The sequence below is a fragment of the Dermacentor albipictus genome, unplaced genomic scaffold, assembly GCF_038994185.2.
Source record: "Dermacentor albipictus isolate Rhodes 1998 colony unplaced genomic scaffold, USDA_Dalb.pri_finalv2 scaffold_11, whole genome shotgun sequence".
Taxonomy (NCBI): domain Eukaryota; kingdom Metazoa; phylum Arthropoda; class Arachnida; order Ixodida; family Ixodidae; genus Dermacentor; species Dermacentor albipictus.
Window position 1 is genome coordinate 11,583,691 of NW_027225565.1, and position 144,179 is coordinate 11,727,869.

A 144,179-nucleotide genomic window follows, 5' to 3' on the forward strand; every position below is an offset into this window, starting at 1 on the left:
CAACAGTTTGCAGCTACATCAGTAAGTGTTCAGTAACCTTTAGTTCCATTCAAGGTGTAGGTAAAAGGTTCAGAAGTGTTAGAACGCGAGATTGCCATACTTTTACATTTATTTACGTTAAGGGTCATTAGCCAAGTATTACACCAGTCAGAGACGCGATTAAGGTCAGCTTGGAGAAGGTAGTTGTCGTTTTCGTTAGTTATTCTACGGTACATGACACAGTCGTCTGCAAACAGTTTTATGGATGACGTGATGTTACGCGGAAGGTCATTGATATATATTAAAAAGCGCAAAGGACCTAAAACTGAGCCTTGCGGAACGCCAGATTTAACTGCACAGGAATGTGAAGAACAATCATTAGCGGCTACGTACCGAGTGCAGTTAGTCAGAAAGCATTCTATCCATTTGAGAATATTGGGATCGATGTTCAGAGTGCTGAGCTTCAGTAGTAATAGTTGGTGCGACACTTTATCAAAAGCTTTTGCGAAGTCTAGAAACATGCAATCAACCGGAATTCGATTATCTAACGCTAAGATGACATCATGCGTAAAAGACCGAAGCTGAGTTTCGCACGAGTGGTGCTTACGAAAGCCGTGTTGGAACCTGCTGAAGAATGAGTTGGTTTCAAGAAATGTTATATGGTTAGAATAGATTACATGCTCAAGCATTTTACAGGGGGTACTTGTTAAAGAAATTGGTCGGTAGTTTAAGGGAGAGTGTTGGTTACCGGATTTAAAGACGGGAATCACCTCCCGCCCTTCCATTCAGGTGGAAAGTAGAGCACTGGAGAGACTGCATGAAAATGTGTGACAAAACTATGAAAGAGTACACTTCAGTGTTTTTCAGAAATTTCGCGTTTATCTCATCAGTGCCGCAGGCAGACGACAGCCTAAGTTTCTGGATTAATTTAATGACGCCTTCAAGGTCAATCACGAGAAAATCCATTGGAAAAAAGCCTGCGGTCGCATAGCTGCGGCACCGAAATCGCTCGTGAATCAGAAAAACATTGCGAGAGAACGTCGTTAAGAATGAAACTGCATTCTTCGTTGCTCAGTGCATGCCCATCGGAATCAGTAAGTGTCCTTCATTGGTTTAACGCTTTTCCAAAACTTGGATGGGTCAGTAGACAATAGCGAGGGAAGCGTAATGTTGACATCGGAATCAGTAAGTGTCTTTAATTGGTTTAACGCTTTTCTAAAACTTGGATGGGCCAGTAGACAATAGCGAGGGAAGCGTAATGTTGACTCCTCGCGTTTTTGATGGAAGAGCGATATGCGGAAAGAGCTTCGCGATAAGCGTGCCAGCGACAAGCACTGCTGCCGAGCTTTGCAGAACGAAAGAGGCGCTTTTTCTTTTTAAGAAGCTTTTTTAGGTTTGTTGTAAACCATGGCGCTCACTGCTTTTTGGATATAACTTGTAGTGGTACGTGGCTGTCGATCAATGAGGCAACTTCGGCTCTAACGAGGTTCTAATTCTGCTCGATTGGCCTGTCATAAAAGCCAGGCATATAACTATCGATGAACTGTTCCAGTTACGTATTTATTGGTGTATAGTCCCCTTTCTTGTAATTTCTTGTTGTCTTGGTAATAGCAGTTCGGGGTGAAATGTCGACGTTTAAGGTAAATTCAAGGCAGCATGCCGCTAAGACCAGGAAAATAAATCAGTGAGTGCACTAAGTTTGGTGTCGTGGTCAGGATCAAATCCAACACGTTAGCAGACGTAAGGCCTACTCTTGTTGATTAAAACTTCTTTCTGGGCGAGTTGGTGCATACTTGACATAAAAACTGTTAAAGCGCAAACACATGCAACCACAAAGTATGAAGGACAGGACACAAGCGCTGACTGTCAAGTAAATTTTATTAACGGAAGACGCATACCTTATATAAGGGGAAAGGCAGAAGTGAAGGTGGGAGTGAGTGATACAATCGGGGAAAATGACAATGCGCATCGATGAACCAACGCGCCAGCAGTCAACGGAATCAGGCGCGAAAAAACAAGAAAACGAAAAAACTAGAAAAACACTAGCAAAAGGCGAGGGATACTAACATAAACGAAATCAGTAAGCAGACGCTTCCAAAAAATGAAGCTCTGCCGCAAAAAGCGATACAGAAGGGGTGCTAACGCACTTGCTGCCATATTTGTGTATGTGGAACGCTTCCAAACTGACGCGTGCCGTCGCGTCGGCACTCTTGCCGAGAATCTTCGTCTCTCCCAAACGAGCCTCGCATCCTGTGCATTCAATTACGTGCGCGACCAAATGTGCGTACTTGTCCTTTAAGTTGGTTAAATTTCGGGCATGTTCCCCCAAGCGTTCATTAATGCAGCGGCCGGTTTGACTTCAAGGGAATGGCGTAGACCACTCCTGTGGAAAACTTGATGAACGGCTTCTCATGTTTTAGCTAGCAACCTCTTTTTTTAGAGTTGCAGATGCGTGGGCATAACTGTGCCAGCTTGTTGGGTGCCGAAAAAACAACGGAAACACCATGCCTGTTGGCTACCTTCTTGAGACTGTGCGAAGTCTTGTGCAGGTACGGCACAACCAAAGGCTTGTCGGTCTTCCGGCGGTCATCTTTTCCTCGTGTTCCCAGTTTTAGATTCTGAAGGAGGGTCTCAGACACCGCAATCAAGACTGAATGGGGGAACCCTGCCGCCACAAGTCGGCTGGCCTGATTCTCAAAACTTTTCTGCATCAGGTGCGGGCACGACTTCTGAAGAGACGATTCCGAAATTTAACCAACTTAAAGGACAAGTACGCACATTTGGTCGCGCACGTAATTGAATGCACAGGATGCGAGGCTCGTTTGGGAGAGACGAAGATTCTCGGCAAGAGTGCCGACGCGACGGCACGCGTCAGTTTGGAAGCGTTCCACATACACAAATATGGCAGCAAGTGCGTTAGCACCCCTTCTGTATCGCTTTTTGCGGCAGAGCTTCATTTTTTGGAAGCGACTGCTTACTGATTTCGTTTATGTTAGTATCCCTCGCCTTTTGCTAGTGTTTTTCTAGTTTTTTCGTTTTCTTGTTTTTTCGCGCCTGATTCCGTTGACTGCTGGCGCGTTCGTTCATCGATGCGCATTGTCATTTTCCCCGATTGTATCACTCACTCCCACCTTCACTTCTGCCTTTCCCCTTATATAAGGTATGCGTCTTCCGTTAATAAAATTTACTTGACAGTCAGCGCTTGTGTCCTGTCCTTCATACTTTGTGGTTGCATGTGTTTGCGCTGTAACAGTTTTTATGTCAAGTCTACTCTTGTTGGTTTGGTGACTAGTATGAAATTGAAATCTGAACATAAATGAACAAATACTTTAATCTCGACGGTCCTCTCAGTGTTCGTAGGCTCGGTACGTACCTGACCAATCAATCTTAGGAAAGTTAGTCTCCTAACACAAACAAAGGAACAGGCTGGAATTGTAGAACTAATGAGTTCAACACGTCATGCAATAATTCCCAAAAATCAGGTGTCGCGTTGGGCGGCCTGTAACACAGAAAAAAGAGCGCTTTGATGACCCATCGGGGACGTTCGCACAAACAAGCTCTAAGGAAGAATCAGTGGTATCATATGTGACGCTAGGTTATTGGCTACTGCTATAAGTACACCTCCCCCTTTTCCTATGTGACGGTTACATCGATAGATGGTGCATTTTTTATCGCAGTCAAATAGTTCACTACTTGCTACTTCGGGAGAAAGCCACATATCTGTAAGCGCCACAACGTCAGCAGAGCATGAGTCAATGATAGCCGAAAAAGTGTCTCTCTTATTTGTTATGCTTCGCACATTTGAAAGCAGTAAGGATATGTTTCGTGGAACTGGTGGCGTATCGTTTGTTGTGCTAGGACAAGGAAGTGGCGCGACCTGCAGACGTAGAAGCGGACGACAACTCGTTTGAAATTGCGGCATTGCCAGATTCTAGTTCACAAAAACTATCGGTTGCTCGCGAGTAGACAAAGCACTTTTTGTGTATATGTAATTTGTTGTAACGTACCGTAAACTGCTCCTTACTAGCTTTTCCGTATTCAAAAAGCTTTTTGCGCACGCTTCTTGTGGCCTTGCTGAAGTCTTCATTAACCGACACGTCACAAGCCCTCAGTTGGGCTCTTCCAGCCAGCATGCCCTCGCGTAACTTGGAAGACGCAAGTTTGATTATGAAAGGCCGGCACTTTCCCGGTGTGAATTTCCCCAGCCTGTGCGCCCTAGATATGCGTTCGTCATCGGTACCCAGGTTAAGCTTTAACGCTGTATTAAGGATTTTACAAACCTTTTGTTCACACTGGGCCCATGTTTCGCTAACACTGTCTTCAATGCCATGTAATATAAGCTATCTCGGCGGGAACGATCTTCAAGCTCGTTAAGACGTTCGGTTAAAGTTGCCAGTTGCGGTGCCACGCCCAAGCTCACGTTTTCTCCAGTCAAGCGCATAGTGTCTTCTACCAGAGAAAGCCTGTTGTGAATGTCGCAAATTTTTTCCTCAAGTGAATTCTGCGCTTCTTTGACAGCCTTTAGAGATACCATAACTTCATTGTGCTATGCATCAACGTTCTTGTGAAGGGATTTTATCAAAGAAAGAAGTTCTGTGCTCTTTGCTTGGCTCCTCCTTCGGCGGCCCAGGGTTCCACTCGACATCACCTGCAAGAAACAATAACCTTGTTACATATACACACTCGTAACCAAGAGAGAATAACACTTGTGGGCATGGAAGAACTAGCAAACAACGATTGCTAGACCTTTTCCAGTCCAGCGAAGACGAAGAACCCACCTGCAAGATAAAGCAGAATGGCGATTGAGGCGGCTGCATCATTGCAGTACTTCCATGCCCAGTGAGCGGGGGCGGAGGAGGCCAGCTGCTTGAGAAGCCCTCTGGCCCTCTTGCGATGCGTACGGCGATGTGGAAGACCAGGTTAAGGTGAGTACAGGCTGGTACTGGCGAAGAAGTGAAGCGGGCCCATCCCAACAGGCAAAAGTTGCTGATGGCAGTCCAAGGGCGAACACCGTGTCACACCGGGGAGACGGTAGCTTTTGCTGGATCCACGTGGCGACAGTTATCAAAGCCTGCACGATAAAGTAGAATGGCGATTGAGGCGGCTGCGTCACTGCAGTACAGGGGCGTAGCCAGGGGGGGGGGCTTATGGGGCTTCAGCCCCCCCCGAAATTTTTTCGTGTTGTCCATGCACCGCCGACCAAAGCGACCCCCGGCGCCGGAAATCACTCTGGATTTTGTCTAGAATGTCTTTTTGACGCTCGAAAAGACATTTAACCGCGAAGATTGCAAACTCGGGCTGGATTTCGTGGCAACGCCCATAGTCGGGAGTCACATAACGCCAAGCAGTCCCATCCGAGCACAAAGTTTCAAGGGCGCTTTGATGGTGAGCGGGCTCGCCGCGGCATCTCACTGAGGCCACGGAATCTATGGAGCGCATGGATATCTATTGCGAAACTTTATAGGTATAAATCTCATAAGCTCTTGATGTGAAAGGTGCATTGACATTTCCAAAGTTGTGCTTTAGATTTTCAGTTGCGGAACTTTGTGGGTTTAATGCTGTTATAAATATTTGATGCCAAAGGTCCGTTGACTTTTCTAAAGACTTACATCGGAACATACAATGAGACAAGCCAAATCAACACACCAGCAGACGAGTTGACAAAGCAGGCAGCGAGGTCCTATGAGACGAAACGTTGGGGTGGTTCATTTGTGCCGTCATGTCACATAAAAAAATATCAACATTTTTTTTTAACCTACGCCAGAACATCCATGTCAAGACACTAAAGCCAGCCAAAGTAACTACCTTCTTATTTATTTTTTCTACTTTGACTTTTATTCGCGAGGACACATTGAGCCTCTTCAATTTTTTTTTTTTTGTTCTCGCTACCCTACCCGCGGGCTGCCAGAGCCAGCCAGAGCGCATACGTTTTTCTCGTATGGCCCCGACCATGCACCGTGCGGTGCACTTCGGTGCGTGTTCGGTTTGCTCTGGCCGAGTGCATTTTCACCTGACATAGTTTTGGACACTTTCTGGCTAGTAGATGAGAAAAAAAAAACAATGGTCGCTCGCCGCCATCAGTGTGGGGACTCGAAGGATTGCACCGCATTCCTTGAGCGGAACCTTTCCGGAAAGTCTTGTTTCGCCGCTGTAGGATACTGAGCGTTATGCGTATGGTTCTCAGTGGACCAAGCGTCTCATGTTTTCTTCGGTATTCCTTCCGTAGCCCCATTAGGTGCCCGAAGTAGGCATTCGATTCTGGCCAACATACTTTCCTATGCGTTTTTTTTTTCATTTCGGTGCCTCCGCCTCACACAAAAAAATACATTGTTGCGGCGCAGCGAATTATCGCATGGTGAAAGTTCGATTTTGATACTTCTTTTGCGGAAAGTAATGGGCGACGGGACGCTTCAGTTGACGGATACGTTTATTATATTATTGCGAAAGCAATTATATGGACACTCCAGGCGCATTCCTGCCATCGCCCTCATGTTTCGTATAAAGTCCAAGGGTGATAACATCGTGACCACGCGCTGCATGCTGTATGTGCGAGTGAAAGCGTAGGAGGGGAGGTGGAATGGGTGAGCCGACGATGGTGGCTCAGTCTTGTGTGCGCAAAGGAGAAAAGCGTGGAGCAAGCGCGTCGCTTTCCGTCGCGCGCAATGCATCGGGGGGAGTGGATGGAATGGGGGCGGAATCTAGGATTCTGTGAATCTATGATTGTGCAACAGGTTTATTTGCCTTGTTTGACGCATCATATACAGTTACTTCTTCTTACATACATAGACTCATTGGAGACTTAAATGTATACTTAAATATCTTGTTGCGAGGTTTCGTGTATACATGCAGTGAACTTTGTTTCCAGTGACACTTTTTTGTCCTTTATCAAGCCGTGTTTTCGCATTTGCAAATCCCATTGTATCTTTGCATTTCTAATGTACGAGGGCGAGTCAAATGAAAGTGAGCCTACCCTAACCGTGCAATAATGGTTCGGTTCATTATCTGCGAGGCATGCGCGCAGGAGAACGGCATGTCTCATTTACAAAAGTGACACGCAGGTGTGAAGATAAATGTTCTTTAATGCTCTCATACGCTGGGTTGCATATGGTTGCGTCACATAATGGACACATCGAAAGTTGAACAGCTTGGTGTCGCGAAGTTTTTGACAGCTGAAGGTGTTTCCAAAAGAGAAATTAATCACCATATGACTGCCGTGTACGTTGAACACTGCATTTCATTGACCACTGTGAAGCGTTGGAGCAAACGGTTCAAAGGACGTTGCAAAGACATTCCAAGACCGGGCCAAAACCATCGTGCAATCACCCCCCACACAATTTCAAAGGTTCGAGCTGCTGAAACAAGAACGGAGGATAAGCATCGATGAACTGGCAGACCGTCTGAACATCAGTCGCGGTTCGGTTCACGCCATAATTCATGAGCTTCTCGGTTATCGGCTCTTTCGTGCGCAATGGATTCCCAAGATTTTTATCCATCGCGAGAAGACGGAGAAGTTTCGCGCTGCCTTGACTCATCTGATCGGGTATCACAATGAGCATGACGACGTCTTGTTTGCAACTGTGATCGGGGACGAACCTTGGTGCCACTACTACGAGCCTGAAACACGACGGCAAAGCTTACAGAGGAAACATTCGAATTTACCACGCCCAAAGAACGTAAAGGCCATCATTTCCGCTGCAAAAGTGTTGTCGACTTTTTTTTCGATCGACAGGGTCCATTACTGATAGAATTTGCTAAATCTTGAGAGGCTATCAATTGCTTCCGATATTGTGAAACGCCAGAACGGCAGCGTGTCGCGATTAAGAACGAACAACGTGGAAAATTGACGAATGGGGTCATCTTGTTCCACGACAATGCCTGTCCCCGTGCACGTCGCTTACGTGGTTAATGCAAAACTGGCAAAGTTCAAGTGGGAAACTGCAACATCCGCCATACAGCTCAGACCTGTCACCTTGCGACTTCTACATTTTGGGGCAAACGAAAAAACAGCTCAAGGGAACCAGATACAGACTTTTTGAAGCAGCAACCCAAGGAGTTTTATAAGACGGGAATCGCGCAACTCGTTAGTAAATAGGACAAATGTCTAAATTCTCATGAAGACTACTTTTAAATAAAGTACCCCGTTGTTGGCTCATTCATTTGACTTGCCCTCATATATCTTGCAGAACTCCTGCTTTTTATACGTGCTCTCTGTGGCGACTATAACTTCGGTGCAATTACTCACGATACACGACAAGGGACAGCTACTCCTGCGTAATACATTGGAACAAACGACAGCGTCATTGAGATTTTTCACTGGCCCTTGCATATATACAAAAATATAAGCACGGTTCTTGAATGACAAAGTTTCATTAACATATTTGTCCTCAACTTGTTCAGTTCATTGCCTTTTAATTTTTCATATCAGCGGCATGCACTGCTTTCCTGGTTTCGAACTGATATAGTTGTAAAGTTCGTGTGATATTTTATTTACTTAATAAATAGACAAAAAACATGGAAGCATTGTCGTCAGTTATGTTGGGCACAATTTTTGGCACATACGAGCATAATATTTTATGAAAAAATACATATTTTACTTGTATTTACAGTGCGTAGCTTTCAAGAATTCGTTTGCAGCATCTTTGGCAATGACAATGCAGTTATTATTCATGTATTTGATCCCTCGATAAATTGTTTAAGAGGAAGCTTTAGCTCGGGCCCAATCCGACGCGGCCTATTCAAATACTTGTAAAACGCAGAAACGCTTTTCTGAGATAATCCTGCTTATCGCTTTTTTTTGAAATTGGTTGCATTTGAGAGCAAGCTATATCCTAGTGTCTGTTGGAAACAGAACTTCGATTTAGGGCCTGAATTTTGTTTAAAACATTTTGAAAAATTCGAAAGCTTGAAAAAATAGAAGCACGACGTTTACAAATTATTAGCTATACGTGAAGAACAGATATTTTCGTTCTGTAAACGGCATTTATTATAACAGTCAAGGCGGACAAGTTTGCTGCGTCAATTTGTATCTTACGTGAATTGGTTACATTGTGTACAAGGGTTCTGCAAAAGACGTATTTCCACAATACTAATTTTTTTTGAGATTCATGTGTAACATATCTATTTTGTCCACTGTAGATGTACTATTAGATGCAATTCACAGAATCGTGATATAATTTTGCATTGTTGAGTCACTGAGTTTTAAACTTGATAGTTCCGTTTTCTGAAAATTTTCAATTTTGGCCAATATTTAATAAATAATTTACAACCTAAATGAAAAATTCGAAACCAGCAGTCACTACATTTTAAGTTTTTCTCTCAAATGCAACAAACCTCATCAAATTTGGTGCAGTGGTTGCCGAGAAAAACGAATTCTTCTTTTGTATGTGTTTAGATAGGAGCGCCCAAGCTAAAGCCTCCTCTTAAGGAGGAGGCGGAGCTGCAACGTGCAGCTATATATATATATATATATATATATATATATATATATATATATATATATATATATATATATATATATATATATATATATATATGTTGGGCCAGTGGCGCAGCCCCCCCCGAACAAAATTTCTGGCTACGCCACTGGCCGCTAGGTCTGTAATGGTCCTAATGGCGTCGTGGTAGTAGCATTATCTTCACACCATCGTCATCATACAGTCGTCATGTATTCATCGTTGTACCGTAATCGCGATGCCGTCGTGGTAGTTCTGTTGTCGTCTCTCCTGATTCGTCATCAGTGATTCTCATCATGCCATCGTCGTCACACCATACTCCATATACAATCCTTGTCATGCATCGTCGTCACGCAATCGTCGTCATACTTTCGTAGGCATCTCATTGTCCTCATACCGTTATCATGCCATTGTCGTCATGCATTTTTGCCATGCGTCGTTGTGATGACGTCATGGTCGTTCTGCCATCGTCCTTCTAACTTCGTCATCCGAATCTAACCATGTCGTCGCCACCACGTCAACGTCATCATCCATCCGTCCATATACCGTGTTCGTTATGCCACCATCGTCACGCTGTCGTCTCAATATCACCATCATTTCAGACACGTCATCTCATTGAGGTTATGCCATTGTCATCTATACGCCATCATCGTTCAATCGGCGTCATTTGTAATTCACTATTCTACCATAATAAACCTGTCGTCCTTCATTCGAGATTATGCCGCCATTGTTATGCCTTCATCATCATTGCGTCGTCGTCAGACAGTTGTCATGCAACATTTGCTGTCGTACAGTCATGGCTATGCGGTCGTGGTCGTTCCATAGTCGTCTTTTCAACTTCTTCATCTAGTTATTGTTAGCCGTCGTCGTCATGCCATCATTCATCATAGTTTTCGTGATACAGCCATCGTCATGCCATTTTCGCCATACAAATTTCGTTGGCTCATTGTCATCATCGCGTCGTCGTCAAGCTGTCGTCGTTATACCGTTGTCAGCATTTTGAGATCGTCATACCATTGTCATCATGCCGCCGTGGTGATATCATCTCCGTCATTCCATCTACGTGATTCCTTTGTCATTCCATCGTCATCACTGTGTCCTCGTCAAATATTCATCGTCATGCCGTCATGCTTATGTCAAACATTCGTGTTTGTCGAACATTCGTTTCCAAACATTCGTCGTCATTGTGCCGTTGCGGTCACTCTATTTCTTCATTTACCCGCCGTGGTTGCTCTGAGGCTATGGTGTTGGGATGTTGAGCACGAGGTCGCCGGATCAAATCCCGGCCGTGGCAGCCGCATTTCGATGGGGGCGAAAACACCCGTGTACTCAGATTTAGATGCACGTTAAAGAACCCCAGGTGGTCGAAATTTCCGGAGTCCTCCACTACGGCGTGCCTCATAATCAGAAAGTGGTTTTGGCACGTAAATTGTTCTATAATTAATTATTATTTCTTCATTCCAACTTCGTCATCTCACTCTCGTCGCTTTTGAGGCCACGCCATCATCGCCTTCCTATTGTCCTTACATCGATGACGTGACTCTGCCGTCATTTTATAATGGCCAATATTTTAAAATCATCATCAGGATGTTATCATGCCATCGTCGTTATACTGCCGCCTTCGTTCCATCCATGTATATAGTTCTGCTGGTCATTCGCCTTCACACAGTGGGATGGCTCTGAATTTTTGTCAATATTGTGTGTTGCTACATTGCTTGAATGCTAATCGAATTACCTTTGAGAGTCATTGTGAGATAGGTGTTCCAGGAATTTTTCAGATTATCTGGCACTGAAACACGCGAATAGCCGCTACTGCTCGAGAGTAGAGGGTGGCGAAGAAACGGAAAAGAAGAGGCGCGTGTCCTGCACTGTGTACCAGGCGCGTGTGGTGCGCTTCGAACAGCCGTTGACGCTCGCACCTGGAAGCTCAGGTACATCGCTATGTGTCCCCCGATGCAGCGCTGACTCGAGCACTTTGGAGCCGGCCTATCTAGAGACGCTGGGAGCCTGGTTCCTGGGTGGTACCAAGCACTGCTTGCGAGAAGAGCGCCGGAGGCGAGCGACCGACTGACGGAAACAACGGGGCGAAATCTTAGCGCTCAAATCTGCCTCTTATTTCGAGAGTGCCAACATGGCGGGCATCTGCTTCGCTTGCGATCCACCGGAGGGAGAGAATGAAGCTGGACCAGCGGACATCGGCGACCCTGGCACATCCGGGCTCGTCGGAAATGAAGCTTCAGCTCGGAACAAGGTTCGGAAAAATCTACGCAATACCGACGAGTCGTCAAGCGTCGCGTCGACGATAGCCGCTAGCAGCGACAAACGCGTAGGAAAGAAGGACCACCAAGGAAAAGGAAACTTGTTACCGAGCAGAGCTGGAGGGAGCAAGCCTACTGCCAAGAAGGCTCGCAGCTCAAGGAAAGACTCGCATTATGTCAACCCAAGAGGGACAAATCGCATGGCCGAAAAGGGGTATGCATCAGAGGAAAGACCTGCGACCAGCACTGGTTACAGAAGCACAACTAGGTCATCGAGCAGCGGCAGAGAAGAGAAGCGCGGGACTCAGACGGCCCACAAATGGAGCAAAGCTAGTGGACAGAGCGGCACTGCTAACGCTCGGCGACCAAGGAGCTCGTCGTCTAGCGGCGTCAGTCGGCGTAAGCGCAGAACGAGTAGTCGAATCTCTGCAACAAGCTGGTCTTCGAGCAGCAGCAGCAGCACTATTAAGCGCGGCGTTAAGAGGGACCCGTGGTCGCGGAGCTCAAGCACAGTGAGTGGGCACAAAGGAAAAATCAAGAAGGCGCGCCGCTCGGGAACTACATCGATGGTAAGCACTGGCGAGAGCGCAGTTGATGCTAAACAACAGCGTCGATTGCGAAGCATGTCAAGGCACAGTGGAGGCAGTAAGCACAGGGCTAAAGGTCGATCTGTGTCGGAGAGCAGCTCGCTTAGCAGCTTGAGCGATAGTCGCAAAACCAAGAAGAATTGCCGTGCTGGACGCTGCTCTTCGAGCACTCGCAGCCACCACGAGAGCCGACGCCCAACAGACGCCCCGTCAAGTAGCCATTCATCATCCACTGTATCGACGCGCAAGAGCCGCAAGGCCAAGGCAGCGGCGACTCGAAAGAACACTCGGGGTGCTGTTGAAAAGGCTACGGTGACAGCAAAAGCTCCGAGAACGCCAAAGAGTAAACAAGCATCCGCGGAAAAGAAATCGAGCTGTCCAGCGGTTTCCACAGTGAAGAGACCGACGCGCAAACTCAAAACCAAGACGTCGGAAGACGAGGCACGCAGCCAAGAGACCGTTGCGCCGAATCCGGGTATGAATGCTGAGTCAACACCAGGAACAACGCGAAAACGCAGAGCCACTACATCCAAAGGTGCAGTCGGTGCTCAGAAATCTGACACTTTGCCAGGAACTGCAACGACCTACATACGCAAAGCTAGGACATCCGTGGAGGCTCACAGCACTGAGAAAGCCAAACCGACGCCAGGACCTGCAACGACGCGTACACGCAAAGCTAGGACGTCAGAGGCTGCCGGCAGTGCTGGGAAGATTCAGCCGACGCCAGGACCTACAACAACACGGTCACGCAAAGCCAATACATCTGAAGACGTTGGTGGAGCTCAGAAGGGCGAGAAAGCAGCAGGAACATCGCGAAAGCGCACAGCAACACCATCGAAAGATGCAGGAGTCAATGTAGAGAGTGAGACAAGAGTAGGCGCTACCACAACAAAACGCAAAGCAAAGACGGCTGAGTCCGGAGAGAGTAGTCAGAAGATTGATTCGACGGGTAAAACAGGCATGACGAGAGAGCGCAAAGCCACAATGCCGCAAGACACAAAAAGCCCTAAAAAGACCGATATCCCTGCCACGGCGAGAAAGCACGGTACAAAGTCAACGACACTGACCAAGACACCCAAGAGCAAACCTAGCACATCTAAAGACACGAACACCAGCAAAAAGACGCATGGCAACACACCAGCCACTATACGGCGAAGGAGCGCACTGCGGAAACAACTGACGACTCGAGATGTGAAGGAAGTGTCAAGTAAACGGCAGGAACCAGGTATGCTACAGAACGCAACTAAGCAACTAGCGGGAGTGGACTGAAGACTGACAAGCTGTTCATCAACCATCAGGGCAGTTGCTGGCGGAAACTGTTCCAATCCGCCGCAAAATATTGGCAGTTTTTATTCCTAAATTGCGATCAGAAATCCAAGGACCAAACAGCAGCCCGGGCAGCGGCTGTACGCGCACAGCATAAAGTCCAAATCATCGGCTTGCAGGATTGGTCGTTATATGCTTAGATTTGCAGACTGGTCGTGAACATCGCATAGTAAAGCATTTCAGCTATCTGGTGCGTTTTCTTTCAATATTTTACAGTTATGGGGTCATTGCAGCAGCCGTTTTGGTTGGCGTTGTTGTACGCCGCCGCCGCCTCCTGTGTCCGTCGCAGTTTTCGCCAGGAATGGAAGAAAAAATGGCTCAGTTCCCGCCGCGATTGAACGAGGGGCTCCAGTGATAAACACCTGGGCCGCATGTTGCAGGTTTGCTGCTTAACCTTCTGTACGGAGCGCTTGGGAAGTAGTTTTACAAGGGCTATTTTTTATGTTGTATGTTTTATGTCCCATGAAGTGTAGAGTACCATTAGCGGCGATGGTAAGGCACTTCGGGGTCGGCCGACACGCGCTCGGCCTGCCACCGCTTCTGTCGCTGCTCCGTCCTTGCTTGTCACTCGGCCTCTCGATCACGAGACTAACAAGGCAAGTCCGTAGCACACACAGAACTCGCCGCAACTGACAGAGGAAGTCAGACCACAGAGCACCTATATAAACTTACAGAAGGGCAACTGTACCTGCCTCTGTGCAACCGATGTAAGAGTAGTGGTGGCGTTATGAACTAAGGTATGCCACCGAGAGATTGCGCTAGCAAAATCAAAACTAACATCATCTTTATTACGTAGTGAGCAATATGGCCGCTACGGTAGCGGCTGGTGGGGCTCGTCACTCTGCTCGCTCGCTAGTTTCGGTTGCTTTGTTACCACTTTCGGGGTGGTATTCGTGTGTACGGTACTGTAACATGACTACGGATATATTTATTATGCCGCCAGGTGACCCAGAGGCCTCAACTGCCAAAAAAATACTTGAAGCAAGTAAGCTTATATCGTGTATTGTCATGGTGAATAAAGCAGTTCATGCCACAGTTTTCGTAAAGGCCAGGAGGAGTTAATGCTGTCAGTCACTTAGTTTACAACACAGGAACACAAATAGCCATCTATTCAATGAAATTGAGTTTTCTCATCGCGTTCTGCCAAAGCAGGGAGAATGAAGTTTCAGACAGCGATATTTATGTTGAGCTACCCTCGTACTTGTATTGCGTACAGTGCTGCTTGACGTGCTTCATAGTACATTGTCTGCGTTCAACGATTTCAACTATCAAAAAAGAAAGACAAGAACTGCTCGGCCAAGATGTGCTTTCCGCAAGATAAGCTACAACTGCAATGTCCCATTGTTTTCATAACACATTGGCGATAGACACGAAGTGTAGGGGTAAAAAACAAAACAAAACGGTATGCTAAATTTTACAGCAAACATCGTCCGCTCTTGATGTTTCAACCACACAATTAATGTTCTACTGCGGCAGGAAAGGCTTCGACGCAAGTGGAGAATCCGTACGAAAGCGAGGAACGTTGTGGAGACAACAGTGCTTACGAGGACCTTTGCAAATATTATGTGAATAAACAAGGGCACTAAATGAACATATAAGACCAATTAATTCTCAGGGATCCTTGGAAAATGCAATTTACGGTTTCATGTTGGAAAAACATCTAGATTTGCTTATTCAAACAAGCCAAAGAGGTTGCAAGGAAATGAACATTTCAAATGAGTAACAGAGGTGAGCAAGAAAAGTCTCAGCCGGGAGCCAACGTTTCAACCAGCAAACATATTTGTGAGGGCCGTGACGAAGACAAGTTTCCACTTTGAGGCTTCCCTTGCTCGTCCACTGTGGATTGGTTGAGTGCTAAGGCAAACTTACGCCGAGTATATTTCAAAAAGTTTTTGGGAACACACTGCTCAGGTTTGTTATCTGCTGTTTCAGGAGGAAGAAAAATTGTTTTAGTGATTTGTCATGTTTGAGAAGTGTGAAGTAGGCCGACTGTGTGCATTTGCCTTTTCTAGCTATCTCTTACGGTGCAGGGCTAGCCTATTGATTTCATGCAAACTGTACATGACGTCTTTTGTAGTGAACAAATCTATCATAACCGCACATCCAGATCTAATTTTAATCCTAGCATTTACCATCTGAACAACGTTCTCTTAGATTTCATCATGTAGTATAAATATCTTGGTGCACATATTACAAATAACTTAAATTGGACTATTAACATAAAATATGCCATTAACAATGCTGATCAGATGTTCGGGCACTTATGGCGCAACTTTTCTAAAGCATCCTCTACATCAAAACTACAGCTTTGCAAGACTCTAATACACTCGAAACTTGAATCGGCATCCGCAATACGCGATCCTACTAGCGTTAATCTTATTACTTGACTCTACTCGTTTCATTCTTTTTCATTATAACCGTACAACGAGTATCTCAATAAAAACTAAGCTAGCACTTATTCCACTAGCTAACAGCCGCAATGACGCCAGTCGCCCCTCCCCCCCCCCCCCCTCGCTACTTCATAAAAGTTTCCATTACACCAAGCGTGGTGTAATGGAAACTACGACGACTTGCTACTGCGACCTCAGTACATTTCAAACCGCGTTGGTCATCGCAGTAAGGTAGGAATTGCTTTCTTTAGATTGTGTGGTTTTACGTGCCAAAACCACTATCTGATTATGAGGCACGCCGAAGTAGAGGACTGCGGAAATTTCGACCACCTGGAATTCTTTAACGTGCACCTAAATCTAAGTACACGGGTTTTTTCGCATTTCGCCCCCATCGAAATGCCGCCGCCGTGGCCGGACCATAGCTACTGAGCAACCAAGGCGGGTGCAGTTTTCTTTCAATCTTTCATCCTCCGTACATCTCAGGAATGGAACCACCTTCCCTCGAATATGGTAACCATTACCAATAGTAAACTTCTTTTTGCAAAATATTAGCTAACATTGTATACTCAGGAGAATTATTACGTTACCAGAACTCACTGCACTTCTATGTGTGTTTGCTTTACTCTACTGCTTCGTAACCACTCCCCGTTTCTATGCCACATGGCCCTGAGGGTACTTTAAATAAAAGGTACAATAATAAACTGAAGAGTGACTCCCAGGGTTTGAGTCAACATGAAGTATAATTTCTTCAAAATTGCATTGAGTGTTTTTCAAAGTTTTAAATTTATTTGAACTTTCATGTAACAAGTTAACGTTGTGAGGTAGCATGTGATGCTTTGTGGTAATGTCCGCAAAGCTGATTTGCAAAGAGCAGACGACATAGTTTGTGAATTAGTGAGTAGGAGTTTGCTACATTGTTTCTGTTCTGGTCATCATGGCTATAACGACTTGAAAAGAAACACGTTGGCACTGAACATGTTACTTCTCCGGTTGTCATCAGACGCCCTTGAATGCAAGTAAGCTTGTATGTAAAAATGTAGCCTTCCTGCTCGGTACAATACAAAACTGTAGACTGTTGCTTTCCTGATAGGGTTCACATTTCTTTATCTGGTAAATTTACAAACATTTCATGGTGAGGCACATAGTTCAAGAGGACCTGCTGTCATTTTGGTGACTGTTGAGCTTCTTATGGCTTGGCGTGGGCAGCTTGCAGACCAATAATCTCTCTTTTGTCCGTCTTCCTGAAAATAGAAATGATGAAACCATGATAAACATGCAAGAAAAGAATGGTGAAACAAATGTAGGTCAAATGAATGAAGAAATCATGGTTCTAGGTGAAGTGTTCAGAAACATAACTTGTGAGGATTGTGGCCCAGTGGTGTCACATTCCCGGTTGCCTTGTACGTCCAGAGACAATAGAGTCCAAAGGGGCGAACAAATATGAGCAGCGTCTTGGAGGCTGTAGTAGAAAGAAAGACGAACCTCAGTTACAATGGCAGAAGTGCGGGTGAGTTGTGATTCATGTATGACTAAGAACTGTGCACAAAACGCTCCATGACAGAAAAGCACACACATAACACAGTTTTGAGTGTGCATTTCTTCCAATGGTGTCCTTGTGTGGGCTGTGCTTAGTGAAGCCTTGATTAGATTAAATGTTTTTGCCAGATACCAGGCAATAAACACAGTAATTTTTATACGTACCAAATGCAATCAATCCAACTATCACCGGAAATACATATGCACTAATTGCAGTGAATTTGTCGCAACGTATCTTTCATGTAGAAGCAGACAAAACTATTTATTCTTTATGCTGTACACCGTGTTGGGAATTTTAGCAACGTGGTGAAAGAACAAGAGCCTTGTTCGAATTCTCTTTGAAGAGCGATAACGTTATAATTATTACTTTACACTTTTATGATATGACTACCGAAATCTGTTTTATTCGCTTCGCATGCAAAGAATTGCAAAATTTAAAATGCGAAGCAGTGCTTTTTTACTCGCCGGCGCACACACCCAGAGGCTGCAAGGTTTATCCGTTTTCGCGGGGAGTTTCCAAACGGACTATGATCGGTTCCAGCGGCGAATTTTCGCGCTAACTAGCACATATTTTCAAAAGCAAGGCGTCATTACGCGGCCAGACGCAGCAGCTGTAACGACTGAAGCCGTGCATGCAGCCATTATGCCAGTGAAACACCGCAGCTGTTAAGATTCACCGTCTTCAAACACGTTCGCATGGTGGTGGCTATCGAACGTTGGACGCATAAACTGGCTGGGATATTATTGTTATCTTATTAAAACGAACATGCGTGATGATGCCCAAAGAAAACGACCACCCCGTTCGCAAACATTTTACCGCCGCACAATTCAAACCGATAAACGGCACGGACTGCAATCGATACCAGTGGGCTGCTGCATACCAGACACCAGTGAGGTCTCAAAAGCCTTTATACAAGTAATAAAACAGAAACTTTAACAACACAAGTCCACTAAAAACAACTGTCTACTTATTTTGTAACAAAATCACATGTGAAGTAGGTTTGTCGGTTATTATATGTACACTTCTAGAACAAACATTTAGACGCGTAGAGCGCCCCTAGCAGAAAAAGATACAAATTACTGTATGCGAACAAATTACAGTAGCTACACTTGCGCGCTTCATGCTGGAACGCGCCGCGGTTGATTCTTCGCCCTTTGTGGCTATTGCTGGAACTGGCGATGCTGCGTATGTTGTACTAGAATGATTCTAGTACGCTACAATGCTGGGCCTGCTTAGCCAGTTCAGCCCACCACATCTCCGCCCACCTTGCTGCTGCGCCACTGTTCGCCTCCTTTCTCCCTCCCCGCTTCCCTCAACACCACTTAGACTTTATTCTAGATGGCGCTGCTTTGCCGCGAAGAACGTCAAGTTGAAAGTCCACATGGGTGGGGGCAATGGAAAAGAAGCCTGCCAGGAGTAACCACTTAAAAGGAAAAAACGAAATCAGGAAAGAAACAATTTATGATAACTCAAACGGAGCTCATTACTTTTCGAAGCGAGATCGGGATGCCTTAGAACACGCACATAGAAAGCGAGATATAAGAAGGAAGAAGCATGTGCTTGCTGTGGTAAAGATAGGGAAACGATGGAGCATGTTTTATTAGAATGTGAAGATCTCTGCCCATCAGTCGATTTAGGCACCACTGGACTCTTTGAAGCCCTTGAGTTCAGCGACAGCAAGGGCAAAGTAAGCACGTCCGCAATAGAGATTAGTAAGAGGCGATTGGAAGATTAGTGGAAGTAGGGGAACGAGAAAAAACGGAGACGTACAAAAACAAAGTTCACAATAGGGGGCCAGAAAATTTCGTTATGGGAATTCGTCAAGCGTTTTTTTTTTCTTTTTTAACCTAGCTAAGACATTAAGCAATATACTGGAAAGAGCTTGGTGGTGCAACCCACCACCCGGTTCCAAGGGGATGCTCATAAGATCCACCCATCCATCCTCTGAAACCCCTTAAACTGCCAAAACTTCGTAAAGTAGCGACACTCTCCTCCTCCGCCTTTACTCCTCCTCGTTTCTCCTCTCTTTCACGCTCCTTTCTCGACCGTGATGCCGCATATACACCGCTCGACCGTAGCAGAGGACCTTTCGCAGATTGAACGCGTTGCGCTCTAGGCGTTCGCGTTGGCTTTCTAGCTCCGAGCAACTTCGTGTACAGCATCTAATTTCTATACGGACGGTTACACTGATTCAGTGACGGCAGATTTCTTTTCCTGTTTTCATAATTATTTTTTAAAAAAAGTATCAGAAGGAGCGCTAACGTTGTGCCATGACGACTCCGAATGTATCGCGTTCGCTACAATTAGGTAGCGAACGTCGAGTGAGTGTCGCAAGGTGCTGTTGCGAATGGTTGTAAATAACACATTTACGATCTAATGCGCACATCCTGACCTCCAGCGAACCCTCCGTAGCCTAAATAATCCGCGCCGTCCTTACCATATGAATTCGCGGTGCGTATCAGGTATGACGTACAAAGGCCGACAGAGGGCACGAACGATGGCTGCTCTGAAGGTTCGAAAGAGTATTACTAGCTACAGTTCCGCCAGGGGCGTAGCCAGGGGGGGGGGCTTATGGGGCTTCAGCCCCCCCCCCCGAAATTTTTTCGTGCTGTCCATGCACCGCCGACCAAAGCGACCCCCGGCGCCGGAAATCACTCTGGATTTTGTCTAGAATGTCTTTTTGACGTTCGAAAAGACATTTAACCGCGAAGATTGCGAACTCGGGCTGGATTTCGTGGCAACGCCCATACACCGGGAGTCACATAACGCCAAGTAGTCCCATCCGAGCACAAAGTTTCAGGGGCGCTTTGATGGTGAGTGGGCTCGCCGCGGCATCTCACTGAGGCCACGGAATCTATGGAGCGCGTGGATATCAATTGCGAAACTTTATGGGTATAAATCTCATAAGCTCTTCATGTGAAATGTGCATTGACATTTCCAAAGTTGTGCTTTAGATTTTCAATTGCGGAACTTTGTGGGTTTAATGTTGTTATAAACATTTGACGCCAAAGGTCTATTGATTTTTCTAAAGTCTTACATCGGAACATACAACGAGACAAGCCAAATCAACACACTAGCAGACAAGTTGACAAAGCAGGCAGCGAGGTCCAATGAGACGAAGCGTTGGGGTGGTTCATTTGTGCCGTCATGTCACACAAAAAAATATCAACTTTTTTTTTTAACCTACGCCAGAACATCCATGTCAAGACACTAAAGCCACAAAAGTAACTACGGTCTTATTTATTTTTTCTACTTTGACTTTTATTCGCGAGGACACATTGAGCCTCTTCAATTTTTTTTTTGTTCTCGCTACCCTACCCGCGGGCTGCCAGAGCCAGCCAGAGCGCATACGTTTTTCTCGTATGGCCCCGACCACCGTGCGGTGCACTTCGGTGCGCGTTCGGTTTGCTCTGACCGAGTGGATTTTCACCGGACAGAGTTTTGGACGCTTTCTGGCTAGCAGACGAGAAAAAAAAACAATGGTCGCTCGCCGCCACCACTGTGGGGACTCGAAGGATTGCACCGCATTCCTTGAGCGGAACCTTTCCGGAAAGTCTTGTTTCGCCGCTGTTGGACCAAGCGTCTCATGTTTTCTTCGGTATTCCTTCCGTAGCCCCATTAGGTGTCCGAAGTAGGCATTAGATTCTGGCCAACATACTTTCCTATGCGTTTTTTTTTTCATTTTGGTGCCTCCGCCTCACAGAAAAAAAAAATACATTGTTGCGGCGCAGCGAATTGTCGCATGGTGAAAGGTCGATTTTGATACTTCTTTTGCGGAAAGTAATGGGCGATGGGACGCTTCAGTTGCCGGATACGTTTATTATATTATTGCGAAAGCAATTATATGGACACTCCAGGCGCATTCCTGCCATCGCCCTCATGTTTCGTATAAAGGCCAAGGGTGATAACATCGTGACCACGCGCTGCATGCTGTATGTGCGAGTGAAAGCGTAGGAGGGGAGGTTGAATAGGTGAGCCGACGATGGTGGCTCAGTCTTGTGTGTGCAAAGGAGAAAAGCGAGGAGCAAGCGCGCCGCCTTCCGTCGCGCGCAATACATCGGGGGGAGTGGATGGAATGGGGGTGGAATCTAGGATTCTGTGAATCTATGATTTTGCAACATGTTTATTTGCCTTGTTTGACGCATTATATACAGTTACTTCTTCTTACATACATAGACTCATTGGAGACTTATACGTATACTTAAATATCTTGTTGCGAGGTTTTGTGTATACATGCAGTGAACTTTGTTTCCAGTGACACTTTTTTGTCCTTTATCAAGCCGTATTTTCGCATTTGCATATCCCATTGTATCTTTGCATTTCTAATGTACGAGGGCGAGTCAAATGGAAGTGAGCCTACCCTAACCACGTAATAATGGTTCGGTTCATTATCTGCGAGGCATGCGCGTAGGAGAACGGCATGTCTCATTTACAAAAGTGACACGCAGGTGTGAAGATCAATGTTCTCTAATGCTCTCATACACTGGGTTGATATGGTTGCGTCACATAATGGACACTTCAAAATTTGAACAGCTCAGTGTCGCGAAGTTTTTCACAGCTGAAGGTGTTTCCAAAACAGAAATTAATCACCATATGACTGCCGTGTACGTTGAACACTGCATTTCATTGACCACTGTGAAGCGTTGGAGCAAACGGTTCAAAGGACGTTGCAAAGACGTTCCAAGACCGGCCCAAAACCATCGTGCAATCACCCCCCACACAATTTTAAAGGTTCATGAGCTGCTGAAACAAGAACGGAGGATAAGCATCGATGAACTGGCAGACCGTCTGAACATCAGTCACGGTTTGGTTCACGCCATAATTCATGAGCTTCTCGGTTATCGGCTCTTTGGTGCGCAATGGATCCCCAAGATTTTTATCCATCGCGAGAAGACGGATAAGTTTCGCGCTGCCTTGACTCATCTGATCGGGTATCACAATGAGCATGACGACTTCTTGTTTGCAACTGTGATCGGGGACGAACCTTTGTGCCACTACTACGAGCCTGAAACACGACGTCAAAGCTTACAGTGGAAACATTCGAATTTACCACGCCCAAAGAACGTAAAGGCCATCATTTCCGCTGGAAAGGTGTTGTTGACTTTTTTTTTCGATCGACAGGCTCCATTACTGATAGAATTTGTTAAATCTTGAGAGGCTATCAATTGTTTCCGATATTGTGAAACGCCAGAACAGCAGCGTGTCGCAAGAACGAACAGCAAGAACGAACAACGTGGAAAATTGACGAATGGGGTCATCTTGTTCCACGACAATGCCTGTCCCCACGTCACTTATGTGGTTAATACAAAACTGGCAAAGTTCAAGTGGGAAACGCTGCAACATCCCCCATACAGCTCAGACCTGTCACCTTGCGACTTTTACATTTTGGGGCAACCGAACAAACAGCTCAAGGGAACCAGATACAGACTTTTTGAAGCAGCAACCCAAGGAGTTTTATAAGACGGGAATCACGCAACTCGTTAGTCAATAGGACAAATGTCTCAATCCTCATGAAGACTACTTTTAAATAAAGTACCCCGTTGTTGGCTCATTCATTTGACTTGCCCTCATATATCTTGCAGAACTCCTCCTTTTTATACGTGCTCTCTGTCGCGACTATAACTTCGGTGCAATTACTCACGATACACGACAAGGGACAGCTACTCCTGCGTAATACATTGGAACAAACGACAGCGTCATTGAGATTTTTCACTGGCCATTGCATATATACAAGAATTTAAGCACGGTCCTTGAATGACAAAGTTTCATTAACATATTTGTCCTCAACTTGTTCAGTTCATTGCCTTTTAATTTTTCATATCAGCGGCATGCACTGCTTTCCTGGTTTCGAAATGATATAGTTCTAAAGTTCGTGTGATATTTTCTTTACCTAATAAATAGACAAAAAACATGGAAGCATTGACGTCAGTTACGTTGGGCACAATTTTTGGCACATACGAGTATAATATTTTATGAAAAAATACATATTTTACTTGTATTTACAGTGCGTAGCTTTCAAGAATTTGTTTACAGCATCTTTGGCAATGACAATGCAGTTATTATTCATGTATTTGATCCCTCGATAAATTGTTTAAGAGGAAGCTTTAGCTCGGGCCCAATCCGACGCGGCCTATTCAAATACTTGTAAAACGCAGAAACGCTGCTCTGAGATAATCTTGCTAATCGCTTTTATTGAAATTGGTTGCATTTGAGAGAGAAAGTTAAATCCTAGTGCCTGTTGGAAACAGAACTTCGATTTAGGGCCTGAATTTTGTTTAAAATATTTCGGAATATTCGAAAGTTTGAAAAAAATAGAAGCACGACGTTTACAAACTAATAGCTATGCATGAAGAACAGATATTGTGGTTCTGTAAACGACATTTATTATAACAGTCAAAGCGGACAAGTTTGCTATGACAATTTGTATCTTACGTGATTTGGTTAGGTTGTGTACAAGGGTTCTGCAAAAGCCGTATTTCCAGAATACTAAATTTTTTGAGATTCATGTGTAACATATCTATTTTGTCCGCTGTAGATGTACTATTAGATGCAATTCACAGAATTGTGATATCATTTTTCATTGTAGAGTCACGGAGTTTTAAGCTTGATAGTTTCGTTTTCTGAAAATCTTCAGTTTTGGCCAATTTTTAATAAATAATTGACCACCTAAATGAAAAGTTCGAAGCCAGTAGTCACTAGAATTAAACATTTTCTTTTAAATGCAATAAACCTCCTCAAATTTGGTGAAGTAGTTGCAGGGAAAAACGAATTACCCTTCTACATGTACTTAAATGGGAGCACCCCAGCTAAAGCTTGCTCTTAAGGAGGAGGCTGAGCTGCATCATGCAGCTACATATATATATATATATATATATATATATATATATATATATATATATATATATATATATATGTAAAGACGCCGACACGCTCTTTTAAGGTCTCTCTACCACGTGACTTGCTTGTCACATACATATTCTTCTTTCCTATATATATATATATATATATATATATATATATATATATATATATACATATACATATATATATATATATATATATATATATATATATATATATATATATATATATATATATATATATATATATATATATATATATATTGGGCCAGTGGCGTAGCCCCCCCCGAACAAAATTTCTGGCTACGCCACTGCTGCAGTACTTCCATGCCCACTGAGCGGGGGAGGAGGAGGCCAGCTGCTTAAGAAGCCCTCTTGCAATGCATACGGCGATGTGGAAGACCAGGTTATGGTGAGTAAAGGTTGGTACTGGCGAAGAAGTGAAGCGGGCCCATCCCAACAGGCAAAAGGTGTTGATGGCTGTCCAAGGGCGAACACCGTGTCACACCGGGGAGACGGTAGCTCGGTTACTGTGCTTCTTTGGTGGATCCACGTGGTCATGGTTATCAAAGCCTGCACGATAAAGTAGAATGGCGATTGAGGCGGCTGCGTCACTGCAGTACTTCCATGCCCATTGAGCGGGGCCGGAGGAGACCAGCTGCTTAAGAAGCCCTCTTGCAATGCATACGGCGATGTGGAAGACCAGGTTATGGTGAGTACAGGCTGGTACTGGCGAAGAAGTGAAGCGGGCCCATCCCAATAGGCAAAAGGTTTTGATGGCAGTCCAAGGGCGAACACCGTGTCACACCGGGGAGACGGTAGCCCGGTTACTGCACTTCTTTGCTGGATCCACGTGGTGCCAGTTATCGAAGCCTGCATGATAAAGTAGAATGGCGATTGAGGCGGCTGCATCACTGCAGTACTTCCATGCCCACTCGTAATGTACTACGTAATGCTACTACGTAATGCTGTAAGCAGAAGGAATCAGCGACGCCGATCCGGAGAGACCTAGCTCAGCCACGAGAAAGCGTCACCATCGTTACTTCTGCGTCGTGGGCTGCCATGAACAAGAAGGCCTGAATCCCAACATCAGATTCTACCGTTTTCCTTCAAGGCCTCACGAAGCGGAGCGTCGGGCGCGCTGGTTAGTTGCAGTTCGTCGCGCCGGGTAAGCGAAACTTCGCGCCATGCTGACTGCTTCGCCTGTCTGGAAGCTTGCTTAATTGTTTATCTGCGTTCTAAAATTCGGTCTTTTGCACCTACAGTCCTGACGGCAGACCGACATAGCAGCAGGCATGGCTGGTGATTCATGATTCGAGACCTGGCCACAGCGACAAGTAACAATTAGATTGGTGCGAAGTGGTGAAGTGACCAGGTGTGTGCAAATGACCAGAAATGGTCGGGCTGATTCGGTGGCAATTCACTACCCCACTACGAGCAGCACAGGTTAGCGAGTTAAATGTGCTCATTCTTGACCTCAAGCCAGCACGTTGAGGCAGCGCAGAAGGTAGTATTGATATTGCAGCACATCGATGTTCGAGCGCTGTCATTAAAATCTACATCAAGCGAGCAGCGCACGAGCTCGCGCTGCAGCGCGATTCGCACGTACGTTACTGCGAGCTCATATGCATCGGTATCAGTTATTTATCAGTTGCTAAAGGGACAGACGGCCGCTATTACAGTACAGGCATAATTACTTGTCTAGCGGCATGCAGTCAACAAAGATTGCAGGAGGCCCGCCGTTTTGCGGCATGTCGAAAGACAGCTGCCGTCGCCGCGCGTACGATCGTGCGCTCGAGCAGTTCCGTACACATGATGTCTGCTTATCGCTGCTGTGAATTCATTTATAGCAAGCATTTCCTCGTGTTTGCGCGCCTGAATCTATCAGCGCGCAAACCTTACCTGAAGTTTAACTTCGTACGCGACTCGCTTCACTTGCGATTGACACCGCGCTAAAACTTCACCGCTTATTTCTTGAACGGCGTACACGTATTCGGCGTTGCATAATTTATTGCCTTTACGCAGCGTGCCACCCCTGAACAAATATTCGGCGCCCGATAGTCGCTGCAAGTCGTGGTACAACAAAACCGAAAGTGGCGGGTCCATATTGTAAACGCGCTTTCCAAAGCAGACGACCGAGCTTGGTACTACCCAGTTCAGGACAGAGGGCGCTTTTTAGCACCATTTTTGCAGCGCCACCTAGGCAATGCAAGAGCCCCATATTCAAGCGCATACAGATGGTTCTTACCAAACAAATTCTTCTGCAGCTGCCTTTGTCATTCCAGAATGGAACAAAATGCAAACATTTAAACTATCTCACGCGACGTCATAAACAACAGCAGAGCTTTTTGCATTATTGGCTTTGCTACGCTACATAAATTCAATGCAAAAAGGGGAACAATGGGTCACCCTCTGTGACTCGCAGGCAGCTTTGTCTTCACTTCGCAGTGACATCAACAATTTAACGAGATTTAAGTTAACGAGATACTAATGGAACTCACAAAATCAAGTGAAGAAAATCGCACAGTAATGTTCCAATGGATACCTGGCCACTGCAATTTCCCTGGTAATGTTGCAGCAGATGAGGCAGCTGGACAAGCGCATGTTAATAACGCCACACATGGTCTCCCTCTAACACAAGGCGAATTGCGCCGCATACTAACACAGATGTCAGCCCGTGGTTGCAAAGTGACATGGTTGGTCAGAACACGAAATATCCCGATTTATTTCACATTGATCCATCGCTTCAATTTCAAATCCCGTCCACATTAAATGCAACCAGAGCCTTTTAAACGCTGATTCACCGTCTGCGTCTCGGTACCGCGCATACAAAACGCTTACTACATAAAATTTCGGGAGCTCATAGTGCGGAATGAACTTGTGGCCACGCTGACGATGTACAGCATCGTCTGCTAGAATGCGTAAACTGTTTTTCTTGAGGCGCTCACTAAAATCATCTACGTCTGGTGTTCGTTTACTGGCGTACAATTCGTACATTCGTCCGTTGTTGGAATATGCCGTAATTATTTGGGACCCATTCACTTTAACCAATATTAAAAAACTGGAACGTGTGCAGCATAAGGTAGTTAGGTTTGTTTTTAATTCATACGGCCGCGCGTCTGTTGGTGAGCTCGTAAGGCGCAGTGGATTACCCCCGGTGACTGTGCGCAACCGTATCTGTCGATTAAAGTTCCTCTTTCAACTTGTAAACGGCCATTATAAGGTTAACACTTCCAAGTTCTTTACTTACTCATCAGGTTATAACACGAGACGAAGGCATGCTTTATCGATAACCCCCATCAACGCACGGAATAACTGTTTCAAATATTCTTTTTTTCCCAGGACAATAACAGACTGGAATAATCTTAATTCTCATATTGTTACCCAGAATTCCTTATCAATGTTTGAAAAATGCTTGCAAATGTTATGAATTCGTGTGCGTTATCTGTTGTATGTTTTTTTTTCTTGTATGTATTCTTCACCAATGTCCTAAAATGCCTGCATATGTGATGGATTTGTATGTGTTTACATGCTTGTACATTTCTATGTATACCCACCCTGCTATGATCTGATTTCTGATCGCAGTATCTATAAATAAATAAATAAATAAATGTCCGCGACACGACACATATAGACAAACTTAGCACTTGATTTAGTGGCCTTAGATCGCAGGGCCTTCAGCCTCGGAAGATCTTAGGTCCTTGGCCAACATACTCATTGCAAAAGGAGGGATAGATGGGCTAGTTGGTAACGCATATTAATAAAAACTTAGAGCGCTAAAAAACCCGAAAGACGTAGAATGCGTGTGGTGTTTGTTTCTTTCTGTGCGTCTTCCGTGTTTTTAGCGCTCTAAGTTTTTAGTAATACTCATTGCAAAGACGAGCGTTACTGGCCCTTCGAAGATTTCTGGAAGCGAGCGATATTCTCGGAAAATATTGAATAGAGCGTTTAAATGTGATAGCGCATTCTATGTTTTCTTTTTACCCGACTTTGGCCAATCCAATGCCTGTTTTTATGTAACTTCATAGGACTTTAATCCGTGATTTCTTAAGTGCCCTTTTTTCTGTCTAGCTGAGTGACCGGATTTGTGTTTACTTATGTGCACACATGTGACTGGACTCTGTGGTGCTGTGTTACTGAGTTGACTTTTGTTTTAGAGTGGCATTAGTCTACTTACGTGACTGGACTTTGTCTTTTTATGATTTAGAGTTGTTTTCCAGTTATAGTGTGACAGTAGTGTACTTATGTTACCGGAATTAGTGTTGTTATGGATTTCACTATTTTTGTTACGATTTATTCGTTGTTTTTTTTAATCCCCATGTGAAAAGAAGTAGCCGGCGCCAGTTAAAGGCAACAACGTCTCCTAAATACTATATAATACAAAAAGAACGTTGTTTGTAAGTTCACTTCACATTTTTTTTTTCGATGCTCGCGTCAAGTAACGGATGGGATTAACACTAGGCATGACGTGTTTCCTGTTGCCAGTTTTCGCCGACTTTCTTTCTCCATGACAGAGTTGTGATATAGGACGGGCAGGAAGCGTTAACTGCCGCTCCCCCTTTTCCGAGACATGGAGGGAAGTGCACGCGTGCGTGCCGGCAGGCAATCGCTCAATGGCCGACGTCAACGCGCAGCTGCTGCTTGTCTTCAGCTGGCATTGCAAAAAAGGACGAGACATCCTCGCTTGATTCCGCATATGGCAGGGGAAAAGACGAGGGCCTCAAAAGCCGCATTAGAGAGCATGTATAGGTATCCTGTTGCAATTTGGCATGCTCACAGGATCATTGTCCGCAGATCCCAAACTACTGAACAGTCAGAGCCCATAGCCTCAATAAAAAGGTGCGGAAAGGCGCAAGAAGAGATCATGATGCGCAGTTAAAGACCGAAAATGAGGTCACCTGTTACTTCCGTAGTACTGCTTTGTCGCGTGGCGGCAGCTACTGCAAAGGATGTTTTTTCCATTTTTTTTTTTTACTTCTCACCAGGCTGAGCAGTTGTTGAACTGTGGAAGAGGAACACTGAGGAACTGCGTTCTTGTTCAAACGCGACATGCGGGACAAGAAAGTACAGTGCACGAGTCTGCGGAATATCGCGCTGTTAACTGCCTCATTTCTCTTTGTCCAAACGTTTGCTTCAGGCCGAGGCTTTCCTTGTTCGTCCAAAGTCGATCACTTCAAGCATGGCCTCCGAGATCTCGCGTGCAAGTTTTGGGCGCCATGCTTAAAGTCCCCATCCCTCTGTGAGCCCCTCTCCGTTGTTTAGAACACCGTGGAATAGCCTTCTTGGTGCTTGTTAACGCAAAGCTAGTCTGTTCCTGTGGTTTGAAGCTACCTATTATCTATCTAACCACTATCGACTGCTCAGGCGCAAACAGACGTCAAAACTGCGCTCCCCCAACTCGTGGGAATCGTGCGACAAGATATATTACTAGAACTTTCTATGAGCATTGATGCATTCAAGGTGTCCCCAGAGCAATACTGGAGTTCTCGGTATGCACATTGAACATTTATTTTATAGCGTACTTTTCTTTGACGCAGAGCGCCGGGTACATTTCAGTCACGAAAGGGATGCACGTATGAGCGTGACATAGCATTACCTTGCGGAAAAGTACCGAGCGTAGAACGTTAAAGGAGGTATAAACAAGATGGATGAAGATTAACGCTGGATGACAAGATAAATAAGAAGGACGTAAAACGTTTTTTTGAGGGTGTCCTGTATGTACTTCAAAAGTGGCAAAAGAGTTCTAAAGCTGTGTTAATAGAATAAGCCCTTTTATGCTCACACTAACGCTTATCTGCTGTCTCATAGTGAAATATTTAGCGCGCACAATCGACAAGGACACAGTGAAGGGGGACACACTAGCACTTACTCACAACTGTTTATTTTTGGAAAGATACAGCGCATAAATACCCCAGCTATCAGCACTGAGCATGTGCGACATGCTCAGTCCAAAATAAAAAGAAAGTGCTCATTACAAAAATATTTCACTATGAATTCGTACCAACTCGTCCAACTATCAGTTCTGCTGCTATCTCGCACGACCTTTGTAGTGCGTTGCCGAAGTGCTCTGAGTTCACCATCAGAGTGCCACAAAGCCACCAGCGTTTTGCATTCCGCCTCCTATGGAACGCAAGCCGCTGCCGCCGGAAATCAAATCCAATCCGCGACGTCGTGGTCATTGCAGCCACCGCGGTGATTACTCCGTGAAGAGCTCGACCCTAATGTCAGTCCCATCACCGGAAACGGTTCGCGTGCATTTCTTATGTTTTCGATTTCTCTAACAAGTGAAAGCTTTTTCTAGCGCTAAATTTCGTCAAAGGGCATGGCGGGGCTCTCTTGTGGTTATATCTGTTCAAGTGAAACCGCTGGCTTTTCACTACCTCAATTTTCAGTCTGCTCGCTGGGGTCCGAGGATACTGTAATCTGCAGACGTGGACGACGCGAATTTCTGGCACGTCGGTCAAGCTGCTTTAGAGGCCTTGGACGCCAGGGATTTCCGGAGTTGTTTATAATAGAAGCTTGGGGCGGCATAGAGTTTGGGATGCTCTGGCGTACCACACGAATGCTTGCTGGCGTGGGCCAGCTCAGGTCTGCGCGTGTACTGTAAAAAAAAAAAAACGACTATTATTTGTTGTTGTTGGAGGAGAGTGACGAAGAGAATTCTGCTGGCCACGCCAGCGACGGCTGACAACGGCGAGCAAGAGGGTTTCCATAAAAAAAGAACAGGTTACAAAAAAATTTTGATCGATCATGAAGAAGAATGTAAGAAGAGACTATTGGGTATCCTTACAGCAACAGATCATACATGTCCTCTCATGATCCCTGGTCCCCAAATGAAACAACGAACTCGACGCTGTCCTACAGGAACCTTACATGCTTTCGCATGCTCCGTCGAAGGGCGTCACTTTATGAAGTGTCGGCGTCGACAAGTGTGCGTTGGCACAGGTCGGACCCTGGCCTGTTTTCTACAAACGTGCAGAAGTGAACGCCGAGTTCGCGCGAAGACGACGACGTATTGGCTCGGCTTGCCGCCCAGCGCTTTGAGCACGCGGTCTGAAATATTGGAGGCAGCTGCTCGCAAGATGCCGACAGGATGCACGTCTCTGCTGCCTGCGGGTTCAGGCGCGCTTTCGCCGACAATGGTGCTGTGAGGACATCACTCGCCAGATAAGTCAGCAGTCTCATTTCTTTCGATGCCCACATGCGAGGGTGCATATACCCACTGGAAGAGCGAGGGATAGGACATGTTTTTAAACTCAAAGACGGTTGGCACGCATCACCACAACTTAGAGCCGTTGCAATATGGCCTTGGAGCCAAATCGGCATCTTCCTTTCAAATCAGATCCTTCGAAGTGCTTATCTCGCAGATAAAGAATCGGCGACCGTAATTCGTATCACTCGGCACGCCCGGCTAAAGCGATACGAACAATGGTGACAGCGCAGGAATCTCTGCTTGAGAACTCGACCGCGCGCACGTGGAGCAAACGTATATGCTTGCTGAGAGCGTTCCCAGCAAATTATAAAGCTGTGTTAAATTAACACTAAAGGTAACCGTAAAGGTAACTATAACTATAACGGTAACTATAAAGGTAACCGTGGTTGTGCAAAATGATTGATTGTGTGGGCAGCCTCCGAGGTGCCGGAAGCTTAACTTTTTACCGAGAGCCATTCTTTCGCGTTGCGTGACGTAAACGCGCCGCAACATTAAAAGGTGATGTGCCAGTTCCCATGACGTAACATATCGAGTTTTTAAAATATAAGCTGTAGTTGTAGTCAGTAACTGACAATTAAAAAGGCTAATTACGTTGCATTGCAACATTGAGAAAAAAAACACTGATGCTTGTTTTTCGCACAGATTTACTGGCGCGCTATACGTGGATGTGTGCCGCCCTTTCGGTGCAGCGCCTGGCAATGCATGACCTCCCAGATTGCCAGCGTGTGCGTTCAGATAAGGATGGTCCCGACTATTTTCAGTTAGCAGCGAAATTTTTACATCGCCTGGGAAAATGCCTCCGTAAAAAAGGAATCGACCTTCGTTTTGCGACACTTGGCACGGATTTTTAAAAAGTTCTTATTTGACTGAAGGTGGAAAAGAACGTTTTCACGACTTGTAGCTTTTACAAATACGAAGGCCTATTACACTAAAATTAACGCATTCTATCCAGCCAAATTTTTTTCTATAAGTCTAACCTACTAGTACTTTGTTGATCCACGAGAAATTAAATTTGTGTAACCAAGGGCTCTATTCTGGACACGCATGGCGGCTGCACAGCCGCCATTATCGGCCATGTTTACTCTCTTATTGGCTGTGGCGAGCTCACGTGCCTTGAAATTTTTGCCGGGAAACGGAAGTTTTGCGAAATGTCATTTTGCGCTTTCATCAAGATGACGAAACGTGACGTGGAGCTGCAAATTTTATGGACTAATACATTTTTTTGGTCCTTGGCAGATATATTGTGATGTTAGTGCTTCAAAAAGAATGTGAGCGGTAGCGTGCAGACGCCAGTGCAATGCATCTGCAATTGCGCGAATATGTGGTGGCGATTCAAGATATGCGCCATGCCAGCTTGCTGATTGGCTGAAGGAATATCTCGTGAGGAGCGTCACAGGAAGGGCTGTTTCGTAATCGTCATTTTGACGATGCGTGACGTTGCACTGGGCCGCCATTGCTGAGATTTTCCGCCATAATTTTTGCTGCGACGAGCCGCGCGAATTATGCTAATGAGCAGCCATATGCAATGGCAGCCGAGAGGAATGCGTATCGCCACATTTTCCCCGTCGTTTGGCGCCACGAAAATCTTTTGTTCATAACGCGTGCTCATAGTATTTGCATCGCTCTCTGGTGGTGTTGGCATTTGTGTCTGGGGCCATCGTTTTTTAAAAGAACGCGTTTATACGAAATAATATTGGTTGAATATAGCAAACTTTCAGCAATGTTGTCCACTTTTCACTGCTGCATTTATATTGTAATCGAGATTAATGCCTTTTTGCACAATCAGACGTTATGACAACGGCCTCTTTCTAATTTATAAAAAGAAATGTACGCAAGGCGGCGCCTTGAAGTTTCCTCCCGCGGTGCGAGTAACCAGCGAAATGAACAAGAGATGGCAGCGTCGGCGCTTGCGTCGCGCTAGTTGTTATCTCTGGCGCCCGCAACGCTATCTGTGATATTCGGCCGTTTCTGAGCTAGCCGAGTCGGGCTGAGTCACTTGCGTTTCACGAAATAGCGATAACGTGGCCCAGAACGTGCGCGCATCACCACTGGTAGGTCGCGTATGTTGTCTCAAGCAAGAAAACAAGCGCGTTGGCGCCAACATGCGATGACTCATTGCATTTTCCGGGGACACGCATCCTAGCTATTGAAGCAGACGACGGCTTGTACGCAGCAGACGACGGAAGCGCGAAGCGTTTTCGACGGAACAATCATACGCTTTGAGATAGCTGCTTTATTTTTACTGCGGAGGAAAACTGTTTTGCTTTACCGATAACGCTACATTCAGTGCCTTCATTTCAGTTTCTTAGGCGAAACGTCAAGTTGGCGTCACGTTACGTGGGCAAAACTGGGCCACCAGCGCCATTTTGTTTGCGTCGCGCCTACGTCACGCACCGAAGAAAATGGCGGAATGTCCAGAATAGCGCCCCAAGAGTATGTTTCTGAAAAATTGCCAAACTTTGTTTTTTGAGTAACAGCCTCTGACTGACCCTGCAATCAGGGTTCTTTTTTTCTTCCTTTCTTTTTTTTGTCATTTTTAGCTAAGACGGTGAAGCTGAAGATATGTCTGACAAATCTTCAGGAGGTTTCTCGCTAACTAAAAAAAAGTAAGCAAGATCCCAGAAAATGCCAAAACTGCGAAACTAGCGAAAATCGAAACATGTTGGGAGATGTTGAAAAAAAAATGATCATCGCCAATATTTCTGAAAATATTATAGGAGACCTACTCAGGACTGGTAAGTATAGTACTTCAAAAACATTTTGCATTACATCAAGTGTAATACTCAGCATATTTTAGGGCCCGTGTATGGTCATCCCAACGATGTGTCTCATTTTATGAATAAAATAAAAAATAACACCCTTATTGAACCCAGAACTCATTCTTTTTGTTGTAGAAAAGAAGAGTAACTCAGACTGCGTCACTTTCGTCTCGTTTTAGGCACGAAATACGTTAAAGCTTGAGTTTTCAGAGCTTCTGCATCCATATTCCCAACTACGGTACGTTGAGGTAGCAAGCACGCGAGAGCGCGTAAGGCTAGTTTTTTTTTTAAGACTAGTCGGGGGAATCTATACCTGGCACTGCCCTCTTATTACACCTACTATTTGAAATGCTCCCTGTGTACACGAACGTTGCACCAGCCTAGTGGGAAAGCGCAAAAACAGTCGCAAAAACGGCTCCCGAATATTTTTCATTCTCACTTAAAATTTTGTATTAGGCATAAAATTCTTTTCACAGCGCACAACTCCGACCACATTTTCAACATACTTTTTTTTCGCACACAAGAAATCTGAACTGAACTTAAATCTTAATTTAATTTCCCGTGACCCAATAGTGAATACCTTCTTCTGCAAGCGGGACAGCCGAAAGTGGACGTGGAGGAGCCCGAATGACGAGACTAGAAATGAAATAGACTTCATACTCTGCGCTAACCCTGGCATCATACAAGATGTGGACGTGCTCGGCAAAGTGCGCTGCAGCAACCATAGGATGGTAAGAACTCGAATTAGCCTAGACTTGAGGAGGGAACGGAAGAAACTGGTACACAAGACGCCGATCAATGAGTTAGCGGTAAGAGGGAAACTAGAGGAATTCCGGATCAAGCTACAGAACAGGCATTCGGCTTTAACTCAGGAAGAGGACCTTAGTGTTGGAGATATGAACGACAATCTTTTGGGCATCATTAAGGAGTGTGCAATAGAAGTCGGTGGTAACTCCGTAAGACAGGATGCCAGTAAGCTAACGCAGAAGACGAAAGATCTGATCAGGAAATGCCAATGTATGAAAGCCTCTAACCCTACAGCTAGAATAGAACTGGCAGAACTTTCCAAGTTAATAAGCGTAAGACAGCTGACATAAGGAAGTATAATATGGATAGAATTGAACATGCTCTCAGGAACGGAGGAAATCTAAAAGCAGTGAAGAAGAAACTAGGAATAGGCAAGAATCAGATGTATGCGTTAAGAGACAAAGCCGGCAATATCATTACTAACATTGATGAGATAATTCAAGTGGCTGAGGAGTTCTACAGAGATTTATACAGTACCAGTGGCACCCACGACGATAATGGAAGAGAGAATAGTCTAGAGAAATTGGAAACCCCACAAGTAACGCCGGAAGAAGTAAAGAAAGCCTTGGGAGCTATGCAAAGGGGGAAGGCAGCTGGGGAGGATCAGATAACAGCAGATTTGTTGAAAGATGGTGGGCAGATTGTTCTAGAAAAACTGGCCACACAGTATACGCAATGCCTCATGACTTCGAGCGTACCGGAATCTTGGAAGAATGGTAACATAATCCTAATCCATAAGAAAGGGGACGCCAAAGACGAAAAATTATACACCGATCAGCTTACTGTCCGTTGCCTACAAAATATTTACTAAGGTAATCGCAAATAGAATCGGGAACACCTTAGACTTCTGTCAACCAAAGGACCAGGCTGGATTCCGTAAAGGCTACTCAACAATAGACCATATTCACGCTATCAGGTGATAGAGAAAAGTGCGGAATATAACCAACCCTTACATATAGCTTTCATCGATTACGAAAAAGCGTTTGATTCAGTCGAAACCTCAGCAGCCATGGAGGCATTACGGAATCAGGGTGTAGACGAGTCGCATGTAAAAATACTGAAAGATATCTATAGCGGCTCCACAGCCACCGTAGTCCTCCATAAAGAAAGCAACAAAATCCCAATAAAGAAAGGCGTCAGACAGGGAGATATGATCTGTCCAATGCTATTCACAGCGTGTTTACAGGAGGTATTCAGAGGCAGCGATTGGGAAGAATTCGGGATAAGAGTTAATCGAGAATACCTTAGTAACTTGCGATTCGCTGATGATATTGCCTTGCTTAGTAACTCAGGGGACCAATTGCAATGCATGCTCACTGACCTGGAGAGGCAAAGCAGAAGGGTGGGTATAAACATTTATCTGCAGAAAACTAAAGTAATGTTTAACAGTCTCGGAAGAGAACAGCAGCTTACGATAGGTGGCGAGGCACTGGAAGTGGTAACTGAATACATCTACTTAGAGCAGGTAGTTACCGCGGATCCGGATCATGAGACTGAAATAATCAGAAGAATGAGAATGGGCTGGGGTGTGTTTGGCAGGTATTCTGAGATTATGAACAGCAGGTTGCCATTATCCCTCAAGAGAAAAGTGTATAACAGCTGCGTCTTACCAGCTGTACTCACGTATGGGGCAGAAACCTGAAGGCTTACGAAAAGGTTCTATTCAAATTGAGGACGACGCAACGAGCTATCTAAAGAAGAATGATAGGTGTAACGTTAAGGGATAAGAAAAGAGCAGATTGGGTGAGGGAACACCGCTTACCACGCCTATTAAACACGCTTCAATGTAATAACATAGATGTCACCTCCTGTCCTGTATCGCATTTATTTGAGCATTTCAGTGACATTTTGAAGACGATTTAATGGGTTGTTTGTGACTATTTTCTGAAGTAGACTGTCGTCACATATCTCAATTTGATATTAGCCTCTGTCAAATCATGTCTTGCTCTTTCCTAAAATGATTACCTTGTTATATTGCTGCTTCTTTTGTACAATACTGTACACTGTGGTTTCGCGTAGTTTTTATGATTTGTAACGTTATTCTTTTTTTTTCTCCATTGCACTTCTGTTTGCTGGCATACTGTCTAAGCCAAGTTGTCATTGTCTTTGTTTTTTTTTTCGCTTATGTATTGTTTTGTCGGCTCAAAAAAGTGCCTGTGCCTTCTGCTGCTGCCCTCAGACCGGGTTTAAGGCCCGTCAAGTTGCTGCGAGCAACTTTTTCCTTAAATCCCCCATAAATTGTACGTTTATGGAAATAAAGGCATTTGCATTTGCATTAGTTAATGATATCTTAGTTGAAATCAAGAAAAAGAAATGGGCATGGGCAGGACATGTAATGAGGAGGGAAGATAACCCATGGTCATTAAGGGTTACGAACTGGATTCCAAGGGAAGGGAAGCGTAGCAGGGGACGGCAGAAAGTGAGGTGGGCGAACGAGATTAAGAAGTTTGCAGGGACGGCGTGGCCACAATTTGTACACGACCGGGGTAGTTGGATGGGAGAGGCCTTTGCCCCTGCAGTGGGCGTAACTAGGCGGCGGCGGCGGCGGCGGCGGCGGCGACTGCTGCTGCTGCTGCTGCTGCTGCTGCTGCTGCTGCTTGCTGCTTGCTGCTGCTGCTGCTGCTGCTGCTTGCTGCTGCTTGCTGCTGCTGCTTGCTGCTGCTGCTTGCTGCTGCTGCTTGCTGCTGCTGCTTGCTGCTGCTGCTTGCTGCTGCTTGCTGCTTGCTGCTTGCTGCTGCTTGCTGCTGCTTGCTGCTGCTTGCTGCTGCTTGCTGCTGCTTGCTGCTGCTTGCTGCTTGCTGCTGCTTGCTGCTGCTTGCTGCTTGCTGCTGCTTGCTGCTTGCTGCTGCTTGCTGCTGCTTGCTGCTTGCTGCTTGCTGCTGCTTGCTGCTTGCTGCTGCTTGCTGCTTGCTGCTGCTTGCTGCTGCTTGCTGCTTGCTGCTGCTTGCTGCTTGCTGCTGCTTGCTGCTTGCTGCTGCTTGCTGCTTGCTGCTGCTTGCTGCTGCTTGCTGCTGCTTGCTGCTTGCTGCTGCTTGCTGCTGCTTGCTGCTTGCTGCTGCTTGCTGCTTGCTGCTGCTTGCTGCTTGCTGCTGCTTGCTGCTTGCTGCTGCTTGCTGCTTGCTGCTGCTTGCTGCTTGCTGCTGCTTGCTGCTTGCTGCTGCTTGCTGCTTGCTGCTGCTTGCTGCTTGCTGCTGCTTGCTGCTGCTTGCTGCTTGCTGCTGCTTGCTGCTTGCTGCTGCTTGCTGCTTGCTGCTGCTTGCTGCTTGCTGCTGCTTGCTGCTTGCTGCTGCTTGCTGCTTGCTGCTGCTTGCTGCTTGCTGCTGCTTGCTGCTTGCTGCTGCTTGCTGCTGCTTGCTGCTTGCTGCTGCTTGCTGCTTGCTGCTGCTTGCTGCTTGCTGCTGCTTGCTGCTTGCTGCTGCTTGCTGCTGCTTGCTGCTTGCTGCTGCTTGCTGCTTGCTGCTGCTTGCTGCTTGCTGCTTGCTGCTGCTTGCTGCTTGCTGCTGCTTGCTGCTTGCTGCTGCTTGCTGCTTGCTGCTGCTTGCTGCTTGCTGCTGCTTGCTGCTTGCTGCTGCTTGCTGCTTGCTGCTGCTTGCTGCTTGCTGCTGCTTGCTGCTGCTTGCTGCTGCTTGCTGCTGCTTGCTGCTTGCTGCTGCTTGCTGCTTGCTGCTTGCTGCTGCTTGCTGCTTGCTGCTTGCTGCTGCTTGCTGCTTGCTGCTGCTTGCTGCTTGCTGCTGCTTGCTGCTTGCTGCTGCTTGCTGCTTGCTGCTGCTTGCTGCTTGCTGCTGCTTGCTGCTTGCTGCTGCTTGCTGCTTGCTGCTGCTTGCTGCTTGCTGCTGCTTGCTGCTTGCTGCTGCTTGCTGCTGCTTGCTGCTGCTGCTTGCTGCTGCTTGCTGCTGCTTGCTGCTGCTTGCTGCTTGCTGCTGCTTGCTGCTGCTTGCTGCTGCTTGCTGCTGCTTGCTGCTTGCTGCTGCTTGCTGCTTGCTGCTGCTTGCTGCTTGCTGCTGCTTGCTGCTGCTTGCTGCTTGCTGCTGCTTGCTGCTTGCTGCTGCTTGCTGCTTGCTGCTGCTTGCTGCTGCTTGCTGCTGCTTGCTGCTTGCTGCTGCTTGCTGCTTGCTGCTGCTTGCTGCTTGCTGCTGCTTGCTGCTTGCTGCTGCTTGCTGCTGCTTGCTGCTTGCTGCTTGCTGCTGCTGCTGCTGCTGCTGATGATGATGATGATGATGATGATCCAATCGTACTAGCGGTGTAGATTTATCGAGAAAATCTTGGCAGAATACAGTGCGTTAGAGTGATAACCTTTCGAATTTGTAAAACCTGCAAGTCGCTAAAGCGCTCTTATCCACCTTTAGTGAAATAATTTTTTTGCAAGAAATCTGTGCTAAGTTTCGGAACACGAACGTTGATTCCATTTTTTATGGAGACAACTTCCCTCCCCATATAAAAATCTTGCCGAAAACTAAAAAATAGCCGGGACCATGCGGCCGTATAAGTGTGCCCTTATCTGAACACACACCGACGCAGCTGCAGCTGTGCGAGAGCAACACCTCCAAGACGTAGAACATTTGATGAGAGAGTCCGGTCGCCACGTTGGCTGTTTGCGCAGCCTCATTTCTATGGCGGAATGCAATGCGAAAGGGCTCGTGCACTTATATTTAGTTGCATGTTTCAGAACTCCGGGTGGCCGAATTTAATCCGTAGTTTCCCACTACGGCGTGTCTCGTGATCAGGTCGTATAGTTTTGGAACGTAAAGCCAAACAACTTTTCATTCAAGTTTTTTTTTCCTTGACGCCGACAACGACATCGGCATTTTATTTTTTTTTTACACTTTCAGTTCGTGCTTTTTTAATACATATGCATCGGTCCCTACGTGCACATATGGCACAACGGCTGGCGGTGGGTAAACTTGCTTTTTTTTCTTCTACATGCATAAGGCGACGGTGGAGGTCAAGGATGAGAAGGTGGACCAACGATTCCATATGACAGATGGAACTGAGTGAGTACAGAGTGGTGCTCGCTGCGAGTTCGCAGTTTTAAGGTGAAGACGGTTTATTAGCAAATAAGATTCCTTTTTTCGCCTCCTGCGTTCCGAAAACGTTTACAACCGTGCGCTTAATTTTTGATCGCCATCGACAAAGAAAGAAAAGCAGAAAACGGAAATCGCCGCAGCTGGGGACGCCATGTGAGCCGTCGTCCGCATACACACCTTGTTGACATGTTACTGTCTGGCGTAACTGCGCGAATCTTTTTAGTTCGTCTGGCGTGAGCGGAAAGTCAGATTGCACCCGACAGAGAACCGCTTGTCCCGCACGGAGTAGACCAGGAGGCAGCAGGTGCTTGTTCGGAGGTACAGCGCGTCTCTCTGGAATTTTGGGAAGAATTACGCAGGCGCTACGCAATCTTTGCACCTAAACGAGTCGTAGCTTTCGTGTATTTGGGAGTGTCTTTTTCTGATGGTCACGCGCAGAAATCTTGAGTTGAATGCGAATTTATTTATTTATTTATTTATTTATTTATTTATTTATTTATTTATTTATTTATTTATTTGCAATAAAGTGGCGCTTTTGTTACACGTCATTAATCTGAATGGGCTTCCGAAAAGGTGGACACAGCGAAGATGGCGATACGCACAACTGTTGCTCACGCTTGCACGTTTTCTTCGTCTGCTTGCATGCAAAGAAGGAGTGAGTGAAGATGTCGGCAGACTGCTCAAGATGGTGCGTGGAGTTGTACGAGAAATACTACAGGTTTGCGGCAGCCGACCCACGAGTACATAAAGATGCGGTAGAAAATTGGTTTGGGGGCGTGTTGAGAGGAGGAACGAAACTGAAGCCATACAGTGTCGAGGATGTGCCTGTTTGGGGTTTTGCGAAAATCTACGTACAGTTGGCGAGCACGGGCATCTTCTCGTCTGGGTGACTCATGGGTGCAAAGATGAACTTAACGTGACTCCCTCATTGCCCCCCTCCTTCCCCCTTCGGAATCTAAAAATTTGCTTTTCTCCCACTCTGGAAGACCACTGTCCTTGCTTTTCTGCGCGCTCTCTCTCTCTCTTTTCGTTTTGCTTCTTTTTAGGGGACTTCTCCTTAGACTTCCCTCTGAGCCCTACTTGGCGAGACATAACTCAGTGACGTGAGACGCAGAATACAGAAATAATAGTGCTTTAAGACGGGACAGGGTAGGAAGGAAAGAGCACGCAGATAACTGCACTAACATCTGTGTGCTCCTTCCTATCCTGTCCCGTTGTCTAGCGCTGGTTTCTATGTCATCGTGAGCCAATCAATTCTTGGAAACGCGGAATAGTCGTCAAAAGCTTCGGTTTAGAAACAGAAAACGCTAAACCCTAGTCATTGCAAAACATATTGCTACGAGGCGCTGCAGGAGCGAACGATGATGAGAGTACTGACGAAGACGATGATCGCCGATAGTCGCGTACACGGGCTCCATGCATCTTGTATGCCTGTCGTCTGCTCGTTGTATATATCTTGTAAATATACTGTCAAGCATCTTTTCTCCCAGTAACATTTTGGTGGAGAGTGCAGGTTTTTCAAGTTTCAGGACGGATCTAACCCAGTGGACACTCCTTGGCGGCATCTACAATGCCAGCGCACGGCGGGGACGAGAATACTTCGAGCAGGTCACTAACCATGGCTCAACCATCCGCCGCCAACCACCCCGTCGTCCTCACACAACCGCGTGACCCAGGTACCTTTTCCGGCTCTGACAACACCGACGTCAAAGATTGGCTTCAACTGTACGAACGGATGAGAATTTGTCTTATTTTGTATTATTCCGAAGCAGGATGGATGGCCGGGTCACCGAGGGTCATGACCCCGCTGTCTCAAACAAGAATTAGCAAAGAGAGAGAGAGAGAGAAGGAAAATAGCGCATGGAAAACGCAATATGACTTGAGGCCGCCATCAGCGAAGGGAAGCACGAACCGCGGCTGTGCCTTCGCGCCAGCCGCAGTACACGTACGCCCAGAGAGCGAGGGAGGGAGAGAAAGAGCCACGCGCCCCAGGTACACGCTGTTTCGCCAGTCACGCGCGAAACGGTCATAAGTAAACTTATTACACGACACGTTAAGTGAAGGCGCTAAATGGAAAAGCGGCAAAGAGAGAAAGAAAATGGCCGGGACGCCCGGGTTTACGACGCTCGCGACATCATGGCACGTCAGAAAGCAAATTGCGGCGCGCGAGTGTTTGCGCCGCAGAGCATGCGTAAGCTCCGCTTATATATATATATATATATATATATATATATATATATATATATATATATATATATATTGTGCAACTAGTGCGTTCATAAGGTGACGAGGGAGCTCTGAGGGCTCCGAAAGACACATTCAAGCTCAGGAAGAAAAAACGCAGTGGCTGCTGCTCGCTATAGCTTGTATCCCGCATGGCTCTGCAGCTGGCAGTGTTCCTCCTGATGGCGATGTTGGTTGCAGGTAAGAGATCGCAGCTAGTTGCTTCAGGGAACTCTCTCTCTCTCTCTCTTTCTTTTAAATTATTACAATCAGAATGATAATCATAATAAGTGTCTAATGGCATTGTTTGCTGTAACATTTGACGCACTCTCCGTGTGCTGTCCCTGTTCTGCTATCCCAGCTCGTACGTGCTGCTGTAAGTGGTGCGTTGCATCTTTCTCAGGCGTAAAACATTTATGTTCATTGTGAGCTACAGAAGACAGTGCGGTCTCACTTACACTAGTGAAATTGGTGTGCGACGTGACAGGTACCAGCGCTGGCTTGCATGCACAATTGAAGGTGGTAAGGGTGTCACGTGGGATTTCTAGGCGTGCGTCCATGGTTTGAGCATAGAGCATCGGGATGATGCGATTATAGAACCGAATTCTAAACTAACCGTCAAGCGATAGCGGTTAGAAAGCAGCACACCAAAGTGGGGCTAATCCCATTAAAACAGATCCTGCGAGGCGCTTGTTCAACCGACCCACATGCCTCACAGGCCGTGTAGCGTATGCATAAGCGTATAACGCCTCTTTTAAGTCCCAAACGGCCTCTGCGCGCGCGCACGATCTCGTCTTTCAACAAAGCAAGTTTTCAGCGAGGCGAACATCTACAGTTTCGTGTGAAAGCCCCAATCTACCTTTTTGTTTCACATGAAAAGAATTCTCGACAGATTAAAGACAGCAGAGTAGATTTAACATTTCATAAAAGGCTAACAAAAATAACACGATTGCGACGTCTTGAAAGTGATAGACAAGATTCCTGAACTTTTAGATAACCCCTCATGTACATTCTTTGTAGCCAACCAGGCTACAGTCCTAGAATTAACCTCCCTGCCTTTTTATTTATAATTCCCCTCTCTCTCTCTCTCTCGTGTTCCCGCTCTTTAGGTTCCATGCAAGATGTCCCACAGAACACGCACCTTAGGCTCCGTAAGTCCTTGCAGATAGTTATTTCTTCTCTCTATTGCGCTCAGCGATCTATGGGTACAAGACGAGGCATGCCGGTGATAACAGTCCTCTTCGGGTTTACAGAACAACACTGACAACGTTTAACTTGCAATGCAAACGACTGGAATGTTGACTACATATGCTGCACGAAAGGCTTAGTCGAAGAAGTTGAGCGGATCCCGGGCTCACCTATAGCTGTGCCTTATGTCTCAGGCCAGAACGTAGGCGTGTAAACAGAAATGCTTCTTACTCGTTAAGCCAGATGCGCGGTACCTATATAGCTGGCTACAAAATTACAAAATTTTAACACAGATGAGACATACTAGCGTAGGCCTATGCGGGATGACGCACTGATCTCCACTAGAGGGTAGAGGTCAGTGGGATGACGTATCACGGAACACTATGGCGCCGGGCCGACACCTCGCGCGATGCTGTGATGAACAATAACGCACTCAAAACGACGTGTGTGTGTGCTTCTGTTGTACGACTGTTCGAAAAAGTTATACAACGGCCGCTCAACGCAAAATGTCCCCATGCGCATAAATTTTCATACAAAAATTACTATAGACGGAACTGTGGAGCTGAGATCGCCCATCCACTATGCGAACGATTGATTAGTGTATACCTTGAAGTGCTTGCCGCTTAAGACATTCCTGTGGAGCTATTTATTCATTTATTTATTTTACCCACAGGGTTTGCACGTTACAGAGGGAAGGGGGATATTATAGACCAAAATTAGAAAAACAGTTGATACTATAACAATAAGAAGCACGAATAATCACCAGCCCAATACAGAAATGGAATGAAACAGCCGCAACTAAGATAAAGCAGAGTGATTTGCATGAACATCTAAAACTAAAACAACAATAAGCTAAAAACAGAAGAACAAATTCAATACAAATAATTAAGCAATGTTAAGCATGTTACTCAAGAAATCCTTAAAGTGCGTTGTATCCGTGATAGCTGTAGCTGCTTCTGGCAGCTGATTCCATTCAGAGGTGGTTCTACGTAAAAAATGCACGTGAATAGGTTACAGTTCTACAACGAGGAACATCAACTTTTTGGAGGTGGTCAATTCTAGATGAAATGAAAGGAGGGTATTTAATGAACTCATTGCGGAGATGATTGCTGTGATAGTAAATTTTATGAAAAAGAGCGAGCCGGGCAATTTTACACCGAATTGTAAGTTCTGGAAGGTTAAGTAGTGACTTCATCATGCTGACACTGGCTGTGCGGTCATAATTGAAAAAGAGGAAGCGAATGGAAAGATTCTGCACTCTTTCAAGTTCGTTTATCAGTGTAGTACCACCGGGATCCCAGATAGATGATGCGTATTCAAGTGACGGACGAATGTAAGTCGTGTATGGAAGCTTTTTAAGTGATGGGGGTGCCACATAGAAGTTTCTTCAAAAGTATCCAAGTGATCGGTTAGCTTTATTGACGATGTACCTCACATGATGGTTCCATGATAGGTTACTACAAATGTTAACACCGAGATATTTGTAAAATGAAACAGACTCAAGAGGCGTATTATCAAGATGATAGTGTGGTGATGCTAATAAGGTGTGAGATACGTGCATTGATTTGCATTTCGAAATGTTAAATTCCATGTTCTACGTTTGACACCAGGAATGTATGATATTTAAGTCGGTCTGAAGTAAGGCAACATCGTCTTGGTTAGTTATTTTTTGATAAATTACACAGTCATCCAGCAATTGGCAAACCGTTGATGATATGGTATCGGGTAGGTCATTCATGAAAATTTTTAAAAAGTAAGGGTTCCAATACAGACCCCTGGGGAACACACGATAGCACTGGCTGGACTGGGGAATCAACAGTATTTGCGGAAACAAACTGAGTACGGTTAAAAAGGAAAGCTCGAATCCAGTTAAGAACACTAGGATCTAGATTTAACTGACTGAGCTTAAAAAGTAGTAAATGATGACTAACCTTGTGGAATGCTTTAGAGTAATCTAAAAAAATACAGTCTATTGTGAATGCAGAATCAAGTAAATGATGCAGGTCGTTAGTAAAGACTAGAAGCTGTGTTCTGCAAGAAAAATCCTTGCGGAAGCCATGTTGTGAGGGTGTAAAAAAACTGGTTAGACTCAAGAAAATTAACAAGGTGTGTGAAGATAATGTGTTCAAAAATTTTACATAGAACAGATGTGAGTGAAATTAGACGGAAATTTGATGGATTGTGTGTTACCCCAGACTTGTGAACTGGCACAACCTTACCACCTATCAGCCAGTCTTCCAGAAGGCTAGTAGCTGCAGGGACTGTGAAAAAATGCATGCCAGAATGATAGAAGAGTATTCAATAGTATTTTTCAAGAATTTCGTACTGATGCTGTCGACGCCACATGATGATGAGTTTTTCAATTTCTTAATGACTGCACGAATACCCTCAGAAGTAATAAAGATGGCGTCCATGGGCAAGGAATGACGTAATGGCAAGGTATGCTGTGCATTGCTAACTACTGGGCGAGAAAAAGCCTTTACAAATGTATCATTTAAGACAGACGCGCATTCTACGTCAGGCACTGGATGTCCTTTCGTTGTTAGCAAAGCTATTGCACTGCGCTCATTGTCCCGTATGACACTCCAAAATTGCATAGAGTTATTTTTAAGCATATCTGGAAGCGTGCGATTAAAGAACAAAAACTTATATCGTTTCATTTCAGATAAGTAAGTTGTTGTGGCAGATTTATAGGCTGACCAACGTTTATCCGACCGAGATTTGATAGCAGCGCGATAGAGCCTTTTCTTAAGAAAAGGCTCTATCGCGTAATTACGGTTAGGAAGACGGTTTATTTGTTATGTTATACCTTTCTAAATTTCCAGGTTTCTAAGTAGAGCAAGACAGAAATTGCTGTGCTCATGCATAATCATAGCGAACAATTGCATTTATGACGCAATACATTGTTTGAAATCGACGATTTGCGAAGCCGCAAATTTGAAGCCAAAAGGACGAAGTTCATACGCAAACTCATGTAGTATACCCTTCATTCCACCATTGCTTGCTGAACCGCAATGCTTGCATCTAGCTCCCGTAGACAATAAGGTCCCTAGACACTATCGGCAGAGTTTCCTTTAATAATATTTGTAACAAACACGATGCCCATGCGTTTTCGTCTAGCGGCCATGGGTACGGTGTGTTTCAGCTGACTCGTGCACAAACCTTTAAAAAATCCACGTATGCGTTGCGAAAACGCAACCAGCTCAGATGTCGTTCACTGTCCTTTTGAGCAACTCAAAATACTTCTTACTATGAGCTTACCTAATTATTGTACAATAATTAACCAACTTTTAAAGTATTGCTGTAATCGGAAAATGCCCAATGGAGAAGTTGTAAAGCCTATTGAGAATATCGAAATTACTTCTTTCCGTGATGATAGCTGGTGTGGTTTTCATTTTTCCGGGCTGGAAAGAAAGCGCTCGAGAGTTGCAAAATTACCTACCACGTGACTACGTATAATACGTGCGCACTTTTTGGAGAAAAAAAGCTCTGGGGCTAATCGGCGCCATGTACGAGGCTGGACCGCAGCATATGGGACCTCAGATGAAAGTGCACGAGGTTCACATAAGCGACTGGCCGTTCGAAATGCGCATGTGTCTCTCTCCCTTCACGGTGACAGCCTCAGTTTATTAAAGAACTCCCAAATCCACAATTGTAGTAGCACTTTCACGTCCTGAATATTACAACAGCTGCACTATATTTGTAATTTAAGGTAACACATTTTGAGAACCCACCAGCAGCGAGACATAGAGGAATTTCTCTGTCAGTAAGATCCTTATATGTTTCAATCAAATAAAGCGTGAGCGCACACAGAGCCGCGCAAATATAGAGCGAAAATCCCATCACCAAGTTAAGGCAACATATTTCCGTGTCTTCCTGCTTCGTGTTTTGCATTAAAGCAACTTCTGCGTGACCGTTCTCACCTCTCTCTCTTACCGGCAGGTCGCGGGTTCGGTTGCCCGTACAACGAGATTGCGTGTTCCCAACAATGCGTCAGCGCCGGCAAACGCCACGGCTACTGCGGCAAGGACGACGCCTGCGAGTGCGTCGGTTGAGCCACGCGAAGCGCCCACCTGTGGCAGCCGCCTTGCGACGTTCGTGGCCTGGGGACATCGGCACCACGGTTCGCTCGTTGGCTGGCCCCGAATCGTTGATTAAACTGGCACGATTCACGAAGAATGCCTCAGCTGCTTCTTATCCAGTTCCTGCGCATACCTTCCCCCACAAGCCAACAATAGAAAAGACCGATGCAGACTGCGCGTAGCCTGCATGGCCGGTATGTACTTGGTGCTGTTTAATTTCATTTTCCTTTTTTTTTATGTCCCGCCTTCTGCGAGTGGCCGACCCCCAGTGAAAATGGCGGCCCGGCGGAGTCCTGTACAAACCAATGACGACGGGTGGAAATGAGAAATTAAATGGATCGCCATACAAAAATGCGCTCTCAAGACCTTCAAGTGCACAGCCATGTCGTGCGAGAGAACGTATATATGAAGCTCGAAGTTCGACAGGCTTAATAATTAGGCTTAGCTAGGTCTATGTCATGGAGCTTTCTTCAGAGCGAAGCTTTCTTTGCTTCTTCATTCGACTTTCCCACTGCTGCTGCTGCTGTGGTCTGCCGTCGCGCCCACCACCTCGGGGGATGGTTCACAGCGTGTATATAGATGACAGCGCAAGTAAGAGGAAAGGCGACGGGAGAAACTCGTTTCCACCCCACCGCGTCGGATGTGCACAATACTCCCTGGAACTCCCTGGCCGTTGCCCCATTAGCCACTTGACAGCTGTAATTATATGCGACTCCCTTCAGAAACATTCCAGAAACTGCAGCGCTTCCCTTTCCACTAACGTGCGAGGCCAGAGAGGACGCAGATAGAGCTGTAGAGAGGAGAAGGAGAAGAGGCAGTTCCAATATAAGAGAAGGGGGAGGTGACGTGAGAAGGCAAGGAAACCTCACTACTATATGACAGCGGTTGCGGGGAAACAGGATAAGCTTAAGTTCAAGGAACGGTACAGTACGTTCCTGCTATTTCTGAAAAATAAACGCCATGCAAGCATGTCAAGCGCACAAATTGCGCAGGGCGTGCAGAAGCAGAGCCGCATTAATTAAAGCGCACCGCAGGGTCCAGGAGACACTACGGAAGCGGTCGTCTATCAAATCAACACTTCTGTGCCTGCGGCGTTAGCTTTGCGGCTATGACATTGCTCGAGGTCGTGGGTTTGATTCCAATCGCGTCAGCCGCATTTAGACGGGGGCCAAATAGAAAACGCACGTGCACTTAGGTTTTGGGACACGTTAAAGGACATCACGGTGTCAAAATTAATCCGCAGTCCGCCACTACGGCGTGCCTCATAATACGAGTGTGGTTTTGGCACGTACAGCCCCATAATCCAATTCCACTTTAATACTTCTGCCACAATGCATGTGCCTTGTGAGGAAGTGACAACGCTCAGCCCTTCCCGACGTTATAAAATATGGCGCACAACAACGCCTCAAGCAAACACCTCTCCCGGTGTGTTCTGTGTACTACGCAGACAAACAACAGTGGTGCACACAAGGTAACGTTCAACTCACCCATCTCGTGTTAGCCTAAAGCTGGAGAAATTAAGCTTTAGCCGTCAACATCAAAAGTATCGTCAATCAAAGCATCCAGCACGGAAGGCTTCGCTTATATCCATTCCTACAGTGCCGTGGGATCTGCATATTTTTTTCCTCCGTGCCTGCCGGGAAGACCAAGTAACTTGTGCCACTCGAAGCTCGTCCGTTTAACGGTCGCTCAGTGGCACCGGTATTTACCACTAAACCAGCTTGCCGCATGTTAAGCAAAAGTAACTGCACTCCACTTCTACATTAGTCAGTCCTGTTAAGTGTTACCACACCACCCACGGCGGCCGCATTTCGAGTGGTTCGAAATGCGAAAACACCCATGTACTTAGATTTAGGTGCACGTTAATGAACCGCAGGTATCCCCCGCTACGGCATGCTTCATAATCAGATCGTTAGGATTATATAGTAGGTTTATTAACCACCTTTTGGATTTTGCTAGGGGATCAGGTGGACAGGTTGGTGTTTCCTGCTTTGCCACATTTGACTTATATGGGCGTCACGTGAGGGACAAAAATTATTCGTGAAAAATAAGGAGACTAAGATGAAAAAAAGAAGGGGGGGGACAAAGAACTAAATGGTGGATGACGTGATGTGGCACTTAAGCGCGACGTTGAAAAAAATTACTTTTAGCAGTTATATCAAGTGCACGCGTGGACTTGATGTTCATTCCCGTGGCGGCATAAGTTTCGTTAAATAAGGTGAAGAACGCAGCGCTCGCGTAGAGAACATGCAAGTTCCCTCCTCTGTGCGTGTGTGCAATCGCCCAGCTTTGCATACATATCTAATGCTTGTACTTGGTGGCGCTGGCACCAATTTACACACCTGCGCAGCTCATTGACGTTGCTTCAGCCGACGCTTGTAGATATATACGGAAGCACCAGAAGAGTGAGAGCAGCACATAAAGAGTACCTATACCGCACTGTATAGGTGCATATAGTACATATGAGCCCACGGATCACCTTGTCCGATTCTTTATGAGTGCGGCAGCGTAAAACACTGCGAGGACTAGGAAGTAAACAGGACTGGCGCTTCCATGTCCCCATCATGTTTCAGTTTTTTTCAGCATCATTGATTTCCTTAATGAATGCCTTGCGCCAATCTGCCTCTGTCTTAGTGTCGTGGTGTTTTCAATTTTCGTTGTATTGAATTAGGCCGAGGTATTTGCATTCCGATGTTTTTCTGACGGGGTTCCGTTGGAGGATGAATTCGTTGTTAATGTTGCTTGTATTTATACCCATCCACTGTGTTTTGTCAGTGTTAAACCTTAGCTGGTCGGTTCCTATGACTTGGGAGTAGATGTCGAGCAGGTGTTGGAGGTCAGCTGCTGATTCTGCTAGCAGCCAGCATGCCGACTGGCCATAGATGGCGCCACTGCGTAGCAGAATGGTTGGCTGGCTGAAGTTCGCGATGCAACTAAAGGGGGGTCAAGAAAATTCTGGAGCCATATAAGCTGGCTGGGTAAAGCTAATCACAGGAAAGAGGAACAGATTCACGATGCCGAAGGAAATTGTTTAGAGGGAGATGACGCTGTCAACTACATTGGTTCAGTTATAGCAGAGTCATTTAGGAAAGACGATAGGGTAATCGCTCCAAGTGAGGGAGCAACACAGAATAGAATAATAGAAAACAGCTTAGAACTGACCAATCTTAACTGGAAAAAGGCGGAAGCAAATGTTCCAAAATGCACGTCCGCGGGAATAGGCGAAGTTCTAATCAAGTTAATTAATGAACTTGGCCCAAGAAGCAAGGAAACGCTGATAAAAGCATTGGAGACAGTCATAACAAATAAGCAAATTCCGCACAGCTGGAAACAGAGTAAAATGAATTTGATTTATAAAGGGAAAGGTGATAAGAAGAACATAAAATCCTTCCGACCAATTACGATAACATCAGTTATATATAGGCTGGCGATGCAGGCGGTGAAATTAAAAATGCAGCCATGGGTAGAAAGTAATAGAATACTCGGAGAACTTCAGAACGGGTTCAGAAGTGGTAGGCGCTTAGATGATAGCCTGTTCGTGCTTACCCAGTGCATAGAAATAGCTAAGGCGGAAAATAGACCTGTATTTAGCCTTCCTGGACATAAGTGGGGCATACGACAATGTGAACAGGAAACTCCTGTGGAACATATTAAAAGCTGAAGGTATCGGTAATGAGGTAATTGATTTTTTACAGGAACTATATTGAGAAAATAATGTTGAAATAACATGGGAAGGAATTAAGAGTGCGGCAACTGTCGAGGTTCACAAGGGATTAAGGCAAGGTTGTCCTCTATCACCGCTGCTGTTCATGCTTTATATGATAAGCATGGAAAGAAGGTTACAACGAAGCAATCTAGGGTGTAATCTGTCGTACAGATTAGGCGAAAAGGTTGTTGAGCAACGACTACCGGGTTTAATGTATGCGGACGATATTGTACTGTTAGCAGATAGCCAGGAAGATTTGCAAACTCTGGTTAATTACTGTGGGGACGAAGGAGACAGTTTAGGTTTCAGTTTTAGTGCAGCTAAGTCCGGTGGGATGTTTTTCAACGATACAACTGATCAGGAGCTTACAATACAAAGCCATGAAATACCCCGAGTGGCTGAATACAAATATCTCGGGGTATGGATAAACAAAGGGCAGATGTACACGGAAAAGCACGAACAGTCTCTCATAGTAAAAGGGCGAAGAGATGCCGGGATAATGAAACATAAGGCATTGTGGGGGTACAACAGGTATGAGGTACTGAGAGGCATTTGGAAGGGAGTAATGGTGCCGGGGCTTACTTTCGGGAATGCGGTCCTGTGTTTAAGGGCAGGGGTTCAGTCGAGACTAGAAGTAAATCGGAGAGCTGTGGGAAGGTTAGCACTAGGTGCCCACGGGAAAACCACAAACGAAGCAGTACAGGGAGATATGGGCTGGGCATCGTTCGAAGCACGGGAAGCTCAGAGTAAAATCCTATACGAAAAACGTCTGAGGAAATTGGACGATAACAGGTGGGCAGCTAAGGTGTTTAAATACCTATACAGAAAGAGCGTTGACTCACAATGGCGGAAAAGAGCTAGGAAGCTAACCAGTAAGGTTGCCAAACACGAGGACGAAGAAAGACAGAGCATTAAACGACAGGTTAAAAATGCGGGAGGTAAAAATGGATAAATTCAATGGAAAAGAAGCATAGTGTGGAACTATATCGATACTGGAAACAGCAGATCAGGAAGGAAGCGTTTCATGATAACTCGAGAGGCAGTGCCCCACTCCTTCAAGCTAGATCAGGATGTCTTAGAACGCGGAGCTATAAAAAGAAATTTAACGAAGAAGACACATGTACTGTGTGTGGTAAATATGTGGAAATAATGGAACACCTCATACTAAAATGTGATGGTATCAATCCTGATGTCGATGCGGCCACAGTCACCCTTCCTGAGGCCCTAGGGTTCAGAGATAATGATAGTCATGTAAATAAATATGCGGTGGAAGTTAGCAAAAGCCGATTGGAGGATTGGTGGCTCAAAAGCATAGAGGTGACATAAGGTTAAAAGGGTAGAAAGACGTATTTAAAGAAAATCGAGAAATTCAATAGCACACAACACAGATAAAAATAAAAGGCAAAATCAAAATCTGAGCATAGGCAGCTTGCGAAGGTAGTTCCCGCGCCTACTAGGGCACCCCTCGCGGCGGCGAGTGCGCACCCGGCAGGATACGACCGGCCCGCTTGCGTTCGGAAAGCCACTGTTTCGCGCGTAGCTGTTGCCTTTTCTGAGCAATGCCGAAGTGCAACCCGAGCTGTTGAGTAGTGGGCTGCAACAGCACGTACAACAACTCACGAGGGACAACGTTTTACAGGTTTCCAAGCCGACCGTATGAAGCAGAACGGCGCCAACACTGGACAGCGCTCGTCCGACGGCATAAGCTGTTTTATGTTCCAGCGTTATGCCAAGTGCGTTATAACGCTGAATTCTTTGCTTTTACAGCAATGATGGCAGCAATGGCACACCTGCAGTTAGTGGCGTAGCTAGGTCGTCTGGCACACGGGGCCCATAGGTCTTCTGTCCGCCCCCCTCCCCCGGGTTTATTCGAGGAAGGCGAGGATATCAACAATTTCCGTGTGTCTCCAGAAGTATATGACACCCCCTCCCCCCCACTGGCCCTTTGCACCCGGGCCACCCCCCCCCCCCCCCCCGTTGCTACGCCACTGCCTGCAGTGTGTACAGGATATGCAGCAAACAAAGTAGTTTGTTCCCGCACTGTACCGCAGTAAAGCTGTGGAACTCTTTCCCAATCCTCTCCCATTCAAACAGCGCTAGGGCTTGCTGAGATTTGAGGAGGGGTTGCAGCTGGCTCAGCTGGCATACATCCTTCTGCGCCCAGCATATCAACTAAGGGGCAGTTGATACCACCAAAATATTTGACGATGTGGTTTATTGGAACCTACTTTGCACGCACTCAAAAATAGCAACAACATAAAAAGTCTCGAACATCCAATATCTTGGGCGAAAATATTTTCCCTGCGTAGTCTAACAAAACTGGTAAGTTCCTCACTTTTTTGTGTTAAGAGAGAACAACGTTAGAATACCTCGGGTAGGTCTTACGAGACGTTGGTACGTCCCACGTTCTTGGATGAAATGTTTTGGAGTCACATTTTTCGTCCTGTATGTACAGAGCAACTACCGCGGCGTGCTTGCACTTCCCTGCGATGCCAGCATGGCAATCGCAGCTCCTCGCTAAGATTTGTGTACTATCGTCGATCTGCAAGAATCTGTCACCTATAATTTCATGCATGCACGAAGGAACTTACGCTGGGCTTCACGCATCGCGCTGGTGTGGTGATTTTCGTTTGTGGAATACACCTAGTAGTCACTTCCGATCCGGCAAGTTCACCAGTTCCTTCACGTCGTAGACGGGCCCCGCTTCAAATAGACGACTTCCTTTCTCCAAATTATTTCCACGGAAAAAGCTGTCAAGATCTTGTAATTCCCGAAACCTGGCTAAAATTAATATCGGCACGCTGTTTGGCGCCATCACTACCATTTGACAGGGCGCCAAACACGCAGCGCAAGCTGCTCACGCCGCGAGTAATCCTACCACATTTGAGCAACTATTCGTCAGATGGCGCTAGGGGTCCGAAAAACGGGGTGCCGCCTAGCAATTGCAACGTGCCCATGGTGGCAACTGCCATCGCCCCGTTTCAAAGGGGACGCTCCTACCTTCCATCCATCCATCCATGGTGGCGCCCATGAAAAAAGGAAGACTGGTCGAAATGGCGAGGAGTGGAGGCGCACGCTCCGTCGTTCTGTGAGTGTTTCTGCCGCATGATCGCCCTTTGCGCGCTGAACTACAAAGGACGCAATGGAAGATCGACTCACATAGACAGATATTAACTAAAGGGCAAGTCGGACTCTTATCTCGCCTCTGTGGCTCGAAAAAAGCCTTGCCGCGTCTACCCGCTGCGTTAGCCCTAACGCCAGCGTGGTCGGAGTCGCCCGTCAGCTCCGGCACGAACCCTAGCGCCGGCGCGGCAGAAGTCCATCGCGCGGTCCGTTGAACCACGCAGCCTTCAATCATGGAAGTGGTCGTACACTCTAAGAACAGTTTACACCCTTTGGCTTGCCCCTTCTGCCTCACAAAAATAATCGTCATCTGCCTTGATGCGTTTCCTTTCTTTATCGCTGCGAGCCCGGAACTTCCAGTAACGAACGGCGCGCGCGTTATCAGCATAGAACAGTTAACACCCTTTGGAGTGCCTCTTCTGATAACGCGCGTGCCGTTCGTCACTGGAAAGTTCCGGGCTTGCAGCGATAAAGAAAGGAAACGCATCAAGGCAGATGACGATTATTTTTGTGTGGCAGAAGGGGCAAGCCAAAGGGTGTAAACTGTTCTTAGAGTGTAGAGGGCGAGAAGATTACCGAAGACGAGTATCACAATGGGAGCTGGACGAAGTTGGAGGCGCAGCGCTGGTGCGCACGCCAATCGCCCGGAATCGAGACGGAAACGACACAGACCGCTACGGGATCCGTGCACTGTTAGAGGGGGAGACCTCGGTTCCGCGCCAGGCCGCCACCACTCCCTAAACGTAAGCCGCTGCCGAAACTTCCGCCCGAAGATTACAGAATCATCCTCCGACCGCAAACAGTAGTCAGTCTGCTGAGCTACGGTGCGGCAGAACTATTTAAAGCAGTCTGCGCCGCGACGCAAGTGAATCCCAACGAAGTCGCCACCGAGGATCAGCTCCGGTTGCACCCTACCAACAACACGGCGCTGATTAGCAGCCCTTCTCGGGATAGGGCCGACGGATACATCAGATTGCAAGTCATCAAATTCGGGCAGCAAGACATACAAGTTTTCGCCTACGCTCCGGCGCCTGAGAACGTGCCCATGGTGGCACGTTCTACCGAAGGGATACCGTACCACGCGTGTTCTGAAGATGATGCAGCCATCTTTGAGGAACTACGAGCCAGAAATAAGGGAACCAAAATCGTGTGTATATATATATATATATATATATATATATATATATATATATATATATATATATATATATATATATATATATATATTGTAGCGAAGAGAGGCGCTAGTGGGTCGAGCGCTCCTGCTCAGCAACGGCTCTCGTGCTTGGAAGCTGTGACTGCCCTGCCCGTCGACGTTGCGCTGCTCCGAGCTCTGCCTAATAAACACCTTTCGAATTGGTGGAGTGTGCGGGGTACCCTCAGACGATCATCCTGGAACTCCGGTCTCGTACCCTACCATCTACCATGCCCCAAGACGCCTCCCAGCACCTCCTGCACCCACTGCGTGTCCCGGGGTGCCTCGTCATCGCGACCCTCCTATCTACACTGGAGCGGACGACACATGACGTGGACGAATGGCTCACGGCGTACGACAGGGTAGGCGACCATAACAAGTGGGACCAAGCGGCCAAACTGAGCCATGTGCTGTTCTACTTCGCTGGAGTTGCCAGCCTGTGGTATAACAACCATCAAGCAGAGTTCCAGACATGGTCGGAATTTAAGACTTCCCTCGCCGATGTATTTGGTCGCCCTGCTGTTCGCAAGCTGCGTGCCGAGCAACGTTTGCGAGAACGAGCTCAACAGCCAGGCGAAACGTTCACCAGCTATATCGAAGATGTCCTGGACCTATGCAGGAAAGTCGATTCGACCATGGGGGAGTCTGATCGAATCCGAAACATCCTGAAGGGCATAGAAGACGACGCCTTTAACATGTTGCTGGTCAAAAGTCCACGCTCTGTGGGTGAAATTGTCACACTGTGTCAGAGCTATGAAGAACTCCGCAGGCAGCGGTCACTGACCCGTCGATCTCTACCGCGTGACGAACACCTCGCTGGTTTGGCTGCCATGTCCAACCAGGCAGCGTTGCTCGCAGAAATGAAGGCGTTCGTCCGCGAGGAAGTTGCCCGGCAACTCTCGTTGATGGATTTTGCACAGCCGCAGTCAGTACACGCGCCTACGCCAAGTTTTTCGCCTCCGCTTCGCCGTGTCATAGCGCAAGAACTGCACGAGGTCTTGCCTGAGCACCACCAGCGTGTTCCTGCGGCTGCGCCTCACAGCTACGCCGAAGTCATGGCCAGGCCCCAACAGATCCCGACAGCTGTGCCACTCAGCTACGCGGAAGTCGTCACCCAGCCTCAACAACTCCCTCAGCGGCGACCTCTCACGTACTCCGAAGTCCTCGCTATGCCCCGACAACAGCCTGCTATGCAATCAATTCACCAGCCGCCACGTCCAACGCGTCCTTCGACATGGATGGGACCTGCCGCAACGACTCGGTGGCGTACAGCGGACAATCGACCGAAGGAAGCTTTGTCGCTTCCTTCGAAAGGTTACGACGCCCATTGCTGGACTCGCCCGGCGAACAGCAGGCGCACAGCGTATTCACCTGATTGCGGCGTGCGCCGCTCGTGTTCTCATCGAGGACGTTGTATACGCCGTCGAATGTATTGTGATTTCCTCGTGCTCCCACGAAGTTATTCTGTGGTGGGACTTTCTCGCCCGCCACGATGCCGTCATTCATTGCGCACGGGCCGAACTAGAACTGTCGCCGATCTCAGATATGACGCTTGCCAATAATGCTTCTTTTGCGAACAAACTACTCGTCAGGCACGACACAAACGTTCCTGCCAACTCTTCAGTGATTGTGTCAATGCAGTGCAGCAGCCTCTCTGACGCCATCGCACTACTTTCTCCGTCGGGCCACTTTTATACTCGAAAAGGTCTGCTGCTGCCTTTTGCGACTGTGAACGTCAAACAGGGCTCCACAGCTATTTTTGTCTGTAACCCCTTCCCATACCCTGTGATGCTGCTTCAAGGCGAATGTCTTGGCCACGTGGAAGTGATCGACGCCGTACAAATTACGGATGTTCCCGAAGAGACGTCCTGCGCCAGTTACAACACGCTCGGTTCTCTCTCTACGTCGGATCCTTTGCCCACAGGTGTGTTCGATTCATCTATTGCCGATGGCCTCACCCCACTTCAGCGTTCACAGCTTCTGCGCATCTTAGAATTTCGTTCTTCTTTTGATGTCGGGCAACCTTCCCTTGGCCGGGCGTCTGCTGTCACGCACCATATTGACACTGGCTCCCAACCGCCATTGCGGCAACGACCATATCGCGTCTCTGCCACAGAACGTCGTGTGATTAATGAGCAAGTGGGCGATATGCTTCGCCGCGAAGTGATCCGACCCTCGAACAGTCCATGGGCATCTCCTGTCGTCCTCGTTACGAAAAAAGACGGCTCGGTACGGTTCTGTGTAGACTATCAGCGCCTGAACAAGATCACTCGCAAAGATGTATACCCACTGCCGCGAATCGATGACGCCATCGATAGCCTACACGGAGCAGAATTATTTTCATCTCTCGATTTACGCTCCGGCTATTGGCAAGTACCCATGGCTGACGTCGATAGGCCGAAGACGGCCTTTGTCACACCCGACGGCTTATACGAATTTAACGTCATGCCGTTTGGACTTTGTAATGCGCCAGCAACCTTTGAACGCATGATGGACACAGTTCTCCGCGGTTTGAAGTGGCACACGTGCTTATGTTATCTCGACGACGTTGTTGTTTTTGCCTCTGACTTCACCACGCACCTTCAACGCCTACGGCGTGTTTTGACGTGCTTAGCAAACGCTGGCCTCCAACTGAACCTAAAGAAGTGCCGATTTGCAGCGCGGCCGCTCACGATACTAGGTTACGTCGTCTCGAAGGATGGAATCTTCCCCTATCCAGACAAACTTCGTGCCGTAGCTGAATTTCCTAAACCGCGACGTGCGTCAAAGAATCTGCGCAGTTTTGTAGGTTTGTGTTCCTACTTCAGGCGCTTCATTCGCAATTTCGCCGCTGTCATATCACCCCTGACGAAGCTCCTTGGCAGCAACGGACCTCTCCATTCGTGGTCGTCCGAGTGCGACGAGGCGTTCACTAAGCTCCATCGTTTGCTGACGTCTCCTCCCATTTTGCGCCACTACGACCCAACGGCACCTATTGAGGTACACACAGATGCCAGCGGTGTTGGCCTCGGCGCTGTCCTAGCTCAGCGCAAACAAGGGTTTCCTGAATAAGTTGTGGCATATGCAAGCCGTATGCTTACTAAAGCCGAGACCAATTACACCGTCACGGAAAAAGAATGCCTGGCGATCATCTGGGCGCTTACCAAGTTCCGGCCCTATTTGTATGGTCTACAATTTGATGTCGTCACGGACCACCATGCACTATGCTGGCTGTCATCATTGAAGGATCCCTCAGGCCGTCTCGCCTGCTGGGCGCTTCGCTTACAGGATTACGATATCCGCGTACTGTACCGGAACGGACGCCAGCACGCTGATGCTGACGCCCTCTCACGTTCTCCCTTGCCAGTCGACAATCCCTGCTGCGCAATATCCCAGCTTGACGTTTCTTCCGTCGACATTGGGACCATCGCTTCTGAGCAGCGCAAGGATCCCTGGATTGCATCCATCATAGACTGCCTTGCTGATCCGTCATCGCAGCCAACCACTCCTGCATTGCGCCGTCAAGCTCGCCATTTCGCCATTCGAGACGACCTGCTTCACCGACGCAATTACACCTCTGACGGCCGCCAGTGGTTATTAGTTGTACCTCGAAGCCTGCGTTCTGAAATCTGCGCATCGTTCCACTCTGATCCACAGTGTGCTCACTCGGGACTTTTCAAAACCTACCAGCGCCTACGACGACGCTACTACTGGCGGGGAATGTACAACTACATTCAAAAGTTCGTTCGCTCATGCCCCGACTGCCAGCGCCGAAAATCTTCACCCCACCACTCGCCAGCTGGTCTGCAGCCTCTACCCTGCCTTACCCGGCCATTCGGGCGCGTTGGAATCGATTTGTATGGGCCACTTCCCCTGACGTCGTCTGGTAACCGCTGGGCCATTATTTGTGGCAGTAGATCACCTTACACGATACGCCGAAACCGCCGCTCTCCCAGCAGCTACAGCGCGCGATGTTGCATCATTCCTGCTACGCCGATTCATCCTGCGGCATGGTCCACCTCAAGAACTGCTCAGCGATCGCGGACGCGTCTTCCTGTCGGAAGTCGTTGAAGCGATTCTCAGAGTGTGCCACGTTGTTCATCGTACGACTACGGCGTACCACCCTCAAACGAATGGCCTCACAGAACGCTTCAACCGTACGCTCGGCGACATGCTTTCAATGTACGTTGCCTCCGACCATACGAACTGGGACGCCGTTCTGACATTCGTCACCTACGCGTATAATACCGCTACGCAGAGCACCACTGGATTTTCACCCTATTTCTTGCTATATGGTCGACACCCTTCGCACACCATTGACACCATTCTGCCGTACCGGCCGGATGCATCCGAGTGCGTGCCTATTTCTGCCACGGTCAGACATGCAGAAGAGTGCCGCGACCTCGCACGGGCCTTTACTTCCGCTGATCAAGAGCGACAGAGGTGCACTCGCGGTGACACCACTGCCACGGTCACCTTCGATCCGGGAGCGCTCGTGTGGCTCTCAGTTCGTCTAACTGCCCCTGGCCTCTCATCAAAACTGGTCCCTAAGTATGAAGGCCCTTACCGTGTTCTCGAACGTGCATCTCCTGTGAACTATGTCATCGAACCAGTTGAGCCATCTTCAGACATGCGCCGCCGTGGACGAGACATTGTCCATGTCGACCACTTAAAGCCTTACTACGACCCGCTCATCGTGACGAGCTGTTAGGTCGCCGGACGGCTCCCTTCTCGCTCCCGGGGGGTGATTGTAGCGAAGAGAGACGCTAGTGGGTTCAGCGCTACTGGCTCTAAACGGTAGTGGGTCGAGCGCTCCTGCTCAGCAACGGCTCTCGTGCTTGGAAGCTGCGACTGCCCTGCCCGTCGACGTTGCGCTGCTCCGAGCTCTGCCTAATAAACACCTTTAGAATATATATATATATATATATATATATATATATATATATATATATATATATATATATATATATATATATATATATATACATATATATATATATATATATATATATATATATATATATATATATATATATATATATATATAAAACAGCCGCTTGCGTTTGTTTCCGCCTTTTTTAAACGAGATATTCGTGTTCAGCGGACTCAAAACTAGAATGTCACAGGGAACTCATTTTATTCGAGAAGTGTTTCAGCTTCCCTTTAATACACCTGCTGCTGTCCAATGTAAGTCTTCCCGCACTTGAGAGGAGTCTGATGCAGTGGCGTAGCTAGGTCGTCTGCACCCGGGGCCCATAGGTCTTCCTATGGGCCCCGGGTGCATAGGTCTTCCGTCACCCCTCTTTCCGCCAGCTATACCCCTCCCCGGGTGTAGCTGGCGGAAAGAGGGGTGTCTTCAGACGCATATGACACTCCCCCCCCCCCCCCCCCCCCTCACTGGCCCCTTGCACCCGGGGCCCACGGCCCCCCCTGTTGCTACGCCACTGGTCTGATGAACTATACCAGTGTTACAAGGCACAAAAGGGGACACATGCCTAACGCCGCAATCATTTTTTCTTTTTTGCCACCCTGTTCAGGTTGCCTATTTATCATAGGGCACACGATAGACAACTTGTGGGGGGCCGAGAAAACTGTATGAACATATCTACTGGCTACATTCCGTAAACCATGGGATAATCAATGTACATAGGGCACCACAGCCAACGTTTTTTTTTTCCTTTTTTCTTAGCTGGGCTTTTTACCCATTTTAAACGCTTTTCGCAGGTTAGTGCTAATAAATGCACAGGATAACTAGCCTTCTCGAGCCTATCTATTTGTTGAGCCTATATATGTACATAGATTATTCCATGGTTTACGGAACTTGGCCAATAGATATGACATCGATAGTTTTCTTGGCCCCCGCAAGTTGTCTATCAAGTGTCCTATGATAAATAGGAAACTTGAACAGAGTGGCAAAAAAAGAAAAGTTGATTGCGGCATTATACATGTATCCCCTTTTGTAGATTCCTCTTAAGTGCAGGAAGACTGACATTGGACAGAGCGGCAGGTGCATTAATATTAGACTAAAAGAACGCAAACATTCACTTAACAACACTAATGCTTCACATCTAGCATCACATTGTTTCAAGTGCGGTTGTACACCTTTGTTCGAAGATACAAAAATTCTTTCAAGACACAAATGCCAAACCACACGGGAAATAATCCAGGCATTCCACATTAAAGGATTAGGAGAGACTAGCGTTAGCCATGCATCTTTGTCTCCGTTAGAATGCGAATTTCAGTATCTTGACAACACGTGTATTAATCTGAAGTAGTGTCTTTTTGCTGTTTCCTTTCTTGACTTCCCTACTTCCTGATATGTTTAACTGCAGAAGTGTACTTGCACCTCGCGTCCGTGCCGGTAAACGACAGGCACTGCTCACGCTTTCGTTCCCGTCGACAGTTCGCTCGCGATGTACTACGTATGCGTGTGCCACCGCGCGCCATGCCTAACGCTCACCTCTTTTTTTTCGTTCGCCGTTTTCATTTACAGCTGTCGATCGCGCCTCGAGCTATACTGAAGGGGACGTGTACGTGCCGTTACGGCGCCCTCGGTAACTGTAAACTCTGCGCAGCGGTAGTATTTTACATCAACCTGCACGAGGACGTGTCGTGTACGAGCGGCCCGCAGTCATGGGGGAAGCCATCGACGAAGCCCGACCATGACGACAAAGTGCCACTGAGAAAGCTGTTTGGAGGTCGGATGCTCTTGCTTTCTGTTCTATGTGCTTCCGCTATATTATTTAGCCTTTTTATCCTAGCTTGTGTTATGTACGCGCTCCGAATTTTTTTTGTGCAGTCTACACGTGAATAGAAACAGCCGAGTTTTTCGCTAAAGCATTATAGCAATACAAATTTACGAAAAATAACTCTTAATTACTCATGCAGTGTTCATTACTATATACACGCACATAATGGCTATTATTTCGCGAAGTGCAATTAAAGCATGCCTTTAGAATTTTCTTGCTTGAACCAAAGATGGGTCACTTATGAGGGAAAGTGTATCCTTTTTACTGTGCAACCTGACATAACCAAGTAAGCAGCGTTTTTCTTCCCGCTTCTTCGCTCGAAATCTACTCCTGTACGAAGTCAAATCCGTGTTTCTGTGTATTATTTTAATGCCCTATCCTCTTTCATGTCCTCCTGTTTGCAGATAACAACAGTCCCTTTGTGGGAAACAAGCAGCCTGCAGAGCTGCCGCCTACCTACGTCACCCAACATTTCGGGGGCATTGAATCCCCTTTTACAACTGCACTTAAGGAGATGGAGAAAAGTGAGGCGGAGATTAGGCACGGCGAAATTCTTCATTGAATTTTCAAAAAAGATCGAAGAGCATTGCTGCAGCAGAAGCTTAACATATTGCTTAAGTCACCACACAGACCACTTCACATGCTGGATGTGTTAGGTGACTTCCCTAAAGTAACCATAGCCCCAAGGAACCATCTGCAAGGGCTGACACCAGAGGAGAGGGCTTTTTATAACGATTTCATTGTATGCGAGTCGGTTAATGAGCTATGTGCGCTGACTGCTGGGCAGTCAAGTTGTCCGAGGTAACAATGGTTCAGAAAGCATTGCATAGGTATATTTCTGACACGTTCATTTCATTATATGTTGTGTATATATACGTCTATGCAGGTGGCACAAGGAACGCTAAGTGCGTATCAGCAGCACAGCAGCTCATACAACTTTGCGTACCCGCAGAGGCACTAAAGAGATTGTTCACAGCCTTTTCAAGTCCAATTTTTTTTTCGTCCAAGGCTACAACATATGGTACGTTAAGATTGTTGGATCTAATTAAGCAATATAAATTACATGTGTGTGTTCTATATTAGGAATACGTATGGAGCCAGTGGCCAGGAAGGACTTTGAGCAGCAGCGTGGTGTTACGGTGAGTGAGTGAGTGAAACAACTTTATTTTGTCCACTATAGACGTAAGCAAACGCCACGCCACCTGACTAGGCCCACTCGGGGACCATCAGGTGGAACCTGACGGCCCTCTCGCGAGCCCTCTGGACTGCCAGGGTTTGAGAGGTCTGATCCTGGGCCCTAATCAGCTTCTTCATTTCCTCTTGAGTGAAAGGGGGACCGGCAGAGGCGCAGCCCCACAGGACATGTTCGAAGTCCGCATAGTCACCACACAGAGGGCAGTCCGGGCTTGGGAACCGTTCGGGGTACATTGTGTGTAGCGCTGCGGGGCTCGGGTAAGTGCTTGTTTGCAGTAGTCTGAGAGTGACTGCCTGGGCCCTGCACAGCGAGGAGTGCGGCGAAGGTAGGACTCTTCTTGACAGATAATTGTATTTGCAGATTTTGTTGTACGAGCAAAGAGGCTGGTGTCGCCCAGGAGAGGACGCGTTGCCCAGCGCATGGTCAGTCAAACCTTGTGCAGCCGAGTGTGCCTCCTCGTTGGGGTTGATCGAGGCACCCTCAATGGTTCCAAGGTGTGCAGGGAACCAGGCCAAAGAGTGATGTTTCATGTCTTTGGCACTTTGGATGATACCAGAGTCCTTCCATTTTTTTTCTGGTCACGAAACTGCCGCCTCAGTTTCATATAGAGCCAGCGCCCGCTGCTAGAGGCGCAACCGTGCATGAGAGGGCATGCGAACGCCGCTACCGCTGTGGTTGTGTGTGGGGCAGTCTGGGTATTCTAGCTTTCTCAACTTCCTCAACTGTCGCTCTAGTTTCACGTCACTATTTTTAACATTGAATATGCTTAAATTACTGCCTGAGTGCGTCTTCGGCCATGATATGCGCGCCTGGGACGAAAAAAAAAGCTGCTCATAACATGGAGCTTGCGGCGGTCTCAGATAAAAAAAAATAAACAAATAAATAAAAAATCTGGGATTTTAAGAGCCAAAACCACTATACGATTATGAGGCATGCCGTAGTGGGGGACTCGGGATTAATTTTGACCCCCTGGGATCCTTTAAAGTGCACCTGAATTTAAATAAAGGTACATAAACGTCTGAATAAGATTTAGGTAGGATTAATGCAAGACAAACTTCACTACTAAATGTCTTTAAATGCACCTAAAAGTCTGCAAAGCGATGCCATTTCTGAATGAGATTTAGGTAGGATTAATGCAAGACAAACTTCGCTACTAAATGTCTTCGGTGCGGCTTTTAGCAACGGATTGAGGCGAACGTAAAGTGTTAGTACCTGTGCAGTTGAAACTAGCTGTTTTGTAATTAGGCAATTGCTTTAGCAAGGCAATTGCTTTAGCAAACAGTCGTTTAGAAGCGTCAGTAAGCCCAGCACTTATTCACGCTGCTCGTGGTTTCGACGCAGAAACGGCGAGACTAGGTATTTTGGTTCTTAATGTGCAACTATTTACAATATGTTAAAGACTTTATAATTCGATAAAGAACAGAAATAGAACGTGTTGGTGCAAAAACAACATACAAGCATGATCATTCATTTATCATTAAAATAAGCGGACAGAAATACAGACAGCACAGAGGCGTCCGGTCACGAATGGTCCACCATTCACAATGCAAGAAGTTTGCTAAAAGCATGACACTGATATAAATAAGCGTAAAGAAATAACATCAAACGTGAGAGATATGCATTGGGGGGCAGGAAACAAACACGAGCAAACGAATGGCAATAAATACAGAATGCATAATCGATTGTTTCTATCAACAAAAAAGTCTAAAGCATTTCATAACACATGGCAAAACAACTCTCAAACGAACACAAGTAGCCGCATCACAAATACAGCAATTTTTTTTTTAATGGCTTGTTAGAGATACCACCATTCTACTTCTTCAGCTGTTACTTGCAACACGTGTTCAGCATCGTTGTCCCACCCCACCACTTCAACTAAACTAAACAGCCCAGCACTCGAAAAATTGCACAGCACATGCACAGAACGCACCCGATCACTCGGCTCGCCTCACACTGCACACGCATTTCGGTACGCGAACGATGCCCTCTGTGGCACAGTGGCGCCGCGTCGCGGCACCTTTGGGCAGTATATGAACCTCTCCCATAGCGTGACGGCAGAGTTTCGTGACCAGAAAAACATGGAAGGACTCTGATCATACGTAGGGCCTGGGGAGCCACCATTCCCATCCGAAAGACCCTGACAGCGGCCTTAAAATCCGAATAAATCGTGTCATGTACACTGTCCGTCAATGCAAGAGCAATAGCAACTTGCTCTGCAACGCTGGAATTAGAAGTGCGGACGGTAGCGCAGCTAAGGATTTTAGCATCACAGTCGATGACCATTGAGGAGAAGGCCTCTTCTTGAACGTAGGAAGCAGCGTCTACGAAGCATGTTCGGTCCTTGTTCAAGCGGGCACTGCCGAGCAGAGCTTTACCCCTGGCTCGCCTTCGTCCTTCGTTGTAGGTGGGATGCATATTTCGTGACAGAGGTGAGCACGTCACTTGCGTTATCTGGAGAGCTAAGTACAGCCTATTTTGTGATAACAAATAAAAAACATAATAGTTGGAATCATTTTCAACTATTCAATGTTTAATGTTACAGTACATGTCATCTCATATCGTGCTGCACATATTGTCGCAGGCAGCCTATAGGTGAACTGACAACAAATCAAAGTACATCGTCCTCTTTTATGCTGATGTGCACAGCATGACAGTGGACCTGAAAGGCACGAGGGAGGCAAGTGCTTGCCTTTGTTGTGCCCTTCTATCCATTGTTGCCCTGAGCACCTCGTCATGGATTACCAACTATCCCAGTCTCGCACTGTGCTTCTTTTATACATCTTTGTCAAATTGTACTAATGTTGTAAAACATGTTTTATTAACCCTTTAATATTTTGTCACCATAACCACCCTGTGTACACACTTTTCTTCGTCTGGTCCCTTGTGTTCTCTGGCGCTGTTTTATTACGGATATGAACCAACTAGCCTAAATATACATCTTGACTGTTAGGAAGCTCTAGGAAATGTTGACAGTATTGAAATAAGTAATGGGGAAAGAAATAATCTGTGCAACAATCTTTGTCTGCGTAACACAAATGAGCAAAAAATGACATTTCAGGTGGGCCTGCTACTTCACCCGCAACAGCCATGGCTTTGTGGAAGCCCTGATGGAATTTTTTCACTCTCTGGCGAGACATGCTTGCTGGAGATAAAGTGCCCATACAAATGCGTTGGCAGAGGGATTTTTGATGATTCAGGGCACAGCATCCTTGACTATGTGCATCATGTTGATGTAAACCCCACACTAAGGAAATCACATAGATACTATACACAGGTCCAGATTTTGATGTACCTGCTTAATGCAAAGCAGTGTTTTTTTTTTGTATATTCAAAGAAGCAGAGTGTGACAATGGTTGTCTGTAGAGATGATGCCTTTCTTCAAGAGGCTATTCCAACTCTTGAACAATTTTATTTTCAGTGGATTTTGTGTGAACTTGTAAGGCAACAAAGTTAGTAGAATGAATGATGCCTCGCTCTAGAGTGGTACTTCTATTTACTGAATAGGGTTTTTCAACGCTTGGTATACAAGTAGAATACATTTCATTTTATTTAAAAGACATCAGACTTGCTTTTTTTTATTTAATTAAGGAAGAATATTTCGAGGTAGGGAGCTTGGGCAGGGATCAAACGCTGGAAGAGACAGTATAGTATAAAGACTAGTGCAAGTGACTGTTGCATCCTGGCGGCTATACCATGCTGTATTTGGGTGAATGTGAGACTGTTCAACATTTCAGGCGTCGGAACATGCATCGCATTATATTTGGTTCAAGAAATGCATATAACAAATTTCTTTTTTTCTTGATTTTCCGTGGCTCTTAAACTACAGTAAGCTAAAAGCTAAATTACTAGGCACCCCCGCAATCACTAATGTGTATGAAGCCATGTTTGATTGTGCCACAGGCCTTTCTGCAGTGCTGCCTGTTCAATAACATTTATGGAATGGAGGATGAAGTAGCTCTTGCCGACATAGCTAAGACGTCAACAGTGATGCGTAAATTTTGGCTGCGCTCGTCCTTTCACTGTATTTTGCCACGACAGTTCATAGTAACAATGAGTAATGCCCCCAGCGGACACCCTATTTTGTACATCGTTTCCTGTTTTTCCCGCTGTCATCACTTGCTATCATATGCGCAATTTTTTTCTTTTTTCCGAGAGACGGAAAATCCTCCCTCATGTTATTTACTTGTAAATATAGTACACCGTATGGCATAAGTGTTTTGGTACTATCAGTGGATCAGGCACATGACTTTGTGCTTAGCAGCAACACACCATAACCACTGTGTTACTGCAATTTGTGGGCAACTTAAGGACATACTCTAGCAAAACGCCACAGGTAGAGAGAGATATATATCTGAATTTTCTGTATGCATCTTGTCACGCATGGTAAATTTGTGTATTTATTCTTTAGGCAACCAGCCAGACTAGTCATATTGTGCAAAAAGTGATCTTTGTTTACTTGCTTCTGCCTGTCCTCATATTAATTTCACAGCAAAGCATTATCTGTACTTCATGTAAGCCTCCTGTGATACAAGTCACCAGGGTCAGGAGTGCATGGTGCTGCAGTGTTTTTTCTTTCCTTCAGTGCTATTAGTGTTACCGGAGCGAGCGCTCATCTGAACCTTCTATATGCATCTTGTCACGCATGGTAAATTGGTGTCTTTACGCAACCAGCCAGAGTAGTCATATTGTGCAAAAAGTGATCTTTGTTTACTTGCTTCTGCCTGTCCTCAAATTAATTTCACAGCAAAGCATTATCTGTACTTCACGTAAGCCTCCTGTGATACAAGTCACCAGTGTCAGGGATGCGTGGTGCTGTTTTTTTTTTTTTTCTTCAGTAGTATTAGTATTACCGGAGTGAATGCTCATCTGAATTTTCTGTATGCATCTTGTCACGCATGGTAAATTTGTGTATTTATTCTTTAGGCAACCAGCCAGACTAGTCATATTGTGCAAAAAGTGATCTTTGTTTACTTGCTTCTGCCTGTCCTCATATTAATTTCACAGCAAAGCATTATCTGTACTTCATGTAAGCCTCCTGTGATACAAGTCACCAGGGTCAGGAGTGCATGGTGCTGCAGTGTTTTTTCTTTCCTTCAGTGCTATTAGTGTTACCGGAGCGAGCGCTCATCTGAGCCTTCTATATGCATCTTGTCACGCATGGTAAATTGGTGTCTTTACGCAACCAGCCAGAGTAGTCATATTGTGCAAAAAGTGATCTTTGTTTACTTGCTTCTGCCTGTCCTCAAATTAATTTCACAGCAAAGCATCATCTGTACTTCACGTAAGCCTCCTGTGATACAAGTCACCAGTGTCAGGGATGCGTGGTGCTGTTTTTTTTTTTTTTCTTCAGTGGTATTAGTATTACCGGAGTGAATGCTCATCTGAATTTTTTGTATGCATCTTGTCACGCATGGTAAATTGGTGTATTTATTCTTTAGGCAACCAACCAGACTAGTCACATTGTGCGAAAAGTGATCTTTGTTTACTCGCTTCTGCCTGTCCTCATATTCATTTCACAGCAAAGCATTATCTGTACTTCATGTAAGCCTCCTGTGATACAAGTCACCAGGGTCAGGGATGTATGGTGCTTCAGTTTTTTTTTCCTTCAGTGGTATTAGTGTTACTGGAGTGAGTGCTCATCTGAACCTTCTATATGCATCTTGTCACGCAGGGTAAGTTGGTGTATTTATTCTTTAGACAATCAACCAGACTAATCTTTTATTTTGCAAACAATCATGTTTTGTGCAGTGCAATTATGCATACTGTGATGTCTTAGCTTTTGCTTTTCACTTGTGTTTTCTAGTCAAGCATTGTTAGTTATGCAAGCTTTAAGTGCTTATGTAAGTCTAATAAGAATTAGAAAATTTCTGAGGGAAGTCTGCACATTGAATTTTCTGATCTGAGGCAACACCTTTTCCTTTTACATGGTCAAAGAAAACTGCACCCACATATTCATGCTTGTGAAATGAAGTGGGAACAATAAATACTGATTGTAAAATGTCCGCATGTATGAAAGTTTATTGGCAGATTAAAAGTGAGTACATCTTTCTGGTGTCTTAAATGTGCAAACACCAGTGACAGGATTCAAGCAAGACAGGTGCTCTTTGTCCGACTAAAGCAGTTGCTCAGCAACAGTATCAGCCAATGGAATTCGTTTTCACTGTCTAAATGTACGTACCTTGAAATATGCTACAGAGAAAATCCATGAATAATGTACCATCAACTTAAATTTGACATGCGAACAGGAAAAAAAAACAACATAATAACTGTTACGTGTAATTGTAAAGTGCAATGTGTGAGCATACTCAAGCCAGTTTCTAAGCACAGAGGAGTGCCAAGCGTACGTCTTGGAGTAAACGAAGCTTATTAAAAATGCAGGTGAACCTGAAAACAACGAGGCACTGCTGTTCTGAAATCGTTTGCAGTTGAAATTATTCTGTGCGGTAACCCATGAACATGACAAGCAAGCTATTTCCTTCAGAGCGCATGTGCGCACTCTTTCTGTCACACCTTCTCTCTCCCCTTATCTTTTCTTTATATTTCCGAGCGTGAATAAACCCGGCGTTCTTCGGCTGGAACGACTGTCTCGTTCACTACGGGAGGGGCGTTGCCTCCACCCGTCAACTATCGCAACAGTGGCGACGAGAACCCCCACGGATACGCAACAGCGACCGGGCACCAGCCACGACACGAAGACGCCCATCAGCCCAGCCGCGACCATGGCCCTCAAGCTTCCGGATTTCATTGAGGATACAGATAAGTGGAACGCATACCTCGTAAAAGTCGACGCTTACTTTGAAGCAAACGAGGTTACAGACGATGCCAAGAAGAGAGCCTTGTTGGTTGCGGCGTTAGTATCTAGGACCGAGGAAATTCTTTGCGGTAGAGTAGCACCTAGAAAACCGAGCTCGCTAAGCTATGAAGAAGTCATTTCAACCTTGAATGAGCACTATGATCCATCTAACGAGATATCGGAAAGTTTCAAGTTCTTTCATCGAAGCCAACAAGAAGGAGAGTCTATGCAGGCGTTTATCGTAGCAATTCGTCGAATAGCCCATAAGTGCAATTTCTCTTCGATGTTGCAGCGAATGCTGAGGGATCGCATCGTTTCCGGAGTGCGGTCGAAAAACTTGCAGAAACAGCTACTAGCGAAGAAGGATTTGACTCTCGCGGAAGCCGAAGCACTTGCTCTAGCAGCAGAAAGCGCAGAGCTAGGTTCGCAACAGATAAGCAGTCAAGGTGACGCCATCAATGCGCTCAACTTTCAGCGGAAAGGGGAACCCGCAATATCAAGGAATGAACCGAGTATGACAGTGCAACAATGTAGATGCTGTGGCAGACAAGGGCATCAAGCCATTGCGTGCTCGCTGTGGAGGCGCCGTTGTTGCAAATGCGGGCGACAAGGTCCCTTGGCGAGAGTATGCTCGCGAACAGTTCCCGCCCAACGAACCTTGGCGATAACCGAATGTTCAGCTGAAACTGAAGACAGCGGCAGCAATGGATTGCAAATATGGTCAGTAAAAAGTAATGAATGTCTGGTTCCGCCCGTACAGAAACTTGTTACGTGGAATGGAATTCCACTGAAAATGATAATTGACGCCGGTTTGCCTGTCTGCGTGGTGCCTAAAGCAATATACGAAGCTCATCGTCATAAGTGGCCACCGTTTTGTGAGGCTGCACTAACCCTTTCATGTTACCTTGGAAAGCTACCAGTGCTGGGTGTTCTGCAAATGCAAGCTTCCTATCAGTCTGCGACAGTTGACTGCAATCTCGTAGTGTTGAACTGCGAAGGCCCTAGCCTTTGTGGCCGTGACTTACTGCAGAAACTCGAAATAAAAGGGGCGCCGCTTCTTCAGATCACGTCGCAGTCAACCGAAATGAAGCTGGAGAGCCAAGGAGCAGCACCCGTGATGGAGCAGTACGCTGACCTCTTCACGGAGAGCTTGGGACTCATCAAGGGGCCACCCGCACGGCTGCATATAAAAGACGGAGCAACACCAAGGTTCTGCAAGGCAAGAAATGTTCCGTTCGCTCTGTTAGACAAGGTCTCCGCCGAGTTAGACCGACTTGTGGCCGCCGGCATTATCTCGCCTGTTTCCTATGCAGAATGGGCCACCCCGGTGGTTCCCGTATTGAAAAGCGATGGGACCGTTCGCATCTGTGGAGATTTTAAAGTAACACTGAACCCAGTTTGTGAAATGGAAAGGTATCCCCTACCCGTAGTAGACGACATTTTCGCTACGCTTTGCGGGGGACAGCAGTTCAGCATCTTGGATTTACGCGATGCCTACAACCAAATTCTTCTAGACGAAGATTCGCATAAATTAGCTGTTATAAATACACACAAGGGCCTCTTCTGCTATAATCGACTGCCATTTGGAATCGCGTCTGCACCTGCGATTTTTCAAAGAACGATTGAGTACGTTCTGCAAGGTCTTCCAGGGGTTCAAGCGTACCTAGATGATGTCTTAATAGCAGATGCGAAGGATCAGCCAAATAAGAATCTGCAAGCAGTTCTGCAGCGTTTCAGGGAATACGGCATCAAGCTCCGGGCGGACAAGTGCCGACTAGGCGAATCGTCCGTTACGTACCTAGGACATAAAATTGATGCCGCAGGGCTGCACCCGTCAGAAAAGAACATCGAAGCAATTAAGCTGGCTCCGACTCCTCGAAACGTTACGGAGCTTCGGTCATTTTTGGGCATGCTCAGTTTTTATAACAAATTCTTGCCTAATCTGTCCACGCTCCTCAGCCCCTTATACCGACTTCTAGAAAAGAAATCGAGATGGTCTTGGGAAGGGCCTGAGGATGAGGCATTCCGGAAGGCTAAAGCCGTTTTGTGTTCCACTCCGGTGCTGACTCACTTCGACTCCGCAAAAGAGCTATTTTTGGAGGCTGATGCGTCACCCTACGGCGTGGGAGCGGCTTTAATCCATCGCATTGCAGGACAGTATCAGCCCCTAGGATTCCGATCTCGGACGCTCACTGCCGCAGAAAAGAATTACTCGCAGATCGAGCGTGAGGCATTAGCTCTCGTCTACGGTGTCACGAGGTTCTGAGATTATCTGCTGGGCAGGCAATTCACACTAATAACTGACCACCAGCCATTGTTGGGTCTCCTAAGAGCGGACAGGCAAACGCCGGTTATGGCCGCTGCCCGCATTCAGCGATGAGCACATACTCGGGGCCTACCGATATCAATTGCAACATAAGCCTGGAAAATTCATGTGCAATGCCGATGCTCTGAGCCGCCTGCCTCAACCGTCACAGGACGACGCGGACCAGGAGGATGAGGCCCAAATTGTACTGACCCTGGACCAGTGGGATCAGCCTGCCGTGCCGTTAAAGGAACTCAAAGCACTCGCTGTCGCTGATGAGGTACTCTCACAGGTACGCAAGTACACACGGGAAGGTTGGCCGTGCAGTTTTGACATAGAAACGAAAGAGATGGCAGAGTTCTACAAAAAACGGCATGAGCTGTCTGTTACTGAAGAAGTGCTCTACTGGGGTCATCGTCTTGTAGTGCCGACAAAAGCGCGAGGGAAACTGCTAAAGCTACTACATGCAGCCCACCAAGATGTGTCCGCTATGAAGGCAAAAGCCAGGTCTTTATTTTGGTGGCCCGGCTTAGACCACGACATCGAGCGCATTGCAGCGACCTGCCACAACTGCGTGCAAACGTTACCGATGCCTCAGGCTAAAGAACCAGTAAGTTGGCCCGATACGAGCGAAAGGTGGTCGCGCTTGCATATCGACTATGCGGGACCAATCAAAGGGAAAATGATTCTGGTAGTCGTCGACACACACAAAGTGGATTGAGGCGGTTCCCATATCACAGGCTAATGTTCACAGCACCATTAATGCCCTCAGGACAATATTAAGCCGTTTCGGTATACCGCGAACGGTCGTGTCAGACAACGGGACGCCATTCACAGCATGGGAGTTCGAGCAGTTTATGAAGCGAAATGGAATAGTACATATTTGGGCACCCCCCTATCACCCCAAGAGTAATGGCCTAGCCGAGCGAGCCGTGCGCACCGTCAAAGAAGGCTTGAAGAAGATAGGAGGCAGTTGCATCATAACGTCGTTGGCCCGGCTGTTGTGCAATTATCGAAACGCACCACACCAAGGAGGCCCTTCTCCTTCAGAGATGCTATTAGGTTACCGGTTGCACACAAGACTGGACATGTCCTTTCCTCCCAGAGCCTGCCCTGCTAAAGCTGTGAATGACTCAAGCTGGAACATAACTGCGAGTCGGCCTAGTTGGAACATATTCATATTGATACTTTTTGTGCGCAAACAAACAAGGACGAAGAATAGGGGCAACACAAGGACGAGCGCTCGTCCTTGTGTTGCCCCTATTCTTCGTCCTTGTTTGTTTGCGCACAAAAAGTATCAAGCTGGAACTTCGCACCGGGAGACTATGTGTACGTGCGAAATTATGGCGTCGGCGATAAATGGGCCCCAGGCACTGTGGAAGCTACTTCCGGTGCTCGCCTCCTGGATGTTAAGACTGCGGACGGGTTTGTCCGCCGCCACTTGGATCAAGTTCATAAGCGGACCACAGATGAGACCCCAGCAGCCGTCGACCTGTCGAGGCTTCCTACAACGGGTGCCCCGGTATTAAAGAAACCAAGGACCTCTGAAACACCTGAGAAAGTACCAGAAGCGCAACCTCAGGAGCTACGTTGCTCCACACAATCAAAGAAACCTGTCGTGCGTTTTGGTTACTAAGGGTGAAGAAATGCGGTAACCCATGAACATGACAAGCAAGCTATTTCCTTCAGTGCGCATGTGCGCACTCTTTCTGTCACACCTTCCCTCTCCCCTTATCTTTTCTTTATATTTCCGAGCGTGAATAAACCCGGCGTTCTTCGGCTGGAACGACTGTCTCGTTCACTATGGGAGGGGCGTTGCCTCCGCCCATCAACTATCGCAACATTCTGATAGTGCATATATAATTTCTCATTGCACCAATATAGTGCCCAAATTTAAGTCAAAATAAAGATATTAAACACATGATGAAATATACATACAATGTAAACAAAGCAAGCTAACGAAATTAAACAGGAATAACTATAACATCAAGAATTGAGAAGTAGTGGACGCAACAAATTCTGTTGTGAAACAAAAGTGATGACGAACATATTGTTGCCTTACTGCAGACTGCACATATGATAAACACAAATGTGTTCGGCGCAAACCTAGAAGCAATAACAGTACCGGAATAAGTTCACATATTGTACAGTGCATCCTAGCATATATTTTGCTGTACAAGTGGAACAAATGAAAAAAAAACATAATATCCTACGACGGTCACGTCAAGGCGTTGCTTATATACTAAACATACTAAACCTTGTGGAGTAACAACACACAACAGGATTACTTCCACAGATGTTGCAGCACTCATTTCAATATTAACTGTGCCGAGTAGACAAGATTTTCGCCAAGGGGAGCAGTGAAACGTTGCGCTAACCTATGTATTAGTGCCCCGTCAGTGCATCAGATGGATAAGGAATTTACATTCCTCACCCTTGGCTGAAGTTTCTAGGCCTCCTCCACTGTCCCCCTCTCCCCGAAGGTTCTTTGGAATGATTTCTGTCGGCCCACTTGCACGTGGCCTTGTTGCTATCTATCACCTACACTTGCCGTCATTATTGATGTAGTGATGCATGCCCCATTGATAGGCGATTTTTATATGTAAAAGAAATTGTAAACTTTTTTTTCACAATTCTCGATGGCAGTGCATACGCAATAACGTTCCTGGTGGTTTGTCTCTGAAAATATACTTAGTTGCAAGTGAGTGTCTTTCCTGTCCACGTCTCTTTTTTCCGCAACGCTTCTGCACTCCCCTTTGCAAAAATCATGTCAAACCAACTAACCCAACAGCTTGCTATTATAAAACAAATAAATAAGCCATTTCTAGTGCAACATACATACAAAGCTCTTTTTCTCCATTTGTACTTGAGAATGACTGCATTTCGTCGGAGCATGCACAGACGCAGCAAGTCTGCTGCTAGGCATGAAGGTGTGGCTGCCATTTACTAATTTTTGTTTTGTGAACCTTCCTCCACCTTGTGGATATTGACAAAAATGATCTGTTAAATGAGGCAGTTGCTACGCTAGATGACTTGATTCTCAGTGATTTAACTGAATTTAATTATTGGAGGCTGAAGGTTCGCCAGCACACAGCACATGTGAAATACGTCTGTCATGAGTGCTATCATTTCAATTGGCACACTGTTTAAGATGTTATGCACTTTAATTCTCTGGATCATCCTCCCCATGTGAACTCGCACTTGCGCAATATTATGTGTGTCCCTAACTTCTTGAGCACTGAACTGAGGGCCTTGTAAAAATGGGGGCATGACAAGTACAGCATTTCGTTCACCAATAACTGTACGTATCCCAGGAAATCCCTTGTCTGCAAGTATTTTATCACCAGACTCAATGACATCAAGAAAACCAGAATCGACAGTAATGTGTGTGTTCCGACACCCTTCCCCCATACGCATCTGAGTGGAAACATATCATCCCGCCAGGTGTAACCCCAACAAGAAATTTCAAAGTATACCCGCCTTTGTACTGCGAGTACAGAGTCCTCTGCTGCTGTACAGTAGGTGGCTGCTCAGTGTGGATTTCTGTACAGTCAATTATCATTGTGCAGTCAGGATAATGTACCCTAAAACAGTCTGGCATGGTAGCGTGAATAACTCTGAGTGGAGAAGCTGCAAGGGGGCGCCGAGCAGCGCAGTACTGCTTGCATCGCGCTCTGCGTTTTGATGTGTTTTTTGGTGGACTAGTGCTTCCACCCACGGTACCGAGATACCAGTCGACTCGTGAGGACACAAGGAACACGGGTGTGCACTTACGTGGCCCTTGGTGAAGATCGTGAAGCCCAGCGATCCTACAAACCCGGACTACGGGGCAGCGTCGATAACCCCAACGCCAGCTCAGCGCAGCAGCCGGTGCTGCTCCGACGCGTGAGGACCGCGAACGACAGCAACCGTTCTGTCTGGGCATGGCTACGAGAACGCTTAGCGAACTTCAGACGATAATGCAAGGTGAGACCACACCAGCAGAGAACATGGATCTAACAAATTTAGACAGAACAGAAGACGGAATAAGAGGCTCCGTTGGCCACAACGCCGAGGGACGCGAGCGGACGGACGACGACTGGCAGACAGTCCTGACACGACGGCAAAAGAAGCAGCAGGCTCGAGAGCGCAAGCGAGAAATGGACTCAACGGGCAGCACTAAGCCGGCGAAACTAAGGAACCGACGAAGAGGCATACCCAAACTTCCTCCTCTTCCTAAGGATGACTTCAAGATAGTTATCCGACCACACCAGGGACTGCCTTTGAAGACTATCAGCACGCCGGCCCTCGCCGAAACGATCGTCGCAGCCTGCGACTACCAAATAAGAGGTGAGCAATTTTTGCTCCGTATAAAGCCCGGCTCCAATATCGCCATACTTTCAACATAGAGTCAGGAGGTCGCAGAGCAGGCACGCCGAGTCCACTCCCTCACTATGAACGCACGTTCGCATGACGTTAACGTATACGCTGCCACCGGAGAGGAAGCTATCCGAGGAGTTATACACAAACTTCCACCCCGAACGCCACCGGAGACCATCATAGCAAACCTACGTATAAGGACTCAAGGCGTCGAACTTATCCAAGCAAGAATGATCGGAGAAACAAAGAGTGCCGCCCTTACTTTCTGCGGCCCGTCACTACCTCAGGTAGTGTACTACAACGGAGGCGAACTCCTGTGTCATCCTTACCGTGCTACTGTTCAGGTGTGCAAAACATGCCATGGAAAAGGGCATCGGACAGACGTCTGTCCATAGCCCGACCTGCGAGTGTGCTGAATTTGTGGACTCAGAAACCCAGTGGACGGACACCTGTGTGAGCCAAAGTGTGCCTCGTGTGAGGGGGGCCAAGGTCACCGGGGACCGCAGCTGCCAACGACGCCTCAAGCAACCGAAAAAACCTCAAGTCAGAAAGAGCACTGACAAGCGCAATGAAGGGCAGAAAAAACCTCGCTGGTTCTCCTCAGAGGATGAGGAATCAGACGACACAAACGGCCATAGGAGCGACCAACGCGACCGACAGGGAAGGACGAGATCGCCATCTCCACACCGACTGAACGCTCGGTCCAGATCAGCGTCACCACACCAGAGCAGATGTCGCTCTCGAGCACGAGAGCACATCCAGGGAGGAGAAGCAAGACAGACACAACGATCATCCAGAGAAGTGCCAAAGGCGGCCTCCGTTCTGACAAATCCACAGGTAAGCTGGGCAGCGGTCACGTCCTCCACAACCACACCTATCACACAAAACGAGGAATACAATAAAATATTTGCCGAAAACAGACAACTTAAGGCAAGCTTGGACAGCATGAAAAATGAACTCGCACTTAAGCGACAAATGACAAACATGATGACGCACGGAGGAACCCATAAAACAAACGCACCCGCACAACTGTCCAACACACAGACGAACCCAACACAAACCAAACCACTATCACAAACGCAGCCTATAGCACAGATGCTTACACCCATCACTCATCTGGAAGGGAAACTAGACAATAAGTGCGCATAAATGCAATTATTTTTTGCAGAGCTTCACAATCTTAAGCGGTACGTCGACGACTCGCTCAAAGGAGTAAAAAAAACGCGAAAACGCCGTAGCAGCCTTAGCCCGGAAAACCGAGATCCAAAGGTCACCGTAACCACAGACACAGAACATTTCGAGAGCCCATACTCTGGCTAACTACACACCTACCCATCAAGCGAATCTCGTAATTTGGCAGTGGAACTGCCGTTCACTACATAACAAACATGCTGCACTTACACAATATATCCAGGTGGCGCTCATCCCACCTGACATTATTTGTCTTCAGAAAGTGGGGAAAATGCGGATACCTATTGGGGGCTACCGTTTTTACAGCGATTCGAACTACCCTGAAGTCGCAAAATTGGCCCGCAAGGACCTCAAATCACTGTCGCCATAGCACCTGGCATAGAAATCCCCCACCAAACACTCACCATTTCGCCAGTTAAGAAGGGTCGTCCCAAGTGCCTGATAACTAACGTATATAGCCCCCCTAGGAATAAGAGGGCCGATTTTTCATTAATTTTAAGTCGCGTATCTACCTTGCTCTCAACGAAAGACCGACTAATCTTTCTCTACGACTTTAAAGCTTGGCACTCCACATGGGGTTATCCACGCGACACCGCCAAGGGCTTCAATCTACTACGAGAAACTCAGTCCCACGAACTTGTACTGATTACGCAGCCAGGCACTCCTACAAGGATAGGAAACAGCGTTGCCCGGGACACCACGCCGGACCTTACGTTTGTCAACAATGAGACGGGGGTCACCTGGTGTAACCTAGACGAAACACTAGGTAGTGATCACTATCTATTGTGTGTCAATGTTAACACAGCTAAAGTTCGACAGCCCCTAGGGGTGGCCAGGCTCACTGATTGGAAAAGGTATAGAGAACAACAGCAGGCTGCTTCCTCATTTCCAGCCACGGCCGCAGGTTGGACAACTTTCCTCAAGGAGGCCCATGCTGCCACCACCAGAGAGATCAAGACCACAACGGAAGCACCAGCCATCTCGCCCACCAGACCACCAGACAGCCATCTCGCCCACCTCTGGGAGGCCCACAGAAGCCTCACCAAACGCTGGAAGCGGCAGCGGCGTAATCGCAAACTGAGGCGCCGAATAGCCCTGCTGGCAAACGAAGCTAACACCTATGCAAAGGAGCTCAATAATCAAAATTGGCGCAGCTTCTGCGACTCTCTCAGAGGCACCCTCAGCACCAAGAAGACCTGGGCCATTCTTCGGTGCGTGTTAGACCCAACTAGCACGTGCACCGAGACGTCTCACGTCATGCAACGGCTCTTAGGAGAATACAAGGGCTCATAACAAGAACTACTCGAGCACCTAAAAGGCACCTACACTGGCGCTGCCCAGACATCTTCACACGTTATGAGAGAATACCAAGGACAGGATAACTCGAGCTTGGACGCCCCCATCACCTTCTCAGAGCTCTACGCAGCGGCACAAACCTTCAAGAAGAACACAGCTCCTGGACCCAACCAAATCATTAACGCAATGCTGCGCAACCTTAGTAATGTAGCCCTACAGCACTTAGTCGAATTCTTCAATGAACAGGTCTGGCGACCGGACGGAAGACTACCGCGAGAATGGAAGGATGCTGACATCGAGCTTATACCAAAACCGGGTAAGCCGCGTGAGCAGAACCATCTTAGGCCCATATCGCTCACGTCTTGCATCGGCAAGCTCTTTGAACGAGTAATTCTAACCCGACTCGAAGCCCACATCGAAGGAAACTCGCTCTTCCCTGAATCCATGTTCGGTTTCTGCAGGAGAATCTGTGCACAGGACGTCTTTCTTGTAATAATAGATGAGGTGCTCGATCATCCTCCGGGCAGTATGGACAGAATCCTGCGAGCACTCGACGTCCATAAGGCATTTGATAACATCTCACACACTACAATACTAGACGGACTACGAGATATCGGGTGTGGTGAAAGAGTATTTCATTACGTTCAAGACTTCCTGAGCAGCCGCTCCGCGAAAATAGGACTGGGTTCAGCACGTTCTGCCCTGTATCGCCTACCAGATAAGGGCACTCCTCAAGGATCCATATTGTCACCACTTCTTTTTAACATCGGCTTACGTAGAATGGCCCTGGACTTACAGAAGAACCGGGACCTTGGCTGCGCCATATATGCAGACGACATTACACTCTGGGCCTGCAAAGGGTCCTACAGAAACCGACAGGACACGCTTCAACAGGCCATCAACACCATTGAAAGCTATATGAGGCGAGCAGGCATGAGGTGCGCGCCAGCGAAATCGGAGTATATTCATATTTGACCTAGACATACCCTAGCGACCAGGGCTCCGGATCTGCAACTCACCTTGGAGGGAGAGCCCTTCAAGAGGGCATCCCACCTGCGCGTACTGGGAATGCGCATTCAAGAAACGGGCAGCGTTAGCATAGCGCTCTCCAATCTCAGACGCACTATTCGGAGCGTAACTGGGCTTATTAGCAGAGTTGCACGCAGCCGAGAAGGCATAACCGAAGCAGACACCATGCAACTAGTAAACGCCTTCGTCATTAGTCGTCTAACGTATGCTCTGCCTTTCCAAACCACGCGGCGAAACGACATCGAACATGCGGATAAGCTCATAAGAATCGCCTGTAAAGCAGCACTCGGCCTGCCTGAAAGCACAAGTACGATCCGACTGAACAAATTAGGAATGATGAACACTTTCGAGGAATATGCAGCGGCCACCCTAATGGCGCAGCGTGAACGGCTAAACACGACACCTCAGGGACGCTTGGTTTTACAAAGACTTCACTATCCGCTGACACCCCAATATTGCGGCGACGAAACAATCCTATTGCCATCTGAAATCCGAGAGCGAATCCACGTGGTGCCAATTCCCCGTCACATGCACCCAGTCCATCATGCGGCACGGAGACGCGCGCGGGCAGCCACCTTACTAAGGCGGCGAAGCGATCCGGATACTTACTTTACAGACGCGAGTTCGTATCACAAGAATACAGCCACCCTCAATACATTTGCAGCAGTCGTGACTAGCCAAGGACGAACAACCGTAGCAGCATCCTACACACGAAATCGGTTGCAACGGCCGAAGCTGTGGCCATAGCCCTGGCCATACGCGCCGCGGAAGCTAAGAGCCGATTGGCCTACGTGCTGACAGACTCGCAGGACGCCTGCCGCCTCTTTCTTGGGGGGGCTTTACCGGGCTGCGTCTTCCGCATCCTAGGAACGGAACTCACCCTGGATCATTGCGTGACCTGGTGCCCCGCGGACACAGGGATAGCGGGGAACGAACGGGCGGACCGCTTGGTTCGAGGCATGACCGGCCGAGCCGCGGGCCACACCGCCCGAGAGAACACCTCGACACCCAGTGCGCCAAGAGAAATCCTCGAATTATGACGGCTAAGTAGGCGAACCAAAGCCCTTCCTCACCCAGACCTAGACAGGAGGCAAGCACGGGACTGGCGCCGCCTGCAAACAAACACTTTCCCACATTTATACAGGCTACACAAAATGTACCCAGACAAATACAGCAACACATGCCCGTGGTGCGAAGGAACACCGACATTGGAACACATAACATTCCAGTGCGCGTTACGTCCGGCGGCTGCCACCTCGCCGCAGCTGGACAACACTCTACATACGTAACTGGTCGTGGGAGGTGCGACTCGCGGAAGTGAAATTGGGAAGCCAACTGGCGACCCTTGACCAGGCCCGGCGAGCCGCTGTAACCAGGGGGGCCCTGGAGGAGGGGCTCCACCCACCATAACCAAACCTCTATAACAATAAACGTTTACTCTCTCTCTCTCTCTCTGAGTGGAGGACAAAAAATCCATTGCTTTGTAGCAAATGCTAAGGTTTTGAGGACACTTTTGAAATGCCGTGAGGCTGATGTTTCACTAATGCTGAACAGGGTAGCCAGCGATGAATAGCTGATGCCAAGTTTCAATTTCATCAGGAACAGCAGCAGTTGGTCTTCTTTAGATACGTCACGTCTGCGCTCAGTCAAGACCGGAAACACACTCAAGAGCGCTTGTACTCCTTGAAACACTTTCGTGGCCAGCAAAATAGCTTGTCCGATGGTCTGGACCACTGTGCTTGCTGGCAATGTTCGGAATGTGTTGCACTTCACAGTCGCGTGTCTCGTGGTGGGTTATCTGCGTTGACAGGTTGTTGCCTTCAGTGCAGCAAACAAACACTGAATAGCTTGTGGTCGCGCTGCTCATCTCCGATGTTTGAGTTTCCTAAGAGAAATTTCATGTTATATTAGGGAAGTGCTGCTCTCACAATTTTAACACTTGATAGCAATTAAAAGGTATAGGCTTTCACATGTTCTCAAAAGGTTTATGTGTCAAATCTTGTAAGGATAACTAGGGTACAAAACTGTCAGTGCAACAGCTGATCTACCATTTCTATATCGCTGCATTCTATTCATAAAGCCATGGCTTTCATGTGCAGCAGACGCATTTCATTGACATGACTGCAATTTGTTTTCAGCTTCTACAAAGACTGCCAATTGCTTCTGTTTACACAAAAGCACAACCCAGAAGACTAGGTACTTAAGAAGATACTCTCATTCTTTTGACATTTACTTCACAATTACAGCAGTGAGCAAGGTACTAAAATCACTATCGGTATAATCGACTCCATACTTTTAGATACGACAGAAATTAGAACCTTAAAACAAGGACTCTGAAAGAATTATGCAGATCCAAATGCAAATGCTGGAGTATTAATGAAGCAAAACTTTAATGGAGTGGTTAGTAAATGCTGTACAACTAATGACATTGCTTGCCAATTGTGCTTACTTTCATCCATATGCAACGTGTAATCTCATGCAACAGCTACTTTTATGTGCCACAAACGCAACAATTTCTATATCTCTTATGCCATGTTGGCACTTAATTGTAAATACATTTAAGGCTTTTATATTCCTTGTGTAACAGTGGCACATACTCATTCTGGAAAATTAGCCAATAATACGCACACACTGAATGGCTAAATAATAAAAAATAATGTACCTGAAAGAAGCCATTAAATACAATGCGCTTTTTCATTAAAAAATTGCTGTCCTTTAGATATGCCTACAGGCCTACATTACGGGCTAATGTGTTATGTATGAAATAATGTTTTATTACACTGAACAGTCATCCACTTCCTCGCACACCTTGTTGGTTAACATACAGTATATATAATCCTGTAAGCTGGTGCTACCATTCAGAGCACATATAAGCTTCACATATGCATCCACGAATATGTCAGGCAAGAAGCCATAGATTCATGCCAAACTGCAGGAAGAGGCAAAGAAAGGTTTAGTTCAAAATTTTCTGCTGATGAAATGTAGTGGGGTGTTTCTACTAGTGCAGAGTTTCTTATAAAGCTCACCACTGATCTGGCTGCTACGTGGACCACAACGGCAGCACACAACAGGTTCAGGCCATCCCATGCATCCATAGAATCGCCAATCACCTCGGCTGGTACAGAGATGGCACTGCTGCTGGCGTCTTCAGCATCAAATTCTGCTACCTCTGCCGCACAAGGCGCTGCAGTAGCCGAAGCCGCAGATCTGTGCATCTATCTGCAAACGCACGGAAAGCTCAAGTGTGACAACCTCTCTATGTAATTCGGCCAGTAACCATGTCTGCTATAAAATGCGATACCACACCACAGGCCATATTTTATTTATGGTGAAGGCACGCAAGATGCAATATCGAAAGAAAGGCTTATGTGTTGACGGTTGTCGAAGGAAAATGAAGTATATTTGATATCCCTAGCAAAAGTGATATCGTAACAACAAATAAGGATGAGTGAATAACAGCAATTCAACAACATGAAAAAATTTATACGCCTCAGCATCCCAAGTAAAATTCAGCTGAAGTTGCGGCTACAAGAGAACACCACCCCCCACCCCCTTCTGTTGTGGCTGCTTTTTGTCCCATGCAGCCCAGTGCCCCAATTCGTTGCATGAATATATTTTGCATTACTGCAAATATAAACCTTCAGTTGAAAGTCAGTGTTGTGTTGACTGGTCACTCTTACTCATGCTAATTCTTTAGCTTTTCTTTTTTTTTTGCATTATGTATCAACTAGCCCAACACCAAACCCTCCTGAAGCGACAAAAGTAAGCGCGTGTACAAGGGGCCGTCCGATGCGTATCATATATAATTATTTACCGCGGCACGAGTAAAGCAGGTACCTCCTGAACCTGCAAATCTGTGCAGCAGGAGCCGTGGACCACTTCTTGTAGACGGGTGGGAATATTGTTGGCAGGTAACCCGGATGATTCTCCATGTTGCTTTTTTCTTCGTTGACGAAGTGCCTCGAACAAATTCTCGTATTGTTATTCGGGCTCCAATGTGAGGGGTCATCACCGCTGAAACATATGACAGAGAGCTATCAGCTGACACTAAGTAACGCGAAGACTGAACAAATGTGTGCTAGCGTGCGCGAGAGAAATGCTAATTTGCGAACACTCGACGTGCGGTGCAGTGCACTCCAGCCTTAGTTCTGTTCTACGTGTGAGAAAACATCGGCATGATTGAGTCCGGTTCCAGCACTCGCGTCTTGATCCCGGCGCAGACACGAGCTGTAAGTTGGCTTATGAATGCACAACAAAAGCACACTGCGTACAAAGTCCCCGTACGGAGCGCTTACGAAGCTAGATTTGACAAGTAACAACCACTACACGTTTGTTTTAGAGTGAGACGAGCTAAACGACTAACAGCAGGAATCAGTTGACGCGCCTTTATGCAGTTGTCCCTTTACTTGGCCGTTTACGCCATCGTTCGTTTAACGGAAATTCGCAAGAGCGACACTTACTTGACGCGCCGAACCGCGACGATCCATTTCAGCCGCCGGTTTGCTTCCAACGGTCTTGAAGGGAAGCGGTAAAATTTGATGGCGTCATCCCCTTCGCAGTTGTGGCAATCCTTGATGCAGCAGTATCTGCGCTTGTTCTTCTTCTTCACACGTCTCACGGAGCAGCTGCCGAAAGGCAGCGGTAAACCCATTGTGAAATTGGAAAACGAGGCTGTGTGGCGTGCTTGAGCGCAGTACGAACAAATGTGCCGTGGCGGCGAAGGCCTACCCACGGGTACTCACCGCCGCTGCTAGGTGGCGCGACGTGTACAGTCAAACTGCATTGCAGGTTGGAGACGCGGACCATTACCGACCGGCGTGCACTGCTTCTGACGACCGAACATGCCAGAGAAACGATCATCTCCGCATTTGCAACGAGTTGCTCTTCAATGCCTACCTACAGCTGCGCGAACTACCAGGAACCCACGGTTTGCTCACCATCGCGAGCCTTAACGAATGCGAGCCAATGCTGACGTGCCCAACAGACTTCGAATCGCACAAGACAATTGTGTTTCTTCGATGGTTACTCAGGACTCACGTCTGCGTCGTAGGCCTTGACCTCGACTTCCTTGCTATAGAAAGACATGACCCGACCTTCTGCGAAATCCTGCCTCAACAGTCCGCGCTGAAGAGGATAAATGTACAGTTCATTGGACCCACCTCAGACACATTACGCAGCCTCCCTACCTTGCCTGAAGAGTCTGAGAGAACTCGAATGTCGCATCTCCTGGAGGCGCACGGAAGCGCTGGTTGCCTCACTCGCGACACTTCTGCCAACGAGTTGCCTGACTTCGCTAACGCTGGAAGAGGTCTTTCTCGACGGCGAGCCCGCGGAGAGATTCTTCGAGGCACTCACTGCGAACTTGAGCCTCAAATTTCTCGACCTGAGTTACTACAACGCCGAAGCAAACGAGACGGGCGTGACTGCGGAGAACCCGAAGACCACCAGATTGCGGGAGAGTTGGTCAATTCCTGACGCGACTTTCAACACAATGCTTCTCGGGGAGGACATCCTAGCCAACAGGAGGCTTTCGACGCTTAGCATTGATTCTATTCTCCACAATGAAAGATGCGTGGAGTACCTGTCACGGAATGCGACGCCCTCACGAAGCTGACCATTGACGCGAAGTGGATATGGAGTGTCACGATACCAGAATCCACTTTCGAACGCTGTGTGAAGGCACTGGTAGAGAACAAGACGTTGGAAGACCTCGCCCTTCCTTACCGCGTGTGGAGTCCGCAGAATGGATCGCATTATTCGCGTTTCTGCCATAAAACAAATGTCTAAAGAACCTACACGTGTCGGGAAACGATACTGTTTTGTGGAAGAGTCCAGCATGTCCTTGAAGCACTAGAGCAAAGCGAGTCGTCAAAAGTTTCTTTCGGAGCTAATGTACACGGTTGCAGACTAGACCTCATAAAATTCGGGGCATTTTCAAACATGGAGCTTCAGTGCCCCGACAACGTGACACTGACCGCTTTAGAACGCCTGCCTACGTTGCCTCACTTCACTTCACGGTCGCTCGAAATCTCCGAGAGTAATTTGATTTCGTTCACCTCTCCCGCCAAGTACATCCGGGAAACGACCGTACTACACGAACTAATCCTGGTTGTCGGCAAAGACGAGGTCCCTACGAATGCACCAACCCCGTGCGACGCCCTCACGAAGCTGACCATTGACGCGAAGTGGCTATGGACTGTCAGGATACCAGAATCCACTTTCGAACGCTGTGTGAAGGCGCTGGTAGAGAACAAGACGTTGGAAAAGCTCGCCCTTCCTTACGGCTTGTGGAGTCCGCAGAAGTGGATCGCATTATTCGCGTTTCTGCCACAAAACAAATGTCTAAAGAACCTACACGTCTCGGGAAACAATACTGTTTTGTGTAAGAGTCCAGCATGTCCTTGAAGTACTAGAGCAAAGCGAGTCGTCAACAGTTTCTTTTGGAGCTAATGTACACGGTTACAGACTAGACCTCATGAAATTCGGGGCATTTTCAAACATGGAGCTTCAGTGCCCCGACAACGTGACACTGACCGCTTTAGAACGCCCTGCGTACGTTGCCTCACTTCACTTCACTGTCGCTCGAAATCTCCGAGAGTAATTTGATTTTGTTCACCTCTCTCGCTAAGTACATCCGGGAAACGACCGTACTACGTGAACTAATCCTGGTTGACAGCAAAGACGAGGTCCTTACGAATGCACCAACCCCGTGCTGGATAATGCTGTGTGATGCCATCCCGCCTAACGCGAGCATTGGAACACTCACGGTTGCCACTGGCAGCAACAAGTACGAGGAGTGCCTGGCTGACACAATCAGCCGCAGCAGGAACATCATGCGAGTGACACTGGTACTGGGCAATTTTCTCCAGCATCCTACGGACTTCGTCTAGCGACTGTCGAGGAATATTGAAGACAACCACACTCTCCTCGAAATCATTCTGCTCATTGATGAGCTCGACGCCGAAGGAATGAGATGCTGGCTCTCGGTCTCGCAAGCGACCCGAAGGAACGCTGGCCTAATGGCTCGAGCGAGCGGTGTGTTTTCCTTTCCTGCACTGCTCATCTCGACTGGTAGGTGTATCTGAATTTTTTGAATGATAAGGTAAAGAGGTATCTCCTGTGAATTGAACACACCGTGAGGTAGTGTTTTGAATATTACAAAAATTAGAAGCACCGGGAGCCAGATCTAGTCATCTGAGCTCTGTTCTAACCTAACCTAGATATTTGCTGTAAGTGTATTCCCCCCTTATTAAATGCCATCGCAAGTTCCTATCAATATTTTGCCATACTGCAAATCTTATGTGAGATCATAAAAAGGATACGCGCCCAACGACAACGTACGAAGTCATTAAAAATGCTAAACAAGACGTTTGCAATAGGCAACTGACTATGTGTAACATAACGAAACGTAGGCAACTTTGACCCTATACCCTGGAGTAACTGCAGTTTGAAAAGACAGTCATTACAAAAGTGCTTACCCTAACTCACGGTGTAAGGAATATTATGAGAGGTGAGCGAACAGCGGCTTTTCGGCGTGCTGAGCGCACGTTGGCGACTCGCGTGTGCTTCGGCCATCCCCAGAGTGCGGCGCTATATGTTCGGGGGCCGCCAGCTCGTTCTAAAGGGCGAAGCCTCCCCGACATGACATCATTGCTGACGTTCGTCGCACGCAGTTAGGGTGGCTAGAAGGGGAGGTGTGAATACCGGCGGCGCTTTCCTTCGGGCGCGCGTGACCCCCTTGCACACCGATGCCACCATGGGGAATGTGGTGCTGCCGCTCGCGGCGGGGGACTCGTAGCCGTGCTGGTCTGCGCCTCCGCTGTCAGCTGGTCTCGGCGCCCCTTTCGGAGTGTTCCTCGTGACAATCCGTAATTCGAGGGCGAGATGCAGTCGGCAGCGAAAAAGAAGACGGAGCTTTGTGCCCGGATGTGATACTGGGTGAAAGAAAACCTCAGAAAAGGTATCTCTTCCGTGCCCCTGCCTGCAAACAAGCGTTTGCCAAACGGGATCGAGTGGTCCCAATGGTCAGGCCAGGCTCATTGAAGCTATGACGTCGAGGTTCCCTGCAGAAGTCATGAGGTTATTTTAACATAGTTTTTCTCTCAAAATGGTGCATGATTGTTCTCTATGGTATTTCAGACGGGGGCAGCAAGAAAGAGGCCACCCTTGATGAAACTCTTCCGTTTCTTGATGAATGGGAGGCTCACTCCAATGGGCTCGGCTTTCTTAGTAACAGTACTTCTTAGGGGCTGAGGATGACCATCCACTCAACAAAACACCTTCTAAAGTACCTTACCGAAAATGCTGACTTCATGTACATGATGACTTCGAAACTGAGCCAAGACCGCCTAGAGAAATGTTTTGGCGTTGTGAGACAAGCGAGTGGGGCAAACAATCATCCTACCCCAGCTCAATTCATTATAGTCATAAGGTATGTATACGTGCAAGCTTGGTAAATAGTACCTATGTTTTGCAGAGGTTCGGCACGCTTATGTAACAAATGTTGCTTGTGCACATCCAGGTGTCTTAGCTTCTAGAGCCTCACAAGGAGCCCCAAGGATGGCAATGTGTTGTCGGATGTCCCGGAGTTGTTGCTATCTGTTGAAGAGGTGCTGGCTGAACAAGAAAGCCACAGTGAAGACAGCGTGAAGGCTGTGCCAACAGATGCCGTGCAAGTGGCTGTGGACCACCAAAGTTATGTACAGCACCGCAGCGACGCACGGCTTAAAGTTTATTACATTGCAGGTTATGTGGCGAGAAGGCGTGTTTTGCCCACACATTGTGAAGACTGCAAAGCAGCATGTCTTAGTGATAAAGGCAATATTCCCAGAGAACTTCCATCAGAGGCATCCAAAGAGCAGGACCTTGGGGGATTTTATATCCCCCAGAATCGTCCTATAAGGTGGTAAATGCCCTTGAAAAGAAACTCACTCGTTCATTCAGGGTAATACGCTTGCATGCCAAAACTGTGGCCGAAATATTGCAGTCAATTCGTGATATGCCAAAAATTGGTTGCCTGGACCATTCTGCTACCCTGACAGCCTCAGTTACACGTTTTTATTGCCTCACAAGGATTCACTTTTTGCTTAAAGGTGTCAATCAGCAGGGCAGTGAGAAGAAATGGAAAACACTGAAACCTTGTGTGTTGTAAAGTTTTCACTATTTTTTTCCTCACTTGTAAATAAACGATTTCATGACCAGATCTGTTGCTTCACTGCCTGCAGTCATGGGAAATTGCTTATATGAGCGTCAAAATGACATGCTACAGGTGTGCAAGTGCAGACAGAAAGTGGCTGGTAAATACGTCGTGACGCATTATCAGGTAATGTCTCTTAATCTGGAGACATTACCTGATGCGCATAGGGTGATTGACTACTGTGCGTGACTACATCATAGGGTGATTGCATAGAGTGAATGACTACTATGCGTGCGTCACGCATAAGGTGATTGACTGCGCTGATCTAGAGGACGACGGTCACATTTTCAGGGAGGCGAAATGCAAGGCGCCCGTGTGCCATAGGATGCCAGTGCGCGTTAAAGAACCCGAAGTGGTCGAAATTATTTCGAAGCGCCCCCCCCATGATGCATGATGCAAGCATGACGACGCACGGAGGAACCCATAAAACAAACGCACCCGCACAACTGTCCAACACACAGACAAACCCAACACAGACCAAACCACTATCACAAATGCAGCCTATAGCACAGATGCCTACACCCATCACTCATCTGGAAGGGAAACTAGACAATATGTGCGCACAAATGCAATTATTTTTTGCAGAGATTCACAATCTTAAGCGGTACGTCGACGACTCGCTCAAAGGAGTAAAAAAAAAACACGAAAACGCCGTAGCAGCCTTAGCCCGGAGAACCGACATCCAAAGGTCACCGTAACCACAGACACAGAACATTTCGAGAGCCCATACTCTGGCAAACTACACACCTACCTACCAAGAGAATCTCGTAATTTGGCAATGGAACTGCCGTTCACTAGATAACAAACATGCTGCACTTACACAATATATCAAGGCGGCGCTCATCCCACCTGACATTATTTGTCTTCAGGAAGTGGGGAAACTGCGGATACCTATTGGGGGCTACCGTTTTTACAGCGATTTGAACTACCCTGAAGCGGCAAAATTGGCCCGCAAGGACCTCACAATCACTGTCGCCATAGCACCTGGCCTAGAAATCCACCACCAAACACTCACCATTTGGCCAGTTAAGAAGGGTCGTCCCAAGTGCATGATAACCAACATAAATAGCCCCCATAGGGATAAGAGGGCCGATTTTTCATTAATTTTAAGTCATGTATCTACCTTGCTCTCAACGAAAGACCGACTAATCTTTCTCGGAGACTAACGCTTGGCACTCCGCATGGGGTTATCAACGCGACACCGCCAAGGGCTGAATCTACTACGAGAAACTCAGTCCCACGAACTTGTGCTGATTACGCAGCCAGGCACTCCTACAAGGATAGGAAACAAGTGTTGCCCGGGACACCACGCCGGACCTTACATTTAACAATGAGACGGGGGTCACCTGGTGTAACCTAGATGAAACACTAGGTAGTGATCACTATCTATTGTGTGTCAATGTTAAAACAGCTAAAGTTCAACAGCCCCTAGGGGTGGCCAGGCTCACTGATTGGAAAAGGTATAGAAAACAACAGCAGGCTGCTTCCTCATTTCCAGCCACGGCCGCAGGTTGGACAACTTTCCTCAAGGAGGCCCATGCTGCCACCACCAGAGAGATCAAGACCACAACGAAAGCACCAGCACTAGACAGCCATCTCGCCCACCTCTGGGAGGCCCACAGAAGCCTCACCAAACGCTGGAAGCGGCAGCGGCGTAATCGCAAACTTAGGCGCCGAATGCTGCTGGCAAACGAAGCTAACACCTATGCAAAGGAGCTCAATAATCAAAATTGGCGCAGCTTCTGCTACTCTCTCAGAGGCACCCTCAGCACCAAGAAGACCTGGGCCATTCTTCGGTGCATGTTAGACCCAACTAGCACGCGCACCGAGACGTCTAACGTCATGCGACGGCTATTAGGAGAATACAAGGCCTCAGAACAAGAACTACTCGAGCACCTAAAACGCACCTACACCGGTGCTGCCCAGACATCTTCACACGTTATGAGAGAATACCAAGGACAGGATAACTCGAGCTTGGACGCCCCCATCACCTTCTCAGAGCTCTACGCAGCGGTACAAACCTTCAAGAAGAACACGGCTCCTGGACCCGACCAAATCACCAACGCAATGCTGCGCAACCTTAGTGATGTAGCCCTACAGCACTTAGTCGAATTCTTCAATGAACAGGTCTGGCGACCGGACGAAAGACTACCGCGAGAATGGAAGGATGCAGACATCGTGCTTATACCAAAACCGGGCAAGCCGCGTGAGCAGAACCATCTTAGGCCCATATCGCTCACGTCTTGCATGGGCAAGCTCTTTGAACGAGTAATTCTAACCCGACTCGAAGCCCACATCGAAGGAAACTCACTCTTCCCTGAATCCATGTTCGGTTTCCGCAGGAGAATCTGTGCACAGGACGTCTTTCTTGTAATAATAGATGAGGTGCTCGATCATCCTCCGGGCAGTATGGACAGAATCCTGCGAGCACTCGACGTCCATAAGGCATTTGATAACATCTCACACACTACAATACTAGACGGACTACGAGATATCGGGTGTGGTGAAAGAGTATTTCATTACGTTCAAGACTTCCTGAGCAGCCGCTCCGCGAAAATAGGACTGGGTTCAGCACGTTCTGCCCTGTATCGCCTACCAGATAAGGGCACTCCTCAAGGATCCATATTGTCACCACTTCTTTTTAACATCGGCTTACGTAGAATGGCCCTGGACTTACAGAAGAACCGGGACCTTGGCTGCGCCATATATGCAGACGACATTACACTCTGGGCCTGCAAAGGGTCCTACGGAAACCGACAGGACACGCTTCAACAGGCCATCAACACCATTGAAAGCTATATGAGGCGAGCAGGCATGAGGTGCGCGCCAGCGAAATCGGAGTATATTCATATTAGACCTAGACATACCCTAGCGACCAGGGCTCCGGATCTGCAACTCACCTTGGAGGGAGAGCCCTTCAAGAGGGCATCCCACCTGCGCGTACTGGGAATGCGCATTCAAGAAACGGGCAGCGTTAGCATAGCGCTCTCCAATCTCAGACGCACTATTCGGAGCGTAACTGGGCTTATTAGCAGAGTTGCACGCAGCCGAGAAGGCATAACCGAAGCAGACACCATGCAACTAGTAAACGCCTTCGTCATTAGTCGTCTAACGTATGCTCTGCCTTTCCAAACCACGCGGCGAAACGACATCGAACATGCGGATAAGCTCATAAGAATCGCCTGTAAAGCAGCACTCGGCCTGCCTGAAAGCACAAGTACGATCCGACTGAACAAATTAGGAATGATGAACACTTTCGAGGAATATGCAGCGGCCACCCTAATGGCGCAGCGTGAACGGCTAAACACGACACCTCAGGGACGCTTGGTTTTACAAAGACTTCACTATCCGCTGACACCCCAATATTGCGGCGACGAAACAATCCTATTGCCATCTGAAATCCGAGAGCGAATCCACGTGGTGCCAATTCCCCGTCACATGCACCCAGTCCATCATGCGGCACGGAGACGCGCGCGGGCAGCCACCTTACTAAGGCGGCGAAGCGATCCGGATACTTACTTTACAGACGCGAGTTCGTATCACAAGAATACAGCCACCCTCAATACATTTGCAGCAGTCGTGACTAGCCAAGGACGAACAACCGTAGCAGCATCCTACACACGAAATCGGTTGCAACGGCCGAAGCTGTGGCCATAGCCCTGGCCATACGCGCCGCGGAAGCTAAGAGCCGATTGGCCTACGTGCTGACAGACTCGCAGGACGCCTGCCGCCTCTTTCTTGGGGGGGCTTTACCGGGCTGCGTCTTCGCATCCTAGGAACGGAACTCACCCTGGATCATTGCGTGACCTGGTGCCCCACGGACACAGGGATAGCGGGGAACGAACGGGCGGACCGCTTGGTTCGAGGTATGACCGGCCGAGCCGCGGGCCACACCGCCCGAGAGAACACCTCGACACCCAGTGCGCCAAGAGAAATCCTCGAATTATGACGGCTAAGTAGGCGAACCAAAGCCCTTCCTCACCCAGACCTAGACAGGAGGCAAGCACGGGACTGGCGCCGCCTGCAAACAAACACTTTCCCACATTTATACAGGCTACACAAAATGTACCCAGACAAATACAGCAACACATGCCCGTGGTGCGAAGGAACACCGACATTGGAACACATAACATTCCAGTGCGCGTTACGTCCGGCGGCTGCCACCTCGCCGCAGCTGGACAACACTCTACATACGTAACTGGTCGTGGGAGGTGCGACTCGCGGAAGTGAAATTGGGAAGCCAACTGGCGACCCTTGACCAGGCCCTGCGAGCCGCTGTAACCAGGGGGGCCCTGGAGGAGGGGCTCCACCCACCATAACCAAACCTCTATAACAATAAACGTTTACTCTCTCTCTCTCTCTCTGAGTGGAGGACAAAAAATCCATTGCTTTGTAGCAAATGCTAAGGTTTTGAGGACACTTTTGAAATGCCGTGAGGCTGATGTTTCACTAATGCTGAACAGGGTAGCCAGCGATGAATAGCTGATGCCAAGTTTCAATTTCATCAGGAACAGCAGCAGTCGGTCTTCTTTAGATACGTCACGTCTGCGCTCAGTCAAGACCGGAAACACACTCAAGAGCGCTTGTACTCCTTGAAACACTTTCGTGGCCAGCAAAATAGCTTGTCCGATGGTCTGGACCACTGTGCTTGCTGGCAATGTTCGGAATGTGTTGCACTTCACAGTCGCGTGTCTCGTGGTGGGTTATCTGCGTTGACAGGTTGTTGCCTTCAGTGCAGCAAACAAACACTGAATAGCTTGTGGTCGCGCTGCTCATCTCCGATGTTTGAGTTTCCTAAGAGAAATTTCATGTTATATTAGGGAAGTGCTGCTCTCACAATTCTAACACTTGATAGCAATTAAAAGGTATAGGCTTTCACATGTTCTCAAAAGGTTTGTTATGTGTCAAATCTTGTAAGGATAACTAGGGTACAAAACTGTCAGTGCAACAGCTGATCTACCATTTCTATATCGCTGCATTCTATTCATAAAGCCATGGCTTTCATGTGCAGCAGACGCATTTCATTGACATGACTGCAATTTGTTTTCAGCTTCTACAAAGACTGCCAATTGCTTCTGTTTACACAAAAGCACAACCCAGAAGACTAGGTACTTAAGAAGATACTCTCATTCTTTTGACATTTACTTCACAATTACAGCAGTGAGCAAGGTACTAAAATCACTATCGGTATAATCGACTCCATACTTTTAGATACGACAGAAATTAGAACCTTAAAACAAGGACTCTGAAAGAATTATGCAGATCCAAATGCAAATGCTGGAGTATTAATGAAGCAAAACTTTAATGGAGTGGTTAGTAAATGCTGTACAACTAATGACATTGCTTGCCAATTGTGCTTACTTTCATCCATATGCAACGTGTAATCTCATGCAACAGCTACTTTTATGTGCCACAAACGCAACAATTTCTATATCTCTTATGCCATGTTGGCACTTAATTGTAAATACATTTAAGGCTTTTATATTCCTTGTGTAACAGTGGCACATACTCATTCTGGAAAATTAGCCAATAATACGCACACACTGAATGGCTAAATAATAAAAAATAATGTACCTGAAAGAAGCCATTAAATACAATGCGCTTTTTCATTAAAAAATTGCTGTCCTTTAGATATGCCTACAGGCCTACATTACGGGCTAATGTGTTATGTATGAAATAATGTTTTATTACACTGAACAGTCATCCACTTCCTCGCACACCTTGTTGGTTAACATACAGTATATATAATCCTGTAAGCTGGTGCTACCATTCAGAGCACATATAAGCTTCACATATGCATCCACGAATATGTCAGGCAAGAAGCCATAGATTCATGCCAAACTGCAGGAAGAGGCAAAGAAAGGTTTAGTTCAAAATTTTCTGCTGATGAAATGTAGTGGGGTGTTTCTACTAGTGCAGAGTTTCTTATAAAGCTCACCACTGATCTGGCTGCTACGTGGACCACAACGGCAGCACACAACAGGTTCAGGCCATCCCATGCATCCATAGAATCGCCAATCACCTCGGCTGGTACAGAGATGGCACTGCTGCTGGCGTCTTCAGCATCAAATTCTGCTACCTCTGCCGCACAAGGCGCTGCAGTAGCCGAAGCCGCAGATCTGTGCATCTATCTGCAAACGCACGGAAAGCTCAAGTGTGACAACCTCTCTATGTAATTCGGCCAGTAACCATGTCTGCTATAAAATGCGATACCACACCACAGGCCATATTTTATTTATGGTGAAGGCACGCAAGATGCAATATCGAAAGAAAGGCTTATGTGTTGACGGTTGTCGAAGGAAAATGAAGTATATTTGATATCCCTAGCAAAAGTGATATCGTAACAACAAATAAGGATGAGTGAATAACAGCAATTCAACAACATGAAAAAATTTATACGCCTCAGCATCGCAAGTAAAATTCAGCTGAAGTTGCGGCTACAAGAGAACACCACCCCCCACCCCCTTCTGTTGTGGCTGCTTTTTGTCCCATGCAGCCCAGTGCCCCAATTCGTTGCATGAATATATTTTGCATTACTGCAAATATAAACCTTCAGTTGAAAGTCAGTGTTGTGTTGACTGGTCACTCTTACTCATGCTAATTCTTTAGCTTTTCTTTTTTTTTTGCATTATGTATCAACTAGCCCAACACCAAACCCTCCTGAAGCGACAAAAGTAAGCGCGTGTACAAGGGGCCGTCCGATGCGTATCATATATAATTATTTACCGCGGCACGAGTAAAGCAGGTACCTCCTGAACCTGCAAATCTGTGCAGCAGGAGCCGTGGACCACTTCTTGTAGACGGGTGGGAATATTGTTGGCAGGTAACCCGGATGATTCTCCATGTTGCTTTTTTCTTCGTTGACGAAGTGCCTCGAACAAATTCTCGTATTGTTATTCGGGCTCCAATGTGAGGGGTCATCACCGCTGAAACATATGACAGAGAGCTATCAGCTGACACTAAGTAACGCGAAGACTGAACAAATGTGTGCTAGCGTGCGCGAGAGAAATGCTAATTTGCGAACACTCGACGTGCGGTGCAGTGCACTCCAGCCTTAGTTCTGTTCTACGTGTGAGAAAACATCGGCATGATTGAGTCCGGTTCCAGCACTCGCGTCTTGATCCCGGCGCAGACACGAGCTGTAAGTTGGCTTATGAATGCACAACAAAAGCACACTGCGTACAAAGTCCCCGTACGGAGCGCTTACGAAGCTAGATTTGACAAGTAACAACCACTACACGTTTGTTTTAGAGTGAGACGAGCTAAACGACTAACAGCAGGAATCAGTTGACGCGCCTTTATGCAGTTGTCCCTTTACTTGGCCGTTTACGCCATCGTTCGTTTAACGGAAATTCGCAAGAGCGACACTTACTTGACGCGCCGAACCGCGACGATCCATTTCAGCCGCCGGTTTGCTTCCAACGGTCTTGAAGGGAAGCGGTAAAATTTGATGGCGTCATCCCCTTCGCAGTTGTGGCAATCCTTGATGCAGCAGTATCTGCGCTTGTTCTTCTTCTTCACACGTCTCACGGAGCAGCTGCCGAAAGGCAGCGGTAAACCCATTGTGAAATTGGAAAACGAGGCTGTGTGGCGTGCTTGAGCGCAGTACGAACAAATGTGCCGTGGCGGCGAAGGCCTACCCACGGGTACTCACCGCCGCTGCTAGGTGGCGCGACGTGTACAGTCAAACTGCATTGCAGGTTGGAGACGCGGACCATTACCGACCGGCGTGCACTGCTTCTGACGACCGAACATGCCAGAGAAACGATCATCTCCGCATTTGCAACGAGTTGCTCTTCAATGCCTACCTACAGCTGCGCGAACTACCAGGAACCCACGGTTTGCTCACCATCGCGAGCCTTAACGAATGCGAGCCAATGCTGACGTGCCCAACAGACTTCGAATCGCACAAGACAATTGTGTTTCTTCGATGGTTACTCAGGACTCACGTCTGCGTCGTAGGCCTTGACCTCGACTTCCTTGCTATAGAAAGACATGACCCGACCTTCTGCGAAATCCTGCCTCAACAGTCCGCGCTGAAGAGGATAAATGTACAGTTCATTGGACCCACCTCAGACACATTACGCAGCCTCCCTACCTTGCCTGAAGAGTCTGAGAGAACTCGAATGTCGCATCTCCTGGAGGCGCACGGAAGCGCTGGTTGCCTCACTCGCGACACTTCTGCCAACGAGTTGCCTGACTTCGCTAACGCTGGAAGAGGTCTTTCTCGACGGCGAGCCCGCGGAGAGATTCTTCGAGGCACTCACTGCGAACTTGAGCCTCAAATTTCTCGACCTGAGTTACTACAACGCCGAAGCAAACGAGACGGGCGTGACTGCGGAGAACCCGAAGACCACCAGATTGCGGGAGAGTTGGTCAATTCCTGACGCGACTTTCAACACAATGCTTCTCGGGGAGGACATCCTAGCCAACAGGAGGCTTTCGACGCTTAGCATTGATTCTATTCTCCACAATGAAAGATGCGTGGAGTACCTGTCACGGAATGCGACGCCCTCACGAAGCTGACCATTGACGCGAAGTGGATATGGAGTGTCACGATACCAGAATCCACTTTCGAACGCTGTGTGAAGGCACTGGTAGAGAACAAGACGTTGGAAGACCTCGCCCTTCCTTACCGCGTGTGGAGTCCGCAGAATGGATCGCATTATTCGCGTTTCTGCCATAAAACAAATGTCTAAAGAACCTACACGTGTCGGGAAACGATACTGTTTTGTGGAAGAGTCCAGCATGTCCTTGAAGCACTAGAGCAAAGCGAGTCGTCAAAAGTTTCTTTCGGAGCTAATGTACACGGTTGCAGACTAGACCTCATAAAATTCGGGGCATTTTCAAACATGGAGCTTCAGTGCCCCGACAACGTGACACTGACCGCTTTAGAACGCCTGCCTACGTTGCCTCACTTCACTTCACGGTCGCTCGAAATCTCCGAGAGTAATTTGATTTCGTTCACCTCTCCCGCCAAGTACATCCGGGAAACGACCGTACTACACGAACTAATCCTGGTTGTCGGCAAAGACGAGGTCCCTACGAATGCACCAACCCCGTGCGACGCCCTCACGAAGCTGACCATTGACGCGAAGTGGCTATGGACTGTCAGGATACCAGAATCCACTTTCGAACGCTGTGTGAAGGCGCTGGTAGAGAACAAGACGTTGGAAAAGCTCGCCCTTCCTTACGGCTTGTGGAGTCCGCAGAAGTGGATCGCATTATTCGCGTTTCTGCCACAAAACAAATGTCTAAAGAACCTACACGTCTCGGGAAACAATACTGTTTTGTGTAAGAGTCCAGCATGTCCTTGAAGTACTAGAGCAAAGCGAGTCGTCAACAGTTTCTTTTGGAGCTAATGTACACGGTTACAGACTAGACCTCATGAAATTCGGGGCATTTTCAAACATGGAGCTTCAGTGCCCCGACAACGTGACACTGACCGCTTTAGAACGCCCTGCGTACGTTGCCTCACTTCACTTCACTGTCGCTCGAAATCTCCGAGAGTAATTTGATTTTGTTCACCTCTCTCGCTAAGTACATCCGGGAAACGACCGTACTACGTGAACTAATCCTGGTTGACAGCAAAGACGAGGTCCTTACGAATGCACCAACCCCGTGCTGGATAATGCTGTGTGATGCCATCCCGCCTAACGCGAGCATTGGAACACTCACGGTTGCCACTGGCAGCAACAAGTACGAGGAGTGCCTGGCTGACACAATCAGCCGCAGCAGGAACATCATGCGAGTGACACTGGTACTGGGCAATTTTCTCCAGCATCCTACGGACTTCGTCTAGCGACTGTCGAGGAATATTGAAGACAACCACACTCTCCTCGAAATCATTCTGCTCATTGATGAGCTCGACGCCGAAGGAATGAGATGCTGGCTCTCGGTCTCGCAAGCGACCCGAAGGAACGCTGGCCTAATGGCTCGAGCGAGCGGTGTGTTTTCCTTTCCTGCACTGCTCATCTCGACTGGTAGGTGTATCTGAATTTTTTGAATGATAAGGTAAAGAGGTATCTCCTGTGAATTGAACACACCGTGAGGTAGTGTTTTGAATATTACAAAAATTAGAAGCACCGGGAGCCAGATCTAGTCATCTGAGCTCTGTTCTAACCTAACCTAGATATTTGCTGTAAGTGTATTCCCCCCTTATTAAATGCCATCGCAAGTTCCTATCAATATTTTGCCATACTGCAAATCTTATGTGAGATCATAAAAAGGATACGCGCCCAACGACAACGTACGAAGTCATTAAAAATGCTAAACAAGACGTTTGCAATAGGCAACTGACTATGTGTAACATAACGAAACGTAGGCAACTTTGACCCTATACCCTGGAGTAACTGCAGTTTGAAAAGACAGTCATTACAAAAGTGCTTACCCTAACTCACGGTGTAAGGAATATTATGAGAGGTGAGCGAACAGCGGCTTTTCGGCGTGCTGAGCGCACGTTGGCGACTCGCGTGTGCTTCGGCCATCCCCAGAGTGCGGCGCTATATGTTCGGGGGCCGCCAGCTCGTTCTAAAGGGCGAAGCCTCCCCGACATGACATCATTGCTGACGTTCGTCGCACGCAGTTAGGGTGGCTAGAAGGGGAGGTGTGAATACCGGCGGCGCTTTCCTTCGGGCGCGCGTGACCCCCTTGCACACCGATGCCACCATGGGGAATGTGGTGCTGCCGCTCGCGGCGGGGGACTCGTAGCCGTGCTGGTCTGCGCCTCCGCTGTCAGCTGGTCTCGGCGCCCCTTTCGGAGTGTTCCTCGTGACAATCCGTAATTCGAGGGCGAGATGCAGTCGGCAGCGAAAAAGAAGACGGAGCTTTGTGCCCGGATGTGATACTGGGTGAAAGAAAACCTCAGAAAAGGTATCTCTTCCGTGCCCCTGCCTGCAAACAAGCGTTTGCCAAACGGGATCGAGTGGTCCCAATGGTCAGGCCAGGCTCATTGAAGCTATGACGTCGAGGTTCCCTGCAGAAGTCATGAGGTTATTTTAACATAGTTTTTCTCTCAAAATGGTGCATGATTGTTCTCTATGGTATTTCAGACGGGGGCAGCAAGAAAGAGGCCACCCTTGATGAAACTCTTCCGTTTCTTGATGAATGGGAGGCTCACTCCAATGGGCTCGGCTTTCTTAGTAACAGTACTTCTTAGGGGCTGAGGATGACCATCCACTCAACAAAACACCTTCTAAAGTACCTTACCGAAAATGCTGACTTCATGTACATGATGACTTCGAAACTGAGCCAAGACCGCCTAGAGAAATGTTTTGGCGTTGTGAGACAAGCGAGTGGGGCAAACAATCATCCTACCCCAGCTCAATTCATTATAGTCATAAGGTATGTATACGTGCAAGCTTGGTAAATAGTACCTATGTTTTGCAGAGGTTCGGCACGCTTATGTAACAAATGTTGCTTGTGCACATCCAGGTGTCTTAGCTTCTAGAGCCTCACAAGGAGCCCCAAGGATGGCAATGTGTTGTCGGATGTCCCGGAGTTGTTGCTATCTGTTGAAGAGGTGCTGGCTGAACAAGAAAGCCACAGTGAAGACAGCGTGAAGGCTGTGCCAACAGATGCCGTGCAAGTGGCTGTGGACCACCAAAGTTATGTACAGCACCGCAGCGACGCACGGCTTAAAGTTTATTACATTGCAGGTTATGTGGCGAGAAGGCGTGTTTTGCCCACACATTGTGAAGACTGCAAAGCAGCATGTCTTAGTGATAAAGGCAATATTCCCAGAGAACTTCCATCAGAGGCATCCAAAGAGCAGGACCTTGGGGGATTTTATATCCCCCAGAATCGTCCTATAAGGTGGTAAATGCCCTTGAAAAGAAACTCACTCGTTCATTCAGGGTAATACGCTTGCATGCCAAAACTGTGGCCGAAATATTGCAGTCAATTCGTGATATGCCAAAAATTGGTTGCCTGGACCATTCTGCTACCCTGACAGCCTCAGTTACACGTTTTTATTGCCTCACAAGGATTCACTTTTTGCTTAAAGGTGTCAATCAGCAGGGCAGTGAGAAGAAATGGAAAACACTGAAACCTTGTGTGTTGTAAAGTTTTCACTATTTTTTTCCTCACTTGTAAATAAACGATTTCATGACCAGATCTGTTGCTTCACTGCCTGCAGTCATGGGAAATTGCTTATATGAGCGTCAAAATGACATGCTACAGGTGTGCAAGTGCAGACAGAAAGTGGCTGGTAAATACGTCGTGACGCATTATCAGGTAATGTCTCTTAATCTGGAGACATTACCTGATGCGCATAGGGTGATTGACTACTGTGCGTGACTACATCATAGGGTGATTGCATAGAGTGAATGACTACTATGCGTGCGTCACGCATAAGGTGATTGACTGCGCTGATCTAGAGGACGACGGTCACATTTTCAGGGAGGCGAAATGCAAGGCGCCCGTGTGCCATAGGATGCCAGTGCGCGTTAAAGAACCCGAAGTGGTCGAAATTATTTCGAAGCGCCCCCCCCATGATGCATGATGCAAGCATGACGACGCACGGAGGAACCCATAAAACAAACGCACCCGCACAACTGTCCAACACACAGACAAACCCAACACAGACCAAACCACTATCACAAATGCAGCCTATAGCACAGATGCCTACACCCATCACTCATCTGGAAGGGAAACTAGACAATATGTGCGCACAAATGCAATTATTTTTTGCAGAGATTCACAATCTTAAGCGGTACGTCGACGACTCGCTCAAAGGAGTAAAAAAAAAACACGAAAACGCCGTAGCAGCCTTAGCCCGGAGAACCGACATCCAAAGGTCACCGTAACCACAGACACAGAACATTTCGAGAGCCCATACTCTGGCAAACTACACACCTACCTACCAAGAGAATCTCGTAATTTGGCAATGGAACTGCCGTTCACTAGATAACAAACATGCTGCACTTACACAATATATCAAGGCGGCGCTCATCCCACCTGACATTATTTGTCTTCAGGAAGTGGGGAAACTGCGGATACCTATTGGGGGCTACCGTTTTTACAGCGATTTGAACTACCCTGAAGCGGCAAAATTGGCCCGCAAGGACCTCACAATCACTGTCGCCATAGCACCTGGCCTAGAAATCCACCACCAAACACTCACCATTTGGCCAGTTAAGAAGGGTCGTCCCAAGTGCATGATAACCAACATAAATAGCCCCCATAGGGATAAGAGGGCCGATTTTTCATTAATTTTAAGTCATGTATCTACCTTGCTCTCAACGAAAGACCGACTAATCTTTCTCGGAGACTAACGCTTGGCACTCCGCATGGGGTTATCAACGCGACACCGCCAAGGGCTGAATCTACTACGAGAAACTCAGTCCCACGAACTTGTGCTGATTACGCAGCCAGGCACTCCTACAAGGATAGGAAACAAGTGTTGCCCGGGACACCACGCCGGACCTTACATTTAACAATGAGACGGGGGTCACCTGGTGTAACCTAGATGAAACACTAGGTAGTGATCACTATCTATTGTGTGTCAATGTTAAAACAGCTAAAGTTCAACAGCCCCTAGGGGTGGCCAGGCTCACTGATTGGAAAAGGTATAGAAAACAACAGCAGGCTGCTTCCTCATTTCCAGCCACGGCCGCAGGTTGGACAACTTTCCTCAAGGAGGCCCATGCTGCCACCACCAGAGAGATCAAGACCACAACGAAAGCACCAGCACTAGACAGCCATCTCGCCCACCTCTGGGAGGCCCACAGAAGCCTCACCAAACGCTGGAAGCGGCAGCGGCGTAATCGCAAACTTAGGCGCCGAATGCTGCTGGCAAACGAAGCTAACACCTATGCAAAGGAGCTCAATAATCAAAATTGGCGCAGCTTCTGCTACTCTCTCAGAGGCACCCTCAGCACCAAGAAGACCTGGGCCATTCTTCGGTGCATGTTAGACCCAACTAGCACGCGCACCGAGACGTCTAACGTCATGCGACGGCTATTAGGAGAATACAAGGCCTCAGAACAAGAACTACTCGAGCACCTAAAACGCACCTACACCGGTGCTGCCCAGACATCTTCACACGTTATGAGAGAATACCAAGGACAGGATAACTCGAGCTTGGACGCCCCCATCACCTTCTCAGAGCTCTACGCAGCGGTACAAACCTTCAAGAAGAACACGGCTCCTGGACCCGACCAAATCACCAACGCAATGCTGCGCAACCTTAGTGATGTAGCCCTACAGCACTTAGTCGAATTCTTCAATGAACAGGTCTGGCGACCGGACGAAAGACTACCGCGAGAATGGAAGGATGCAGACATCGTGCTTATACCAAAACCGGGCAAGCCGCGTGAGCAGAACCATCTTAGGCCCATATCGCTCACGTCTTGCATGGGCAAGCTCTTTGAACGAGTAATTCTAACCCGACTCGAAGCCCACATCGAAGGAAACTCACTCTTCCCTGAATCCATGTTCGGTTTCCGCAGGAGAATCTGTGCACAGGACGTCTTTCTTGTAATAATAGATGAGGTGCTCGATCATCCTCCGGGCAGTATGGACAGAATCCTGCGAGCACTCGACGTCCATAAGGCATTTGATAACATCTCACACACTACAATACTAGACGGACTACGAGATATCGGGTGTGGTGAAAGAGTATTTCATTACGTTCAAGACTTCCTGAGCAGCCGCTCCGCGAAAATAGGACTGGGTTCAGCACGTTCTGCCCTGTATCGCCTACCAGATAAGGGCACTCCTCAAGGATCCATATTGTCACCACTTCTTTTTAACATCGGCTTACGTAGAATGGCCCTGGACTTACAGAAGAACCGGGACCTTGGCTGCGCCATATATGCAGACGACATTACACTCTGGGCCTGCAAAGGGTCCTACGGAAACCGACAGGACACGCTTCAACAGGCCATCAACACCATTGAAAGCTATATGAGGCGAGCAGGCATGAGGTGCGCGCCAGCGAAATCGGAGTATATTCATATTAGACCTAGACATACCCTAGCGACCAGGGCTCCGGATCTGCAACTCACCTTGGAGGGAGAGCCCTTCAAGAGGGCATCCCACCTGCGCGTACTGGGAATGCGCATTCAAGAAACGGGCAGCGTTAGCATAGCGCTCTCCAATCTCAGACGCACTATTCGGAGCGTAACTGGGCTTATTAGCAGAGTTGCACGCAGCCGAGAAGGCATAACCGAAGCAGACACCATGCAACTAGTAAACGCCTTCGTCATTAGTCGTCTAACGTATGCTCTGCCTTTCCAAACCACGCGGCGAAACGACATCGAACATGCGGATAAGCTCATAAGAATCGCCTGTAAAGCAGCACTCGGCCTGCCTGAAAGCACAAGTACGATCCGACTGAACAAATTAGGAATGATGAACACTTTCGAGGAATATGCAGCGGCCACCCTAATGGCGCAGCGTGAACGGCTAAACACGACACCTCAGGGACGCTTGGTTTTACAAAGACTTCACTATCCGCTGACACCCCAATATTGCGGCGACGAAACAATCCTATTGCCATCTGAAATCCGAGAGCGAATCCACGTGGTGCCAATTCCCCGTCACATGCACCCAGTCCATCATGCGGCACGGAGACGCGCGCGGGCAGCCACCTTACTAAGGCGGCGAAGCGATCCGGATACTTACTTTACAGACGCGAGTTCGTATCACAAGAATACAGCCACCCTCAATACATTTGCAGCAGTCGTGACTAGCCAAGGACGAACAACCGTAGCAGCATCCTACACACGAAATCGGTTGCAACGGCCGAAGCTGTGGCCATAGCCCTGGCCATACGCGCCGCGGAAGCTAAGAGCCGATTGGCCTACGTGCTGACAGACTCGCAGGACGCCTGCCGCCTCTTTCTTGGGGGGGCTTTACCGGGCTGCGTCTTCGCATCCTAGGAACGGAACTCACCCTGGATCATTGCGTGACCTGGTGCCCCACGGACACAGGGATAGCGGGGAACGAACGGGCGGACCGCTTGGTTCGAGGTATGACCGGCCGAGCCGCGGGCCACACCGCCCGAGAGAACACCTCGACACCCAGTGCGCCAAGAGAAATCCTCGAATTATGACGGCTAAGTAGGCGAACCAAAGCCCTTCCTCACCCAGACCTAGACAGGAGGCAAGCACGGGACTGGCGCCGCCTGCAAACAAACACTTTCCCACATTTATACAGGCTACACAAAATGTACCCAGACAAATACAGCAACACATGCCCGTGGTGCGAAGGAACACCGACATTGGAACACATAACATTCCAGTGCGCGTTACGTCCGGCGGCTGCCACCTCGCCGCAGCTGGACAACACTCTACATACGTAACTGGTCGTGGGAGGTGCGACTCGCGGAAGTGAAATTGGGAAGCCAACTGGCGACCCTTGACCAGGCCCTGCGAGCCGCTGTAACCAGGGGGGCCCTGGAGGAGGGGCTCCACCCACCATAACCAAACCTCTATAACAATAAACGTTTACTCTCTCTCTCTCTCTCTGAGTGGAGGACAAAAAATCCATTGCTTTGTAGCAAATGCTAAGGTTTTGAGGACACTTTTGAAATGCCGTGAGGCTGATGTTTCACTAATGCTGAACAGGGTAGCCAGCGATGAATAGCTGATGCCAAGTTTCAATTTCATCAGGAACAGCAGCAGTCGGTCTTCTTTAGATACGTCACGTCTGCGCTCAGTCAAGACCGGAAACACACTCAAGAGCGCTTGTACTCCTTGAAACACTTTCGTGGCCAGCAAAATAGCTTGTCCGATGGTCTGGACCACTGTGCTTGCTGGCAATGTTCGGAATGTGTTGCACTTCACAGTCGCGTGTCTCGTGGTGGGTTATCTGCGTTGACAGGTTGTTGCCTTCAGTGCAGCAAACAAACACTGAATAGCTTGTGGTCGCGCTGCTCATCTCCGATGTTTGAGTTTCCTAAGAGAAATTTCATGTTATATTAGGGAAGTGCTGCTCTCACAATTCTAACACTTGATAGCAATTAAAAGGTATAGGCTTTCACATGTTCTCAAAAGGTTTGTTATGTGTCAAATCTTGTAAGGATAACTAGGGTACAAAACTGTCAGTGCAACAGCTGATCTACCATTTCTATATCGCTGCATTCTATTCATAAAGCCATGGCTTTCATGTGCAGCAGACGCATTTCATTGACATGACTGCAATTTGTTTTCAGCTTCTACAAAGACTGCCAATTGCTTCTGTTTACACAAAAGCACAACCCAGAAGACTAGGTACTTAAGAAGATACTCTCATTCTTTTGACATTTACTTCACAATTACAGCAGTGAGCAAGGTACTAAAATCACTATCGGTATAATCGACTCCATACTTTTAGATACGACAGAAATTAGAACCTTAAAACAAGGACTCTGAAAGAATTATGCAGATCCAAATGCAAATGCTGGAGTATTAATGAAGCAAAACTTTAATGGAGTGGTTAGTAAATGCTGTACAACTAATGACATTGCTTGCCAATTGTGCTTACTTTCATCCATATGCAACGTGTAATCTCATGCAACAGCTACTTTTATGTGCCACAAACGCAACAATTTCTATATCTCTTATGCCATGTTGGCACTTAATTGTAAATACATTTAAGGCTTTTATATTCCTTGTGTAACAGTGGCACATACTCATTCTGGAAAATTAGCCAATAATACGCACACACTGAATGGCTAAATAATAAAAAATAATGTACCTGAAGGAAGCCATTAAATACAATGCGCTTTTTCATTATAAAATTGCTGTCCTTTAGATATGCCTACAGGCCTACATTACGGGCTAATGTGTTATGTATGAAATAATGTTTTATTACACTGAACAGTCATCCACTTCCTCGCACACCTTGTTGGTTAACATACAGTATATATAATCCTGTAAGCTGGTGCTACCATTCAGAGCACATATAAGCTTCACATATGCATCCACGAATATGTCAGGCAAGAAGCCATAGATTCATGCCAAACTGCAGGAAGAGGCAAAGAAAGGTTTAGTTCAAAATTTTCTGCTAATGAAATGTAGTGGGGTGTTTCTGCTAGTGCAGAGTTTCTTATAAAGCTCACCACTGATCTGGCTGCTACGTGGACCACAACGGCAGCACACAACAGGTTCAGGCCATCCCATGCATCCATAGAATCGCCAATCACCTCGGCTGGTACAGAGATGGCACTGCTGCTGGCGTCTTCAGCATCAAATTCTGCTACCTCTGCCGCACAAGGCGCTGCAGTAGCCGAAGCCGCAGATCTGTGCATCCATCTGCAAACGCACGGAAAGCTCAAGTGTGACAACCTCTCTATGTAATTCGGCCAGTAACCATGTCTGCTATAAAATGCGATACCACACCACAGGCCATATTTTATTTATGATGAAGGCACGCAAGATGCAATATCGAAAGAAAGGCTTATGTGTTGACGGTTGTCGAAGGAAAATGAAGTATATTTGATATCCCTAGCAAAAGTGATATCGTAACAACAAATAAGGATGAGTGAATAACAGCAATTCAACAACATGAAAAAATATATACGCCTCAGCATCGCAAGTAAAATTCAGCTGAAGTTGCGGCTACAAGAGAACACCACCCCCCACCCCCTTCTGTTGTGGCTGCTTTTTGTCCCATGCAGCCCAGTGCCCCAATTCGTTGCATGAATATATTTTGCATTACTGCAAATATAAACCTTCAGTTGAAAGTCAGTGTTGTGTTGACTGGTCACTCTTACTCATGCTAATTCTTTAGCTTTTCTTTTTCTTTGCATTATGTATCAACTAGCCCAACACCAAACCCTCCTGAAGCGACAAAAGTAAGCGCGTGTACAAGGGGCCGTCCGATGCGTATCATATATAATTATTTACCGCGGCACGAGTAAAGCAGGTACCTCCTGAACCTGCAAATCTGTGCAGCAGGAGCCGTGGACCACTTCTTGTAGACGGGTGGGAATATTGTTGGCAGGTAACCCGGATGATTCTCCATTTTGCTTTTTTTCTTCGTTGACGAAGTGCCTCGAACAAATTCTCGTATTGTTATTCGGGCTCCAATGTGAGGGGTCATCACCGCTGAAACATATGACAGAGAGCTATCAGCTGACACTAAGTAACGCGAAGACTGAACAAATGTGTGCTAGCGTGCGCGAGAGAAATGCTAATTTGCGAACACTCGACGTGCGGTGCAGTGCACTCCAGCCTTAGTTCTGTTCTACGCGTGAGAAAACATCGGCATGATTGAGTCCGGTTCCAGCACTCGCGTCTTGATCCCGGCGCAGACACGAGCTGTAAGTTGGCTTATGAATGCACAACAAAAGCACACTGCGTACAAAGTCCCCGTACGGAGCGCTTACGAAGCTAGATTTGACAAGTAACAACCACTACACGTTTGTTTTGGAGCGAGACGAGCTAAACGACTAACAGCAGGAATCAGTTGACGCGCCTTTATGCAGTTGTCCCTTTACTTGGCCGTTTACGCCTTCGTTCGTTTAACGGAAATTCGCAAGAGCGACACTTACTTGACGCGCCGAACCGCGACGATCCATTTCAGCCGCCGGTTTGCTTCCAACGGTCTTGAAGGGAAGCGGTAAAATTTGATGGCGTCATCCGCTTCGCAGTTGTGGCAATCCTTGATGCAGCAGTATCTGCGCTTGTTCTTCTTCACACGTCTCACGGAGCAGCTGCCGAAAGGCAGCGGTAAACCCATTGTGAAATTGGAAAACGAGGCTCTGTGGCGTGCTTGAGCGCAGTACGAACAAATGTGCCGTGGCGGCGAAGGCCTACCCACGGGTACTCACCGCCGCTGCTAGGTGGCGCGACGTGTACAGCCAAACTGCATTGCAGGTTGGAGACGCGGACCATTACCGACCGGCGTGCACTGCTTCTGACGACCGAACATGCCAGAGAAACGATCATCTCCGCATTTGCAACGAGTTGCTCTTCAATGCCTACCTACAGCTGCGCGAACTACCAGGAACCCACGGTTTGCTCACCATCGCGAGCCTTAACGAATGTGAGCCAATGCTGACGTGCCCAACAGACTTCGAATCGCACAAGACAATTGTGTTTCTTCGATGGTTACTCAGGACTCACGTCTGCGTCGTAGGCCTTGACCTCGACTTCCTTGCTATAGAAAGACATGACCCGACCTTCTGCGAAATCCTGCCTCAACAGTCCGCGCTGAAGAGGATAAATGTACAGTTCATTGGACCCACCTCAGACACATTACGCAGCCTCCCTACCTTGCCTGACGAGTCTGAGAGAACTCGAATGTCGCATCTCCTGGAGGCGCACGGAAGCGCTGGTTGCCTCACTCGCGACACTTCTGCCAACGAGTTGCCTGACTTCGCTAACGCTGGAAGAGGTCTTTCTCGACGGCGAGCCCGCGGAGAGATTCTTCGAGGCACTCACTGCGAACTTGAGCCTCAAATTTCTCGACCTGAGTTACTACAACGCCGAAGCAAACGAGACGGGCGTGACTGCGGAGAACCCGAAGACCACCAGATTGCGGGAGAGTTGGTCAATTCCTGACGCGACTTTCAACACAATGCTTCTCGGGGAGGACATCCTAGCCAACAGGAGGCTTTCGACGCTTAGCATTGATTCTATTCTCCACAATGAAAGATGCGTGGAGTACCTGTCACGGAATGCGACGCCCTCACGAAGCTGACCATTGACGCGAAGTGGATATGGAGTGTCACGATACCAGAATCCACTTTCGAACGCTGTGTGAAGGCACTGGTAGAGAACAAGACGTTGGAAGAGCTCGCCCTTCCTTACCGCGTGTGGAGTCCGCAGAATGGATCGCATTATTCGCGTTTCTGCCATAAAACAAATGTCTAAAGAACCTACACGTGTCGGGAAACGATACTGTTTTGTGGAAGAGTCCAGCATGTCCTTGAAGCACTAGAGCAAAGCGAGTCGTCAAAAGTTTCTTTCGGAGCTAATGTACACGGTTGCAGACTAGACCTCATAAAATTCGGGGCATTTTCAAACATGGAGCTTCAGTGCCCCGACAACGTGACACTGACCGCTTTAGAACGCCTGCCTACGTTGCCTCACTTCACTTCACGGTCGCTCGAAATCTCCGAGAGTAATTTGATTTTGTTCACCTCTCCCGCCAAGTACATCCGGGAAACGACCGTACTACACGAACTAATCCTGGTTGTCGGCAAAGACGAGGTCCCTACGAATGCACCAACCCCGTGCGACGCCCTCACGAAGCTGACCATTGACGCGAAGTGGCTATGGACTGTCAGGATACCAGAATCCACTTTCGAACGCTGTGTGAAGGCGCTGGTAGAGAAACAGGACGTTGGAAAAGCTCGCCCTTCCTTACGGCTTGTGGAGTCCGCAGAAGTGGATCGCATTATTCGCGTTTCTGCCACAAAACAAATGTCTAAAGAACCTACATGTCTCGGGAAACAATACTGTTTTGTGTAAGAGTCCAGCATGTCCTTGAAGCACTAGAGCAAAGCGAGTCGTCAACAGTTTCTTTTGGAGCTAATGTACACGGTTACAGACTAGACCTCATGAAATTCGGGGCATTTTCAAACATGGAGCTTCAGTGCCCCGACAACGTGACACTGACCGCTTTAGAACGCCTGCCTACGTTGCCTCACTTCACTTCACTGTCGCTCGAAATCTCCGAGAGTAATTTGATTTTGTTCACCTCTCTCGCTAAGTACATCCGGGAAACGACCGTACTACGTGAACTAATCCTGGTTGACAGCAAAGACGAGGTCCTTACGAATGCACCAACCCCGTGCTGGATAATGCTGTGTGATGCCATCCCGCCTAACGCGAGCATTGGAACACTCACGGTTGCCACTGGCAGCAACAAGTACGAGGAGTGCCTGGCTGACACAATCAGCCGCAGCAGGAACATCATGCGAGTGACACTGGTACTGGGCAATTTTCTCCAGCATCCTACGGACTTCGTCTAGCGACTGTCGAGGAATATTGAAGACAACCACACTCTCCTCGAAATCATTCTGCTCATTGATGAGCTCGACGCCGAAGGAATGAGATGCTGGCTCTCGGTCTCGCAAGCGACCCGAAGGAACGCTGGCCTAATGGCTCGAGCGAGCGGTGTGTTTTCCTTTCCTGCACTGCTCATCTCGACTGGTAGGTGTATCTGAATTTTTTGAATGATAAGGTAAAGAGGTATCTCCTGTGAATTGAACACACCGTGAGGTAGTGTTTTGAATATTACAAAAATTAGAAGCACCGGGAGCCAGATCTAGTCATCTGAGCTCTGTTCTAACCTAACCTAGATATTTGCTGTAAGTGTATTCCCCCCTTATTAAATGCCATCGCAAGTTCCTATCAATATTTTGCCATACTGCAAATCTTATGTGAGATCATAAAAAGGATACGCGCCCAACGACAACGTACGAAGTCATTAAAAATGCTAAACAAGACATTTGCAATAGGCAACTGACTATGTGTAACATAACGAAACGTAGGCAACTTTGACCCTATACCCTGGAGTAACTGCAGTTTGAAAAGACAGTCATTACAAAAGTGCTTACCCTAACTCACGGTGTAAGGAATATTATGAGAGGTGAGCGAACAGCGGCTTTTCGGCGTGCTGAGCGCACGTTGGTGACTCGCGTGTGCTTCAGCCATCCCCAGAGTGCGGCGCTATATGTTCGGGGGCCGCCAGCTCGTTCTAAAGGGCGAAGCCTCCCCGACATGACATCATTGCTGACGTTCGTCGCACGCAGTTAGGGTGGCTAGAAGGGGAGGTGTGAATACCGGCGGCGCTTTCCTTCGGGCGCGCGTGACCCCCTTGCACACCGATGCCGCCATGGGGAATGTGGTGCTGCCGCTCGCGGCGGGGGACTCGTAGCCGTGCTGGTCTGCGCCTCCGCTGTCAGCTGGTCTCGGCGCCCCTTTTGGAGTGTTCCTCGTGACAATCCGTAATTCGAGGGCGAGATGCAGTCGGCAGCGAAAAAGAAGACGGAGCTTTGTGCCCGGATGTGATACTGGGTGAAAGAAAACCTCAGAAAAGGTATCTCTTCCGTGCCCCTGCCTGCAAACAAGCGTTTGCCAAACGGGATCGAGTGGTCCCAATGGTCAGGCCAGGCTCATTGAAGCTATGACGTCGAGGTTCCCTGCAGAAGTCATGAGGTTATTTTAACATAGTTTTTCTCTCAAAATGGTGCATGATTGTTCTCTATGGTATTTCAGACGGGGGCAGCAAGAAAGAGGCCACCCTTGATGAAACTCTTCCGTTTCTTGATGAATGGGAGGCTCACTCCAATGGGCTCGGCTTTCTTAGTAACAGTACTTCTGAGGGGCTGAGGATGACCATCCACTCAACAAAACACCTTCTAAAGTACCTTACCGAAAATGCTGACTTCATGTACATGATGACTTCGAAACTGAGCCAAGACCGCCTAGAGCAATGTTTTGGCGTTGTGAGACAAGCGAGTGGGGCAAACAATCATCCTACCCCAGCTCAATTCATTATAGTCATAAGGTATGTATACGTGCAAGCTTGGTAAATAGTACCTATGTTTTGCAGAGGTTCGGCACGCTTATGTAACAAATGTTGCTTGTGCACATCCAGGTGTCTTAGCTTCTAGAGCCTCACAAGGAGCCCCAAGGATGGCAATGTGTTGTCGGATGTCCCGGAGTTGTTGCTATCTGTTGAAGAGGTGCTGGCTGAACAAGAAAGCCACAGTGAAGACAGCGTGAAGGCTGTGCCAACAGATGCCGTGCAAGTGGCTGTGGACCACCAAAGTTATGTACAGCACCGCAGCGACGCACGGCTTAAAGTTTATTACATTGCAGGTTATGTGGCGAGAAGGCGTGTTTTGCCCACACATTGTGAAGACTGCAAAGCAGCATGTCTTAGTGATAAAGGCAATATCCCCAGAGAACTTCCATCAGAGGCATCCAAAGAGCAGGACCTTGGGGGATTTTATATCCCCCAGAATCGTCCTATAAGGTGGTAAATGCCCTTGAAAAGAAACTCACTCGTTCATTCAGGGTAATACGCTTGCATGCCAAAACTGTGGCCGAAATATTGCAGTCAATTCGTGATATGCCAAAAATTGGTTGCCTGGACCATTCTGCTACCCTGACAGCCTCAGTTACACGTTTTTATTGCCTCACAAGGATTCACTTTTTGCTTAAAGGTGTCAATCAGCAGGGCAGTGAGAAGAAATGGAAAACACTGAAACCTTGTGTGTTGTAAAGTTTTCACTATTTTTTTCCTCACTTGTAAATAAACGATTTCATGACCAGATCTGTTGCTTCACTGCCTGCAGTCATGGGAAATTGCTTATATGAGCGTCAAAATGACATGCTACAGGTGTGCAAGTGCAGACAGAAAGTGGCTGGTAAATACGTCGTGACGCATTATCAGGTAATGTCTCTTAATCTGGAGACATAACCTGATGCGCATAGGGTGATTGACTACTGTGCGTGACTACATCATAGGGTGATTGCATAGAGTGAATGACTACTATGCGTGCGTCACGCATAAGGTGATTGACTGCGCTGATCTAGAGGACGACGGTCATATTTTCAGGGAGGCGAAATGCAAGGCGCCCGTGTGCCATAGGATGCCAGTGCGCGTTAAAGAACCCGAAGTGGTCGAAATTATTTCGAAGCGCCCCCCCCATGATGCATGATGCAAGCATGACGATGCACGGAGGAACCCATAAAACAAACGCACCCGCACAACTGTCCAACACACAGACAAACCCAACACAGACCAAACCACTATCACAAATGCAGCCTATAGCACAGATGCCTACACCCATCACTCATCTGGAAGGGAAACTAGACAATATGTGCGCACAAATGCAATTATTTTTTGCAGAGATTCACAATCTTAAGCGGTACGTCGACGACTCGCTCAAAGGAGTAAAAAAAAAACACGAAAACGCCGTAGCAGCCTTAGCCCGGAGAACCGACATCCAAAGGTCACCGTAACCACAGACACAGAACATTTCGAGAGCCCATACTCTGGCAAACTACACACCTACCTACCAAGAGAATCTCGTAATTTGGCAATGGAACTGCCGTTCACTAGATAACAAACATGCTGCACTTACACAATATATCAAGGCGGCGCTCATCCCACCTGACATTATTTGTCTTCAGGAAGTGGGGAAAATGCGGATACCTATTGGGGGCTACCGTTTTTACAGCGATTTGAACTACCCTGAAGCGGCAAAATTGGCCCGCAAGGACCTCACAATCACTGTCGCCATAGCACCTGGCCTAGAAATCCACCACCAAACACTCACCATTTGGCCAGTTAAGAAGGGTCGTCCCAAGTGCATGATAACCAACATAAATAGCCCCCATAGGGATAAGAGGGCCGATTTTTCATTAATTTTAAGTCATGTATCTACCTTGCTCTCAACGAAAGACCGACTAATCTTTCTCGGAGACTTTAACGCTTGGCACTCCGCATGGGGTTATCAACGCGACACCGCCAAGGGCTGAATCTACTACGAGAAACTCAGTCCCACGAACTTGTGCTGATTACGCAGCCAGGCACTCCTACAAGGATAGGAAACAAGTGTTGCCCGGGACACCACGCCGGACCTTACGTTTGTCAACAATGAGACGGGGGTCACCTGGTGTAACCTAGACGAAACACTAGGTAGTGATCACCATCTATTGTGTGTCAATGTTAAAACAGCTAAAGTTCGACAGCCCCTAGGGGTGGCCAGGCTCACTGATTGGAAAAGGTATAGAAAACAACAGCAGGCTGCTTCCTCATTTCCAGCCACGGCCGCAGGTTGGACAACTTTCCTCAAGGAGGCCCATGCTGCCACCACCAGAGAGATCAAGACCACAACGGAAGCACCAGCAGTAGACAGCCATCTCGCCCACCTCTGGGAGGCCCACAGAAGCCTCACCAAACGCTGGAAGCGGCAGCGGCGTAATCGCAAACTTAGGCACCGAATGCTGCTGGCAAACGAAGCTAACACCTATGCAAAGGAGCTCAATAATCAAAATTGGCGCAGCTTCTGCTACTCTCTCAGAGGCACCCTCAGCACCAAGAAGACCTGGGCCATTCTTCGGTGCATGTTAGACCCAACCAGCACGCGCACCGAGACGTCTAACGTCATGCGACGGCTATTAGGAGAATACAAGGCCTCAGAACAAGAACTACTCGAGCACCTAAAACGCACCTACACCGGTGCTGCCCAGACATCTTCACACGTTATGAGAGAATACCAAGGACAGGATAACTCGAGCTTGGACGCCCCCATCACCTTCTCAGAGCTCTACGCAGCGGTACAAACCTTCAAGAAGAACACGGCTCCTGGACCCGACCAAATCACCAACGCAATGCTGCGCAAGCTTAGTGATGTAGCCCTACAGCACTTAGTCGAATTCTTCAATGAACAGGTCTGGCGACCGGACGAAAGACTACCGCGAGAATGGAAGGATGCAGACATCGTGCTTATACCAAAACCGGGCAAGCCGCGTGAGCAGAACCATCTTAGGCCCATATCGCTCACGTCTTGCATGGGCAAGCTCTTTGAACGAGTAATTCTAACCCGACTCGAAGCCCACATCGAAGGAAACTCACTCTTCCCTGAATCCATGTTCGGTTTCCGCAGGAGAATCTGTGCACAGGACGTCTTTCTTGTAATAATAGATGAGGTGCTCGATCATCCTCCGGGCAGTATGGACAGAATCCTGCGAGCACTCGACGTCCATAAGGCATTTGATAACATCTCACACACTACAATACTAGACGGACTACGAGATATCGGGTGTGGTGAAAGAGTATTTCATTACGTTCAAGACTTCCTGAGCAGCCGCTCCGCGAAAATAGGACTGGGTTCAGCACGTTCTGCCCTGTATCGCCTACCAGATAAGGGCACTCCTCAAGGATCCATATTGTCACCACTTCTTTTTAACATCGGCTTACGTAGAATGGCCCTGGACTTACAGAAGAACCGGGACCTTGGCTGCGCCATATATGCAGACGACATTACACTCTGGGCCTGCAAAGGGTCCTACGGAAACCGACAGGACACGCTTCAACAGGCCATCAACACCATTGAAAGCTATATGAGGCGAGCAGGCATGAGGTGCGCGCCAGCGAAATCGGAGTATATTCATATTAGACCTAGACATACCCTAGCGACCAGGGCTCCGGATCTGCAACTCACCTTGGAGGGAGAGCCCTTCAAGAGGGCATCCCACCTGCGCGTACTGGGAATGCGCATTCAAGAAACGGGCAGCGTTAGCATAGCGCTCTCCAATCTCAGACGCACTATTCGGAGCGTAACTGGGAGTTATTAGCAGAGTTGCACGCAGCCGAGAAGGCATAACCGAAGCAGACACCATGCAACTAGTAAACGCCTTCGTCATTAGTCGTCTAACGTATGCTCTGCCTTTCCAAACCACGCGGCGAAACGACATCGAACATGCGGATAAGCTCATAAGAATCGCCTGTAAAGCAGCACTCGGCCTGCCTGAAAGCACAAGTACGATCCGACTGAACAAATTAGGAATGATGAACACTTTCGAGGAATATGCAGCGGCCACCCTAATGGCGCAGCGTGAACGGCTAAACACGACACCTCAGGGACGCTTGGTTTTACAAAGACTTCACTATCCGCTGACACCCCAATATTGCGGCGACGAAACAATCCTATTGCCATCTGAAATCCGAGAGCGAATCCACGTGGTGCCAATTCCCCGTCACATGCACCCAGTCCATCATGCGGCACGGAGACGCGCGCGGGCAGCCACCTTACTAAGGCGGCGAAGCGATCCGGATACTTACTTTACAGACGCGAGTTCGTATCACAAGAATACAGCCACCCTCAATACATTTGCAGCAGTCGTGACTAGCCAAGGACGAACAACCGTAGCAGCATCCTACACACGAAATCGGTTGCAACGGCCGAAGCTGTGGCCATAGCCCTGGCCATACGCGCCGCGGAAGCTAAGAGCCGATTGGCCTACGTGCTGACAGACTCGCAGGACGCCTGCCGCCTCTTTCTTGGGGGGGCTTTACCGGGCTGCGTCTTCCGCATCCTAGGAACGGAACTCACCCTGGATCATTGCGTGACCTGGTGCCCCGCGGACACAGGGATAGCGGGGAACGAACGGGCGGACCGCTTGGTTCGAGGCATGACCGGCCGAGCCGCGGGCCACACCGCCCGAGAGAACACCTCGACACCCAGTGCGCCAAGAGAAATCCTCGAATTATGACGGCTAAGTAGGCGAACCAAAGCCCTTCCTCACCCAGACCTAGACAGGAGGCAAGCACGGGACTGGCGCCGCCTGCAAACAAACACTTTCCCACATTTATACAGGCTACACAAAATGTACCCAGACAAATACAGCAACACATGCCCGTGGTGCGAAGGAACACCGACATTGGAACACATAACATTCCAGTGCGCGTTACGTCCGGCGGCTGCCACCTCGCCGCAGCTGGACAACACTCTACATACGTAACTGGTCGTGGGAGGTGCGACTCGCGGAAGTGAAATTGGGAAGCCAACTGGCGACCCTTGACCAGGCCCGGCGAGCCGCTGTAACCAGGGGGGCCCTGGAGGAGGGGCTCCACCCACCATAACCAAACCTCTATAACAATAAACGTTTACTCTCTCTCTCTCTCTCTCTGAGTGGAGGACAAAAAATCCATTGCTTTGTAGCAAATGCTAAGGTTTTGAGGACACTTTTGAAATGCCGTGAGGCTGATGTTTCACTAATGCTGAACAGGGTAGCCAGCGATGAATAGCTGATGCCAAGTTTCAATTTCATCAGGAACAGCAGCAGTCGGTCTTCTTTAGATACGTCACGTCTGCGCTCAGTCAAGACCGGAAACACACTCAAGAGCGCTTGTACTCCTTGAAACACTTTCGTGGCCAGCAAAATAGCTTGTCCGATGGTCTGGACCACTGTGCTTGCTGGCAATGTTCGGAATGTGTTGCACTTCACAGTCGCGTGTCTCGTGGTGGGTTATCTGCGTTGACAGGTTGTTGCCTTCAGTGCAGCAAACAAACACTGAATAGCTTGTGGTCGCGCTGCTCATCTCCGATGTTTGAGTTTCCTAAGAGAAATTTCATGTTATATTAGGGAAGTGCTGCTCTCACAATTCTAACACTTGATAGCAATTAAAAGGTATAGGCTTTCACATGTTCTCAAAAGGTTTGTTATGTGTCAAATCTTGTAAGGATAACTAGGGTACAAAACTGTCAGTGCAACAGCTGATCTACCATTTCTATATCGCTGCATTCTATTCATAAAGCCATGGCTTTCATGTGCAGCAGACGCATTTCATTGACATGACTGCAATTTGTTTTCAGCTTCTACAAAGACTGCCAATTGCTTCTGTTTACACAAAAGCACAACCCAGAAGACTAGGTACTTAAGAAGATACTCTCATTCTTTTGACATTTACTTCACAATTACAGCAGTGAGCAAGGTACTAAAATCACTATCGGTATAATCGACTCCATACTTTTAGATACGACAGAAATTAGAACCTTAAAACAAGGACTCTGAAAGAATTATGCAGATCCAAATGCAAATGCTGGAGTATTAATGAAGCAAAACTTTAATGGAGTGGTTAGTAAATGCTGTACAACTAATGACATTGCTTGCCAATTGTGCTTACTTTCATCCATATGCAACGTGTAATCTCATGCAACAGCTACTTTTATGTGCCACAAACGCAACAATTTCTATATCTCTTATGCCATGTTGGCACTTAATTGTAAATACATTTAAGGCTTTTATATTCCTTGTGTAACAGTGGCACATACTCATTCTGGAAAATTAGCCAATAATACGCACACACTGAATGGCTAAATAATAAAAAATAATGTACCTGAAGGAAGCCATTAAATACAATGCGCTTTTTCATTAAAAAATTGCTGTCCTTTAGATATGCCTACAGGCCTACATTACGGGCTAATGTGTTATGTATGAAATAATGTTTTATTACACTGAACAGTCATCCACTTCCTCGCACACCTTGTTGGTTAACATACAGTATATATAATCCTGTAAGCTGGTGCTACCATTCAGAGCACATATAAGCTTCACATATGCATCCACGAATATGTCAGGCAAGAAGCCATAGATTCATGCCAAACTGCAGGAAGAGGCAAAGAAAGGTTTAGTTCAAAATTTTCTGCTGATGAAATGTAGTGGGGTGTTTCTGCTAGTGCAGAGTTTCTTATAAAGCTCACCACTGATCTGGCTGCTACGTGGACCACAACGGCAGCACACAACAGGTTCAGGCCATCCCATGCATCCATAGAATCGCCAATCACCTCGGCTGGTACAGAGATGGCACTGCTGCTGGCGTCTTCAGCATCAAATTCTGCTACCTCTGCCGCACAAGGCGCTGCAGTAGCCGAAGCCGCAGATCTGTGCATCCATCTGCAAACGCACGGAAAGCTCAAGTGTGACAACCTCTCTATGTAATTCGGCCAGTAACCATGTCTGCTATAAAATGCGATACCACACCACAGGCCATATTTTATTTATGATGAAGGCACGCAAGATGCAATATCGAAAGAAAGGCTTATGTGTTGACGGTTGTCGAAGGAAAATGAAGTATATTTGATATCCCTAGCAAAAGTGATATCGTAACAACAAATAAGGATGAGTGAATAACAGCAATTCAACAACATGAAAAAATTTATACGCCTCAGCATCGCAAGTAAAATTCAGCTGAAGTTGCGGCTACAAGAGAACACCACCCCCCACCCCCTTCTGTTGTGGCTGCTTTTTGTCCCATGCAGCCCAGTGCCCCAATTCGTTGCATGAATATATTTTGCATTACTGCAAATATAAACCTTCAGTTGAAAGTCAGTGTTGTGTTGACTGGTCACTCTTACTCATGCTAATTCTTTAGCTTTTCTTTTTTTTTTGCATTATGTATCAATTAGCCCAACACCAAACCCTCCTGAAGCGACAAAAGTAAGCGCGTGTACAAGGGGCCGTCCGATGCGTATCATATATAATTATTTACCGCGGCACGAGTAAAGCAGGTACCTCCTGAACCTGCAAATCTGTGCAGCAGGAGCCGTGGACCACTTCTTGTAGACGGGTGGGAATATTGTTGGCAGGTAACCCGGATGATTCTCCATGTTGCTTTTTTCTTCGTTGACGAAGTGCCTCGAACAAATTCTCGTATTGTTATTCGGGCTCCAATGTGAGGGGTCATCACCGCAGAAACATATGACAGAGAGCTATCAGCTGACACTAAGTAACGCGAAGACTGAACAAATGTGTGCTAGCGTGCGCGAGAGAAATGCTAATTTGCGAACACTCGACGTGCGGTGCAGTGCACTCCAGCCTTAGTTCTGTTCTACGCGTGAGAAAACATCGGCATGATTGAGTCCGGTTCCAGCACTCGTGTCTTGATCCCGGCGCAGACACGAGCGGTAAGTTGGCTTATGAATGCACAACAAAAGCACACTGCGTACAAAGTCCCCGTACGGAGCGCTTACGAAGCTAGATTTGACAAGTAACAACCACTACACGTTTGTTTTGGAGCGAGACGAGCTAAACGACTAACAGCAGGAATCAGTTGACGCGCCTTTATGCAGTTGTCCCTTTACTTGGCCGTTTACGCCTTCGTTCGTTTAACGGAAATTCGCAAGAGCGACACTTACTTGACGCGCCGAACCGCGACGATCCATTTCAGCCGCCGGTTTGCTTCCAACGGTCTTGAAGGGAAGCGGTAAAATTTGATGGCGTCATCCCCTTCGCAGTTGTGGCAATCCTTGATGCAGCAGTATCTGCGCTTGTTCTTCTTCTTCACACGTCTCACGGAGGAGCTGCCGAAAGGCAGCGGTAAACCCATTGTGAAATTGGAAAACGAGGCTGTGTGGCGTGCTTGAGCGCAGTACGAACAAATGTGCCGTGGCGGCGAAGGCCTACCCACGGGTACTCACCGCCGCTGCTAGATGGCGCGACGTGTACAGCCAAACTGCATTGCAGGTTGGAGACGCGGACCATTACCGACCGGCGTGCACTGCTTCTGACGACCGAACATGCCAGAGAAACGATCATCTCCGCATTTGTAACGAGTTGCTCTTCAATGCCTACCTACAGCTGCGCGAACTACCAGGAACCCACGGTTTGCTCACCATCGCGAGCCTTAACGAATGCGAGCCAATGCTGACGTGCCCAACAGACTTCGAATCGCACAAGACAATTGTGTTTCTTCGATGGTTACTCAGGACTCACGTCTGCGTCGTAGGCCTTGACCTCGACTTCCTTGCTATAGAAAGACATGACCCGACCTTCTGCGAAATCCTGCCTCAACAGTCCGCGCTGAAGAGGATAAATGTACAGTTCATTGGACCCACCTCAGACACATTACGCAGCCTCCCTACCTTGCCTGACGAGTCTGAGAGAACTCGAATGTCGCATCTCCTGGAGGCGCACGGAAGCGCTGGTTGCCTCACTCGCGACACTTCTGCCAACGAGTTGCCTGACTTCGCTAACGCTGGAAGAGGTCTTTCTCGACGGCGAGCCCGCGGAGAGATTCTTCGAGGCACTCACTGCGAACTTGAGCCTTAAATTTCTCGACCTGAGTTACTACAACGCCGAAGCAAACGAGACGGGCGTGACTGCGGAGAACCCGAAGACCACCAGATTGCGGGAGAGTTGGTCAATTCCTGACGCGACTTTCAACACAATGCTTCTCGGGGAGGACATCCTAGCCAACAGGAGGCTTTCGACGCTTAGCATTGATTCTATTCTCCACAATGAAAGATGCGTGGAGTACCTGTCATGGAATGCGACGCCCTCACGAAGCTGACCATTGACGCGAAGTGGATATGGAGTGTCACGATACCAGAATCCACTTTCGAACGCTGTGTGAAGGCACTGGTAGAGAACAAGACGTTGGAAGAGCTCGCCCTTCCTTACCGCGTGTGGAGTCCGCAGAATGGATCGCATTATTCGCGTTTCTGCCATAAAACAAATGTCTAAAGAACCTACACGTGTCGGGAAACGATACTGTTTTGTGGAAGAGTCCAGCATGTCCTTGAAGCACTAGAGCAAAGCGAGTTGTCAAAAGTTTCTTTCGGAGCTAATGTACACGGTTGCAGACTAGACCTCATAAAATTCAGGGCATTTTCAAACATGGAGCTTCAGTGCCCCGACAACGTGACACTGACCGCTTTAGAACGCCTGCCTACGTTGCCTCACTTCACTTCACGGTCGCTCGAAATCTCCGAGAGTAATTTAATTTTGTTCACCTCTCCCGCCAAGTACATCCGGGAAACGACCGTACTACACGAACTAATCCTGGTTGTCGGCAAAGACGAGGTCCCTACGAATGCACCAACCCCGTGCGACGCCCTCACGAAGCTGACCATTGACGCGAAGTGGCTATGGACTGTCAGGATACCAGAATCCCCTTTCGAACGCTGTGTGAAGGCGCTGGTAGAGAAACAGGACGTTGGAAAAGCTCGCCCTTCCTTACGGCTTGTGGAGTCCGCAGAAGTGGATCGCATTATTCGCGTTTCTGCCACAAAACAAATGTCTAAAGAACCTACATGTCTCGGGAAACAATACTGTTTTGTGTAAGAGTCCAGCATGTCCTTGAAGCACTAGAGCAAAGCGAGTCGTCAACAGTTTCTTTTGGAGCTAATGTACACGGTTACAGACTAGACCTCATGAAATTCGGGGCATTTTCAAACATGGAGCTTCAGTGCCCCGACAACGTGACACTGACCGCTTTAGAACGCCTGCCTACGTTGCCTCACTTCACTTCACTGTCGCTCGAAATCTCCGAGAGTAATTTGATTTTGTTCACCTCTCTCGCTAAGTACATCCGGGAAACGACCGTACTACGTGAACTAATCCTGGTTGACAGCAAAGACGAGGTCCTTACGAATGCACCAACCCCGGGCTGGATAATGCTGTGTGACGCCATCCCGCCTAACGCGAGCATTGGAACACTCACGGTTGCCACTGGCAGCATTAAGTACGAGGAGTGCCTGGCTGACACAATCAGCCGCAGCAGGAACATCATGCGAGTGACACTGGTACTGGGCAATTTTCTCCAGCATCCTACGGACTTCGTCTAGCGACTGTCGAGGAATATTGAAGACAACCACACTCTCCTCGAAATCATTCTGCTCATTGATGAGCTCGACGCCGAAGGAATGAGATGCTGGCTCTCGGTCTCGCAAGCGACCCGAAGGAACGCTGGCCTAATGGCTCGAGCGAGCGGTGTGTTTTCCTTTCCTGCACTGCTCATCTCGACTGGTAGGTGTATCTGAATTTTTTGAATGATAAGGTAAAGAGGTATCTCCTGTGAATTGAACACACCGTGAGGTAGTGTTTTGAATATTACAAAAATTAGAAGCACCGGGAGCCAGATCTAGTCATCTGAGCTCTGTTCTAACCTAACCTAATCGAACCTAACCTAGATATTTGCTGTAAGTGTATTCCCCCCTTATTAAATGCCATCGCAAGTTCCTATCAATATTTTGCCATACTGCAAATCTTATGTGAGATCATAAAAAGGATACGCGCCCAACGACAACGTACGAAGTCATTAAAAATGCTAAACAAGACGTTTGCAATAGGCAACTGACTATGTGTAACATAACGAAACGTAGGCAACTTTGACCCTATACCCTGGAGTAACTGCAGTTTGAAAAGACAGTCATTACAAAAGTGCTTACCCTAACTCACGGTGTAAGGAATATTATGAGAGGTGAGCGAACAGCGGCTTTTCGGCGTGCTGAGCGCACGTTGGCGACTCGCGTGTGCTTCGGCCATCCCCAGAGTGCGGCGCTATATGTTCGGGGGCCGCCAGCTCGTTCTAAAGGGCGAAGCCTCCCCGACATGACATCATTGCCGACGTTCGTCGCACGCAGTTAGGGTGGCTAGAAGGGGAGGTGTGAATACCGGCGGCGCTTTCCTTCGGGCGCGCGTGACCCCCTTGCACACCGATGCCACCATGGGGAATGTGGTGCTGCCGCTCGCGGCGGGGGACTCGTAGCCGTGCTGGTCTGCGCCTCCGCTGTCAGCTGGTCTCGGCGCCCCTTTTGGAGTGTTCCTCGTGACAATCCGTAATTCGAGGGCGAGATGCAGTCGGCAGCGAAAAAGAAGACGGAGCTTTGTGCCCGGATGTGATACTGGGTGAAAGAAAACCTCAGAAAAGGTATCTCTTCCGTGCCCCTGCCTGCAAACAAGCGTTTGCCAAACGGGATCGAGTGGTCCCAATGGTCAGGCCAGGCTCATTGAAGCTATGACGTCGAGGTTCCCTGCAGAAGTCATGAGGTTATTTTAACATAGTTTTTCTCTCAAAATGGTGCATGATTGTTCTCTATGGTATTTCAGACGGGGGCAGCAAGAAAGAGGCCACCCTTGATGAAACTCTTCCGTTTCTTGATGAATGGGAGGCTCACTCCAATGGGCTCGGCTTTCTTAGTAACAGTACTTCTGAGGGGCTGAGGATGACCATCCACTCAACAAAACACCTTCTAAAGTACCTTACCGAAAATGCTGACTTCATGTACATGATGACTTCGAAACTGAGCCAAGACCGCCTAGAGCAATGTTTTGGCGTTGTGAGACAAGCGAGTGGGGCAAACAATCATCCTACCCCAGCTCAATTCATTATAGTCATAAGGTATGTATACGTGCAAGCTTGGTAAATAGTACCTATGTTTTGCAGAGGTTCGGCACGCTTATGTAACAAATGTTGCTTGTGCACATCCAGGTGTCTTAGCTTCTAGAGCCTCACAAGGAGCCCCAAGGATGGCAATGTGTTGTCGGATGTCCCGGAGTTGTTGCTATCTGTTGAAGAGGTGCTGGCTGAACAAGAAAGCCACAGTGAAGACAGCGTGAAGGCTGTGCCAACAGATGCCGTGCAAGTGGCTGTGGACCACCAAAGTTATGTACAGCACCGCAGCGACGCACGGCTTAAAGTTTATTACATTGCAGGTTATGTGGCGAGAAGGCGTGTTTTGCCCACACATTGTGAAGACTGCAAAGCAGCATGTCTTAGTGATAAAGGCAATATCCCCAGAGAACTTCCATCAGAGGCATCCAAAGAGCAGGACCTTGGGGGATTTTATATCCCCCAGAATCGTCCTATAAGGTGGTAAATGCCCTTGAAAAGAAACTCACTCGTTCATTCAGGGTAATACGCTTGCATGCCAAAACTGTGGCCGAAATATTGCAGTCACTTCGTGATATGCCAAAAATTGGTTGCCTGGACCATTCTGCTACCCTGACAGCCTCAGTTACACGTTTTTATTGCCTCACAAAGATTCACTTTTTGCTTAAAGGTGTCAATCAGCAGGGCAGTGAGAAGAAATGGAAAACACTGAAACCTTGTGTGTTGTAAAGTTTTCACTATTTTTTTCCTCACTTGTAAATAAACGATTTCATGACCAGATCTGTTGCTTCACTGCCTGCAGTCATGGGAAATTGCTTATATGAGCGTCAAAATGACATGCTACAGGTGTGCAAGTGCAGACAGAAAGTGGCTGGTAAATACGTCGTGACGCATTATCAGGTAATGTCTCTTAATCTGGAGACATTACCTGATGCGCATAGGGTGATTGACTACTGTGCGTGACTAAATCATAGGGTGATTGCATAGAGTGAATGACTACTATGCGTGCGTCACGCATAAGGTGATTGACTGCGCTGATCTAGAGGACGACGGTCACATTTTCAGGGAGGCGAAATGCAAGGCGCCCGTGTGCCATAGGATGCCAGTGCGCGTTAAAGAACCCGAAGTGGTCGAAATTATTTCGAAGCGCCCCCCCATGATGCATGATGCAAGCATGACGACGCACGGAGGAACCCATAAAACAAACGCACCCGCACAACTGTCCAACACACAGACAAACCCAACACAGACCAAACCACTATCACAAATGCAGCCTATAGCACAGATGCCTACACCCATCACTCATCTGGAAGGGAAACTAGACAATATGTGCGCACAAATGCAATTATTTTTTGCAGAGATTCACAATCTTAAGCGGTACGTCGACGACTCGCTCAAAGGAGTAAAAAAAAAACACGAAAACGCCGTAGCAGCCTTAGCCCGGAGAACCGACATCCAAAGGTCACCGTAACCACAGACACAGAACATTTCGAGAGCCCATACTCTGGCAAACTACACACCTACCTACCAAGAGAATCTCGTAATTTGGCAATGGAACTGCCGTTCACTAGATAACAAACATGCTGCACTTACACAATATATCAAGGCGGCGCTCATCCCACCTGACATTATTTGTCTTCAGGAAGTGGGGAAAATGCGGATACCTATTGGGGGCTACCGTTTTTACAGCGATTTGAACTACCCTGAAGCGGCAAAATTGGCCCGCAAGGACCTCACAATCACTGTCGCCATAGCACCTGGCCTAGAAATCCACCACCAAACACTCACCATTTGGCCAGTTAAGAAGGGTCGTCCCAAGTGCATGATAACCAACATAAATAGCCCCCATAGGGATAAGAGGGCCGATTTTTCATTAATTTTAAGTCATGTATCTACCTTGCTCTCAACGAAAGACCGACTAATCTTTCTCGGAGACTTTAACGCTTGGCACTCCGCATGGGGTTATCAACGCGACACCGCCAAGGGCTGAATCTACTACGAGAAACTCAGTCCCACGAACTTGTGCTGATTACGCAGCCAGGCACTCCTACAAGGATAGGAAACAAGTGTTGCCCGGGACACCACGCCGGACCTTACGTTTGTCAACAATGAGACGGGGGTCACCTGGTGTAACCTAGACGAAACACTAGGTAGTGATCACTATCTATTGTGTGTCAATGTTAAAACAGCTAAAGTTCGACAGCCCCTAGGGGTGGCCAGGCTCACTGATTGGAAAAGGTATAGAAAACAACAGCAGGCTGCTTCCTCATTTCCAGCCACGGCCGCAGGTTGGACAACTTTCCTCAAGGAGGCCCATGCTGCCACCACCAGAGAGATCAAGACCACAACGGAAGCACCAGCAGTAGACAGCCATCTCGCCCACCTCTGGGAGGCCCACAGAAGCCTCACCAAACGCTGGAAGCGGCAGCGGCGTAATCGCAAACTTAGGCGCCGAATGCTGCTGGCAAACGAAGCTAACACCTATGCAAAGGAGCTCAATAATCAAAATTGGCGCAGCTTCTGCTACTCTCTCAGAGGCACCCTCAGCACCAAGAAGACCTGGGCCATTCTTCGGTGCATGTTAGACCCAACTAGCACGCGCACCGAGACGTCTAACGTCATGCGACGGCTATTAGGAGAATACAAGGCCTCAGAACAAGAACTACTCGAGCACCTAAAACGCACCTACACCGGTGCTGCCCAGACATCTTCACACGTTATGAGAGAATACCAAGGACAGGATAACTCGAGCTTGGAAGCCCCCATCACCTTCTCAGAGCTCTACGCAGCGGTACAAACCTTCAAGAAGAACACGGCTCCTGGACCCGACCAAATCACCAACGCAATGCTGCGCAACCTTAGTGATGTAGCCCTACAGCACTTAGTCGAATTCTTCAATGAACAGGTCTGGCGACCGGACGAAAGACTACCGCGAGAATGGAAGGATGCAGACATCGTGCTTATACCAAAACCGGGCAAGCCGCGTGAGCAGAACCATCTTAGGCCCATATCGCTCACGTCTTGCATGGGCAAGCTCTTTGAACGAGTAATTCTAACCCGACTCGAAGCCCACATCGAAGGAAACTCACTCTTCCCTGAATCCATGTTCGGTTTCCGCAGGAGAATCTGTGCACAGGACGTCTTTCTTGTAATAATAGATGAGGTGCTCGATCATCCTCCGGGCAGTATGGACAGAATCCTGCGAGCACTCGACGTCCATAAGGCATTTGATAACATCTCACACACTACAATACTAGACGGACTACGAGATATCGGGTGTGGTGAAAGAGTATTTCATTACGTTCAAGACTTCCTGAGCAGCCGCTCCGCGAAAATAGGACTGGGTTCAGCACGTTCTGCCCTGTATCGCCTACCAGATAAGGGCACTCCTCAAGGATCCATATTGTCACCACTTCTTTTTAACATCGGCTTACGTAGAATGGCCCTGGACTTACAGAAGAACCGGGACCTTGGCTGCGCCATATATGCAGACGACATTACACTCTGGGCCTGCAAAGGGTCCTACGGAAACCGACAGGACACGCTTCAACAGGCCATCAACACCATTGAAAGCTATATGAGGCGAGCAGGCATGAGGTGCGCGCCAGCGAAATCGGAGTATATTCATATTTGACCTAGACATACCCTAGCGACCAGGGCTCCGGATCTGCAACTCACCTTGGAGGGAGAGCCCTTCAAGAGGGCATCCCACCTGCGCGTACTGGGAATGCGCATTCAAGAAACGGGCAGCGTTAGCATAGCGCTCTCCAATCTCAGACGCACTATTCGGAGCGTAACTGGGCTTACTAGCAGAGTTGCACGCAGCCGAGAAGGCATAACCGAAGCAGACACCATGCAACTAGTAAACGCCTTCGTCATTAGTCGTCTAACGTATGCTCTGCCTTTCCAAACCACGCGGCGAAACGACATCGAACATGCGGATAAGCTCATAAGAATAGCCTGTAAAGCAGCACTCGGCCTGCCTGAAAGCACAAGTACGATCCGACTGAACAAATTAGGAATGATGAACACTTTCGAGGAATATGCAGCGGCCACCCTAATGGCGCAGCGTGAACGGCTAAACACAACACCTCAGGGACGCTTGGTTTTACAAAGACTTCACTATCCGCTGACACCCCAATATTGCGGCGACGAAACAATCCTATTGCCATCTGAAATCCGAGAGCGAATCCACGTGGTGCCAATTCCCCGTCACATGCACCCAGTCCATCATGCGGCACGGAGACGCGCGCGGGCAGCCACCTTACTAAGGCGGCGAAGCGATCCGGATACTTACTTTACAGACGCGAGTTCGTATCACAAGAATACAGCCACCCTCAATACATTTGCAGCAGTCGTGACTAGCCAAGGACGAACAACCGTAGCAGCATCCTACACACGAAATCGGTTGCAACGGCCGAAGCTGTGGCCATAGCCCTGGCCATACGCGCCGCGGAAGCTAAGAGCCGATTGGCCTACGTGCTGACAGACTCGCAGGACGCCTGCCGCCTCTTTCTTGGGGGGGCTTTACCGGGCTGCGTCTTCCGCATCCTAGGAACGGAACTCACCCTGGATCATTGCGTGACCTGGTGCCCCGCAGACACAGGGATAGCGGGGAACGAACGGGCGGACCGCTTGGTTCGAGGCATGACCGGCCGAGCCGCGGGCCACACCGCCCGAGAGAACACCTCGACACCCAGTGCGCCAAGAGAAATCCTCGAATTATGACGGCTAAGTAGGCGAACCAAAGCCCTTCCTCACCCAGACCTAGACAGGAGGCAAGCACGGGACTGGCGCCGCCTGCAAACAAACACTTTCCCACATTTATACAGGCTACACAAAATGTACCCAGACAAATACAGCAACACATGCCCGTGGTGCGAAGGAACACCGACATTGGAACACATAACATTCCAGTGCGCGTTACGTCCGGCGGCTGCCACCTCGCCGCAGCTGGACAACACTCTACATACGTAACTGGTCGTGGGAGGTGCGACTCGCGGAAGTGAAATTGGGAAGCCAACTGGCGACCCTTGACCAGGCCCGGCGAGCCGCTGTAACCAGGGGGGCCCTGGAGGAGGGGCTCCACCCACCATAACCAAACCTCTATAACAATAAACGTTTACTCTCTCTCTCTCTCTCTGAGTGGAGGACAAAAAATCCATTGCTTTGTAGCAAATGCTAAGGTTTTGAGGACACTTTTGAAATGCCGTGAGGCTGATGTTTCACTAATGCTGAACAGGGTAGCCAGCGATGAATAGCTGATGCCAAGTTTCAATTTCATCAGGAACAGCAGCAGTTGGTCTTCTTTAGATACGTCACGTCTGCGCTCAGTCAAGACCGGAAACACACTCAAGAGCGCTTGTACTCCTTGAAACACTTTCGTGGCCAGCAAAATAGCTTGTCCGATGGTCTGGACCACTGTGCTTGCTGGCAATGTTCGGAATGTGTTGCACTTCACAGTCGCGTGTCTCGTGGTGGGTTATCTGCGTTGACAGGTTGTTGCCTTCAGTGCAGCAAACAAACACTGAATAGCTTGTGGTCGCGCTGCTCATCTCCGATGTTTGAGTTTCCTAAGAGAAATTTCATGTTATATTAGGGAAGTGCTGCTCTCACAATTTTAACACTTGATAGCAATTAAAAGGTATAGGCTTTCACATGTTCTCAAAAGGTTTGTTATGTGTCAAATCTTGTAAGGATAACTAGGGTACAAAACTGTCAGTGCAACAGCTGATCTACCATTTCTATATCGCTGCATTCTATTCATAAAGCCATGGCTTTCATGTGCAGCAGACGCATTTCATTGACATGACTGCAATTTGTTTTCAGCTTCTACAAAGACTGCCAATTGCTTCTGTTTACACAAAAGCACAACCCAGAAGACTAGGTACTTAAGAAGATACTCTCATTCTTTTGACATTTACTTCACAATTACAGCAGTGAGCAAGGTACTAAAATCACTATCGGTATAATCGACTCCATACTTTTAGATACGACAGAAATTAGAACCTTAAAACAAGGACTCTGAAAGAATTATGCAGATCCAAATGCAAATGCTGGAGTATTAATGAAGCAAAACTTTAATGGAGTGGTTAGTAAATGCTGTACAACTAATGACATTGCTTGCCAATTGTGCTTACTTTCATCCATATGCAACGTGTAATCTCATGCAACAGCTACTTTTATGTGCCACAAACGCAACAATTTCTATATCTCTTATGCCATGTTGGCACTTAATTGTAAATACATTTAAGGCTTTTATATTCCTTGTGTAACAGTGGCACATACTCATTCTGGAAAATTAGCCAATAATACGCACACACTGAATGGCTAAATAATAAAAAATAATGTACCTGAAGGAAGCCATTAAATACAATGCGCTTTTTCATTAAAAAATTGCTGTCCTTTAGATATGCCTACAGGCCTACATTACGGGCTAATGTGTTATGTATGAAATAATGTTTTATTACACTGAACAGTCATCCACTTCCTCGCACACCTTGTTGGTTAACATACAGTATATATAATCCTGTAAGCTGGTGCTACCATTCAGAGCACATATAAGCTTCACATATGCATCCACGAATATGTCAGGCAAGAAGCCATAGATTCATGCCAAACTGCAGGAAGAGGCAAAGAAAGGTTTAGTTCAAAATTTTCTGCTGATGAAATGTAGTGGGGTGTTTCTACTAGTGCAGAGTTTCTTATAAAGCTCACCACTGATCTGGCTGCTACGTGGACCACAACGGCAGCACACAACAGGTTCAGGCCATCCCATGCATCCATAGAATCGCCAATCACCTCGGCTGGTACAGAGATGGCACTGCTGCTGGCGTCTTCAGCATCAAATTCTGCTACCTCTGCCGCACAAGGCGCTGCAGTAGCCGAAGCCGCAGATCTGTGCATCCATCTGCAAACGCTCGGAAAGCTCAAGTGTGACAACCTCTCTATGTAATTCGGCCAGTAACCATGTCTGCTATAAAATGCGATACCACACCACAGGCCATATTTTATTTATGGTGAAGGCACGCAAGATGCAATATCGAAAGAAAGGCTTATGTGTTGACGGTTGTCGAAGGAAAATGAAGTATATTTGATATCCCTAGCAAAAGTGATATCGTAACAACAAATAAGGATGAGTGAATAACAGCAATTCAACAACATGAAAAAATTTATACGCCTCAGCATCCCAAGTAAAATTCAGCTGAAGTTGCGGCTACAAGAGAACACCACCCCCCACCCCCTTCTGTTGTGGCTGCTTTTTGTCCCATGCAGCCCAGTGCCCCAATTCGTTGCATGAATATATTTTGCATTACTGCAAATATAAACCTTCAGTTGAAAGTCAGTGTTGTGTTGACTGGTCACTCTTACTCATGCTAATTCTTTAGCTTTTCTTTTTTTTTTGCATTATGTATCAACTAGCCCAACACCAAACCCTCCTGAAGCGACAAAAGTAAGCGCGTGTACAAGGGGCCGTCCGATGCGTATCATATATAATTATTTACCGCGGCACGAGTAAAGCAGGTACCTCCTGAACCTGCAAATCTGTGCAGCAGGAGCCGTGGACCACTTCTTGTAGACGGGTGGGAATATTGTTGGCAGGTAACCCGGATGATTCTCCATGTTGCTTTTTTCTTCGTTGACGAAGTGCCTCGAACAAATTCTCGTATTGTTATTCGGGCTCCAATGTGAGGGGTCATCACCGCTGAAACATATGACAGAGAGCTATCAGCTGACACTAAGTAACGCGAAGACTGAACAAATGTGTGCTAGCGTGCGCGAGAGAAATGCTAATTTGCGAACACTCGACGTGCGGTGCAGTGCACTCCAGCCTTAGTTCTGTTCTACGCGTGAGAAAACATCGGCATGATTGAGTCCGGTTCCAGCACTCGCGTCTTGATCCCGGCGCAGACACGAGCTGTAAGTTGGCTTATGAATGCACAACAAAAGCACACTGCGTACAAAGTCCCCGTACGGAGCGCTTACGAAGCTAGATTTGACAAGTAACAACCACTACACGTTTGTTTTAGAGTGAGACGAGCTAAACGACTAACAGCAGGAATCAGTTGACGCGCCTTTATGCAGTTGTCCCTTTACTTGGCCGTTTACGCCATCGTTCGTTTAACGGAAATTCGCAAGAGCGACACTTACTTGACGCGCCGAACCGCGACGATCCATTTCAGCCGCCGGTTTGCTTCCAACGGTCTTGAAGGGAAGCGGTAAAATTTGATGGCGTCATCCCCTTCGCAGTTGTGGCAATCCTTGATGCAGCAGTATCTGCGCTTGTTCTTCTTCTTCACACGTCTCACGGAGCAGCTGCCGAAAGGCAGCGGTAAACCCATTGTGAAATTGGAAAACGAGGCTGTGTGGCGTGCTTGAGCGCAGTACGAACAAATGTGCCGTGGCGGCGAAGGCCTACCCACGGGTACTCACCGCCGCTGCTAGGTGGCGCGACGTGTACAGCCAAACTGCATTGCAGGTTGGAGACGCGGACCATTACCGACCGGCGTGCACTGCTTCTGACGACCGAACATGCCAGAGAAACGATCATCTCCGCATTTGCAACGAGTTGCTCTTCAATGCCTACCTACAGCTGCGCGAACTACCAGGAACCCACGGTTTGCTCACCATCGCGAGCCTTAACGAATGCGAGCCAATGCTGACGTGCCCAACAGACTTCGAATCGCACAAGACAATTGTGTTTCTTCGATGGTTACTCAGGACTCACGTCTGCGTCGTAGGCCTTGACCTCGACTTCCTTGCTATAGAAAGACATGACCCGACCTTCTGCGAAATCCTGCCTCAACAGTCCGCGCTGAAGAGGATAAATGTACAGTTCATTGGACCCACCTCAGACACATTACGCAGCCTCCCTACCTTGCCTGAAGAGTCTGAGAGAACTCGAATGTCGCATCTCCTGGAGGCGCACGGAAGCGCTGGTTGCCTCACTCGCGACACTTCTGCCAACGAGTTGCCTGACTTCGCTAACGCTGGAAGAGGTCTTTCTCGACGGCGAGCCCGCGGAGAGATTCTTCGAGGCACTCACTGCGAACTTGAGCCTCAAATTTCTCGACCTGAGTTACTACAACGCCGAAGCAAACGAGACGGGCGTGACTGCGGAGAACCCGAAGACCACCAGATTGCGGGAGAGTTGGTCAATTCCTGACGCGACTTTCAACACAATGCTTCTCGGGGAGGACATCCTAGCCAACAGGAGGCTTTCGACGCTTAGCATTGATTCTATTCTCCACAGTGAAAGATGCGTGGAGTACCTGTCACGGAATGCGACGCCCTCACGAAGCTGACCATTGACGCGAAGTGGATATGGAGTGTCACGATACCAGAATCCACTTTCGAACGCTGTGTGAAGGCACTGGTAGAGAACAAGACGTTGGAAGACCTCGCCCTTCCTTACCGCGTGTGGAGTCCGCAGAATGGATCGCATTATTCGCGTTTCTGCCACAAAACAAATGTCTAAAGAACCTACACGTGTCGGGAAACAATACTGTTTTGTGGAAGAGTCCAGCATGTCCTTGAAGCACTAGAGCAAAGCGAGTCGTCAAAAGTTTCTTTCGGAGCTAATGTACACGGTTGCAGACTAGACCTCATAAAATTCGGGGCATTTTCAAACATGGAGCTTCAGTGCCCCGACAACGTGACACTGACCGCTTTAGAACGCCTGCCTACGTTGCCTCACTTCACTTCACGGTCGCTCGAAATCTCCGAGAGTAATTTGATTTTGTTCACCTCTCTCGCTAAGTACATCCGGGAAACGACCGTACTACGTGAACTAATCCTGGTTGACAGCAAAGACGAGGTCCTTACGAATGCACCAACCCCGTGCTGGATAATGCTGTGTGATGCCATCCCGCCTAACGCGAGCATTGGAACACTCACGGTTGCCACTGGCAGCAACAAGTACGAGGAGTGCCTGGCTGACACAATCAGCCGCAGCAGGAACATCATGCGAGTGACACTGGTACTGGGCAATTTTCTCCAGCATCCTACGGACTTCGTCTAGCGACTGTCGAGGAATATTGAAGACAACCACACTCTCCTCAAAATCATTCTGCTCATTGATGAGCTCGACGCCGAAGGAATGAGATGCTGGCTCTCGGTCTCGCAAGCGACCCGAAGGAACGCTGGCCTAATGGCTCGAGCGAGCGGTGTGTTTTCCTTTCCTGCACTGCTCATCTCGACTGGTAGGTGTATCTGAATTTTTTGAATGATAAGGTAAAGAGGTATCTCCTGTGAATTGAACACACCGTGAGGTAGTGTTTTGAATATTACAAAAATTAGAAGCACCGGGAGCCAGATCTAGTCATCTGAGCTCTGTTCTAACCTAACCTAATCGAACCTAACCTAGATATTTGCTGCAAGTGTATTCCCCCCTTATTAAATGCCATCGCAAGTTCCTATCAATATTTTGCCATACTGCAAATCTTATGTGAGATCATAAAAAGGATACGCGCCCAACGACAACGTACGAAGTCATTAAAAATGCTAAACAAGACGTTTGCAATAGGCAACTGACTATGTGTAACATAACGAAACGTAGGCAACTTTGACCCTATACCCTGGAGTAACTGCAGTTTGAAAAGACAGTCGTTACAAAAGTGCTTACCCTAACTCACGGTGTAAGGAATATTATGAGAGGTGAGCGAACAGCGGCTTTTCGGCGTGCTGAGCGCACGTTGGCGACTCGCGTGTGCTTCGGCCATCCCCAGAGTGCGGCGCTATATGTTCGGGGGCCGCCAGCTCGTTCTAAAGGGCGAAGCCTCCCCGACATGACATCATTGCTGACGTTCGTCGCACGCAGTTAGGGTGGCTAGAAGGGGAGGTGTGAATACCGGCGGCGCTTTCCTTCGGGCGCGCGTGACCCCCTTGCACACCGATGCCACCATGGGGAATGTGGTGCTGCCGCTCGCGGCGGGGGACTCGTAGCCGTGCTGGTCTGCGCCTCCGCTGTCAGCTGGTCTCGGCGCCCCTTTCGGAGTGTTCCTCGTGACAATCCGTAATTCGAGGGCGAGATGCAGTCGGCAGCGAAAAAGAAGACGGAGCTTTGTGCCCGGATGTGATACTGGGTGAAAGAAAACCTCAGAAAAGGTATCTCTTCCGTGCCCCTGCCTGCAAACAAGCGTTTGCCAAACGGGATCGAGTGGTCCCAATGGTCAGGCCAGGCTCATTGAAGCTATGACGTCGAGGTTCCCTGCAGAAGTCATGAGGTTATTTTAACATAGTTTTTCTCTCAAAATGGTGCATGATTGTTCTCTATGGTATTTCAGACGGGGGCAGCAAGAAAGAGGCCACCCTTGATGAAACTCTTCCGTTTCTTGATGAATGGGAGGCTCACTCCAATGGGCTCGGCTTTCTTAGTAACAGTACTTCTGAGGGGCTGAGGATGACCATCCACTCAACAAAACACCTTCTAAAGTACCTTACCGAAAATGCTGACTTCATGTACATGATGACTTCGAAACTGAGCCAAGACCGCCTAGAGCAATGTTTTGGCGTTGTGAGACAAGCGAGTGGGGCAAACAATCATCCTACCCCAGCTCAATTCATTATAGTCATAAGGTATGTATACGTGCAAGCTTGGTAAATAGTACCTATGTTTTGCAGAGGTTCGGCACGCTTATGTAACAAATGTTGCTTGTGCACATCCAGGTGTCTTAGCTTCTAGAGCCTCACAAGGAGCCCCAAGGATGGCAATGTGTTGTCGGATGTCCCGGAGTTGTTGCTATCTGTTGAAGAGGTGCTGGCTGAACAAGAAAGCCACAGTGAAGACAGCGTGAAGGCTGTGCCAACAGATGCCGTGCAAGTGGCTGTGGACCACCAAAGTTATGTACAGCACCGCAGCGACGCACGGCTTAAAGTTTATTACATTGCAGGTTATGTGGCGAGAAGGCGTGTTTTGCCCACACATTGTGAAGACTGCAAAGCAGCATGTCTTAGTGATAAAGGCAATATTCCCAGAGAACTTCCATCAGAGGCATCCAAAGAGCAGGACCTTGGGGGATTTTATATCCCCCAGAATCGTCCTATAAGGTGGTAAATGCCCTTGAAAAGAAACTCACTCGTTCATTCAGGGTAATACGCTTGCATGCCAAAACTGTGGCCGAAATATTGCAGTCAATTCGTGATATGCCAAAAATTGGTTGCCTGTACCATTCTGCTACCCTGACAGCCTCAGTTACACGTTTTTATTGCCTCACAAGGATTCACTTTTTGCTTAAAGGTGTCAATCAGCAGGGCAGTGAGAAGAAATGGAAAACACTGAAACCTTGTGTGTTGTAAAGTTTTCACTATTTTTTTCCTCACTTGTAAATAAACGATTTCATGACCAGATCTGTTGCTTCACTGCCTGCAGTCATGGGAAATTGCTTATATGAGCGTCAAAATGACATGCTACAGGTGTGCAAGTGCAGACAGAAAGTGGCTGGTAAATACGTCGTGACGCATTATCAGGTAATGTCTCTTAATCTGGAGACATTACCTGATGCGCATAGGGTGATTGACTACTGTGCGTGACTACATCATAGGGTGATTGCATAGAGTGAATGACTACTATGCGTGCGTCACGCATAAGGTGATTGACTGCGCTGATCTAGAGGACGACGGTCACATTTTCAGGGAGGCGAAATGCAAGGCGCCCGTGTGCCATAGGATGCCAGTGCGCGTTAAAGAACCCGAAGTGGTCGAAATTATTTCGAAGCGCCCCCCCCATGATGCATGATGCAAGCATGACGACGCACGGAGGAACCCATAAAACAAACGCACCCGCACAACTGTCCAACACACAGACAAACCCAACACAGACCAAACCACTATCACAAATGCAGCCTATAGCACAGATGCCTACACCCATCACTCATCTGGAAGGGAAACTAGACAATATGTGCGCACAAATGCAATTATTTTTTGCAGAGATTCACAATCTTAAGCGGTACGTCGACGACTCGCTCAAAGGAGTAAAAAAAAAACACAAAAACGCCGTAGCAGCCTTAGCCCGGAGAACCGACATCCAAAGGTCACCGTAACCACAGACACAGAACATTTCGAGAGCCCATACTCTGGCAAACTACACACCTACCTACCAAGAGAATCTCGTAATTTGGCAATGGAACTGCCGTTCACTAGATAACAAACATGCTGCACTTACACAATATATCAAGGCGGCGCTCATCCCACCTGACATTATTTGTCTTCAGGAAGTGGGGAAACTGCGGATACCTATTGGGGGCTACCGTTTTTACAGCGATTTGAACTACCCTGAAGCGGCAAAATTGGCCCGCAAGGACCTCACAATCACTGTCGCCATAGCACCTGGCCTAGAAATCCACCACCAAACACTCACCATTTGGCCAGTTAAGAAGGGTCGTCCCAAGTGCATGATAACCAACATAAATAGCCCCCATAGGGATAAGAGGGCCGATTTTTCATTAATTTTAAGTCATGTATCTACCTTGCTCTCAACGAAAGACCGACTAATCTTTCTCGGAGACTAACGCTTGGCACTCCGCATGGGGTTATCAACGCGACACCGCCAAGGGCTGAATCTACTACGAGAAACTCAGTCCCACGAACTTGTGCTGATTACGCAGCCAGGCACTCCTACAAGGATAGGAAACAAGTGTTGCCCGGGACACCACGCCGGACCTTACATTTAACAATGAGACGGGGGTCACCTGGTGTAACCTAGACGAAACACTAGGTAGTGATCACTATCTATTGTGTGTCAATGTTAAAACAGCTAAAGTTCAACAGCCCCTAGGGGTGGCCAGGCTCACTGATTGGAAAAGGTATAGAAAACAACAGCAGGCTGCTTCCTCATTTCCAGCCACGGCCGCAGGTTGGACAACTTTCCTCAAGGAGGCCCATGCTGCCACCACCAGAGAGATCAAGACCACAACGAAAGCACCAGCAGTAGACAGCCATCTCGCCCACCTCTGGGAGGCCCACAGAAGCCTCACCAAACGCTGGAAGCGGCAGCGGCGTAATCGCAAACTTAGGCGCCGAATGCTGCTGGCAAACGAAGCTAACACCTATGCAAAGCAGCTCAATAATCAAAATTGGCGCAGCTTCTGCTACTCTCTCAGAGGCACCCTCAGCACCAAGAAGACCTGGGCCATTCTTCGGTGCGTGTTAGACCCAACTAGCACGTGCACCGAGACGTCTCACGTCATGCGACGGCTATTAGGAGAATACAAGGCCTCAGAACAAGAACTACTCGAGCACCTAAAACGCACCTACACCGGTGCTGCCCAGACATCTTCACACGTTATGAGAGAATACCAAGGACAGGATAACTCGAGCTTGGACGCCCCCATCACCTTCTCAGAGCTCTACGCAGCGGTACAAACCTTCAAGAAGAACACGGCTCCTGGACCCGACCAAATCACCAACGCAATGCTGCGCAACCTTAGTGATGTAGCCCTACAGCACTTAGTCGAATTCTTCAATGAACAGGTCTGGCGACCGGACGAAAGACTACCGCGAGAATGGAAGGATGCAGACATCGTGCTTATACCAAAACCGGGCAAGCCGCGTGAGCAGAACCATCTTAGGCCCATATCGCTCACGTCTTGCATGGGCAAGCTCTTTGAACGAGTAATTCTAACCCGACTCGAAGCCCACATCGAAGGAAACTCACTCTTCCCTGAATCCATGTTCGGTTTCCGCAGGAGAATCTGTGCACAGGACGTCTTTCTTGTAATAATAGATGAGGTGCTCGATCATCCTCCGGGCAGTATGGACAGAATCCTGCGAGCACTCGACGTCCATAAGGCATTTGATAACACCTCACACACTACAATACTAGACGGACTACTAGATATCGGGTGTGGTGAAAGAGTATTTCATTACGTTCAAGACTTCCTGAGCAGCCGCTCCGCGAAAATAGGACTGGGTTCAGCACGTTCTGCCCTGTATCGCCTACCAGATAAGGGCACTCCTCAAGGATCCATATTGTCACCACTTCTTTTTAACATCGGCTTACGTAGAATGGCCCTGGACTTACAGAAGAACCGGGACCTTGGCTGCGCCATATATGCAGACGACATTACACTCTGGGCCTGCAAAGGGTCCTACGGAAACCGACAGGACACGCTTCAACAGGCCATCAACACCATTGAAAGCTATATGAGGCGAGCAGGCATGAGGTGCGCGCCAGCGAAATCGGAGTATATTCATATTAGACCTAGACATACCCTAGCGACCAGGGCTCCGGATCTGCAACTCACCTTGGAGGGAGAGCCCTTCAAGAGGGCATCCCACCTGCGCGTACTGGGAATGCGCATTCAAGAAACGGGCAGCGTTAGCATAGCGCTCTCCAATCTCAGACGCACTATTCGGAGCGTAACTGGGCTTATTAGCAGAGTTGCACGCAGCCGAGAAGGCATAACCGAAGCAGACACCATGCAACTAGTAAACGCCTTCGTCATTAGTCGTCTAACGTATGCTCTGCCTTTCCAAACCACGCGGCGAAACGACATCGAACATGCGGATAAGCTCATAAGAATCGCCTGTAAAGCAGCACTCGGCCTGCCTGAAAGCACAAGTACGATCCGACTGAACAAATTAGGAATGATGAACACTTTCGAGGAATATGCAGCGGCCACCCTAATGGCGCAGCGTGAACGGCTAAACACGACACCTCAGGGACGCTTGGTTTTACAAAGACTTCACTATCCGCTGACACCCCAATATTGCGGCGACGAAACAATCCTATTGCCATCTGAAATCCGAGAGCGAATCCACGTGGTGCCAATTCCCCGTCACATGCACCCAGTCCATCATGCGGCACGGAGACGCGCGCGGGCAGCCACCTTACTAAGGCGGCGAAGCGATCCGGATACTTACTTTACAGACGCGAGTTCGTATCACAAGAATACAGCCACCCTCAATACATTTGCAGCAGTCGTGACTAGCCAAGGACGAACAACCGTAGCAGCATCCTACACACGAAATCGGTTGCAACGGCCGAAGCTGTGGCCATAGCCCTGGCCATACGCGCCGCGGAAGCTAAGAGCCGATTGGCCTACGTGCTGACAGACTCGCAGGACGCCTGCCGCCTCTTTCTTGGGGGGGCTTTACCGGGCTGCGTCTTCGCATCCTAGGAACGGAACTCACCCTGGATCATTGCGTGACCTGGTGCCCCGCGGACACAGGGATAGCGGGGAACGAACGGGCGGACCGCTTGGTTCGAGGTATGACCGGCCGAGCCGCGGGCCACACCGCCCGAGAGAACACCTCGACACCCAGTGCGCCAAGAGAAATCCTCGAATTATGACGGCTAAGTAGGCGAACCAAAGCCCTTCCTCACCCAGACCTAGACAGGAGGCAAGCACGGGACTGGCGCCGCCTGCAAACAAACACTTTCCCACATTTATACAGGCTACACAAAATGTACCCAGACAAATACAGCAACACATGCCCGTGGTGCGAAGGAACACCGACATTGGAACACATAACATTCCAGTGCGCGTTACGTCCGGCGGCTGCCACCTCGCCGCAGCTGGACAACACTCTACATACGTAACTGGTCGTGGGAGGTGCGACTCGCGGAAGTGAAATTGGGAAGCCAACTGGCGACCCTTGACCAGGCCCGGCGAGCCGCTGTAACCAGGGGGGCCCTGGAGGAGGGGCTCCACCCACCATAACCAAACCTCTATAACAATAAACGTTTACTCTCTCTCTCTCTCTCTGAGTGGAGGACAAAAAATCCATTGCTTTGTAGCAAATGCTAAGGTTTTGAGGACACTTTTGAAATGCCGTGAGGCTGATGTTTCACTAATGCTGAACAGGGTAGCCAGCGATGAATAGCTGATGCCAAGTTTCAATTTCATCAGGAACAGCAGCAGTCGGTCTTCTTTAGATACGTCACGTCTGCGCTCAGTCAAGACCGGAAACACACTCAAGAGCGCTTGTACTCCTTGAAACACTTTCGTGGCCAGCAAAATAGCTTGTCCGATGGTCTGGACCACTGTGCTTGCTGGCAATGTTCGGAATGTGTTGCACTTCACAGTCGCGTGTCTCGTGGTGGGTTATCTGCGTTGACAGGTTGTTGCCTTCAGTGCAGCAAACAAACACTGAATAGCTTGTGGTCGCGCTGCTCATCTCCGATGTTTGAGTTTCCTAAGAGAAATTTCATGTTATATTAGGGAAGTGCTGCTCTCACAATTTTAACACTTGATAGCAATTAAAAGGTATAGGCTTTCACATGTTCTCAAAAGGTTTGTTATGTGTCAAATCTTGTAAGGATAACTAGGGTACAAAACTGTCAGTGCAACAGCTGATCTACCATTTCTATATCGCTGCATTCTATTCATAAAGCCATGGCTTTCATGTGCAGCAGACGCATTTCATTGACATGACTGCAATTTGTTTTCAGCTTCTACAAAGACTGCCAATTGCTTCTGTTTACACAAAAGCACAACCCAGAAGACTAGGTACTTAAGAAGATACTCTCATTCTTTTGACATTTACTTCACAATTACAGCAGTGAGCAAGGTACTAAAATCACTATCGGTATAATCGACTCCATACTTTTAGATACGACAGAAATTAGAACCTTAAAACAAGGACTCTGAAAGAATTATGCAGATCCAAATGCAAATGCTGGAGTATTAATGAAGCAAAACTTTAATGGAGTGGTTAGTAAATGCTGTACAACTAATGACATTGCTTGCCAATTGTGCTTACTTTCATCCATATGCAACGTGTAATCTCATGCAACAGCTACTTTTATGTGCCACAAACGCAACAATTTCTATATCTCTTATGCCATGTTGGCACTTAATTGTAAATACATTTAAGGCTTTTATATTCCTTGTGTAACAGTGGCACATACTCATTCTGGAAAATTAGCCAATAATACGCACACACTGAATGGCTAAATAATAAAAAATAATGTACCTGAAGGAAGCCATTAAATACAATGCGCTTTTTCATTAAAAAATTGCTGTCCTTTAGATATGCCTACAGGCCTACATTACGGGCTAATGTGTTATGTATGAAATAATGTTTTATTACACTGAACAGTCATCCACTTCCTCGCACACCTTGTTGGTTAACATACAGTATATATAATCCTGTAAGCTGGTGCTACCATTCAGAGCACATATAAGCTTCACATATGCATCCACGAATATGTCAGGCAAGAAGCCATAGATTCATGCCAAACTGCAGGAAGAGGCAAAGAAAGGTTTAGTTCAAAATTTTCTGCTGATGAAATGTAGTGGGGTGTTTCTACTAGTGCAGAGTTTCTTATAAAGCTCACCACTGATCTGGCTGCTACGTGGACCACAACGGCAGCACACAACAGGTTCAGGCCATCCCATGCATCCATAGAATCGCCAATCACCTCGGCTGGTACAGAGATGGCACTGCTGCTGGCGTCTTCAGCATCAAATTCTGCTACCTCTGCCGCACAAGGCGCTGCAGTAGCCGAAGCCGCAGATCTGTGCATCCATCTGCAAACGCTCGGAAAGCTCAAGTGTGACAACCTCTCTATGTAATTCGGCCAGTAACCATGTCTGCTATAAAATGCGATACCACACCACAGGCCATATTTTATTTATGGTGAAGGCACGCAAGATGCAATATCGAAAGAAAGGCTTATGTGTTGACGGTTGTCGAAGGAAAATGAAGTATATTTGATATCCCTAGCAAAAGTGATATCGTAACAACAAATAAGGATGAGTGAATAACAGCAATTCAACAACATGAAAAAATTTATACGCCTCAGCATCCCAAGTAAAATTCAGCTGAAGTTGCGGCTACAAGAGAACACCACCCCCCACCCCC

General features: G+C 47.7%; 2 protein-coding genes, 4 long non-coding RNA genes and 1 pseudogene across 8 annotated transcripts; 3 read left to right on the top strand and 4 right to left on the bottom strand.

Moving 5' to 3' along the window:
* The first annotated feature begins 11,562 nt into the window (after positions 1-11,562).
* LOC135914944 (micronuclear linker histone polyprotein-like) lies at positions 11,563-13,545 on the top strand. The gene has a single exon (XM_065447878.2). It carries the CDS (start codon positions 11,563-11,565, stop codon positions 13,543-13,545), a length of 1,983 nt encoding a protein of 660 aa, XP_065303950.2.
* Positions 13,546-42,467: 28,922 nt separating this feature from the next.
* On the top strand, positions 42,468-47,782 carry LOC139051359 (uncharacterized). Its single transcript, XR_011509345.1, has 3 exons — positions 42,468-42,616; positions 43,525-43,566; positions 47,546-47,782. It is a non-coding gene; the product is annotated as an uncharacterized lncRNA (long non-coding RNA).
* Positions 47,783-62,305: 14,523 nt separating this feature from the next.
* Positions 62,306-66,879, top strand: LOC139051247 (uncharacterized). Of its 2 annotated transcripts, XR_011509284.1 has the most exons (4): positions 62,306-62,386; positions 63,324-63,458; positions 63,521-63,576; positions 66,691-66,879. It is a non-coding gene; the product is annotated as an uncharacterized lncRNA (long non-coding RNA). The 2 variants fall into 2 exon arrangements; XR_011509283.1 differs by lacking the exon at positions 66,691-66,879 and having other exon boundaries at positions 63,521-63,586.
* A 7,145-nt stretch (positions 66,880-74,024) lies between these two features.
* LOC139051295 (uncharacterized) lies at positions 74,025-78,149 on the bottom strand (annotated as a pseudogene).
* Positions 78,150-82,024: 3,875 nt separating this feature from the next.
* On the bottom strand, positions 82,025-108,035 carry LOC139051296 (THAP domain-containing protein 6-like). 2 transcript variants are annotated; one of them, XR_011509318.1, is made up of 8 exons: positions 107,848-108,035; positions 97,174-106,703; positions 96,551-96,727; positions 95,740-95,932; positions 85,066-94,595; positions 84,443-84,619; positions 83,632-83,824; positions 82,025-82,490 (listed from the first exon to the last, which is right to left on the bottom strand). XR_011509318.1 is itself a non-coding variant. In XM_070528299.1 (7 exons), the coding sequence occupies exons 5-7, from the start codon at positions 85,254-85,256 to the stop codon at positions 83,821-83,823; spliced, it is 372 nt and encodes a 123-aa protein (XP_070384400.1). In that variant the 5' UTR covers positions 85,257-94,595; positions 95,740-95,932; positions 96,551-96,727; positions 97,174-106,703; positions 107,848-108,035; the 3' UTR covers positions 82,639-83,820. The 2 variants fall into 2 exon arrangements, 1 of the variants encoding a protein (XP_070384400.1); XM_070528299.1 differs by lacking the exon at positions 82,025-82,490 and having other exon boundaries at positions 82,639-83,824.
* A 22,444-nt stretch (positions 108,036-130,479) lies between these two features.
* LOC139051297 (uncharacterized) lies at positions 130,480-132,277 on the bottom strand. Its single transcript, XR_011509319.1, has 2 exons — positions 132,090-132,277; positions 130,480-130,945 (listed from the first exon to the last, which is right to left on the bottom strand). It is a non-coding gene; the product is annotated as an uncharacterized lncRNA (long non-coding RNA).
* Positions 132,278-142,042: 9,765 nt separating this feature from the next.
* On the bottom strand, positions 142,043-143,840 carry LOC139051312 (uncharacterized). The gene is made up of 2 exons (XR_011509324.1): positions 143,653-143,840; positions 142,043-142,508 (listed from the first exon to the last, which is right to left on the bottom strand). It is a non-coding gene; the product is annotated as an uncharacterized lncRNA (long non-coding RNA).
* Positions 143,841-144,179: the final 339 nt, after the last annotated feature.

Excerpts from the sequence above, each read along its gene's own strand:
- LOC135914944 (XM_065447878.2), top strand. The coding sequence starts at position 11,563 with ATGGCGGGCATCTGCTTCGCTTGCGATCCACCGGAGGGAGAGAATGAA.
- LOC139051296 (XM_070528299.1), bottom strand. The coding sequence starts at position 85,256 with ATGGGTTTACCGCTGCCTTTCGGCAGCTGCTCCGTGAGACGTGTGAAG. Across the intron at positions 84,620-85,065 it reads GTCGCGGTTCGGCGCGTCAA|CGGTGATGACCCCTCACATT; the intron begins GTAAGTGTCGCT and ends CATATGTTTCAG.